This window comes from Ranitomeya variabilis, chromosome 5 (assembly GCF_051348905.1).
Source record: "Ranitomeya variabilis isolate aRanVar5 chromosome 5, aRanVar5.hap1, whole genome shotgun sequence".
NCBI lineage: Eukaryota > Metazoa > Chordata > Amphibia > Anura > Dendrobatidae > Ranitomeya > Ranitomeya variabilis.
The window spans coordinates 617,032,418-617,176,596 of NC_135236.1; the positions used below are offsets into that span (position 1 = coordinate 617,032,418).

The following is a 144,179-nucleotide window of genomic DNA, read 5'->3' on the forward strand; positions in this document are numbered from 1 at the left end:
GTAGGTTAGAGGAATGCAAGTGAATACATACCTTCACTAAACAAAGGCACTGCTCTGTTACAAAGGAATCAAATTGAGGAGTGATATTCAAATCAGGCTGGAAGTGCTCAGGGTGGGAGGGAGCACTTCCATTGCCCCAGCTCCATTTACAGCCTAACTCCGCCCTCCAGTAGATGATTGACATGCTGTCTAATTGTCAATAATATAGTAAAGGGCACAGTTAGGCTCAGACTGAAGCTGGGAGCTGAGGCTGTGGAAGTGCTAAGACCTGTTCATAACACTTCCAGCCTCATTTGAACATCACTTCTAAAGTCGATTAACTACAGGAAGCATGAAGAAGAGACTGGCTCCATCATTTCAGCCGTGTATCACTCATCTGAAATACCGCAGCGTTTCAAAGAAAACACACATTTAAAAGTCAAAAATGTGAAGATACCTGGCCCTCCAAAATTTAGATAGATTGGATTTTTATTTTGACAATCCAACAAAAAATAGTAGTAACATTTCGGTCCCAATGTTTTGGTCTTGATCATAAGGTGCAGTGCACTACGCCTTGTGATCAAGATTGCATTTCTTCAGCAATGTCTCCATCTATACTTTACCTCCCTGCATCACATTAGCAATCGATGTCTGATGAAGGGCCACACCTTGGGACCAAAACATTACCACTATTTCTGGTTGGATTGCCCAGATAAAAATCTAATTCATCTATGGTACATTTTGGACAACCAAGTATTTTTGTATTTATCAATAACCCTTCATTTCCACACGTCCTTTGTATTTTAGGGGAAAAAAAAAAAATATATATATATATATATATATATATATATATATATATAGTCATTTTTTTACATTTTAAAAATTCCAAAAATGAAAATGGGCCAATGCAAAACTTTGGGCACCCTTCATGGTTAGTACCTAGTAACACCCCCTTTTGAAAGTATCACAGCTTGTAAACGCTTTTTGTAGCCTGGCAAGGGTCTTTCACTTTCTGTTTGAGGGATTTTCAACCTTTTTTCCTTGGAAAATTCTCCCAGTTCTGTGAGATTCCTAGGTCGTCTTGCATGCACTGCTATTTTGAGGTCTAGCTACAGATTTTCAATGAATGTTCAAATCAGGGGACTGTGAGTGCCATTGTAAAACCTTCAGCTTGCACCTTTAGAGGTAGTCTATTGTGGATTTGGTTATGTGTTAAGGATCATTAGCCATTTGTATAAGTCATCCTCTTTTCAACTTCATCTTTTTTACAGATGGTGTTATGTTTGCATCAACAATTTGTTGAAATGTTGTTGAATCCATTCTTTTCTCTCCCCGTGAAATGTTCCACGTGCCATTTTCTGCAACACAACCACAAAACATGATCCTCCCCCATGCATAAGGGTTGGCGAGATTTTCTTTTCCTGAAATTCTGTGCTTTTTTTTCTCCACACATACAGTGGGGCAAAAAAGTATTTAGTCAGTCAGCAATAGTGCAAGTTCCACCACTTAAAAAGATGAGAGGCGTCTGTAATTTACATCATAGGTAGACCTCAACTATGGGAGACAAACTGAGAAAAAAAAATCCAGAAAATCACATTGTCTGTTTTTTTTATCATTTTATTTGCATTTTATGGTGGAAAATAAGTATTTGGTCAGAAACAAACAATCAAGATTTCTGGCTCTCACAGACCTGTAACTTCTTCTTTAAGAGTCTCCTCTTTCCTCCACTCATTACCTGTAGTAATGGCACCTGTTTAAACTTGTTATCAGTATAAAAAGACACCTGTGCACACCCTCAGACAGTCTGACTCCAAACTCCACTATGGTGAAGACCAAAGAGCTGTCAAAGGACACCAGAAACAAAATTGTAGCCCTGCACCAGGCTGGGAAGACTGAATCTGCAATAGCCAACCAGCTTGGAGTGAAGAAATCAACAGTGGGAGCAATAATTAGAAAATGGAAGACATACAAGACCACTGATAATCTCCCTCGATCTGGGGCTCCACGCAAAATCCCACCCCGTGGGGTCAGAATGATCACAAGAACGGTGAGCAAAAATCCCAGAACCACGCGGGGGGACCTAGTGAATGAACTGCAGAGAGCTGGGACCAATGTAACAAGGCCTACCATAAGTAATACACTACGCCACCATGGACTCAGATCCTGCAGTGCCAGACGTGTCCCACTGCTTAAGCCAGTACATGTCTGGGCCCGTCTGAAGTTTGCTAGAGAGCATTTGGATGATCCAGAGGAGTTTTGGGAGAATGTCCTATGGTCTGATGAAACCAAACTGGAACTGTTTGGTAGAAACACAACTTGTCGTGTTTGGAGGAAAAAGAATACTGAGTTGCATCCATCAAACACCATACCTACTGTAAAGCATGGTGGTGGAAACATCATGCTTTGGGGCTGTTTCTCTGCAAAGGGGCCAGGACGACTGATCCGGGTACATGAAAGAATGAATGGGGCCATGTATCGTGAGATTTTGAGTGCAAACCTCCTTCCATCAGCAAGGGCATTGAAGATGAAACGTGGCTGGGTCTTTCAACATGACAATGATCCAAAGCACACCGCCAGGGCAACGAAGTAGTGGCTTCGTAAGAAGCATTTCAAGGTCCTGGAGTGGCCTAGCCAGTCTCCAGATCTCAACCCTATAGAAAACCTTTGGAGGGAGTTGAAAGTCCGTGTTGCCAAGCGCAAAGCCAAAAACATCACTGCTCTAGAGGAGATCTGCATGGAGGAATGGGACAACATACCAACAACAGTGTGTGGCAACCTTGTAAAGACTTACAGAAAACATTTGACCTCTGTCATTGCCAACAAAGGATATATTACAAAGTATTGAGATGAAATTTTGTTTCTGACCAAATACTTATTTTCCACCATAAAATGCAAATAAAATGATAAAAAAACAGACAATGTGATTTTCTGGATTTTTTTTCTCAGTTTGTCTCCCATAGTTGAGGTCTACCTATGATGTAAATTACAGACGCCTCTCATCTTTTTGAGTGGTGGAACTTGCACTATTGCTGACTGACTAAATACTTTTTTGCCCCACTGTACCTTTGATCATTGTGGCCAGAGAGTTCTCTTTTAACATCATCTGTCCACAGGACTTGTTTCCAAAATCTATCAGACTTGTTCAGATGTTCTTTTGCATACTTCTGAAGCTGAATTTTATGGTGAGAACGCAAGAGAGGTCTTCTTCTGATAACTGTTCCATGAAGGCCATATTTGTGCAGGTGTCTCTGAACAGTAGAACAACGTACCACAACTCTAGAGTCTGCTAAATCTTTCCTAAGGTCTTTTGCAGTTAAGTGGGGGTTCTGATTTGCCTCTATAACAATCCTACAAGCAGCTCTCACTGAAATTTTTCTTGGTCTTCCAAACCTTATCTTGGCCTCTACTGTTAACTGTCATATCTTAATTACATTTCAAACTGAGGAAAGGGCAGCAGCTTAGCAGAACCCATGGGTGCAGTTTTTTGGCGCAAGTTTAGAGGAGGCTGGGTTTTTATAAAGCTGGGAAATTTGCTTCACCTGGCCTTTCCTAACGATGGTAGAGAACAAGCCATAACATGACAGGTTAATTAAGGTCTGAAATCTTGGTCAAAGTTATGTGAGCATGCAAATCTCCAATAGTGCCCACATTTTTGCATCAGACCATCTTCCTTTTTGTAAAATGTAAAAATTACTATATTTATATGTATGTATAAATATATACACTCACCGGCCACTTTATTAGGTACACCATGCTAGTAACGGGTTGGACCCCCTTTTGCCTTCAGAACTGCCTCAATTCTTCGTGGCATAGATTCAACAAGGTGCTGGAAGCATTCCTCAGAGATTTTGGTCCATATTGACATGATGGCATCACACAGTTGCCGCAGATTTGTCGGCTGCACATCCCAAAGATGCTCCATACAAGGCAGGATGGATCCATGCTTTCATGTTGTTTACGCCAAATTCTGACCCTACCATCCGAATGTCGCAGCAGAAATCGAGACTCATCAGACCAAGCAACGTTTTTCCAATCTTCTACTGTCCAATTTCGATGAGCTTATACAAATTGTAGCCTCAGTTTCCTGTTCTTAGCTGAAAGGAGTGGTACCCGGTGTGGTCTTCTGCTGCTGTAGCCCATCTGCCTCAAAGTTCGACGCACTGTGCGTTCAGAGATGCTCTTAGGCCTACCTTGGTTGTAACGGGTGGCGATTTGAGTCACTGTTGCCTTTCTATCAGCTCGAACCAGTCTGCCCATTCTCCTCTGACCTCTGGCATCAACAAGGCATTTCCGCCCACAGAACTGCCGCTCACTGGATTTTTTTTCTTTTTCAGACCATTCTCTGTAAACCCTAGAGATGGTTGTGCGTGAAAATCCCAGTAGATCAGCAGTTTCTGAAATACTCAGACCAGCCCTTCTGGCACCAACAACCATGCCACGTTCAAAGGCACTCAAATCACCTTTCTTCCCCATACTGATGCTCGGTTTGAACTGCAGGAGATTGTCTTGACCATGTCTACATGCCTAAATGCACTGAGTTGCCGCCATGTGATTGGCTGATTAGAAATTAAGTGTTAACAAGAAGTTGGACAGGTGTACCTAATAAAGTGGCCGGTGAGTGTATATATATTTTTTTGCCAAAAATACAAAGGAAATGTGTCATCTTTAACTTTAGCCCATTTTAGAGATCATCTCATCTTCAACTTGCTTAACTGTTCACAATAATAGTAGTTTTGACCAGAGGTGCCCAGACTGTTACATGCCACTGTATACCTGTAAGGCTAGGTTCACATTGCGTTATTGGGTGATCGCTAACGGACAGCGTTGCACAGCGAAAATGTCGCAATTAACGCCGTGCAACGGGTCCGTTAGCGCACCCATTGACAGCAATGTAAATTTCGCCTGTAACTCATCGCTAGCGCGTGCCAGTTTCAGCACACGCTAGCGATGTGCCGTTCTGTTGTGACGCGCCTCGGATGCTGCTTGCAGCGTCCGTGGTGCGCCCGAGGTCCGTTCCCCGCTGTGGCAGATCGGGGAGCTGCACTAGCGGGGACGTTAACGCGACCCCTAAACGCGGCCCCGAAAAAGACATTGCGTTAGCGCAATCCGCTAGCGCTAGCACTAAACGGATTGCCCTAACGCAATGTGAACCTAGCCTTACCGTATATACATGTAAAAGCTATCAGAGGAACTAGCGGGTGACTAGCGAAGCGGGTCCACAGTGGTTTCTCCCTGCCACACGCCACTTGAGTGCTTGGTCTCCCCCTATACACACCTACAGCATCTTATTCTAGAGGACTCTGCATATCCTGTACATGCACATTGTTTCCATCGTTCTTTGAGACTTAGATGGGTGAAGTTCCAACTAATCCATAAATTTACCTATGTGGTCACATAGTTCACCCATGCCTAAAACAATCGGACGTTCTATAATCAGTATCAATGTCTTCTCTTTTTCAGTCTCATTTCGTATCTGCCCTCACCGTAGTCTTTGTCAACTCAAAGTCATTGTCTTCAATAAAGATTGATGATACTCCCGTGGACGACCCTTCATTAAAGGTTTTAGTTGCAAACAACAGCGACACCTTGAAGCTATTAAAAATGAGCAGCTGTCCTCATGTGTCACCGGCCGGTAAGTTAAAGTAGTGTACATCTGGTTAGATTAATCCCCAAATCTGGGAGTCGGACCATTGCCTACATCATAGCTGTATCGTCTCAATATCATTTCTTACCATTATACTTTTTCCATCTTAGCTGTTAGTATTTTGCTGTCTTTTTTATCTTGAAGTGTACTTACCCTTTTTGGGTAATGTGAATAAAAGAATAACAGAATAAGGGTTTAATCACATGTTGCGTTTTATTCCACGAAAAACACAAATCTTTTCTGTACTAGCAAGGTGAACAAGAATCCAGAAGTCTCATGCACCCACTGCTTATTTTTCCTTGCCAATTTCAAGCAGTTTCAAATCTGCAGCATGTCAGTTCTTTCCGCTCTTTGCAACTTTTTTCACCCATTCAAATAAATGCATAAAAAATGCAACAAAAAAGGCAAGAGACACATTTATGGTGCAAAAATGCGCGCAGTAAATTTGATAGTGTTATTGTCCTATGTGTCACTCTCAGGCAGGTATGCATAGGTAGAAGGCAAGAAGACATCCAGCAAGCCCAATGGAAAGGACTATAAAAAGATTACGTATTAGTAGCTATTAAAATTAAAAAGGGAAAAAATTAAAATAAACACACTAGGCCTGTGCATTTCAGGCAGTAAGCTTTCGTGATCGAAATGCATAGACCTAGGGTGTTTATTTTTATTTTTTCCCTTTTTATGTTTTAAAAGTTACTAATGAATAATGTTTTTATAGTTCTTTTCATTGTGGTTGCTGGATGTCTTCCTGCATTCTATCTGATCGTTTTCGCCCCGGAGTTGGCCATGGTCTCTGTCCATGCACTTCACCCTTATTACATTGAATGATACCTGGGCAGGATGAGCTGATGTGATATTTTTCCTTAGGCAGGTTTTGAGGAAGCATAGTCTGCCATCATTTGTTATTAAGGCATCCTGTTAGAAAACATTCTTTAGACATCTGATAGTTACAGTAGACTCCATGACACATACCTATTGGCTATGTTTGGCAATAATTCCAATCTGGACAGAAGTAGACAAAACTATAAAATCAATATGTCCCCCAACTAGTCAGCAAACTCCAGAATAGGTCCTGCTTTGGCTACTCCACCACATGTGAGCAAAGATGGCCGAATTAACTAGTTTCGATCTAGAGTTTTTTACTTCAGTATTTTCAAGTGAAAACCAGGAGTAAGTAAGAAATGCAGACATGGTTGAGGTGTTTCTATTATACTTCTCCTCTGACTGTTCCTCACCTGATTTGCCTTGCAAATATTGAGGTAAAAAAACTCAACAAACACTAAACACGTGGCCTTAGGGTCCAATTACACTGACTGAACAGCGGCACAATAGGAATGCCATTTGGTAAATTTTTACCATTTGGCGGTCGTTTAAATGCCTGGTTAAAAAGGCAGACCTCAGTAGACGATCAGCACTTAGAGATATATACCACGTGGCTCAGTGCATATAAGCGGCCATTGTTCTTGGCAGCGCGATTCCTGTTTACAGAATGATGCACCGCCGAGAACAATGATCTCTTGTGCTTCATAAAAGACCATTTATCCCAATGAATAAGCGTATTGGAACCTGTTTACACAGCAAAACATTTGGGAAACAAGCGCTTTTAACATCACTCCTTCACAGTTACCTTGCGGTATCAATGCCCCTCTAGTCTGCTTCTATAGGCTTCTTATGTTTCTCATCCTCGATCCTTTGATCAGTCATCTGCTGCTTCGTTAGACATGAGGTGGCTTGTCTGCTGCAGCTCCCGCCGCGTACCCTCAACGGAGTGATGAGCACTGAAAACTGGAGAATTGACGCGGTCTGTTGGGAGCGCTAAAGACAGAGGCCACTGGGGCAGCAATGTTAAAGATGAATGCTTTATTCACAGCGCATTTCGACGGCAGGTAGCTGCCTGAAGAAGACGGCCCCAGTGGCCTCTGTCTTCAGCGCTCCCATCAGACCGCATCAATTCTCCAGTTTTCAACATGTTAGTTAGACACAAACTATCTTTCATGAATCTGTGCTGGTTGTCAGTTATTATATTATTCTCTGCATCTCTTATAATGCCCTCAAAAATGTTGCACACTACTGATGTCAGGCTTATTGGACGGTAGTTGCCTGGCTCCACCTTCTTACCTTTCTTAAATATTGCTACCACATCAGCCATCATCCAATCCTGTGGCACCACCCCTGTTACAAAGTAGAGTCTAAGAATATGAGATACAGTGGTCAATTACTGAGCTCAATTCCCTCAGTATTCGTGGGCCAAGGGATTTGTCAATATTTAATTTGCTCAGACACAGGCGTACTTCTTGTGTTTAAGCTAATTATATCAGATGGTGAACTTTGATTTTTGCCTTGTTGAATGATCCCTGGAACAGTTATTTCATTGGTTTACACGGATGAAAAGTATGTGTTTAATATCTCAGCCTTTTCTTTGTCCTCTATTATTATCTTGTTATTATAGTCTCTTAAGGGGCCTATACCATCTTTTTTTTCTTTTTGGCATTGATGTATTTATAACAATTTGGGGAGTTATTTTAGTGTTACTGACAATTTGTTTTTCTGTGGATAACTTTGCTAGCTTAATTTCTTTTTTTGCATTTCTTACTTAAATCTTTATACTCCTGAAATGCTATTTCTGTATTTTCAGCCTTCAGGATTTCGAATGCCCTTTGTTTTATTCTGAATAAACTTTGTAGTATCTTATTTATCCATAATGGTTTCTTTTTATTCCTGGACATTTTATTACCAGATGGTATAAGTTTTCTACAGGATTCTAGTAGTACTGTATATCCTTAAACATTCCCCATTTATGGTGGGTATCCCCAGTTACCATGAGATGGCCCCAGTCTACATGATTAAGCTCTTCCCTTAATTTGTTGAAATCACCTGTCCTAAAGTTCCAGGTTTTTGCATTTACCCTTTTGAATGTATGATTGAAAATTACTTTGAAACTTACCATATTGAGGTAACATCATCGCAGTGAGGATTTCCTGAGGCAATGGGCCCATGACTGCAAGTATGTGATTTGCATACATGTGATCACATGCTGACTAGACGTGCGCTGCCTCGCTCAGTGCAAGTATATTGAGCAAAACTGGACATGTCTAGTCAGAATGTGGCCGGAAGTATGCAAATAATATACCTCCAGTCACATGACCACCCACTTTTGGCATCAGAGAATCCTCACAGTGTGCAGTTTGTATGATGGGTGAATTCACAAGTCTGCAGCCATATGGAGTGACTGCAGACTTGTAGCCTAAGGCAAGGCAGCCTCTTTAAGCAGTAATATTAACCAATGCGGATTAAAATACTAACAAAATTGTACATCTTGATTTATCCTCATTAGGAATTTTATGCGTGGCTGACCAGTGTCATGGGCTTAGAGAACTTGCCCTGAATTACCATCTTCTGAGCGATGAATTACTCTTGGCCCTCTCGACTGAAAAACATGTCCGCCTTGAACATCTACGCATTGATGTAGTCAGTGAAAATCCAGGTCAAACACAATTTCACACCATAAAGAAAAAAAGCTGGGATGCCCTTATCAAGCACTCTCCAAAAGTCAATATTGTGATGTACTTCTATCTGTATGAAGAGGAATTTGATGCATTTTTCCGAGAGGAGACACCAGTTACCCATTTGTACTTTGGCCGGGCCGTGAGCAAGGCAATGCTGGGTCGTATAGGCATGAACTGTCCTCGGTTGATTGAGTTGGTGGTTTGCGCCAATGGACTTCAGCCTTTGGATGATGAGCTGATTCGTATTGCTGACCGTTGTAAAAACCTGACTGCCATTGGCCTGGGAGAGTGTGAAGTAACTTGCAGTGCGTTTGTGGAGTTTGTCAAAATGTGTGGGAGAAGACTGACACAGCTGTCTATTATGGAGGAAGTACTTATTCCAGACAACAAGTACAACCTGGAGCAAATTCATTGTGAGGTTTCCAAGCACCTTGGAAGAATGTGGTTCCCGGATATGATGCCGACTTGGTAGACTAATGAAGTCCACGACTTAGGATGTGTCTTACTTTTGCTTGCTATGCAATTATAAGTTACATATGGTAGATAAAATGTCGTATTAACAAACCAAGTGAAGTCATTTCAAAACCAACATTATAATTTAACCCTCTGCATCAGATATACAGCAATTAATATATGGTTTATAATTATACAGCTGCTGTTGATAGATTGGTTTAGTGTCTAGTATTACGAATCAGTTAATTATTCGTGTCTAATGTAGGGTCCGAGAATCATTTTAGCAGGAACAGGCTTTATGTCAAATTTTTCATTATAAAATTCCATAGTGCATGAATCTATAGCCTGAAGCCTCAAGATCCTAAATTAAAAGTAATAACCAGACTCACCACCTCATGGCTACTCATATACTAAGAATTGTTGTCGTTTACTGCTCAAAGGGCTTCTGGAGCGCCCCACTGGGGTACTTACAGGTGTCGAATTGTTATCATCCATAGGCTAGGAAGCGAAGTTCCCGAGGGCTGCCTCTCCACCGCTGCTCTGGTGATTGTTTCCCAGAGGGTGGCTGCAGGGATCTCATCATGAGAGGCAGTTCTGGAGCCGGGTGGGCGTTTGTCAGCTCAGTTTATTCTGTTTGATCACCTCTGCTAAGCTATGGATGATGATTAGTGATGAGCGAATATACTCGTTGCTCGAGATTTCCTGAGCACGCTCGGGTGGTCTCCGAGTATTTGTAAGTGCTCGGAGATTTAGTTTTTGTTGACGCAGCTGAATGATTTACAGCTACTAGCCAGGCTGAGTACATGTGGGGGTTGCCTGGTTGGTAGGGAACCCCCACATGTACTTATGCTGGCTAACAGATGTAAATCATTCAGCTACGTCAACAAAAACTAAATCTCCGAGCACTAAAAAATATTTGGAGGTCTCCCGAGCATGCTCGGGAAATCTTGAGTAACGCGTATACTCGCTTATCACTAATGATGATCATTGAAAACCAGAACACTTCTTTAATTGTTGCTTTGCCTCAGGTGGAATGCGTAAATTCAATAGGAGAGTTACAATCAATAATGCTCTTGTGAAACACTCAATGTAACTTGTCAGGAAGACATACTCCTTGTCTTGGGCTATTTAACAGCAATTTCTTTTAATGCTCTTGAATGCTAGTAATTCTCATCTCTGTTTTTTATAATTACCGTAGTTAAGGTTACTGTATCTTTTAAATACAAAGTACATTTTTTAGGGCATGTACCACATATAATTTTGGCAATGGAGTGTTTTGCAGCCCCCAATGGTCTCTGCAGCTTTAGATAGAAATGCTTGAAGTATACCTGCAATTTAAAGGTGCCCATACATTATCCAACTTTGCAGTGTTAATTAACCTCTGATATTTACCGATCGATGTCCGCTTGTAGGCTGCGCTTTAGATGTGACCGAGCGATCGGTAGTCTGTCAGTGTTCTCAGCAGCACAGGTTCTGTTTATACAGGATGACACGCCCGCCAACAACAATGATCTTTTGTGCAAGCCAAAGGTTTATTCAACCAGATGAACAAGCATTTTGTTTTTCCCATGTGTGATCAGCAGCCTGTTGAGACTTATAATTATCAGGAAATGATACAATAACTGTGCAGTGTAAATGGACCTTAAAGGGAATCTGATAGCAGATTTTTTTTCCTTTTTAGTCTGACAACAGCATGAGGTAGGGACAGAGACCCTGATTCCAGTGATATTGTTCATTGATAGTGATAGTGTTCATTTTGAAAATAGTGCAAAACCTGTGTAACTCATCCAGTGTTTTGACGGACGCGTCGTTTGTGTTCTTGCCTGAATTTCAATGGAGACATTTCTGGGGAGGAGAGAGAGAGAAAGAGAGGCGTCCTGGCACGTTTTTCCACTGCAGACAAAAAACGTTCCTTTGAACGTTTTTTCCAAACGACGGGCCGTTAAATTCCGCAGGATCCAGTGCACGACGGACAAAACGTGTGGCCATACTTCGCTAATACAAGTCTATGCAAAATTTTTTCCAGGATCCTGTTTTCTCAAAAAACGACGTATCTCGACGGGAGATCAAAGATGGAAGTGTGAAAGAGGCCTAAGCTGTTACTTTTCAGTAGCCTCATAGCAAGGTTTGTGGCAGCCCTGAATTAGCCCAAAGAACAAAAAATTTCAATAACGTGAAATCTTACTCTTTCACAGCGTAGAGGGCCATGGAGATTTGCAGATGCCCAAAACCCAGATGTTCAGAACCATAGAAAGTTGGGTACTTTAGGGGAGCATTATGGGCCCTTCTGGTCACATTCGCTAATAAGTGCTATTTAGAAAAATCCCCATGAGGCTGCCTTCTTTAATTAAAAGCTCTAGCTGTGTAGATAGGGAGAAACAAGTTGGTGGTAAGGTGCACTTAAATGTTTGGTAATGCCATGATATTTGGTTCGGTTGGTCACTCTATGCTGACAGAGTCCCTTTAAGTATTCAATTGAAGTCATTGAGCCATTTGTGTAATGCTTGGGAATGCTAATAAGTGGGTGGAAGAAATTCTCTATCAAACCAGACTGCAGTCTAAGGTATATTCATTTTTTTCTATAGTGGACATTTTAGACCACTTTTTTTTTAACAAAAAAGAATGTATTTTGGGCTAGAGGGTTTCATAAAAAATGTTGGGTTGTTTGGCTTCTACAGCCTCTGTGAATCACTGTGCATAGATTAGTAAACAGTGAATCTGTCACTGAGCTTCTTCAGGCCAGGATCTGTCACTCATCCTAAAGATGTTCTAAGCGCATTTATGACCTGTTGAAATTTCAAATGAATGTGGTCTTAAATAGAGTTGAGCCAATTTTTCGAAATTCGGTTCCGATTGTTTTTGCAATATTCGGCGAACACATCATTGGAGTCAATGGGAGTAGAAATGACCGAATATGTTCACAACCGATCATCAAACATAAATTTGGCCCGAATAGGTTACCAATATGGCACGAGTATGTCAAATACAGATTCGGCGACCGATTCTGAACATATTTGCTCAACTCTAGTCATAAATCAACTTAGAAGATAGTTCAGGAGATTAAAAATAAGGCTTGTAAACTCTGAAGTCAGCTTAGCTATGTACTGTGATACATAGAGGCTGTAAAAAAATATCAGAAAACCAGACAATAGACATCATTATAAGAAAACTCTGGAGCAATATTGCCATACGTAGCCTGCGAATCTGCATACAAAATACTCCCTGAGGGAATAACGATAACTTTTGTGCATTTTTAGCTGCATTGAGCGGCAGGAGTTTTGGGTGGTCCAGTAACGCTAGACAAACCCTGAAATTCAGCTCTGTCCACAGCTGCACTTTAAAATCTAGCGTAAGTCCAGGTCTGTATATAGAGGCGCAGAATAAATCTGTAGGTGTGCGCAATGGAGGCACTTATAAAGAATTTGCAGTAATAGTAATATTTTTATAGAAAATCAGCACCTTTGTTTCGTTTTATTTCTTCTGCGTTGCATTTGCTTTTTGTGCTAGGTGTAAATAGATTTATATTGCGGTGCAGGGCATCTGTGCAGAGCGACCTGTCCATCAAAGTGCTGTCATGTGCTTATAGCCGCCACTCTCAGTACGGTGAGCGCCACTCCACACACTCCTGTATGACTGAATGCCCAATCTCCAATACACGACCCATTCTAAGGACAGGTCACCAATATCTAAGTAGTGGACAACCACTTAAAAGGGAATCTGTTACCAGGTTTTTGTCACCTAATCTGAGAGCAGCATAATTGAATGGAAGAGACCCTGATTCCAGCAATGTGTTACTTACTGGGCTGCTTACTGTTGTTTTGCTAAAATTACTGTTTTATTAGCAGGAGATTATCCTTAGAGGACTAGTAAACATACTACCAGGTCGTCAAGCATATTCACGCATTCTGCATAACCCCGCCCCCACCACCGATTGGTAGCTGTCTGTGTACAATGTGAGCAGAAAGCAGCCAATCAGTGGGCTGGGTGGAGTTATACAGAGCTCAGCATTCAGAGAACTGCTAGATGTGCAGCAGAGAATACTTGACAGCAACAAGCCAAGTGATACCGTATGTCGCTGGAATCAGGGTCTCTGCCTCTACATCATGCTGCTCTCAGATGGGGGAGCAAAGAGCTGCTGGCAGATTCCCTTTAAAGCTGAGAAATCAAGTGTCTTTTCAGCTTACAGGAAATACTGTATATTTCTTACAGACACGCGGTGGCATGCTCAGTAGATGTCGATGAGGCTACATACATGTAGAGCTGGGTAGCCAATACTGAGAAATCGTATGGCAATGTGTAAGTTGATGGTTTGTAACATTTTCAGTATGTATTGCTGTAATAGACGACATTGTGAATTGTATTGTGTGCATATTAAAATGATTTCGTCTATAGTATGTGAGCATTTATCAGCAATAGGTCCACAGGCAGGTATGTTACTTTCATCCTTCCTCCCTCTGGATCCAGTGATACTAGGTCATGTAAAATTAGACATATTGCTCACGTGACAGCAGGAAATGGAGTCACCAGGGTCTGATTTCACAAATATGTAGGTGACCTAATGAAGTGCAGTCACGGTGCGTGATGTTATCTTGGGACTATAACGATCCCAAAGGCTTTATATAGTTCGCTCCTGAGTGAGTCATGGCAGGGGATCGCAGGAAACCCTTTCTATATGTCCTAGTTTCTGGATGTGTAATCCTTGCTGGCTCCACCGTACAAAAGGTTTCTCCAATGACATGATCAGCATTCTACACAACAAGGAAAGGGGCGCTCCATTGTGTAAAGCCGTATTGCAAACATGTAGGCAGTTAACAACCCCCTGCATTGAGCAGGGGGTTCGACACGATGACTGTTGAGGTCCCTTCCAACTCTAAGGGTATGTGCAGACGATCAGTAAATGCTGCTGGTTGGATGCTGCGTACTTGTTCAGCGTTCAGATGTTACAGCATAGTGGATGGGATTTCGAGAAATCCCATGTCCATTATGCTTTCAGAGACCCCCATGGCTCACCCGCGGAGACGGACACGCGCCGCGTCTCTCCAGACTGCAGCATGTCAATTTCTTTTGTGTAGACACGAGTCTGTGCAAGAGAAGTTTCACCAGTACAATCTATTGGACTCAGTGAATCCGCACGGTTCAGTGATCACATGCGGATTCACCTCCATTCAATAGATGGCAGCGCTTTGGACGCAGTGAACATGAGCGGTGTCCAAACCACTGCCACTTCTTGATCATCGGCACATACCCTGACATTATATGATTCTATGAAGTGCACGGTGGTGCAGTGGTTAGCACTACAGCCTTGCAGCGCTGGAGTCCTGGGTTCAAACCCCACCAAGGACAACATCTGCAAAGAGTTTGTATGTTCTCTCCGTGTTTGCGTGGGTTTCCTCCGGGTACTCTGGTTTCCTCCCACATTCCAAAGACATACTGATAGGGAATTTAGATTGTGAGCCCCATCGGGGACAGCGATGATAATGTGTGCAAAAACTGTAAAGCGCTGCGGAATATGTTAGCGCTATATAAAGATTATTATTATTATTATCTGTTTTGGTTGTGCAGGACCAGACACAACTTTGCGATTGGCATAGGAATGTAGACTCTCCTGACTGCTGCCGCACCCACCAAGCCAGAAACTGAGACTCCTGGGGAAAGAATATATAAAAAATTCATAGAGAAAATAGCAGTAAGAAACTGGATGCTGTCAGTGTTACATAAAGATAATAAAATGGCATGAGGGTAGAAAAACTAAAGAATCTTTATTCCAGACAACGCGTTTCGAAGTCTGTCTGACTTCTTCATCAGGTATAACTTTAACAATTTAAATAATAATTTTATTTCTATACCACAAACATATTCCGCCGCACTTTACATTATAGAGGGGACTTGTACAGACAATAGACATTACAGCATAACAATAATCACATAAACAACAGATACCAAGAGGAATGAGGGCCCTGCTGACAAGCTTACAATCTATGAGGAAAAAGGGGAGACACGAGAGGTGGATGGTAACAATTGCTTTCATTGTTCTGACCAGCCATAGTGTACGAAATCGGGTGTTCATGTAAAGCTGCTTGAACGGGTTACCAACCAGAATGTGTAAAAGTACAGACACAGAGGGCTGTTAGATGCATAAAGCGTGTGAGAACATGATACAAGGGTCCTGGTTATGAAGAACATTTTGAATGGGCCACACAGGGATAGTTAGGTAAATGCGTTGAGGCGGTGGGCCAGTCTGAAGAAATGCGTTTTTAGGACACGTTTAAAACTGTGGGTATTGGGAATTAATTGAATTATCCTGGGTAGTGCATTCCAAAGAATTGGTGCAGCTCGTGAGAAGTCTTGGAGATGGGAGTGGGAGGTTCTAATTATTGAGGATGCTAACCTCAGGTCATTAGCAGAATGGAGAGTACGGGTAGGGTGGTAGGCTGAGACCAGGGAGGAGATGTACAGTGGTGCTGGGCCATGGAGTGCTTTGTGGGTGAGGGTAATAAGTTTATATTGAATTATGGAGTGGATAGGTAACTAGTGCAATGACTGGCACAAAGAACAAATCCCCAACTACTACAATATAACACATAATGGTGACTTCCTAGTCACATGATCGTTCCCCATTACATCTGCGTTTCACATTAAAAAATATATGTACCACAATGTAAAAATACAGATTGTGAATATATTCAAGGATCAGAATGGAACTAAATATATGCATGGAGAAAAAATATATACAAATATATTATGTCTGTACAAAAAAAGTACCAAAGGAAATAAATACAGCAGTAAAAAAGAGTGGAGACAAAAAATAAAACATATCATCCCATGCGGTCGGCAATCTTCGCGCCAAAGTCGCCAAGGTCGCATTTCATATGACGCTTTAAGCGCCATTTCTCAGCCAATGAAGGAGCACGCAGAGTGTGGGCAGCGTGATGACATAGGTCTCGGTCCCCACCATCTTAGAGAAGGGCATGACAGTGATTGGCTTGCTTTCTGCGGCGTCACAGGGGCTATAAAGGGGTGTGCACGCCGACCGCCATCTTACTTCTGCCGATCTGAGCATACGGAGAGGTTGCTGTAGCTTTGTCAGAAGCAGGGATATTGTTAGGGAGGAAATATTACCCCCAAACCGCTTGTGCTGTAGCGATTTCCACTGTCCAACACCACCTTTTCTTTGCAGGGACAGTGGAGGCTAGATTTCTGTGCATCAGCTCTGTAGCTTATAAGGCTCCCTGATAGCTGCATTGCTGTTTGTACGCTGCTGTGCAAACCAACTGCTTTTTTCAAAGCAAAAATCCTGTTGCTCCTTTCTGCACAGTTATCTTGTTTCTTTGTTTGTCCACACTTTTGTGTGCAGCAGTCTTTTTTATTGCTGGCTGCCATACTTGTCTTGGGATCATTGTAGAGAGATTATTAATGTAGCACAGTCCCTTTTTTTTATATATATATCTGCCAGCCACTTTCCGCCATTAAAACTGTAGTGTAATACAGTGGGCCTGATTTTTCTGCTGTCTCCCACACATAAAAAGGGATATTTATATTGCCACTGAGTGCATCTGCGTCAGTCCTGTTTGTGGCATATCTGCCAGCCACTTTCTGCCACGTACACTGTGTAGTGTAATACAGTGGGCCTGATTTTCCCAGCAGTCTCCCACACCTATAAAGGGAAATTTAAATTCACAACAAGTTTAGTTACACCTTCTACCTGGTTTTACAGTACCATATAACGGTTGTTAGTTTGGTTACATTTTTCCAAGAATGAGGAAGTCTGGTGGAAGAGGTCGTGGCCGTGGGCGGTCATTGCCAGCTGGTAATGATGGTAGTGGTGGTGGTCGTGGAGCATCAGGTGGTCGTGGGAAAAGCAATATAGCATCTAAGTCTCGAGTTGTTGAGCCAGCGTCATCGTCTGGCTACACAAGGCCTCAAACGCTCCCTTTTCTGGGAGTTGGAAAACCGCTTTTAAAGCCGGAGCAGCAGGAAAAAGTTTTGGCTTTCCTTGCTGACTCTGCCTCTAGCTCTTTCGCCTCCTCTTCGGAAAGTGCAAAATTTAAAAGCAGAGCGTCGTCAGTGGATGCTTCCGATCAGAAACAAGTCGCTTCCTTGTGTCCTTCACCCAGAACAACAGTGAAGGATGCGTCAGGCGACAGAACAGGTTACTCCATGGAGCTCTTTACACATACCGTGCCTGGGTCAGAAAGGGAAATTGTTAACAGGTCATGCCCATTACAAGATGAATCGGACATGGAGTGCACAGATGCACAGCCACAGCTAGAATATTATGCTGTTCCATTGACTCAGATCACAACATTGCCCTCACAGTGTACTGAGCCAGAATCTGACCCTCATGAGACTATGGTGCCCTGTCCCGAACGCTATAGCACCTTACACGGTGACACACAGGAAGGTGCACAAGACATAGAAGAGGAGGTGATAGATGACCCAGTTGTTGACCCCGATTGGCAGCCATTGTGGGAACAGGGTGCCGTTGGCAGTAGCTCTGAAGCGGAGGAGGAGGAGCCGCAGCAGGCATCAACATCGCAACAGCTTTCATCTGGCAGGCCCGTATCTGGCCAAAAACGTGTGTCAAAACCAAAAACAGTTGTAGGACAGCATGGCCATCCGGTTAAATTAGCACAATGTGCAATGCCTGAAAAGGTATTCGATAGTAGGATGAGTGCAGTCTGGCAATTTTTTAACCAAGATACGAATGATCAGTGCAAAGTTATCTGTAAGAAATGCTCAAGGACCTTTAGTAGAGGTCAGAATGTCAAAAATTTAAATACAACTTGCATGTGTAGACATTTAACCACCATGCACTTGCAAGCCTGGACTAACTACCAAACGTCCCGTAACGTTGTTGCACCTGCTCACAATGAAGCTAGTCAGCAACGCTACATTCCTTCCCTCACTGTAAGCCCACCGTTTACGACACCACCTGCAGCAAATGTGGAGGTATCGTCGCAAGGCCAAAGCAGTCAGGGAATCACCAGGTTCTTGGTAGGAAACACTGTATGTAGGCTAACAGCAAGAATACCAACACCAACCCTCTCTCAGTCTGCCATGTCCACCACCACCCCCGCTAGTTCCAACATATGCAGCTCTCCAGTCCAGCTCACCCTACAAGAGACTCTCGTTAGGAAAAGGAAGTACTCATCCTCTCATCCGCGTACACAGGGTTTGAACGCCCACATTGCTAGACTAATCTCGTTAGAGATGATGCCCTACCGGTTGGTTGAAAGCAAAGCTTTCAAAGCCCTGATGGCCTACGCAGTGCCACACTATGACCTACCCAGTCGACACTTCCTTGCGAGAAAAGCCATCCCAGCCCTCCACCAGCATGTCAAAGACCGCATTGTCCATGCACTCAGGCAATCTGTCAGTAGAAAGGTGCACCTCACAACAGATGCATGGACCAGTAGGCACGGCCAGGGACGTTACGTGGCCATCACGGCACACTGGGTTAATGTGGTGGATGCAGGGTCCACAGGGGACAGCCATATTGGGACAGTTCTGCCTAGCCCACGGTCTAGGAAACAGTTGGCTGTAGGCGTTCGCCACCCCTCCTCCTCCTCCTCCAGCAGAAGCGAGAGCTCGTCCACAGACCGCAGTCACACGACCACTCCATCCGCAGCTGCCAGTGTTGCACACGAGGTGTCCCATTATGGAACAGCTAGTGGTAAGCGTCAGCAGGCTGTGTTGGAAATGAAGTGTTTGGGCGACAACAGACACACCGTGGAAGTTCTGGCCGAGTTCTTGCAGCAAGAAACTCGGTCATGGCTGGGCAGTGTACATCTTGAGGCAGGCAAGGTAGTCAGTGATAACCGAACGAATTTTATGGCTGCCATAGCCCTTTCACAACTGAAACACATTCCTTGCCTGGCTCACACCTTGAACCTGGTGGTGCAGTGCTTCCTGAAAAGTTATCCAGGGTTACCCGCCATGCTCCTGAAGGTGCGAAGATTTTGCTCGCACAATCGCCGGTTGCCCGTACACTCCAGCCGTATGCAGAACCATCAGCGATCGCTCAATCTTCCCCAGCACCGCCTAATAATCAACGTTGCAACAAGGTGGAACTCCACACTGCACATGCTTCAGAGGCTGTGCGAACAGAGGCGTGCTGTAATTAATTCGTGGGAGGATACACATACACGGGCAGGCAGTTGGATGGCAGACATGGAGTTGTCAGGTGTGCAGTGGTCGAAGCTACAAGACCTGTGTCAAATCCTTCAGTGTTTTGAGGAATGCACACGCCTGGTTAGTGCAGAGGAAGCCATCATAAGCATGAGCATCCCCCTAATGCGTCTGCTGATGCAAAGTTTGACGCACATAAAGGAGCAGGCGTCTGCAGCCGAGGATGAGGGAAGCCTGGATGACAGTCAGCCATTGTCTGCTCAGGGAAGTCTCCTGGACGAGGTGGCAGACGAAGAGGACGAGGATGATGGGAATGAATATTTATGGGAGGAGGAAGCTTCTCAGGGGGCAATAGATACTAGGGCGTTGCAAGGTTAGGTACAGGATTTTTGCGGGAGACAAGTGATGTTGATTTGCCAGAAAGTGCTCCTCAACCCAGCACAAGCAGTGAATTGACACCTGGAACATTGGCCCACATGGCGGATTATGCCTTGCGTATCCTAAATAGGGACCCCCGCATTATCAAAATGATGACCGATGACGATTACTGGTTGGCCTGCCTCCTGGATCCACGCTATAAAGGGAAATTGGAAAATATCATGCCACATGAGAACCTTGAGCAAATATTGGCTACCAAACAAACAACTCTTGTAGACCGCTTGGTTCAGGCTTTCCCAGCACACAGCGGCGGTGATGGTTCTCACACGAGCTGCAGGGGGCAACAGGGCAGAGGTGTTAGAGGTGCACAAATCCAAAGTGGCATTGGACAGAGGGGTTTTATGACCAGGTTGTGGAGTGATTTTGCAATGATCGCAGACACGACAGGTACTGCTGCATCAATTCAAAGTGACAGGAGACAACATTTGTCCAGTATGGTTACTAACTATTTTTCCTCCCTTATCGATGTTCTCCCTCACACGTCATTCCCATTTGATTACTGGGCATCCAAAATAGACACATTGCCTGAATTGGCAGAACATGCATTACAGGAGCTTGCTTGCCCAGCTGCTAGTGTGCTATCAGAAAGAGTATTCAGTGCTGCTGGTTCAATACTGACCGAAAAAAGGACTCGTCTGGCTACCCAAAATGTTGATGATCTAACCTTTATTAAAATGAACCAATCATGGATTTCTAATTATTTTGTCCCACCTTTCCCTGCTGACACCTAACTTTCCTGTAAAAAGATCTTGCTTTTGGACTCGTCTTACTGACTGCTCCAATTTCTCCATTTGCAGCTGATGCAGCTCAAACAGTGCTCTACCACTTGCAAAATTACCTCTCACTGCTCCACCACTGTTTAGTCTGTGCTGTTAAATCCTTCAATGGCACTGCCAATACCAATTTGTTGACATGATTGAGGCTAGTAAATATATTCAGGGGCCCTGTCCTACATTTACACCAGTTAATACTTTGCGCCAACTACCACTGTCTGCAAGTCAGCAGAGGAACCCACCCATGTACCTAAGTATGCCACCTGTTTATTTGTGAATTTTTTTTTGCCAGACATTAACCTCACTTTATTATTTTGGCCTACTAACTGTGTCAGACGCTCCTTACAGTTGTCCTCCACTGAACAAAGCTAGGCCGCCTGCATACTCCTGTAACCTGTTTTTAACTGCATTTTGCCTATTACTTTTTTGGCCCTACTAACTGCCCCTCGGTGCAATTGTCCTCCGCTGAACACACCAATGCTGCCTGTGTACCCCTGTAACCTATTTAAACCTGCATAGAGCCTACTTTTTTATTTTAGGCCTAGTAAGTCTGTCTGCGGTCCCTCCTTCCAATCGTCCTCCGCTGACCACACCAATGCTGCCTGTGTACCCCTGTAACCTTTTTTAAACTGCATTGAGCCAACTTTTTTGTTTAAGGCCTACTACCTGTGTCTGTCTGCGCCACTCAATACAGCTGTCCTCCTCTGAAAAGAGCTGAGCTTCAATTGTCAGGTTTTCAGCCTATAGGAATTTGAAAACTGCATTGGGGCTACTAGTTTGGTTGGGCCTACTAACGGTGTCTGCCGCTCCTTGGTGTTCTCCTCCACTGAACAAAGCTGAGCTTCAATCTTCAGGCTTTCGGCCTATAGCAGATATTTAACTGCATTGGGGCTACTAGTTTGGTTGGGGCCTACAAACGGTGTCTGCCGCTCCTTGGTGTTCTCCTGGTTTTTTTTCCTGAGCTTCAATCTTCTGGCTTTCGGCCTATATTTTTAATATGAAACTGCATTTGGGATACTAGTTTGGTTGGGGCCTACTAACGGTGTCTGCCGCTCCTTGGTGTTCTCCTCCACTGAACAAAGCTGAGCTTCAATCTTCAGGCTTTTGGCCTATATTTACAAATTTTAAACTGCATTTGGCCTACTAGTTTGGTTGGGGCATACTAACGGTGTCTGCCGCTCCTTGGTGTTCTCCTGTGTTTTTTTTCCTGAGCTTCAATCTTCTGGCTTTCGGCCTATATTTTTAATATGAAACTGCATTTGGGATACTAGTTTGGTTGGGGCCTACTAACGGTGTCTGCCGCTCCTTGGTGTTCTCTTCCACTGAACAAAGCTGAGCTTCAATCTTCAGGCTTTCGGCCTATATTTACAAATTTTAAACTGCATTTGGCCTACTAGTTTGGTTGGGGCCTACAAACGGTGTCTGCCACTCCTTGGTGTTCTCCTGGTTTTTTTTCCTGAGCTTCAATCTTCTGGCTTCCGGCCTATACATTTTTAATATGAAACTGCATTTGGGATACTAGTTTGGTTGGGCCTACTAACGGTGTCTGCCGCTCCTTGGTGTTCTCCTCCACTGAACAAAGCTGAGCTTCAATCTTCAGGCTTTCGGCCTATATCAGATATTTAACTGCGTTGGGGCTACTAGTTTGGTTGGGGCATACTAACGGTGTCTGCCGCTCTTTGGTGTTCTCCTCCACTGAACAAAGCAGTGCCGCCTGTTTACTCCTGTTACCAATTTTGAACTTTATTTGGCCCACTTTATTATTTGGGCCTACTAACTGTGGCTGCCTCTCATTCCATTGTCCTCCACTGAACAAAGCAATGCCACCTGGTTAGTCCTGTTACCAATTTTGAACTGCATTTAGCCCACTTTATTATTTGGGCCTATATCTGTGTTTCCTCCTCATCCTACCCATTGCCCAGCCAGTGCTACATGAGTCTGCTGGTAGATTGGTCCAGACCACTACATTCCCATTGCACTCTACACAGCCAGAATCTGACCCTGCTGAAATTCAGGTTCCCATTCCTGCATACTATACCACCTTACACGGGGACAAAGAGGAAGGCGCAGATGAAAGTGCAGGTTCCTTCATCAGGTGGGGGGGCATACTCGTTGGTGACGTCACTGTCACAGGGCCCCTCATAGTACGCAAAAGTGTCTCTGCCGGTGGGAGGCGCCCCCGCCATCAAACACAACGCCGTACTTTGAGGGGCCCTGTGCCAGTGCCAATACGAACGAGTGGACCCCCCCTGCTTGCTCAGGATCACAGCACTTGCAAAGTTGAAATACTAACCTCTCCTTGCTCCACCGCCGTGACGTAGTCCGCGTTTCCTGGGCCCACAAAAACCTTGAGCCAGCCCTACCCCCCCACAACTTTAGCCAAATGACCCCCAATTTCCAATGCCTAACTATTATTATAAGGTAAATTAAGATTCACAAGCTTAAGTGACACGAATTGATGTTTTTGACATTAAAATGGGCACTGTAGGTGTTTTCCTGTCCTCCACTCACTGCCGACTTTGCTCTCCCATTGACTTACATTGGGTTTCGTGTTTCGGCCGATCCCCGACTTTGCTCGATAATCGGACGATTTCACTCGACTCAACTTTTGACAAAGTTGGGTTTCGCGAAACCAGACTCGATCCTAAAAAAGTAAAAGTCGCTCAACCCTACTCCGAACTATGGGGCATAATTTGAATACACCGATCTGCTGTTAACCTCTTAAATGCCACTATCAATTGCTGACAGTGGCATTTAAGCGCCACAATCTGGCAGACAGTAGGTTAGGTGCCCATCGTCCCTCTGTGACTTGATCTTTGGGAGCTGATGGTTTCCTGTCAAAGCCGGGGGCCAGCTGAAGACTCCCGTGCAACGTTGACCGTGGCTGGGCATCATAGAAGACTGTTACAAGTGATCAGATGATACTCTGCTAAATATATTAACAAATAAAGTAATAAGTTAAAAAAAAACAACAAATTTGAATCACCTCTCCTATCATCTCATTTAACAATAGAGAAATGTAAAAAAAAGAAAAACAAGGTGAGCGTGGCCTAGGCTCCAAGTAGGGAAGAAGTGCATGAGCACAGCTTCCTTCCTTAAACTTTTTTAAAAGTATTTTTCTCCAGATAAAAGTGCCCTAAACTACCCACACGGACCCCTCTGACCTTGTGGTCTTACCTGTGTACCAGCAGCCAAGAATATCCGCAGAGGACCTGACCACTGATGGAGGGACAGAGACTGAGCACCCCTTCCCCTGCACACAGAGGACCGATCCTGTCCCAGCCCCTCACAGAGAGAAGTGACATAACCCACGGTGCCTGAATACAGAGGTGAGATTTCCCACCAGCATCCCGTGAGACATGAGCCTGACACAAACCGCGAATGCACAACAGATAATGCCAGAGACCCCCGAATACCAGAGTCCCAGTGCAGAACATCTCACATCTCTGTGCAGGAGCAGGGTGTGAGGTATACGACCCGGGCACTCTACACAATCTCCTCTCCACAAAACTGCTGGTTTGGGCACCAAAGACGCCATCTTACAAGACATCATCTTTGTAGACTCAAGCTAGAACAGCCTGTCTGGGGGCCTCAACCTCACCATCCACCTCCTTCTCCTCCACATAATAAAAACAATAGAGGAAATAAGATAAGAAATAGAAACAGGACCTCCATGAGATATACATAATAGTGAGGTGAAATAAACCTCCAGACAATCCCTAAGGAAAATTGATTTTATTATGTATATCCCTTTTCACATGTACATGGAATAAATTGCGCTATAAAAATAATAATAATAATAATAATATTTGCTGAGCTCTGCTGCCACCTTGTGGCCTTTCTTGTAATCAAATTATTGACTTTCAACCCCCAGATATAAATATTCGCGTTTCTCACTGGATCAAAATTCAATCTCCAGAAGGCTTCACCTCCCCAAATATTAGTTTACTTGGATCTAGAGTTTGGGCCAAGAAATGCCTGATGGCCACATAAAAGTGCTGTTCCAGACCTCAACGTTACCAGAGAGAAAATAATCCAATATCCGTGTACAACACATTGGTCAAAGCGAAGGAGGAGAGATGAGCTGAATCATTACTGAGGGCTCGGAGAACCAAGGCCCATCTAATATCACTGGACTGGTATCTTGTAAAAGGAGCCCACATTAGCGGAGATGTTATGCCACCAAAGTCACAACGGCAATCAGTTCACAGGGAAGAATCGGTAAAAAAAAGGTGCAGACATGGAGTTGGAGGCAACACCGTCATTGCCTGCCTCAGGATACTGAGGGCAGCTCCCAAGACTCCCCATCTGATGCTGGATCAGGTGGTATGGGCTTTACCTCAGGAAATAAATTCCTGGAACAATATCTTGGTCTCATCCCCACTAAAGACTCCAAGTCCCTTGTCTCTGAGAGAACCTATCACCAAAGGTTTTATTATTTAAATTAACTGCAGATGTAATAAAATTTGACCAAAAATAAAATTATTAACAAGGCAAATACCAAGTCAGAGAAAAGCTCCCTTTCTTGGCACCAGCCTCTCATTCAAATAAGCCCTCTTCAGCTGAAGGTTCCTCCAGGGTAGTCCTAGTGGGCTCAAGACAAGGAAATGATGCTCAGTAGTGTGTGTGGCCTACACATGCCTGTATGACCTCCCTACAATGCCTGGGCATGCTCCTCATGAGGCGGTGGATGGTCTCCTGAGGGATCTCCTCCCAGACCTGGACTAATGCATCCGCCAACTCCTGGAAAGTCTTTGGTGCAATGTGACATTGGTGGATGGTGCGAGACATGATGTCCCAGATGTGTTCAATCGGATTCAGGTCTGGGGAACGGGTGGGCCAGTCCATAGCTACAATGCCTTCATCTTGCAGGAACTGCTGACACACTCCAGTCACATGAGGTCTGGCATTGTCCTGCATTAGGAGGAACCCAGGGCCAACCGCACCAGCATATGGTCTCACAAGGGGGTCTGAGGATCTCATCTCTGTACCTAATGGCAGTCAAGCTACCTCTGGCGAGCACATGGAGGGTTGTGCGGCCCTCCAAAGAAATGCCACCCCACGCCATTACTGACCCACTGCCAAACCGATCATGCTGAAGGATGTTGCAGGCAGCAGATCGCTCCCCACGGCGTCTCCAGACTCTGTCACGTGCTCAGTGTGAACCTGCTTTCATCTGTGAAGAGCACAGGGCACCAGTGGCAAATTTGCCAATCCTGGTGTTCTGTGGCAAATGCCAAGCATCCTGCACAGAGTTGGGCTGTGAGCACAACCCCCATCTGTGGACGTCGGACACTCAGACCATTATCATGGAGTCGGTTTCTGTTTGTGAAGACACATGCACATTTGTGGCCTGCTGGGGGTCATTTTGCAGGGCTCTGGCAGTACTCCTCCTGTTCCTCCTTGCACAAAGGCTGAGGTAGCGGTCGTGCTGCTGGGTTGTTGCCCTCCTACAGCCCCCTCTACGTCTCCTGGTATACTGGCCTGTCTCCTGGTAGCGCCTCCAGCCTCTGGACACTACGCTGACAGACACAGCAAACCTTGCCACAGCGGGCATTGATGTGCCATCCTGGATGAGCTGCACTACCTGAGCCACTTGCGTGTCTTGTAGAGCAGGGGTGTCAAACTGCAATCCTCGAGGGCCTCAAACCATACGTGTTTTCAAGATTTCCTTAGCATTGCACAAGGAGCAGGAATCATTATCTGTGCAGGTGGTTAAATTATCACCTGTGCAATACAAGGAAATCCTGAAAACATGACCTGTTGTTTGCGGCCCTCAAGGAATGCAGTTTGACACCCCTGTTGTAGAGTCCGTCTCATGCTACAATGAGTGTGAAAGCACAACCAACATTCAAAAGTGACCAAAACATCAGCCAGAAAGCATTGGTACTGAGATGTGGTCTGTGGTCCCCACCTGCAGAGCCACTCCTTTACTGAGTGTGTCTTGATTACTGCCAATAATTTCCATCTGTTGTCTATTCCCTTTGCCCAACAGCATGTGAAATTGATTGTCATACAGTGTTACTTCCCAAGTGGACAGCTTGATTTCACAGAAGTTTGATTTACTTGGAGTTATATTCTGTTTAAACGTTCCCTTTATTTTTTTGAGCAGTGTATATACTTGTATATGTACAGTGCCTGCGAAAGTATTCGGCCCCCTGAAACTTTTCAACCTTTTCCCACATATCATGCTTCAAACATAAAGATACCAAATGTAAATTTTTGGTGAAGAATCAACAAGTGGAACACAATTGTTGCTCCACTACATTCCCCTTGCACTCTATACAGCCAGAATCTGACCCTGCTGAAAGTCAGGTTCCCCTTCCCGCATACTATACCACCTGAGGGTATGTTTCCACGTTCAGTAAACGCTGCGAGTTTGACGCTGCGCAGCGCTGCAGCGTCAAACACGCAGCGTCCAGATGTTCCAGCATAGTGGAGGGGATTTGATGAAATCCCGTCTCCACTATGCGTGGAAACCCGCACGCGGCGGCCCTGCGACTACGGACATGCTGCGCGTCTTTTCAGATCGCAGCATGCCCGTACACCTTGCGGGGACGCAGCGTCCTCGCAAGGCATATCACAGGGCCCTATGGGAGAGAGCAATCATCCCGGATGTGAAGAGTTAACACATCCGGCATGATCGCGTCCCAGAAAGGGGGCGGGGCTTAGCGCCGAGAGGCTTCGCCGCTGCGGCGATACCGCCGGCCATCCTGAACGTGGAAACATACCCTTACACGTGGAAACATACCCTTACACGGTGACAAAGAGGAAGGTGCAGATGAAAGTGCAGGTTCCTTCATCAGGTGGGGGGGGCATACTCGTTGGCGACGTCACTGGCACAGGGCCCCTCATAGTACGTAAAAGTGTCTCTGCCAGTGGGAGGCGCCACCCGCCATCAAACAAACTGCCGTACTGAGGGGCCCTGTGCCAGTGCCAACGAGTGGGCCCCCCCTGCTTGCTCAGGATCACAGCACTTGCAAAGTTGAAATACTTACCTCTCCCTGCTCCACCGCCGTGACATATTCCACGTTTCCTGGGCCCACGAAAATCTTGAGCCAGCCCTACCCCCCCACAACTTTAGCCAAATGACCCCCAGTTTTCAATGCCTAACTATTATAAAGTAAATTAAGATTGACAAGCTTAAGTAATAAGAATTGATGTTTTTGGCATTAAAATGGGCACTGTAGGTGTTTTCCTGTACTCCACTCACTGCCGACTTTGATTCCCCATTGACTTGCATTGGGTTTCGTGTTTCAGTCGGCCCCTGTCTTTTCGCAATAATCGGCCGATTTCACCCGACCCGACTTTTGACAAAGTCGGGTGTTGCGAATCCCGACTCGATCCGAAAAAAGTAAAAGTCGCTCAACTCTAATTAAGACCAAGCAGGCCGGACTCTTCGTCATCTGGGGCCGGGCTCCACGGGCATCACTTCCCAGGGCTCTCTGTCCGATCAGGAACTTGTGAGCTTACAGCCAGCCCACTCGTCACCTCAGGGGACGACATCAGTGGTTCCTCCTTCTCATCGACTATGACCTTCAAAACGAGCGTCGCAGGAACACTTGGCACTTTCTCCCCTTCTCCTGGGCATCTGACATTGTGGTACTGTCTTGCTCTAGGTGGGACTCTTCTCTTCCTGCCGTACCACTCTCTCCAGGGGCGACGTTCCCTCCAGTTATCAGGACCCTCAGAGGGGTGAGCGGATTTCTGCCACCTCTCTTCTCGGGTAGGGCAATTTCTGGACATGTGACCCACCCTTCTGCACGACCAGCACTCACGTCTGCATCTGTCTGGAGGGAGCTTCAGTCTGGATCGTCGACCTCAGCGGGAGACATCTCTCATCTGCGGTTGCTCTTCACTCCAGGATACGGAGTTACACTCTGGGGCCACCACTGAAGCCTTCTTCATGCTATGCACCTCTCCACTATCTCTTTCTGGCTGGACCCCAAAACGGCAGTTAGAGCTTTCCCTAGACTCTCAATCTCTTCCCAGATTCTTCTTATCTTCAACCGGGAATCCCGGGTCCATGTCATCTCCTCTTCATTCTGACTGGGTGCTCCGCAATTGTAGCATGTCGGCAGTCTTCTTCGCCGACCGGCACTAGTCTCACTTTGGGGGGCGGTCTCTCTTTCTCGCATCAGAGGGCTGTACTCTGCAGCAGGGGTCTTGTTATATTCAGCCACTTCCTCACGGACCAGCTTAACATCCTTCAAGTCTTCTACCCATTGAGGGGCTGTAACCTCCCCACTCCATACCTTCCCCACTGGCACTACCACCCCTTGCTCTTGCTCACACGTGCGTGCCTCACTCCCGACCTCAGAGAAGGTCATATCTGGCTTTACACGCATGCACTCTCGCAGGGCCTGTTTCATCAACACATTTCGCAAGCCTGTCACCAGTTGGTCTCGCAGCACAACATCAATTGACCCCACACTTACGCCGTCTTTCCGTACAATAACAGTATGAAGCTCCTGCAGTGCATTCATATATTGCGTCACGGTCTCCCACTCTCTTTGTACCCAGCAAAACAGTCGCATGCGCAGCTCCCCTACGTCAGTGGGGTCCTCATGCGTCTCAAGTATACGTATTACTTTGTCCACGGTATCTCTTGCCTTGGGGGGTCTGAGCATAACCGAGTCCCGTGCATCCCCCTCTAGGGCCATCACAGCTATTTCCGCCTGCAGAGCTGGCGTCATAGGATGCATCTGCATCATCCCTTGGATGCGCTCTGTCCAACTCTTCATGACATCGCTCCCTGAGAATTTTGGCAGGTTAACTAACATGACTCCCAGGGAGATGCTAGACCTGGGGCCTCCCCCAACTGCTTGGTCTGCCCTTTCCGCGCTACCATGTGACATCCTGCCAACTACGCCAAGTGTAATAGAGTGCAGGGTTGAGTATATCACTACGGAACAGACAGACCAACTGTTGAGGGGAATTTATTAACAGGAGTAAGATTCTCCTCGCAGGGAGTAAACGGGGTTAATAGAGATAAAGCAAACAGTAAACAGTTAAGCGGAATCGAAATGGTTAACGAGTGTTCTTGTAACTTATCAGTCCAGGGAGCTCCTGACTGGAGGGTCCTTATTCTATATAGCCATTATGCTAAAGCTAATTATTCTAACGGGGAGAACAAGCTCTTTGATTATGTTGGTCCTGGTGGGATATGAACCAAGGACCACAGCGCTGTAAGACTAACGACTGAGCCAATGCGTTGCCCACAAGGTTTCTGGTCACATACAAGTTACTAGATATAAAAAAGGTTGCACTGCCATCTATACGGTGTTAATTGAGCAAAATCTAAAATCTGGTTAATGGTGCAGTACAGCAGCTGTTTTAAATCAGAGTCCGAGCGCACAGAAGTGTTCCCGCTGTTAGATAACCCAGTGTGTACGGTTTTTGAAAGTGTAGAGTTTTCACAGACCACATATACACAAGTGTTAGACGCACATCCAGGACAATAAGACATAAGGAATACAGAAATAAAATTTTATTAAAAGAAAAAAAATTGATTATTGTATAGGTATTCTATGCTCATTTCACGATTTATTATAGTCATTATTGCATTTTATGTGACAATATACAGTACCACATTTAAAAAAAAAAATACATATTGTACATGTAGAAATGGCTCCTCAACACTTCTTTCTGTTTCCTGTAAAAAAGCAGAGAATAATGTTAACCGGAATCCACAGTCGGACCAGTAAATAAACACAATGTACATTATTGAAAGACTTAGATTCCAATGCTTAACACCAAGGGAAAGGGACCAAATCCTTCTTAGATGACTTAAGGTGGGAACCTCAGGCCCGTTTATGACCTTTTAGCCAGCTCTCAGGCAGATTCCTGGGGACAACAGTGCTTAGGCTGGCAGCTGTATTTTGATGGCCGCCATCCCAGCCTTAGTTTCTTCTTGCTCGGTGAGCATGTGCACGCAGTGTTCACTACTGAACGGTGAGACACAAGCAATGACAGATTACGCCCTGACACCTGTGCCAGCCTCCGGACGTAATTGTGGGTGGAGTTAGCGTGCAATTTGTATGGCCCCCGAAGGATGGAATAAATATCCTAATGGCTCTTGGAAAGAAGAGGATCCCTCACCTCTGCTCTAAGAGAACAGCAGCTGCATTACCACGTTGGCCAAGTGTCATGCATGGCCATGTACATAGCGCCATGACACTCAGATATGGTTTCAGAGTCCTGCAGGCCCTTTAGTCAATCTTCTGACAATCATTAAGGACACAAAAATCTTGTAAGGAAACCGTGTAATCATAACCCGTTCCCATTGTGTTATTGGATATGGTTTTTGTCATATTGTGTGTGGTCAAAATTACGTGGCAAGATTTTGTATCAGTCTAATTACAGTAATATCAAACAAGTGTGACTGACAGCCAGCCCCAATGCAGGGAGTGTCAGTCAGGGTCGGGGGCGCAGTTACCGCGGCAGATCTATACTCCGAGCAGTGACTGAACCGGTGACTATTCCCCCTGCAGTGTTCAGGGCCCAAGTGTCAGGTATTGAGGAGAGAGACTAGTGCGAGATTCTCGCATTGCAGTTGCAAGCGTGACACTGGCCTTGCTTGTAGTTCTTCCTGTGAGACATACATACCCCCCATGACAATCAGCTCAAATTGATCACACTCTGCGCCACAAGCTTAACCCTAGAACGCATACCCATAGAAATCTACACATTCATGCACCTGGGGCCTTTTAGGCCTGTTTACAATTATCATGGAATAACAAATAAAAATACTTTTCAAAGTTTATTGCAAAGTAAGGATGCATTCCCACTAGCGCAGGGGTCCGCCAGGACGGGATTCCGTAATGGATCTGACCTCCTGGTGACCCCAGCTAAGGCTGGCGGACGCATACCTGGGGCCTCGCAGGCCTGCCAGGTTACTTGTTTTCTATTTTCTGTAAAATTACTTTAGTTAGAATTTTGAAACTCTAGTTATTCCTCAGGTATATAGTTGTTAGTAATTTCCAGTTATTCATATATTTTTATGTTATAGGCATTTCGGTATAACAACCTTTTTTGGGACTACCCCATATTCACGCACCTGGGGCCTTTTAGGCCTGTGTGCAAATAACACGGAATAACTCGTAAAATAAATTTTGAAAAGTATTTTTATTTAATTGCAAGGTAGGGATGCATTCCAACTAGCGCTGGGGTCCGCCAGGAGGGGATCCGTAATGGATCTGACCTCCTGGTGACCCCAGCTAAGGCTGGCGGAATCCTGGAGTTACCAGGAGGTCAGATCCATTATGGATCCCCTTCTGGCGAACCCCAGCGCTACTGGGAACACAGCCTAAGATGTGTATATTTCAAAACATAATTATGTGCATAAAACAACAAAAGTAAGTAAACAGGCACGCCAAGTACATCAATACCCCATATGTGGGGAAACCTAGTGTTTGGGCGCATGTCATGGCTCAGAAGGAAGGGAGCACTGTTTGACTACAAAATTGCTTGGGATCGATTGTGGTCACGATGTCCGTTTGGAGAGCCCCTGATGTGCCTAAACAGTGGAAATCCCTCAATTCTTACCCCAGCCCTAACAGCATAGAATAGTGTATATATTTACACATATATACACATACATACACAGAAAATACCCCCAAAAAGTGACATTTTTATAAAACTGCACGCCTCAATGTGCTCAAAATCTGATTTAATAAAATGAAATTCCTCTAATGCATCTAAAGGGTTAAACAATGTGGAAAGACATGAAAAAAAAAAAAATTATCCCAAAAAATGTTACTTTGCCCCCATTTTCTTAATTTTCACAAAGCAAATAGGACAGACAACATCCCACTTGAGTTCACCAATACCCCATATGTGGTGGAAAACTACTGTTTGGGCGCATGGCAGGGCTTGGAAGGGAAGGAGCATGCTTTAACATTTGGAGTGCAGAATTGGCTAAAATAGATAGCTGATGCAATATCGCGTTTACAGAGCTCCTGATGTGCCTGAACAGCGGAAATCCCCCACAATTTCTCTCATAAAAGTGTTGCTTTAGACCCAAATTTTTCATTTTCATAAGGGTAACAGGAGAAAATTGAGTAAAGGGTCCCCCATGTGTGTAAGACACTATTGTTTGGTCACATGACAGAGCTTGAAAGAAGAAGCGCCATTTGATTTTTGGAGGGCAAAATGGTCTGGAATAAGAATGGATACCATGTCGCATTTGGAAAGGTGCCAAGGTTCCGAAACCCCCACAAGTGACCCCATTTTGGAAATACCTCTACAATGATTCCTCTAGGGGTATAGTGTGCATTTTAAACCCACAGGTACTTCACAGAATTGTACAACACTGGGCTGTGAAAAGAATACTAAAGTTTTCTCAAAAGATGCAAGTTATCTATAAAAATACTAACTAGTTAATGCAAAAATTCTGAAATTTTACTCATTAAAGTAGCACTTAAAAAAAATATTCATTTTTCTTTTCGTGTTTTTTTGACCTGACCTCTTTGGATATTTAGATCAATTGAAATAGATGCTCCCTGGCCCAGGTCATTCCATGCTGGATGGGGGACCAGCAAGCCTTAGTGCTGTTCACTGATGAAAGTCAATTCACGCTGAACAGAAATGATGACCGCCAACAATGTTGGAGAGCACTATGCATCAGCCACTGTTGTAACCAGTGAATCTTTGGCGGTGTTACAGTTGGCATGTGTGTAACATCATTAATCCAAAGTGTGGGGCGGTTCTGTAGCGACTAAAGTAGTAGGGGCTTGTTACTATACCATTCACAGTCATTGTGCCTTTGCATGAACACAGGCCTAATGCCATCTTCGTTGACAACAACGCTCCAAGATCACATCATTAGGGAACAGCTGCTAGAGACTGGGGCACCTAAAATGTAGTGGCCTGCACTGACTCCTATAGAAAATCTATGGGATCAGCTGAGTTGCCGTTTAGAGGTTCACAACTCTGTACCCCAGAACCTCAATGACCTGAGGGCCATCCTTCAATTAGAGAGGGATACCATGCCTCAGCAGACAACTCGACTTCCAAACAGCATGAGAAGTCTTAGTCCAGATGTAATTGATGCTCAGGGCCAAATGATAAGTTATTGAGACATTTACATTTTTAGGGTGAGTGTTCTTGGCTTTCGTGTCAATAAATTGAGATGAAGAAATCACCATTGCATGCTCCTACTTACAATGCCCAACTTTCACGATAAATTGTCACTGTGGTGCAAGCTAAGTTTTCTATAAATTGCCAGAAAGCCATATTCTATATATTAAACACACAAACACACACATAAGAAAAAATAAATAAATAAATCAAGTTTGGGAACCCCTGGTCAAAATTACTGTTATGGTGAATATAGGAAAGATAGAAAGATGTATATCTTGGTACCATGTTGGCCAGTAATTCGAAAAGTATTTAGAATTGAGAGTCCTCAGTGGTTGATACCTTTTAATGGCTAACTGAAAAGATGGTAACAGCTTTTATGTTATGGTGAATGTGACTTTTTTGCCTAAAGTACAAATGAAGAATCTTTCAATTCTTGTTTGAGGGATTTTCATCCATTCTTCCTTGGAAAAGTCTTCCAGTTCTGTGAGATTTTTGGGTAGTCTTGCATGCACTGATATTTGAGGTTTAGCCACAGATTTTCAGATCAGGGGACTGAGGGTCATTGTAAAACCTTCAGCTTGCCCTTTTGAGGGAGTCTATTATGGATAATGAAATCAAAACCCACTTCTTGAAGCCATCCTCTTTTCAAACTTCAGCTTTTTAACAAATGGTGTTTGGTTTGCATCAAGAATTTGTTGCAATTTAATTGAATTCATTCTTCCCTCTACCAGTGAAACATTCCCCGTGCTATTGGTTGCATCCCAAACCATGATTGTTCCACACCCATGCTTAATGTTTGGCAAGTTATTTGCCTGAAATTCTGTGCCCTTTTTTGCCACACCATTGTGGCCAAAAAGTTCTATTTTAACCTCATCGGTTCAAAAGACTTCATTCCATAATGCATCAGGCTTGTTTAGATGTTAATTTGCATACTTTAGATGCCGAGTCTGTTAGTGAGGATGCAGAAGAGGTTTTCTTATGATGACTCTTCCAAGAAGGCCAGATTTGTGCAGGTGTCTCTGCAGTTGTGTTACGTTTTACTGTTCAAAATCTGCTAAATATTTATGAAGATCTTTTGCAGTTTTCCAGGGGGTTCTGATTTGCCTCTCTAAGGCTACGTTCACATTTGCGTTGTGCGCCGCAGCGTCGGCGCCGCAACGCACAACGCAAACAAAAACGCAGCAAAACGCATGCACAACGCTGCGTTTTGCGCCGCATGCGTCCTTTTTTTCATTGATTTTGGACGCAGCAAAAATGCAACTTGCTGCGTCCTCTGCGCCCGGATGCGGGCGCCGCAGGGACGCATGCGGCGCAAAACGCAAGTGCGACGCATGTCCATGCGCCCCCATGTTAAATATAGGGGCGCATGATGCATGCGGCGACGCTGCGGCGCCCGACGCTGCAGCGCCGACCGCAAATGTGAACGTAGCCTGAGCAAACTGTGTGAGCTGCTCACAGGCTTGCTAGTCTTCCAGACTTTATCTTAACCTCCACTGTTCCTGTTTACTGCCATATCGTAATTACATTTTGAACTGAGAAATGGGAAACTTTAAAATGCTTTCCCATCTTATAGGCTTCTCCTGGTTTGTGGACCTGCACCATTTCCAGAGTGCGAGTCAGCTGCTCAAAAGAACCCATTGCTGCTGTTTTTGGCACAAGGTTAGAGGAGGCTGGGTTTTTATAATGCTAGAAATGTGCATCACTTGGCCTTTCCCAACCATGATTGTGAACAAACCATAACCCTAACAGACTATTTATGGTCTGAAACATTGGTCAAAGTAATCTGAACACACATATCTCAAAGGGTGCCCAAACTTTTCCCATCTGTCCATTTTCCTTTTTGTATTTTTTTTTTATGTAAAAAAACCTGCCTAAAATACAAAGGAAATGTGTCATCTTTAAACTTCAGCCCTTTTAGAGATCATCTCATCTTCAACTTGCTTAACTGTTACAATAATAGTCATTTTCACCAGGGGTGCCCAAACTTTCACATGCCACTGCACATATACATACTTTCATGGTTTTAATTTCTAACCTAGTCCCACTGTGGCACAACATAATTTTTTTTTCTCTTTACTTAAATCGCTGGTCACATACACTGAAGACTCCTCACGGTGCGATGGCAACCATCAGCACCCACAATTCTGATCAAGGGGGGGCAGATTATGTTAAAGGGGGCGTTTTAACCCCTTTTAACCACTAAAATGCCACCAGTGTGATTCAAAGTAGCATTTAACCCCTTTCTGCCAGTTGACGGAATAGTACGTCAGCTGGCAGATCCCCTGCTTTGAGGTGGGCTCCGGCGGTGAGCGACATTGCATTAAAATGTAATAACGGGCGATCAAAAAAACGTATCTGCACTAAAATGGTATCAGTAAAAACACCAGCTTGGCACGCAAAAAATAAGCCCTCACCCGACCCCAGATGACGAAAATTGGAGACGCTACGGGTATCGGAAAATCGCGCAATTTTTTTTTTTTTTTTAGCAAACTTTGGAATTTTTTTTCACCACTTAAATAAAAAATAACCTAGACATGTTAGGTGTCCATGAACTCGTAATGACCTGGAGAATCATAGTGGCAGGTCAGTTTTAGCATTTGGTGAACCTAGCAAAAAAGCCAAACAAAAAACAAGTGTGAGATTGCACTTTTTTTGCAATTTCATCACACTTGGAATTTTTTTCCCGTTTTCTGTTACACGGCATGATACAACCAATGGTATCGTTCAAAAGTACATCTCGTCCCACAAAAAATAAGCCCTCACATGGCCATATTGACGGAAAAATAAAAAAGTTATGGCTCTGGGAAGGAGAGGAGCGAAAAACGAAAACAGCTCTGGGGGTGAAGGGGTTAATCAGTTCAAAAACCAGTCCAGGCAGATGCTGCAGGGCATCAGCTGTTAAATACAGAGAGCACGCACAAGATTTTCGTCTGCAGGGTAGCTCTATACTTATTACGAAGCGCCACGAAAAAGTGTCGGTGAGGAATAAGGCTCATTATCGGCCAGCCTGCAAAGGCAAACCAGGGGTTAGTGAGCTATAACACTTTGGTCATGCTGTTATTTTTGCCTCTATATTCCCATGAAGTTTGGGGAGTGATTTGTACTATTTTCTTACATATATTGATTGATATAAGCAAAAAAAAAAAAAAAAAAAAAAAAATGAACATAAAAACTAGCAAAATGCATGTCCACTGAAATGCATTTTTAGATTTGTTCCCCTTTCTGTAATAGAGAGAATACATACACCATACACACACACACACACACCCCTATATCCATCTCAAACACCCCCACCCTCTCAGGTTAAGTGGTCGCCATATTTAGCAAATTGAATTCGTAGTGCTTTTTTCGCTTATTTATTTCACACGTTGTGCCCTCCAGGAAGTGAAAAAAAAAATTAAAATGAATGTCTTAGGACCCAGAATCTCCTATTCCCTCCCTACACTAGCAAAAACGATTGCTGGGTCTGGAGGAGGGAGTGTAGTTAGTGCTTTGTATATTACTGTGTATACAGCAGCGGCATATCGCCAATGGCAGCAGGCCACGCAATTGCTATGGAGCCCTGGGGGGGCGGTTCTGGGGCTAGCCCATCCCCTCAGGCAACGTGATCAATGATGGAGGGAGGGTCAGCAGACTCCTCCACCCCCCGTTATTCTGCCTCAACGTCTGACGAGTTACAGCAATGGGCGCAATGACAGGATTAGTCGCCCACTGTCCAGAGATGCGCGGTGCTTCACAACACTCAGGAGACTGGAGCATTGGGTGGAACGAGGAGAGGTGAGAATTGTATTTATTTCTTTTTTGTTTTAAAATCAGTGACTGGTGGCTTTATATTGTATGGAGGACCACAAGGGGCCCATTATCCTATATGGAAGGCTATGTGCGGCCATTATATTTGAAGAGCTATGTATGAGAACATTCATATTGTATAATTGCTTGCATAAAGTAAGTTGGTGTGTGGTCCATGATACTGCATGGAGGGCTGTATGGGGGCCATCATACTGTATACAGGCCCACGATACTGCATGGAGGGCTGTATGGGGGCCATTATACTGAATGTAGGCCCGTGTGGGGGATCATACTGTGTTGGGGTCACCATACTTTGCCTTGGAAGTTGAGGTTGGGTACAGTAGGGTCATTATACTGTCCACTAGATGGTGGCCCAATTCTAACGCATCGGGTATTCTAGAATATGTATGTCCACGTAGTATATTGCCCAGCGACGTAGTACACAGCACAGAGCCACGTAGTATACAGCACAGCCACGTAGCATACAGCACAGAGCCACGTAGCATACAGCACAGAGCCACGTAGCATACAGCACAGAGCCACGTAGCATACAGCACAGAGCCACGTAGCATACAGCACAGAGCCACGTAGCATACAGCACAGAGCCACGTAGTATACAGCACAGAGCCACGTAGTATATTGCCCAGTCACGTAGTATATTGCCCAGCCACGCAGTATATTGCCCAGCCACGCAGTATATTGCCCAGCCACGCAGTATATTGCCCAGCCACGCAGTATATTGCCCAGCCACGCAGTATATTGCCCAGCGACGCAGTATATTGCCCAGCGACGCAGTATATTGCCCAGCGACGCAGTATATTGCCCAGCGACGCAGTATGTTGCCCAGCGACGCAGTATGTTGCCCAGCGACGCAGTATGTTGCCCAGCGACGCAGTATGTTGCCCAGCGACGCAGTATGTTGCCCAGCGACGCAGTATGTTGCCCAGTGACGTAGTATACAGCACAGAGCCACGTAGTATATTGGCCAGTCACGTAGTATATTGCCCAGCCTTGTTTGTCACAGGTTAAAAAATAAACATATACTCACCTTTCCGAGGGCCCCTTGTAGTCCACGGCAGCTTCCGGTCCCAGGGTTGGTCTGAGCGCAGGACCTGTGATGTCGCGGTCACATGATCGTGTAGCGGTCACATGACCGTGACGTCACGTCAGGTCCTTTCCGCGCAGGCCTTGTGATGACGTCGCGGTCACATGACCGTGACGTCATGGCAGGTCCTTCTGCCATACCATCTTTGCCACCGCCACCTGCAACGGAAGATGGCGGGCGGCGCGAGAGGCTCAGCGGACTACAGAGGGTGAGTATAGCAGGTTTTTTTTTTATTATTTTTAACATTACATTTTGTACTATTGATGCTGCATAGGCAGCGTCAATAGTACAAAGTTGGGGACACACAGGGTTAATAGCGGCGGTAACGGAGTGCGTTACCTGCGGCATTACGCGGTCCGTTACCGCCGGCATTAACCCTGTGTGAGCGGTGACCGGAGGGGTGTATGCGGGCACCGGGCAGTGAGTGCGGGGAGTAAGGAGCGGCCATTTTTTTTCGGACTGTGCGCATCGCTGATTGGTCGCGGCAGCCATGACAGGCAGCTGGCGAGACCAATCAGCGAACGAATAACTGCGACAGACAGAAGGACAGACAGACGGAAGTACCCCTTAGACAATTATATAGTAGATGTGGAGGAATTCACCATGGGGGTATCATACGGTGTTTTGAATGCACTTTTGTTGGCATACTTTATGGGGCAATGAAAAGAGGAATGTAGGACTTCAGCAGGAGAATTATGTAAAGGCTGTCTTCTATGACCGACTTTTTTGTGGGGTGGTCCCAATTAGAACTTCTGCTATGGGGCCCCATGATTTCTATGTACGCCCGTGATACACAGTGCTTGTTTAGCACCGTCTATACAGAGAGTAGTAGGCAGAGACTGCCACAGGCTCCACTTTCTCTATAGGGAGTCTGGCCGTGTCTGACAGCCACATAATTGTGTGCAGCTGCTCTACTATGTAGTGACGTTTACAAGTCACAACAGCAGAATGTGGACGGCCCGGACCTTCATCATCCATCAGCACTCAAAGAAATTGGTCACTATGCTTGATAAAGGCTTCAGGTCAGGAGCTGAAAATATTCTTGGGTAGCTTAAACCATTGAATGCTACATTTTTCTTTCCACATTTGGAGGGACTTTGAACATCTGGGAGAACTTTTGCACCCTATCCTATTAGGTGCTGCCATTCTTTATTTGCATACTAAACCATCAAATGTATATAAAACGTAGGTCTGACATTGCTACATGAAGTTTTACAGAAGGTCATAAGTCTACTTGTCATTTACAAATGCAGAATTCATCCCTTAGCTTGTCAGTGGTGCTACAGACTGCAGCAAACTAGGTTACAATCCCAACTAGTAACATCAGGTGGTCCCGACTAGGATGCATAGTTTTGGCTTACCATCTCTTAAAGGGACTTTTGGATAAACGTTCTCCTTGACATCATGCTGGAACGCTTTGGATGGATCAAATCTCCTTGCACCTTGCAGATCATTTAAGTGGGATTGAAGCTGCCTTTCTGTTTGTTTCTCCTTGGAAAGCTGGGTTTTAAGTTTGGTCACCTCCTTCAAGAAAGGGGGAAAAAACAAAAAAAAAACAAAAAAAAAAAAACACCTAGAAAGTTAAGCAATGGCAAAACAGAAGTCCAGCAGTATCTTTACATGGTCAGTCCATTCCTCCACTACTGAAGAACTATCGCTTGAATGGATATGCAAATGAGGCAGTAGATTTGAAGCCTCTGTCACTCCAGCTCTATTATTCACCCAGCGCCACCTCCTTCTGCTTTACCGACAGCCTAAATGCTGTGTGACTTGAGGCAAAAGGAGTCGTTATTCAAGCAAGATGCGGCGGTGCTGGGTGGGAAAAGAGCTGGAGTGACCACACATGCAACTTTTTTTTGCTCTCCTATAAAAACAAAATTACATTTCACCCCCTGTAATTTCATAGCGGATATTCAGAAAAGTGCTTTGGATGCCGGCAATTAGGGCCTTCAGTCTAGAAGTGTAAGGCTAGGTTCACATTGCGTTAGGGCAATCCGTTTAGCGCTAGCGGATTGCGCTAACGCAATGTCTTTTAAGGGGTCGCGTTAACGTCCCCGCTCACGCAGATCCCCGATCTGCCAGAGCGGGGAACAGACCTCGGGCGCGCCGCGGACGCTGCAAGCAGCATCCGAGGCGCGCCACAAAAGAACGGCACATCACTACCACGAGCTGGAAATGGCACGCGCTAGCGATGCGCTTCAGCAAAAAAAAAAATCACATTGCTGTCAATGGGTGCGCTAACTGAGCCGTTGCACGGCGTTAATTGCGACATTTTCGCCGTGCAACGCTGTCCGTTAGCGTTAACCCATTAACGCAATGTGAACCTAGCCTTAGCAGCACAGTTTTCAGTTAAAGCCTACTGGCAGATAGACAACATTGAAATGGTTAATAGCTCATCTCTGGCCACATCAGGGACCGATGGCGGCCAATTAATATCGCAGTATGGGCCGCGTGGAGAGAATCCCGCTCCTGTATATGACATGCTTACAGACAGTACCTGCTTCAGCTGACAGTTCTCCGCTTTCAGCTTCATTACATGCTTAATCTTCTGCCTTTGGTTCTGATGCCCCAGCAGCTTGGCATACGCGTCACCAAGCTTGTTCAGTTCATCCTGAGCGGCGCCATGTTCATTAAGTAAGGCCGATTTTTCAGCTTCAAATGCATCCAATTGTTCCTGCAGGGAATTACCAGAAACAAAGTGAGCAGCAGCACGAAGCTTGGAGCTTCAGTAACACTTGTATCTGGTCGCGTGAAATAACCGGGGTTTGTACGAGTCCTGGGGTCGGCCCTATTCAGCGGGAAACTGGCAATCACTGCATCTCTTATAAAATAAAGAATCTATAAAGAAAGGGTTTCGGGGAGATTTCCCATTCAGCACCTTGGAGCTACAGCATTTTTTGTACATTTCTGCAAGAGGGTAAAATATTACAGAATTGCATTGTGATCAAGTTCTCCAATATCCTTCCACTTACCTTGAATGGACGAACTTTATTCTGCAACTCCTCAAACATTGTGCGCCATTTGTTTGCGTCCAATAAAATTGCTTCATTACATTCAGATTCTTTACTGTAGAAAGAAACAATTATTTATAGATGCAAGTCTCAAGGTATGCGATTAAAGGGGGTATCCGGGACTTTGGGGAAAAGCAAAAAATGTGCCCGAGCACCAAGCAGCAGGTAGTTGCTACCTACCTATCGCCATTCATTGCTGGCACAGAGTGCTCCTTGCTGGGAAATCAGATGTCTACTGACATGTCGACAGAGCGGCGGCTTCTGATGTCATTCTGATTGACAGTCGGCTCCTCCAGTTAGGCATTGGGAATCCAGCTGTCAATCAGAATGACATCGAATTCCTGCACCATCAACAGAGCAGAGCGAAAAAGAAGCCGACGCTCAGCACAGGCAGCCGAGTCGCAGGCAGGAGCGGTCTGATGGCAATGAACAGCGCCGTGTACAACCGGCAGGTAGGTAGCAGCAGCCTGCCTGTTAGTGCTTCGCCACGTTTTTACCTTTTCTCCAAGTCCTAGCTATCACCTTTAATTACCAACAGCTCTGAAATAAAAAAAGAAGGATCTCTGTCAGAAGGAAACCTCCCACCCCAAACTGTTTGTGGTCATATTAAAGGGAACCTGTCACCCCAAAAATCGAAGGTGAGCTAAGCCCACCAGCATCAGGGGCTTAGCTACAGTATTCTGTAATGCTGTAGATAAGCCCCCGATGTAACTTGAAAGATGAGAAGAGGTTATATTATACTCACCCAGGGGCGGTCCTGCTGCAGTCCGGTCCAATCCGGGGCCTCCTATCTTCTTACGATGACGTCCTCTTGTCTTCATGCTGCGGCTCTGGCGTACTTTGTCAGCCCTGTTGTGGGCAGAGCAAAGTACTGCAGTGCGCAGGCAGCGGGAAAGGTCAGAGAGGCCCAGCATCTGCGCACTGCAGTACTTTGCTCTGCTCTCAACAGGGAAGACAAAGTACGCCTGCGCTGGAGCCGCAGCGTGAAGACAAGAAGAGGACGCCATCCTATGAAGATGGGAGGCGCCGGACCAGACTGCGACGCCCATCGAACCGGACCGCCCCCCCAGATGAGTATAATCTAACCTTTTTCTAATTTTTCTGGATACATCGGGGGCTTATCTACAGGATTACAGAATGCTGTAGATAAGCCCCTGATGCCGGTGGGCTTAGCTCATCTTCAATTTTGGGGGTGACAGGTTCCCTTTAAAAGCAACGATAATGTCATCCACATTGTTACTGGATTGAAAAAAAAAAAAAAAAAAGTCTGGACAGTGACTAAAGCAGGGGTGGTGAACCTCAGGCCCCAGGGCCATTTATGGTCCTCAATGAGTTTTTCAGGCCCCCGAGCAGATTCTCAGGGATCGCATTCTTGGGCAGGGAGGTGTATTTTGATTGCCATCGGCTCATTAATTTCTTCTCGCTCTGTTAGCACACACATGCAGTGTTCACTACTGAACATTGAAGGGCATGCAATGAAAGATTACATCCTGACACCAATGCCAGAGTCAGGATGCACTTTGTGGGTGGAGTTTGTACGGCCCCTGAAGGATGGTATAAATATCCAAATGGCCCTTGGTAGAAGGAAAAAAAAAAAAAAAAAAAAAGATTCCCCGCGCCTGGACTACAGCCAGCAACTTGGGAAGGGCTTCGACAATCCTACAGCACTTTAGCTGTATGTTCATCTGAATTAACACAGCGAGCTTTCTGACAGAGCAACACATTGCATAAGTAGTACAGGTACAGAAAGCATGTTACAGAGAATAATATGACTAAACATTTTGTGTGGGGGTGAATTGTAATCTGAGGGAAGCATGAGGTAGAAGCCAAGACACTGATTTCAGCGATGTGTCACTTAATGCATACTGCACAATGTGTGTTTTATCAGCAGGTGATCATTACCAGGACTGATGGGCACATGAGCCCTGGTCCAAGCCTGCCACTCAGCAGTGATTAGCACCTTGCTGCCAACATACAATGTACACCGAAAGCTGTGGCGAGGGCAGGGTCAGCATTCTGAGCTCTGCTACATATGTTTTCCCACATTACATTGCTCTCAGAGGAGGCAGCAAAGACACAGACTCCCTTAACACAGATCTTTAAAAATATTACATCTAATAAATACCTTGTGTATTCTTCTTTGAGCTCCTGAAGTTGGGATTTAAGACTTTCAAGTTCACCATTTTGCTCATCGGCTTCTTGTTTGGCCATAAGCAGGGACTTCTGTAGATCAGTAACTTGCTTCTCTAACCGTTCACGCACCTTGTGTGAAGATTCTTGCAGCTCATGAAGCTGCTGCTCCAGGTCTTTCCTGATTTTATCAGACAAAATGCGCAGGTCATTAGTTTCCTTCTCCAGCGTTTCCATATTTTCTCTTGTCGTTTGCTCAAGTTGCAGAGCCATTTCATTGCGAGTTTTGGAGGATTCTTTCTGAAGCTCAAGGACTTGAAGCTCTAACTCAAACACAGTTTTGCTTGATGACATTTGCAGATCCAACAGTTGCTTTTCCAATATCTCCTTGGTTTTTACTGAGCTTTCCTGGAGGTCAAAAAGTTGTTTCTCCAACATGTCTTTCGTGGTCTCTGCAATGTGCTGAACCTGCAACTGCTTTCTGGAGGTCTCTTGAAGCCCATACACCTGCTGCTCCAATACCTCCTTCGTGCCTTCCAGGACAGTAATCTGTTGTACTAACTCTTCTTTACTCTTGGCTGCGGATTCTTGGAGCTCAAGGACCAGCTTCTCAAATTCCCCCTTCTTCCTGGCAGAAGACTCCTGGACCTCCAGAAGTTGCTGTTTGAGTCCATTCTCGGTTTCTGAGGCCTCTTGGATCTGTATTATCTGTTTATTTAATCTGGTTTCCATGATGCTCAGTGACTCCTGAAGCCCAAGTAATTGGTTTTCTAGTGCAGCCTTTGTTTGGGTGGATTCGGCTTGCTGATGACCGCTTTGCACTTCTAACTCCTGCAGGACTTTTACTTTACTTTCAAGGTGTTGCTGTAGAAGCTTCCTATCATCTTCTGCTAGAGCGAGTTTCTCCAGTAAGCAAGCATTTGTGGATTTCAGTGAATCAATTTCTGCGGTTGCGGAAACCTGGATACTAATAAAAAAATAAATAAAATAAATGTAATAAAATATATTTAAAAAAAAAAAAAAAAAAAAGAGATTTATCCATTGTGTAAATGCATGTACAAATACGAGAAATTATATATTTTTTTAAGGAACTACACTGCACTAACCCAATTTCCAAACGCTTAATTGCTGCAGTCACGTTTGACAATTGCATCTAAAGGGTTAAAGTGCAGCTCTGTTCAGGTGCCAATTGCTGTGCTGTATGGCACATCCAAGGTAGTGTGAATAGGTGCTAACTTAGGAGCAGCTACCTCCATGTATAATATACAAAATAAAATTGCACTCCATCGTGCTATGGCATGTCAATGTGAAATATATGAAATATAAGTCGCAATATGGCTTCTGAACACTAGGAAAAAAAAAAAGGAGACGCTTTGTACACAATTTGGCCAAGTTATATCTGCCCATCAACCAACGTCAAGGTGGTCTCAGAAAAACTGATGGGTCCCTATCCATGTGAATACCTTTCTTAGGCTGATGACTGAATTCCTAGGTGAATGTGGACCTCTCTCAGCAATGCCTGCATTTTTGGGTAGGTAGGAACCTGCTGTGATTAAAATCACCACATGTTGAAAAGTAGAGTGATCGGTCAGAGAGTTAACAGAAATAAAAATCTGAATGGCACATCCAAGCTAGTGTGAATAGGTGCTCTCTGACCAAGCACTCTGCCCTTCAACATGTGGTGATTTTAATTACAGAAGGGTCCTACCTACCCATAAATGCAGGCTTTGCTGAGAGGTGTCCACATTCACCCAGGCATTCAGACATCAGCCTAAGAGGTATTCACATGGATAGGGACTGAGTTTTTCTGAGACCACCTTGACGTTGGTTGATGGGCAGACAACTTGGCCAAATGGTGTGCAAAGCATGTCCTTTTTTTAGTATTCAGAAGCCATATAGCTATTCATATTGACATGCTTTAGCATGATATACAAAAAAGTTGACCATTATACATTCTGTGCTGTATGGGGCAGTCGCAGATCTAGAGCACCCTCCATCCATGCAGTGTACACATCGACCGGACACTTGGGGCAGATGTCACAGAAGTGTTCATGTTGTGCATTCGTTTTTCCCCTTCCTAGAAAAGTTGCACGATAGGCAACAAGGCTTTCCTTTTGGAGGAGATCATATTAGTATTGATTTATAATAAAACTAATGCAGGTACCTTTCATATTCAGAAAGCTTGCACAAGATGCTCTTGTGTTCTTCTTCAAGCTGTGAAAATTGTCTTTTGTGTTTTTCTTTAGCTTTTTGTAGCTCTTGACTTTTCCTGTTAAATACATGGAAAGATTAGCATGAGGAAGGGCTATGGAATAAATACAAAAGTTATACAGGACGGTCTACGAGTAGCAGATAGAAAAAGGACTGAAGCCCTAGAGCAGGTGTGTCAAACTCAAATACACTGCCAAAATTTTAAACTTGGATAAAGTCAAGGGCCAACCTCGATATTTAAAAAACAAAAACAAAAGCAGTAAAGAACATATGGCCCAATCTAAATGTAATTGAAAAAAAACAAAAAACCTTGAATTAATAAATACAGGTAAAGTATGATGCCAACAAATGTGACCCCCCCCAAACAAAGTACGATATCCCCACACGGTATAATGACCCTACTGTACCTCTCAACCCCAACTCAGTATGATGCTCCAACTGTGATCCCCACAGCATATATGGGCCCCAGAGTCCTCCACACAGTATAAATGGGCCCCACAGAGTCCTCCACACAGTATAAATGGGCCCCACAGAGTCCTCCACACAGTATAAATGGGCCCCACAGAGTCCTCCACACAGTATAAATGGGCCCCACAGAGTCCTCCACACAGTATAAATGGGCCCCACAGAGTCCTCCACACAGTATAAATGGGCCCCACAGAGTCCTCCACACAGTATAAATGGGCCCCACAGAGTCCTCCACACAGTATAAATGGGCCCCACAGAGTCCTCCACACAGTATAAATGGGCCCCACAGAGTCCTCCACACAGTATAAATGGGCCCCACACAGTACTGTGAAGCTCTGCATTGCTCGGTGCAAAACAGTGACATAATTTTCCCTTTTAATCTGACGCCTCAGTGCAATGGGCATCATTCATCATTGCTTGCAACTATAATCGCCATCCAGGATGCAGATACATTGGAAAGTGCGATGCTGGGAGGTGCAGGTGTCGCAGGACAAGTATAATCACCCTGCGGGCCAGAGGTTCACATGGGTGCCCCAGGGGGAGGAGGAGGAACAAGGAGAGAATGATACCTGCAGCATGCACCATTTTGGGCCCTTTTTGAAGGCAGGTGCTGCACCCATCCACGATGGGGGAGAGTGCACAGCAATTTACAGCTGTAACCAATTCAATAATTTCAACGTTCGCATGAAGCAGGGCTTTCTTATGAGGCATCACCTTGCCAACAGAAGAGGCCATCAAAAACTGGTTAGGTCTCCCAAAATTTGACATAGATAGGCCAATATTTTACATACTGAAAAGTTACATCATATTTGTTTCAGATTTTCTTTGAAAATTTGTGAAAAAAAAAATCTGCAGCGCAATACAGTACCTGCTAAATGGAGGAGATTAAACAGATCTCATCAACATGAGAATCCTGTAGAAACCCCTACATGCTTCCATTTCATTCAGAAAGGTCAATCTGCCAGGAATTCTGCAGTTCACCAGTGGACAAAACACAAAATGGATTTTAAGGGCAACTCACCCTCGTAAAGTTTCTTCTAGACGCATCAGCTCCACAGCCCGTTCCTTGTTTGCTTGCTCTAGGTGGAGGATCAGCTTCTCGGCCTCCTCCTCCTGCTGTTGCAGTCTATCCAGCTCATCCAGAGCCCCCTCCAGCTCCTCTTCCAGAAGGCTCCTCTCTTTCATCATTTCTTCTTGCACTTTCTGCAGTTCCATCTTGAGCACGCCGGAGGTCTCCTGAGGTGAATGAGGGGGACAACTTACGGTAGTAAGCAGATGTACATTGAAAAGGGGTTGTGTCAAGGAAAAATAAAAAAGTAACATTGCAAAGAGCTCAAAGACAAAATTCTGCCATTGATTCCTTTTTAAAATCCCTACATTTGTAAGTGATTATGTATAAACTCTCCCTTTCTCATGTTACGGTTACAGCCTTTAGTCCCAACCTGGCCGATTACCTAGGCAATAAAAGAGCAGGCAAGCAGCCTATGCTCTAGCGAGCGCCTACTCACACCACCCCGAGTCTAGCGGGATCACTGGATTCAGTCCTCCTGTACTTCTCCCTAGCTGCAGAGACAATGCCGCTTCATGGCTGGCAGCCTGGTTCGTACCAGTGCCGTCTATCTTCTAGAATGTCCCAACCCAAAGCAAGAAACTGGGGGCAGCAAGCTCCTGAAGTTGCATCTTTGACAAATTCAAGAACAAGGGCAGTGGTGCAGATAGGTTACCATTTCCTTCTGCAGGAGCATTTCCAGTTCTTCCCCGTGCTTCTGTAAGGTGTGACGCGCGCCATCTCCTTGGCTCACATTCTGCTTCAGGGCTTCCAATTCTGCAGACAGACGGCTCGCTCGTGTGTGGCTTTCTGCCAAGAGGCCTTCTGTAACATATGGAACAAGTCCTCTTAGCACTGACTTCCATATAACCAAGTCTCGGACACCATAATCGGATGCTTACCCTTTTCCTGCAGTAGGACAGTATACTTGGCCTCCAGCCCTCTCATTTTGCCCGATAGCTCCTCTTCCTTTTGGCTTTTGTGCTCCACCTCTCTCTGCTTTAATTGTTCTTCAGCTTTGTCTAGAAGCAGCTTGTAGTTTTCAGCTTGGAACATTATACCACTGAAAATAGAGTGACACGTTTGCTCCACAGTAGTAAACATTCTAGAAACTTCATGACATCCTCCAAAAGCCCAACCTACCCTGAATCCAACCATGTAATCACTTAGTTTAGTGAGTGCAGCCGTTCTGAGTTTAGATTTAGCAGTGTGGTAGAGCTGAGAAAGCCAACCCTGCCCCCACCAGGCTCTCCTGTCTATAGACAATGAGATGCTTATCAAAGGAGGAGGCGGAGTTAGACAAGTGCCTGCAGGCTAGCTAGTCACAGCAATGATAATCACAAAATTTACTTTTAATGGGGCAAGGGGGGATTGATTTTGAAGAGGTTTTTTTTTTTTTTTTTTTAAACACTGAATTTAAATAATCTTAGGAGACTTAAAGCCGCGATCGTCCAGTCGCTTGTGCCATACAGAGCAATGCTTCAGCACATCTAGGTATAGCAGAAATCACAATCTCATTAGCAGACCCCCAGCAGTCATAACCCATCGGTGCACCCTGATCATGTGATCAGCGGAATGAATGACAGGTTTCAGGCCAGCGCTTGTTAAATCCCACTGTCTGATTGACAGGGGAATTTAACAGGTTAACAGCTGCAGGCAGAGCACCGCTCCACCCATTGCTGTTAACCCCTTCCCGACCTTTGACACATACGCTGCCTCATGAAAGTCGGTGCCAATCCGACCTGTGACGCAGCGTATGCGTCATGGAGGGATCGCGCTCCTGCAGATCGGGTGAAAGGGTTAACTCCAATTTCACCCGATCTGCAGGAACAGGGGGAGTGGTGCTTCAGCCCGGGGGGGTGGCTTCACCCCCTCGTGGCTACGATCGCTCTGATTGGCAGTTTCACTTTCAACAGCCAATCAGAGCGATTTGTAATATTTCACCCAAAAAACGGTGAAATATTACAATCCAGCCATGGCCGATGCTGCAATATCATCGGCCATGGCTGGAAAACCTAATCTGCCCCCACCCCACCCATCGCCCCCCCAGTGCTCCGTTACGTGGTCCGCCCCCCTAAGTCGTCCTGTCCGCTCCTCCGTCCTCCTGTCCGCTCCCCCCGTGCTCCGGTCTCCCCCCCGTGATCCGATCACCCCCCTACATACTTACCGGGCCTCCCGGTGTCCGTCCGGCTTCTCCGTGGGCGCCGCCATCTTCCAATATGGCTTCTGCCAGCTGGCAGATTCGTTTCAGATTTATTTTGATCACTGCGATATAGCCTATCACAGTGATCAAAATAAAAAAAATGACCCCCCTTTATCACCCCCATAGGGACAATAATAAAAATAAATAAAATATATATATTTTTTTTTTCTGCTAGGGTTAGGGTTAGAACTAGGGTTAGAATTAGGGTTAGAATTAGGGGTAGGGTTAGGGCATGTGCACACAGTGCGGATTTGGCTGCGAATCCGCAGCAGATTGGCCACTGCGAATTCGTAGCAGTTTTCCATCAGGTTTACAGTACCATGTACACCTATGGAAAACCAAATCCGCTGTGCCCATGGTGCGGAAAATACCGTGCGGAAACGCTGTGTATTTTCCACAGCATGTCAATTTTGTGCGGATTCCGCAGCGTTTTACACCTGTTCCTCAATAGGAATCCGCAGGTGAAATCCGCACAAAAAACACTGGAAATCCGCTGTAAATCCGTAGGTAAAACGCAGTGCCTTTTACCTGCGGATTTTTCAAAAATGGTGCGGAAAAATCTCACACGAATCCGCAACGTGGGCACATAGCCTTAGGGTTAGGGTTGGAATTAGAGTTAGGGTACCGTCTCACAGTGGCACTTTGATCGCTACGACGGTACGATCCGTGACATTCCAGCGATACCCATACGATATCGCTGTGTCTGACACGCAGCAGCGATCAGGGACCCTGCTGAGAATCGTACGTCGTAGCAGATCGTTTGGAACTTTCTTTCGTCGCTGGATCTCCCGCTGTCATCGCTGGATCGTTGTGTGTGACAGCTATCCAGCGATGCGTTCACTTGTAACCAGGGTAAACATCGGGTTACTAAGCGCAGGGCCGCGCTTAGTAACCCGATGTTTACCGTGGTTACCAGCGTAAAAGTAAAAAAAAAAAAACAACCGTACATACTCACATTTCGGTGTCCTTCAGGTCCCTTGCCGTCTGCTTCCCGCTCTGACTGTCTGCCGGCCGGAAAGTGAGAGCACAGCACAGCAGTGACGTCACCGCTGCGCTCTGCTCTCACTGTACGGCGGCACTCAGTCAGAGCGGGAAGCAGACGGCAAGGGACCTGAAGGACACCGAAATGTGAGTATGTACGTTTTTTTTTTTTTACTTTTACGCTGGTAACCACGGTAAACATCGGGTTACTAAGCGCGGCCCTGCGCTTAGTAACCCGATGTTTACCCTGGTTACCCGGGACCTTGGCATCGTTGGTCGCTGGAGAGCGGTCTGTGTGACAGCTCCCCAGCGACCACACAATGACTTTCCAACGATCACGGCCAGGTCGTATCGCTGGTCGTGATCGTTGGTAAATCGTTATGTGAGATGGTACCCTTAGGGTTGGAATTAGGGCTAGGGTTGGAAATAGGGTTAAGATTAGGCTTGTGGTTAGGGTTAAGGATAGGGTTACAGTTGTGGGTAGGGTTGGGATTAGGGTTAGGATTAGGGTTGGATTTAGGGTTACGGGTATGTTGGGGTTAGGGGTGTGTTGGGGTTAGGGTTGTGATTAGGGTTATGGCTACAGTTGGGATTAGGATTAGGGGTGTGTTGGGGTTAGTGTTGAAGTTAGAATTGAGGGGTTTCCACTGTTTAGGCACATCAGGGGTCTCCAAACGCAACATGGCGCCACCATTGATTCCAGCCAATCTTGCGTTCAAAAAGTCAAATGGTGCGCCCTCCCTTCCAAGCCCCGACGTGCGCCCAAACAGTGGTTTACCCCCACATATGGGATACCAGCGTACTCAGGACAAACTGGGCAACAACTATTGGGGTCCAATTTCTCCTGTTACCCTTGCAAAAATAAAAAATTACTTGCTAAAACATAATTTTGAGGAAAGAACAATTATTTTTTATTTTCACGGCTCTACGTTATAAACTTATGTGAAACACTTGGGGGTTGAAAGTGCTCACCACACATCTAGACAAGATCCTTTTGGGGTCTAGTTTCCAAAATGGGGTCACTTGTGGGGGGTTTCTACTGTTTAGGCACATCAGGGGCTCTGCAAATGCAACGTGACGCCCGCAGACCATTCCATCAAAGTCTGCATTTCAAATGTCACTACTTCCCTTCCGAGCCCTGACGTGCGCCCAAACAGTGGTTTACCCCCACATATGAGGTATCAGCGTACTCAACAAACTGGGCAACAAATATTGGGGTCCAATTTCTCCTGTTACCCTTGTGAAAATAAACAATTGCTTGCTAAAACATCTTTTTTGAGGAAAGAAAAATTATTTTTTATTTTCACGGCTCTGCGTTGTAAACTTCTGTGAAGCACTTGGGGGTTGAACGTGCTCACCACACATCTAGATAAGTTCCTTGGGGGGTCTAGTTTCCAAAATGGGGTCACTTGTGGGGGGTTTCTACTGTTTAGGCACATCAGGGGCTCTGCAAACGTAACATGATTCCCGCAGACCATTCCATCAAAGTCTGCATTCCAAATCGTCACTACTTCCCTTCCGAGCCCCGCCATGTGCCCAAACAGTGGTTTACCCCCACATATGGGGTATCAGCGTACTCAGGAGAAACTGGACAACAACTTTTGGGGTCAAATTTTTCCTGTTACCCTTGGGAAAATTAAAAAATTCTGGGCTAAAAAAATATTTTTGAGGAAAGAAAACACGTTTTTTATTTTCACGGCTCTGCGTTATAAACTTCTGTGAAGCACTTGGGGGTTCAAAGTGCTCACCACACATCTAGATAAGTTCCCTTGGGGGTCTAGTTTCCAAAGTGGGGTCAATTGTGGGGAGTTCCTACTGTTTAGGCACATCAGGGGCTCTGCAAACGCGACATGGTGTCCGCTAATGATTGGAGCTAATTTTCCATTCAAAAAGCCAAATGGCGTGCCTTCCCTTCCGAGCCCTGCCGTGCGCCCAAACAGTGGTTTACCCCCACATATGGGGTATCATCGTACTCAGGACAAACTGGACAACAACATTTGGGGTCCAATTTCTCCTATTATCCTTGGGAAAATAAACTCCAGGCTAAAAATAATTTTTGAGGAAAGAAAAATATTTTTTATTTTCATGGCTCTGCGTTATAAACTTCTGTGAAGCACCTGGGGGTTTTAAGTGCTCACTATACATCTAGATTAGTTCCTTGGGGGGTCTAGTTTCCAAAATGGGGTCACTTGTAGGGGAGCTCCAATGTTTAGGCACACAGGGGCTCTCCGAACGCAACATGGTGTCCACTAACGATTGGAGCTAATTTTCCATTTAAAAAGTCAAATGGCGCTCCTTCCCTTCCGAGCCTTACCATGTGCCCAAACAGTAGTTTACCCCCACATATGAGGTATTGGCGTACTCAGGAGAAATTGCCCAACAAATTTTAGGATCCATTTTATTCTGTTGCCCATGTGAAAATGAAAAAATTGAGGCTAAAAGAATTTGTGTGAAAAAAAAGTACTTTTTCATTTTTACGGATTAATTTGTGAAGCACCTGGGGGTTTAAAGTGCTCACTATGCATCTAGATAAGTTCCTTGGGGGGTCTAGTTTCCAAAATGGGGTCACTTGTGGGGGAGCTCCAATGTTTAGGCACACGGGGGCTCTCCAAACGCGACATGGTGTCCGCTAAAGATTGGAGCCAATTTTTCATTCAAAAAGTCAAATGGCGCTCCTTCCCTTCCGAGCCCTGCCGTGCGCCCAAACAGTGGTTTACCCCCACATATGAGGTATCAGCGTACTCAGGACAAATTGGACAACAACATTCGTGGTCCAGTTTCTCCTTTTACCCTTGGGAAAATAAAAAAATTGTTGCGAAAAGATCATTTTTGTGACTAAAAAGTTAAATGTTAATTTTTCCCCTCCTTGTTGCTTCTGCTGCTGTGAAACACCTGAAGGGTTAATAAACTTCTTGAATGTGGTTTTGAGCACCTTGAGGGGTGCAGTTTTTAGAATGGTGTCACTTTTGGGTATTTTCAGCCATATAGAACCCTCAAACTGACTTCAAATGTGAGGTGGTCCCTAAAAAAAATGGTTTTGTAAATTTTGTTGTAAAAATGAGAAATCACTGGTCAAATTTTAACCCTTATAACTTCCTAGCAAAAAAAAAAAATTTCTTTCCAAAATTGTGCTGATGTAAAGTAGACATGTGGGAAATGTTATTTATTAACTATTTTGTGTCACATAACTCTCTGGTTTAACAGAATAAAAATTCAAAATGTGAAAATTGCAAAATTTTCAAAATTTTCGCCTAATTTCCGTTTTTTTCACAAATAAACTCAGAAATTATCGACCTAAATTTACCACTAACATGAAGCCCAATATGTCACGAAAAAACAATCTCAGAACCGCAAGGATCCGTTGAAGCGTTCCTGAGTTATTACCTCATAAAGGGACACTGGTCAGAATTGCAAAAAATGGCAAGGTCATTAAGGCCAAAATAGGCTGGGTCATGAAGGGGTTAAAGGTACATGATGACTGATCAAATAAGTCATTTGCTGGGAAAGTGTGGGTTCGGCATGCCCATAGCAAACACACGGACAAGACCTTTGATGCAAATTTATGTCAAAAGGTTGTGAAGGGGTTAAAAGGCGGCTGGTGTAGCTTTCACAGAATACTTGTTTTGTCTAATGTTGTAGCAGAGCCAAGTCCTCTGCTCTGTATGGCCCCCCCCCCCCCCCAAACCTTGACTGGCAGCTCCCCGCATACACTGCTGCTGATCAGTAGTGGGGGCGGAGTTACAATGATTAGCTGGACCGCTGCTCCCGTGAGCTGTAGTCCGGCAGTGTTAATCTGCAGATAAAACACTGTCTGCACTGAAAACTACAGCACCCATCTTGACAAGTGACATCCCTGGAATTCAGGCCATGTATTATGCTACTCTCCCATTAATAGATAAAGCCTGCTGATAGTAGTAGATGGTATTAAAGGGAATTTAACAGGAGAGTTTGTAACTCGTTTCTTTAATGCTAGGACTATATGGCGACATGTAGCGCGACAGATTGCAGTGTTTGGTCGAGAGTTCAAGTCTAGTTATTTCCTAAATCCATGCACTGATTTAGTTCTAAAGGTTTCCAATTCCATCTTTCTGTTGCACGTTGACCACAACTAACATGACAAAAAAAAAAAAAAAAAAATAGGCCATTTTTATTTAACAAAAAGTCAGTTCTAATTTAGACATGCCCCAGAACAGTCACAATCAAGCTGGTGTCACAACACAGGCCACGGTGCAGCCATAGTCTAATACCGACTGCAGAAACTGACGTAACGAGCTATACGCAATATTAAGGCCGTTCTATAGACCAGCAATGCAGCGGCTATGGAAGGCGACAGTCCCTGCTCCCAGCTATTCTGATCTTAACCTCATTTGCTCCAGCACATCGGAGAGCTTCTTCTCAGTCTCAGCTTTCTCCTGCACCAACTTCATCCTTTCCTCTTCCGTTTTGGCACTGGGTGAGGGAACATAAAAGATGACTGATGTGAACGGAAACAAAAGACCATTAACAAGTAGAAATATCTCCCATACCAAGTGCAAGACAACAAAAAAAAAATAAAATACTGAAACTCTGAAACGGGAGGTTAGGATGGAGTGGAGGGGGACAGAACGTTTAGCAGGGTAGCTAGGACAGGAACTGAAGCAGTGGATGGGACAGTAGAGCCATTCCCTCCACATCTTAAAAAGTTGCATCGACTAGAGATGTGGCATCACTGGCAGATTACATTGCACAAGTCTACTAATGTTACAGGCTCTATTATTTCCAAGGCTTTGCACATATATACCTGCTCAGCATTTTTATATACAGATTTATCCCCTACACGGGGAGGTGGACACACAACTTACAGCTGCACTTCCAGCTGGGTAACTTTCTGTAGGGCTTCTTCTAGCTTTGTTTGAGCCTCCAGGAGTTTATGTTCAATGTCTTCAAGTCTGGCGAGGGCCTGAAAGAGTTGAAGATGTTTGGTTTAGAATATAGTAGGACCCAGATTTAGTAGCCTATGTCAGCCAGAGCCCTGTAAAGCGCCCACTACTGGTGACATCCTCCATGGGAGAGGTGCCCAGGATGCCAGCAGGTGGTAGGACACATGCGCTAGTCCAGCTGCCAGAGGAAAAACATGGAAATTAAATCAGCGTCCTACAAATTTGCTCAACTCTAATTAGAAGTATTTCACATTGATGGGGGATGGACATCTTGAAACATCAACCCAAAACGGATCCGCTAAGGGCCATGCATATCTAAAGGAGTTAGCCACCATTTCTACAGATGTGTTAGGAGACATGTTACTGATATACAATATTACAGATTTGTCTCCTTTCTACCAATCAGTGCAGATTTAGTCAGACTGCACAGCCCCCTTGGCCATAGAATGGTGTCTGCTGACAGATCTTGGATCACGTACTGCTCTACAAAGACTGCACTGCTCTCCTGTCTGCAAAATGGCTGAAGAGGAGAACCTGTAACTGCCAGAAAATCATGTCCCCAACTTGTGTAAACACAAACGGTGAAATGAGAATTGAACCCATCACTAATTTTCTAAAGGTGATATTGCCTCGAAATCACCACCAGATGTCAGTACCAACCCCTCCAATCCACAAAGGCAAATAACTCAAAACCAAAGAGATCCATAAGTGTGTAATAATGAAATATGACACAGTAAAAAAAAAAATATATGTATTGACCACATGAAAGGTTCAGAAAGTAATGACACTAGCTGAAATCAATCAGTAATCAGAAATCAATCCTGCCACACAAACATATCATGATGGGTAAAAGCAGTGAGCCGTCACAAGAGCTTTGCAACCTTATTGTTCCAAAACATGCTGATGGGGTGGGACAGATGGAGTTCTAAACTACTGAAGTTTCAGTGACCATAATACAGAAGTGGAAAGAACATAATATCACCATAAACCGGCCACCACCAGGTGCTCTCTGCAAGATTTCAGACAGCGGAATGAAAAGAATCAGAAGAGTTGTCCAAGAGGCAAGAACCACGTGGAGATCTACAGTAAGACCTGGAATCAGCAGGTACAATTGTTTCAAATGCAACACGCTCAACCTCCATTGCCCGTATGCACGCTCACTACGCAAGACTCCATCGCTGAACAAAAAGCATGTTCAAGTACGTTTACAGCAGGGCTCTGGAGTCGGAGTCCATTTTGGTTGAGTCGAAGTCTGTAGCAGAAATTGAGGAGTCAGGTTTGGCTTACCGACTCCACAGCCCTGGTTTAGAGTTTGCTCAACAACAATTTTGGTCTCATCTGACCAGACTGAACTCTTTGGATGCAATACAATGCTCCATGTTAAAAACAGTGAAGATTGGAGGTGGGAACATCATGATGTGGGGCTTTTTTTCCCAGCATACAGCACTGGCAAGCTTCATATAATTGAAGGAAGGATTAAAGGACAAAGACTTAATAAAAGTCTGCAGTCATCTACCAGGATGAAGATGAAACGAGGCTGGACATTTCAGCAAGACCATGATCCAAACACACAGCCAAGGAAACTCAATTGGTTTCAGAGAAAGAATAAATGGCCAGACCAATCACTTGTCCTGAATCAAACAGAAAATTTATGGAAGGAACTAAAGCACAAAGTTCAAAGATGGAGTCCACGGAACCTTCTGATTTGAAGAGTGTTTGTGTGGAAGAATGGGCCAAAAATCACACCTGTGCAATGCCTGCGACTAATTACGCTGTCGTCACCAACAAAGGCTTTTGTAAGAAGTATTAAATACATTTCAGTAAGTGTACAATACTTCTTAGGCTACGTTCACATTTGCGTTGTGCGCCGCAGCGTCGGCGCCGCAGCGCACAACGCAAACAAAAACGCGGCAAAACGCACGCTAAAACGCTGCGTTATGCGTCGTTTTGGGCCGAAAGTTGGACGCAAAAAAAATGCAACTTGATGCGTTTCTTGCGTCCAACGCTTGCGGCCATGCGGCGCAAAACGCAGCACAACGCATGTCCATGCGCCCCCATGTTAAATATAGGGGCGCATGACGCATGCGGCGCCGCCCGACGCTGCGGCGCTGACCGCAAATGTGAACGTAGCCTTATTTGGGTAATTTCTCATTATTATACAACGTATTTGTTTCTAAACATTTTCTCTGAATTTTATAGTATTCTGCAAACTGAAGTCCCACCAATCAGCTGCTTGTGCACATCCAGCCTCTGGGGTAGCAGCATTATACAGAGCTGGAAAAGTGCGGCTCTGACCACTGGCTGGTCCCTGATGTGTGAGCAGCAACTGTAACATACTCACCTGCTCCTGGCGAGGTCCCTGCATCTCCGATGGTCTCCGGGCTCAGCAGCTCTTCCAACTTTGAGCGGTCACATGGTACCGCTCATTACAGTAATGAATATGGACGCGACTCCACTCCCATAGGGGTTGAGCCGCATATTCATTACTGTAATGAGCGGTACCAGTGACCGCACAAAGCTGGAAGAGCTGCTACGCCCAGAGAGTCCATCAGGGAAGCTGCCAGGGACTGCGCCGGGAGCAGGTGAGTATAATGGGGAGGGGGAGCAGCATTGTGCGATATTCACCTTTCCTCGTTCCACCGCCGGGCGCAGTCTTCTGTGTCATCTGCTGTGACGCTCAGGTCAGAGGGCGCGATGACGTGGTTAGTGCGCACCCTCTGCCTGAGCGTCAGTGCGGAGGACGGGGAAGACACAGCGGCGCCCGGTAGTGGAATGGAGAAAGGTGACTATAGCAAGTGCCGGGCGCCTGAGCAACGAGAGGTGAGTATGTCTTTTTTTTTTTTTAATGGCAGAAACAGCATATGGGACATAATAGTCTATGGAGCATCTTATGGGGCCATAATCAGCATTAGTGCATTATATGGGGCAAATGTCTGTATGGAGCATCTTATGGGGCCATAATCAACATTTGTACAGCATTATATGGGCATATTTTAATATGGAGCATCTTATGGGGCTATCAAACTTTATGGAGCATTATATGGGGCGTATTTTGTATGGAGCATCTTATGGGGCATTATACGGGGCTCCTGATTCAATATGGATATTCAAAAACACTTAACCTACTGATGTCTCAATTTTACTTTTATTGGTATCTATTTTTATTTTTGAAATTTACCAGTAGCTGCTGCATTTCCCACCCTAGGCTTATACTTGAGTCATTAAGTTTTCCCAGTTTTTGGCAAAATTAGGGGTCTCGGCTTATACTTGAGTATATACCATACGTATGTAGTTCAAGACAAGCTTCCAAAGGAAATGTAGCTTGTGCACTCACCAGACTCTGCTCAGATATTTGAGATGTTGCGACTTGTAATTTGCCTTCATATTCTTGTTCGTGAGCGCTCATCTGCTGTCCGAGATCCTGGAAAGGAAGTAGCAAGACTTAATTCAATGATTAAGTGACTGATGATCATCAGAGCCACTGATTGGCTGCAGCGTTGTCGACGTGACATCACTGCTGTAAACGGAGGAAGCGTACCGGCTGTTTGTATTTATAGCAGAAACAGCATGCAGAACGCCAAGAAGAAAACCCGCTTAAAAAAGAAAAAAATATTACCTGCATCTTCTCATGGGCATGTGATAGGTATGCCTCAAGATTCTTATTTTCTCCTTTCAATTCTTGAATTAAGACTGAAAAAGAAGGAATGTAACCTCAGCCTTACAGAATAGCACTGAACAAAACACTTCGGGTCCATTAAACATGGATCGGCTGATGGCACTGAAGGACTGCTAAACTTACCAATTCGGTGGCCGTTTAATAGCCGATTTACACAGACCAAAGTAAACGATACGCAGAGCGATTAGTATTAGACTGATCACAGTGAATAGGCCGCCGTGGTTCTCGGCAGCACGAGGTCTGCTTACATGTTAAAGCACCACTGAGAACCATGACCTCTGCACGGCACAAGATATCTCACCAGATTCGGTTCACGTGTGTATATGGGGTATGTCATGGCAATTACGCGGACACAGGAGCTGGGCGCGATCGCCACTGGGTGTACTACTAACATTATATCTGACACCCAGCTCAGTCAGCTGCAGTGCCTGCATCGCTCCTGGCAGTTTAACCCCCTAAATACTGCTATCGATAACAGCACTTAGAAAGCAGGGAGGGGGCTCCCTCTCCCCTCAGCATAGGCTTGATTGTTGCCATGGTGACCAGGGCTGTGGAGTCGGAGTCATGAACTTGAGTCGGAGGTTTGGATTACCGACGCTACAGCCCTGATGGTGACCCAATGTCATCATGACAACATACAGGTCACCAGGCTACGGCAAGCCCCTTAGACCATGCTCTGCACGAGATCTAATGAGTTTGTATCAGGGCAGCACTGTCCATTATAATGTAAGTGATCGGAGTGCTAAAAGTGAAAGTCCCAGAGAGGGACAAAAAAAAACAAAAACAAAAAAACAACCCCAACCACCACACCATACAAGACGTTCCCTCTCAGGACCATCATCTGTTAACGGAAATTTAGGGATCTTTCATGCTCTTGTTAGTACATAAACGCTCTGCAAAAGAAAAATGGCTTCTTGCCCTCCAAAAGAAATTCTCCCTTCTGAGCCCCAGAGTGTCTAAAAACACATATAGCGCCCACATGTTTGGCATTTCTATAGCCATGACAGCCAGCCTAATTTATCGGTGCGTGTCTCCAGAAGCATGACCGGGGCACTACAACCTACTGGTCACTACAATGCCAGATTGGCATTTTTCACTCAGCAACATCCACCGCTGCTTGTTTCTGGAAAGCACACATGGAGTCAAAATAGTCACTACACCTGCAGATAAATTCCCAAAACAGGGTCACTCTGCTTCTCTAACACATAGGGGCTCTGTATATGGAGTGCACAAACTATTCTAAGAAAATCCGTGTTCCAGGAGGCAAATAGCGCTCAGTCCCTCCCGAGTCTCACCGTGGGGCTAAGTAGTACTGTACAGCCATATGTAAGGCATGTCTACATTCAGCAGAAGTTGGGGGACAAGTTTTGTTGCTCATTTGTTTCTTTGTGATAACTCGCTTCAACGGATCCCAAAGTGAGACTGGTCAGAATCCTAGGATTTGGCCTTGTCATGTTTAAGAAACACAACCACACATCCTAGAGTTACTCATTATTGCATATTCTGGGACAAAAACCCTCATAAGGGCTCTTTCACACATCCGGATATTTCTGGTACTGGATAAAACAGTACCAGAGATTGTGTCCATGTGTTTCATACTTGTGGCAACCGTGGCATCACACGTACCAGCGCCTGAGAGGAGCCGGTACAGTTTGCAGAGCTCATTGAGGTCACCGCAGATCAGGGGCCCAACTGGGAATGCAGCCTCGTGATCTGCTATAACCTCAAAGTCAACGCCGGTCACCGAGGATGGCCTCGCAGAAGCCTGGATGGTCACATCTTGGCACCGTCCATGTTGAAAGCGATTTATTGTATATATTGACTACACCATGGGACAGACCAATGTAGAAATTAGGGATGTTTTTTATAGGATACTATTGCTTCAATTGAATGGGCATTAGGAGAGTATAACATGGAAAAAAGCAAACACTTTCTTTATTTCAAATAAAGGACTTAATTCTGGCTGTGTTTAATTACAATATAACTATAGGATTAATAATGGATAGGTGTCTTAGACTCCTCTTCATTACCAACCCGTGGGCTTCATGTCACGGGACAATACAAAATGTGACATTAACCCACAAATATGAACCCCACTTGCCACCACTAACTGGCAAAGTGTCAGAATTGTCTAATAGATTAGGTTTTTTTGGGGTGATGAGGGCTCCCATTTTATTCTGGGGGAGCCCATATCCATGGACTCTTACCAGCCTGGGAATACAAGCCCCCAGCTGTCTGCTTTAGCTTAGCTGGTTGTCAAAAGTGTGCGTGTGTGTGCGCGCGCGTGTGTGTGTGTGTGTGGGGGGGAAGGGAAAGGACCCCACAATTTTTTATTTTATTTTTTAAATTTAAATAAACCCCTCTATTCTTGATAGGCAGCCTTACTAAAGCGGATAGCTGATGGTTGCAGCCGCAGCTGTCAGTTTTGCCTGGCTGGTTATCAAAAATACAGGGGAACCCTTGTAATTTTATTATTGATCTATTAAAAAAAAAAAAAAAACAATTTTAATTTATAGCGCAGTCGCCAGCTGATGAACATTTCTATCAGCCGATGCCTGCTCTCGCTGTTATTAGCGGCTGCAGGCGTATGCTGATGGCATTAGTAGTGCCATCACCTGACACCTGTGATCACAGGAAATTGTCAACTTCAGACAGGTGAGGGACATGGTTTTTTTTTTAGATTGTTTATGGGGATTAGGAGAGAATATAGTTTTTTTATTTTATTCTTAATTTTACACTTTAATACAAGTCTCGTCATCGTCCCAAGCTTGCACTGATCGCCGGTAGAGCAGGGGACAATGATGTGAGCAGTCTGCGGCACCAGCGTGAACTGTACCGCAGATTCCCAGGCACTGTCACGTGTCATGATGTCATCCGTGTGTCGGTGCACGGCATGTTTTGCAGCCCATGCTGCACGGCTTGTTTTGCCCATGGATACATGGTCTGTGGAAACACACTGACGTGCATAGACCCATTCACTTCAACGGGTCTACGTGTGCAAGTGGTCATGCCATTGGTGTAGCCACATGTTTGCCTATAGTCGGCCTAACCATCCCTGAACTACCAAGAATACCTATACACATCTTTGAAGATCATTGGCAGATTATTTTCTTTTAATCTTTTCTAGCTCTTTGTGAGGAAGGGAGAACCTGGTATGCTGGGGGGGAAAAAAAAAAAAAAAAAAAACAGAAAAAAAAAAAAACCCACATAAGCCATTTCTCCCCAAGTGACATCTCGTATACTCTGCTGGAGAACCTCAGTAGTACAACCACCAGAATGTCTCTGGTCAAGTGTGCACGGTAGATTTCACCCAGTGCACCGCTGCCTCCACCTGATCAAGCTGGGCTCTTCAGTAGAACCACAACAACCACTCATGTTGGGGGGGGGGGAGCAAAAATCAAGGCGGCAAAACTCCCAAAGCCATATCTTACTCAAGGTGTCCTGAAGGAACGGACAGCCTCAGCTCTGCACAAGTCTGCGATATGCACACTCAGGTGGGCACAGCCACGCTCCGTGCACGGGTATTGGAGCAAGATAAACAGTGTAGAGAGAATGTATTTTATACCTCCGGGCACAGCGTACAGTGTATGTGATGTGAATATTGTAGGCATGCACCCACTCAGCACAAAAGTGTCTTGTTCACACAAGAAGGTTAATTACACAAAAAGTCCATAATATTTCCAGCAAGAGATAAGGAGCCCTTCTCTAGCAAACAGAAGACACAGTGATGGTGACACGGCCAGTGTCCTTCCTAGACCACATGGCCACTGGATAGGACTCCCAGCGACACAGGGCTATATGTGGTCATCGTCTGGCAGTGACCAACATACCCGAGAGGTTTCTGCGACTCCCAGACAACTATGGAGAAGCTCAGCTGCCCTTTAATATCAGGCGCCAGGCCTAGATTATGTAGGTTGGAAAGAGACCTCGGTCCATCATCAAGTTCAACCCTTCTCCACCAATTGTACATTTCATCACTAATTTAACTATAACCCACAATGTTATGTGTACTGAGGAAATCAGCTTTTCTTTTTTTTCGTTAAAAGAAGTTATAGTGTAGGCTATTACTACCTCCTGTAGTCTAAATGCTCTAACCGGAAAGAACCCTTTCCTATTTAGATGCCGGAATCGCCTTTCTTCCAACCATAATGAGTGACCCCCTGGTCCCTAATATGGTCTTTGGAAGGAATAATTCATGTGCCCATCCACTGTACTGACCACACATTTATACATAGAAAACAAAACCTCGGGGGGGGGGGGGGGAATCACTTTCCTGGGTCACTCACCAAATTCACTGGCGAGAACGCTGCTGCCTTGCAAAGGCTATCAAAGGTTTGTCCAAGTATCAAACAAGGCAACTTTATGCAAAGCGTGACACCAACACAATTTACGGTAAAACTTCAATCGCAAAACGTGAATATTCATGGGAACAGTCTTACAGGGGTGGTCAGAAACAAACATGGATTTTAATCCTAGATGTATCTAAAGGAAGAATCAGTTTGCTTTTTAATATACTAATATTAATTATACTACTATTAATCCCCACTGTTCCCTCTTTCCCGTAAGCACTATTCTTCCGTTTTGAGGACATTTTGTTGAGGATCTGCACTCTTGGCAGCAGAGTATGAGGTTGGACTGGTGCTAGCTCAGCTGTATTGTGTGCAGGCTGTATAACACTGCCACTTCCCGTGATAATGGCGCAGGCTCTGCTCCTGAGCCCACACAATAGTGAGGTCACCAAGAACGTCATTAATGAGCCTCCATCACAGAAGACACAGTATACACACAAGACATATGGCAGCAGATACAGCAATAATAGCCTGAAACTTCAACCACCATTTTAGTAAAAATTCAGCATGGTGATCAGTCATACACGGGGGGAAAAAAAAAAAAAAAAAAAAAAAAAAAAAAAAGAGGCTGCACATGGCATTTTTAATATAGGCCATGACTTAAAAGGAATCTGTCAGTTTTTTCTACCCCATCTGAGTGCATCATAATGAAGGGGCAGAGAGCCCAGCTCCAGCAATATATCTCTTGAATGGCTGCTGCTTGTCATTCTGATAAAATTATTTTTCAGCTGCAGATCCAGCAGTTCTCTGAATGCTGAGCTCTGTATAACTCCGCCCAGCCTACTGATTGGCTGCTTTCTGATAATATACCCCGTACATGAGCAGAAAGCAGCCAATCCGTGGTGGGGGCGGGGTTATACACAGATCATGAATATGCGTGGCTACCTGGCAGTAGGTTTACTAGTCCACTAATGATTATCTGCTAATATACATGATTTTAGCAAAACTACAGTAAGCAACACATCGCTGGAATAGGGACCACTATGGTATTAGGTGATAAAACCTGGTGACATACCATTTAACACCTTGGGGTCAGATAGACACCATTTTAAATAGCAGCTGCACAATGACTTGTGGATCTAAGAACGACAATAGGCGGCTTGACTAACAGTTTGTATAAAATGTCTTTATGACCACAACAGTGATGTTACCTTGTGCTTGGTCAAGCTCCTTCTCCAAGAATTTCGTGTGCATGGCGGCTTCTTGTTGCCCCTCATCTGGAGTGCAGAGAAAAAAAACAAGAAAGGACGTTTGCCATTAATGACACATTGCACTGTATGTAGGAGTCACCGGCTGGAATGTAAAGGCCGCCGTACATTAAACACAAGTAGTGTGTACGGCGTCCTCCAGGTAAGTGACAGGGAAGATAAGCAGCGGGCATTGAGGCACCCAGCAGAAGGTGACTGTACACATTAGTGACGCGGGTACTGCTGCCCTACAGACATGGAGAGCTGTACAACAGGGACAGGCCGTCAGTGGCACCCCCCTATACAGATGCACCAACTCACACGTACCTAGAAGTGCATGCTTTCCCTTCAGAGACTCCACATCAGCCTTGGACTCCGCCAAGCTTGCCTGCAGCATCCGGATTTGGCCTTCTAAATTTGCCTGAAGACCAATAATTTCCTTAAAACATAAAAAAAAAAAAACTTTAAGTCAGTGGATTTTCTGGGCTTGATGGGTGGGCCGGGACGGTCCTCAGACTCTCGTAACAGATAATGCTGCCCCTTTAGTGATGTGGATCACAGGTATACTTTGCTGCAGTGATTGAGGGAATCTGTCACCAGGATTCTGCGATGTAATCTGAGAGCAGCGTGATTTAGGCTACTTTCACACTAGCGTCGGGAAAGGCCCGTCGCTGTGCGTCGGGCCGACGTTCCCGACGCTAGCGTGGTCTCCGCCGCACAACGGGGGCAACGGATGTATTTTTCCAACGCATCCGCTGCCCCATTGTGAGGTGCGGGGAAGTGCGGGGAGGTGGGGGCGGAGTTCCGGCCGCGCATGCGCGGTCAGAAAAAGCGGACCGTCGCGAGCAAAAAACGTTACATGTAAGGTTTTTCTCCCGACGGTCCGCTAACACACGCCCAAGCGTCGCAAAACGGACGCGATGTTTGGCAATGCGTCGCAAATGTTAGTCTATGACGAAAAAACGTATCCAGCAAGAACTTTTGCTGGATGCGTATTTTCGGCAAAACGACGCATTGCAGTTAACGCTAGTGTGAAAGTAGCCTTAGGGGCCAAGACCCTGATGCATCACTTATGGAGCTGCATGCCGTCATGCCAATCAGTGATGGGGGAGGGGATACACAGAGCAGAACTATATGACATAGGTGGACCAGTCCTCTAATTTCCTGCTGAGAAAACAGGTTATTGACACAGCAGCCTGCAGTTTAGTAAGTGACTTGTCATAGTCCCCTCATGCTGCTCTGTTTACATCTCAAAAACCTGCTGACACATTCCCTTTAACCCTCCATCAGGGGCAACTGATCTGACAGGCGCAGCTCACTTAGTTTCATTTCTCTATTTTCAGTGGTTTGTCTGGGAAACACCCTCCTCCCAGTACCTTCCTAACTTTAAAGGCTGTGTGAACCCTGAGAAGCCTCTTGTGCTGCAGAGCTGCAGGAGATCAGAGATCAGATATCAGTGTTTTGGCTTCTCCGGCTCATCGCCCCTGAACGCGTCACACATTTGACGGTTAGAATTTGCTGTTTTTATTCATCCCAATTGTTTTTTTAGCTTGTTTTATGAATAGGTAGTGCTAAATTTGTGGATTTTGTCATAGAAGGTTTTGTTAGAAATAAGAGTGTGCTTCTCAGGCACATTGCGCCATAACACATATTCTCTCTCTTGCTTCAGCTTTTCTTCAGAAATGGCAAGGAGAATATTTGACTTGTCCAATGCCCTTCATGTTGAGCAAGTGCAAAATATACTGATTGATGATGAGACAGACCCCTTACAGCTAGAAGATTTAGGGGAAGAAAGTGACATTGCTTCAGAAGATGATGTGGAAGAATGTCCAGATGTGTCTGATACAGATGAAGATGGAGAGAGTGAGGAGGATGCTCAAGACATAGAAACATATTACTTTTCTGGTTATTAAACATTTTTTTTTTCCACCTGATTATGTGTATTCTCATTTATTAAATTTCTATTAAGGTAACTGATCACTTTTAGAGCATTGAAATTTTTAAAAAAGGAAAATATAGCCAATTTTCTAGCCTGTGCCGGACAGGCGCAATGCCCCTAAACTCGTTATGAAACATATTGCCCCTGACGGAGGGTTAATTAAGCATACATTTGAAGAGATGCCCAAGTAGAACACGGGGATTTAGAAGAGAAACCAGATGACCGGCTCCCTATATAAAGAAAAGCCATCACATCCAGAGATGCCATTTACCTGTAGATATATGGATTACCTGCAGGTCAAATGGCATTTAAAGCATGCCTTGAAACTTACTGCACTGAAACCAACCCTCCCCCGACACCACACCCCACCCTCCCCCAGAACGCGCTTACAGCCAACGCTCACTGATCGCCCTGGGCACACATGTATGACAAAGTTGGCGGCTCCTGGAAGAAAAATTCATTTTCTCCCAGAAGCCAACTCCCAGGCAGCATCTGATGCAATTTACCTACAGACTAACCCTACATCTGCAGGTATATAGCGCTTCCCCGCTCCCCCCAAGGTGATTGGTTCCCTTTAAACTATATTTTGTATCATAGATCTCAGAAAGCGATGTCTTAAAGTAGTGGACAACCCCGTGACTACCATGTTCCCAAATTGAAAATAAAATCCCAAATACCCAGCCTCCGGCAGTGATGTCAGGATGGGTCTCCCATTGATCACATGACATTACATCAACCAACTGCTGCAACCCCGTGATCATGGGACATTGGGGGAGCGGTGCCGTTGCAGGAGGTGAATATATGGCACAATATTGTATTTAACAAGGGGTTGTCCAGGTAGTGGACAACCCCTTTAATGCTAAAATATGCTATTTAATAATGATCCCTGAAACGCGGGACCTCTAGGATCAGCAACAATCCTAAAAATTAAGAGGTCAGTGCTACACAGCAGTTTCATGCAGTTAGGCCAATGTTCCCACAATGAGTTTTTGGTGACTTATGTTGTGCATTTTTTTTTTTTTTCTTTCAAAAAGGATTTTCTGCACGAATCTATATTATGTAATTGATGCAGAAAATCTGCAACATCAAAAGATCATCATGGGAACGTGGCCTAAAGCTCCCAAAATAAGCAGGTACCTGGCCAACGATGCCGCGGCACCCTGCAATATGACACTTAGAGATGGGAACATCCCTTTAAACTTAAGTACTTTATATATCAAGCAGAACCAGAGTGCGATGCGACTAGGACAAGTCACGTATTCAGGTCTGAACCAGGGAAGGAGGCAACGTACAAACACAAACCTTGTCTTTTGCATCCACTTTACTTTTTGCTTCCATTAGTTCCGCACACAGACTGGTAATTTTTCGCTTTGAGCTGTCATCAGAAAACTAGAAGTGGGAGAATATCACACGTTATTCACAGGCTCATTGATTAAGACATGATCTTTAATTAAAAACCAGGAACAGACCCTGTGAATCTCTCAACACAATGGTGTTAAATCCTCTGCAGCCAGCTGGCTCCCTTTGACCAAGCACATGAAGATACCATGGCACAACAAGTCACAGCAGGCTCTGAGGTATTGAATCTGGAAAATGACCTATAATAACAGAATGCAATATCCCCGAGACTAGCCGAGCTTGTAACCCGAATCGGCGTGCCTTTCCCCACATGCCCATATTTGCCACCTCCCAAACCCTGCCTTATGGAGTTATGAAGCATAGCTCCCAGGAATTACATACGGTAAGGCATATTTAGTATCTCTGCACAGACAAAATCCAGTGGAACCCCGTGACAGCGCCACCGACTCATTCAGAGAGTCAGGCGGAAAGTTATGGTCCATCCACGGTTCTGGACAGAATCATATTCTCAGAGATGGGAGGAGCAGCTGCACCACCCAGGGGTGGGAGCAGGTGTGTGAGGGAACAGCCTAGGAGATATAAGGCAGCTCCTCATTTTGGACTGAGTTTTCCCTACGGGCAGGAGGATACGTTTGCTGACGCAGCCCAGAAAGCATGTATCTAAGATTTGGACCTGTGATCCATCAGCACCTCCCTGTGGTCATGTGCTACATAACACAGTAATTGCAACCTATCTATAACCCATCTTTGTACTGCACTCCTGACTGTTTACCTGTATATTGTTCTTGTAAAAATATACCCATTTATTTCTAGTGCGCCTTTTCGGCGATTAAATATAAAATTAATCTTGGGCTGCTCTTTTATCTGGATTCATGAATCCCCATGCTCGGTTGGTTATATTATACGCTATCCCAGGGTTGGTTTCTGACCTGATATAAGCCTGCTGTAGGATGGGGCTCGTGTCAAATGAGGAACTGGTGGCAGCCAGGACTGGTGATATATATCCCTCACTGGGAGCGCCTTACTAACTCGTACCCATAAGGGAAGCCTTTCCGGCGACTATTTGAAGCAAGTGGTGGCGCCAGAGAGCCGATCCCTGCTAGGTCCTTCTCTCCCCTCCCCCGAAGTTGACGATCCCTTCCCCTGTGAGATCCATCACAGTGTGCATGAGATTTCTGAAATCTCAGACTTTGCTGGTATTGTGACACGCAGCTGAATATTTGCATAAAAAACTGTGCACATGGCCTTTAGGTATCTTTATTCCTTCACCTTGGTTTTTAACAGGTCATTTGCTTTGTTCAAGTCAGCAATTTGCCTTTCCAAGGATGCGATGCTTGCAGCTAGGGAAGTTTTCTCTCGCAAAGCGCTGACTAGTTTAAGCTCTGTCTTTTTTAGTTCTTCCTCCAAAAGTTGAAGTCTCTTATCCTGTTCAGCACGTTCCTTTAAGAGAGCACGGATCTAAAGGTGGGGGAGGGTTGAAGATACATTATAATATATATTATAGAGTGTTATAAAATTAATTTGGTTTTTAATGGAGTAAAATATGAAAAGTAGTTTAAAGAAAGTTTTGACATTTTTCACTGTTAAACACTAGGGGGAGCAGTGGCTGACATTTGTACAGCTAGCTTGTTTTACGACTGCAGTAAAAGCGGGCGGGGTCTGCTGACGTGTGATGTCACACCTCCACTCCTTTATGGGGGTTTGCTAAAGGATAAGGGATTCACTAGTACTTTCACTAGTGACAGCGGTGAGACCAAGCAGTTTTATGGCACCAAGTAGCAGTTATGCCTGCGCCCAGCCACATTCCAACTAGACGTTTGCAGCCTTGCTCAATAAAGGTGAAATGAGTGAGACGTACAAGTCTAGTGCTGCCGGCACCGGAGAATCTGCTCAGGGAGCCATCCTAGGATTCACAAGTCTGCAGATTTTCGTGAAAAACTTTGACACCCCCTTGAAAGGTTTTCCTCTCGTGTATTCGCCCCTTTTTATAGTAGCAGATTATTTCACATCATGGTCCCGTCACCTCTTTTTCCATGTCCTTCTGTTTCTTCGTCTCTCGGATGAATTCGGTGTCCCTCTCAGATTTCTGCCTCAGGTTTGGCTGCGAAAAAAACATTTCCATGTCAATGACGGATTCACCATCTTGACCAGTCTAGGAAAGCACTTAACCCTTTAAAAGCAAGACCACCATCAGATATGAGGTCTAATAACCGAGACTGCAATGATGAAGGAAATAACGGCGCCTCTAAAGAGCACAAATCTGGGAGATTACTAAATCTGTCACACTCCGCTCCACTTTGGCCTACAGAAGTTGGTTGGTACAGGAGATAGTCCTACAGAAGTGATCCCAGACCCTCAGACTCCAGCTTCCAAATGGTCCTACAACGGTTATACTTCACCAATCACCTTTTCCCTTTAAAAAGGGGTTGTCCAGTCTGAAACCATGTCTGCAGTCACTCAGGTGGATCCTCAGAGCACACCGACCATTCTCCAGTGTCAGCAATCAAGTGACCGCAAGTGCAAATATGCATACGCCGGGCCACAATCCAACTAGACCGCTCCCGGCCATGCTCAATATATTTGCCACAACCATCTAGTCGGACTGTGGCCAGGAGCATGCTTATAGCTGCGGTAACGGGACCAGCGTTGATACCGGAAGAGTTTGTGAGTTCTGTGGATTCACAAGTCTGCAGAATTGTAGTTTTAGACCAGACAACCGCTTTAAGGATCAGATCTTGGGAGCTTTTTCAATCCAATTACAAACCTTACTTCTAAGCCTACAGATCTTAATTTACCGGTACTCATAAGGCATCTACAGGGAACATAAAAAGTCTACACGCCCCTATAATGGTCATGAAAAAAAAAACATATCAAGAATTATTTCAAAACCACCTGTAAAGTCCCTATAATCTGTTCAAATCCACAGAGAAAAGTCTTTTTGAGGTGGAAAATAAATCTGAAATAATGTGTGAACACCCTCTTTTTTGACAACAGTAGTCAGTATACAGCTGCCATCAGCGATTCAGATTAACCCCAGCAGTACTAGGAGGATTTTCCTGATATTTTTTAAAGTAAAGTCCATGATCAACTGCTTAGAACACAGCAAAAAGATCTCATTAAAAGTTATAAGGATGCAAAAAGAATTCTCTCAAGGCATTAGATATTCCATTGATGAATGATGGAGGCATCTAGCTCATGACTAAGGGTACCGTCACACAGTGCCATTTTCATCGCTACGACGGCACGATTCGTGACGTTCTAGCGATATCGTTACGATATCACTGTGTCTGACACGCTACTGCGATCCGGATCCCCGCTGAGAATCGTACGTCGTAGCAGATCGTTTGAAACTTTCTTTCGTCGTCTAGTGTCCCGCTGTGGCGGCATGATTGCATCGTGTGACACAGGTTGTATACGATGTGCGCACAGTAACCAACGGCTTCTACATCGCAAATACGTCATGAAATTATCGCTCCAGCGCCGTGTATTGCACCGTGTGACCGCTGTCTACGACGCTGGAGCGATAATCATACAACGCTGCAACGTCACGAAACGTGCCGTCGTAGCGATGAAAATGGCACTGTGTGACGGTACCCTAAGGGTGCAGACACCAGAAACCCATAGATGTCATCGCTACCATGAAGATTTTATCTGTGATCCTCTGTACTATATTCACCTGAATAAATAAATACCGTTTGCCCGTGAGCTGGATCCCTCCTTCATCCATCAGTCGTTTATTTACAGTTTCTCCATGCTCCAGGTAATAGGGACACATTAACTTCAATTATCTAGAACTGGATCCCTCAAATTGATGAAGACTAGAAAAAAAAAAATTGGCCTGGGAGGCTCCTTTAATGTTGCATCCAGTAACATTAAGGGAGCTGCAGGAATTTCTGCCATGTACTGCACGTATCAAAAGTCTCCCATATTCTTCATGTCTGGAAAGATCTAAAATTATTTTTCTTGTCTTTTTTTGCTAACATGACATTTTAGCCAGGGGTGTGTAAACTTTTCTATCCACTATGAGGGACTGTGTCACAAACTCTAGACTTACAGGGCTCCCTCTGTCCAGTTTCTACTCGCCGCAAAACTAATTACCGTAGGTTATTTTAACAACTTCCGTCCTTTGTAAAACTAGGCGCCCATCACTTAAAAGGAATCTGTCAGTAGGATCAACCCTCCTGAGCCATATGTGTGGGCATTAAAGGGTGCATCTGGGACTTTAGGGGGTTGCCACTGCCTACCTGCCTGTTGCCTTTATTCCCCAGTACAGAGCGGTCACAGACTGGTCTTGCCAGAAATTCAGCTGACTCTACTGATGTCAGAGCGACGGAGCAGAGCCAAGCTCTTAACCCCTTGCAGTCATCCACCGTACATGTACAGTAAGTCGGAAGCGGTTATATATGGAGCAGACTCACGGGGTGTACTCACCCCATACTCCGCAGATGGAGGCAGGTGCTGGCAGGAATACCGCCACTATCAGCAGGCAGCATGGAGCACCGCCACCATTATTAACTTGTTAAATACCACTCTTAGACAGTGGCAATAACAGCGCCGTGGCATGGGGGCACCCAGCGGTGCACCAGTGACAGGCATCGGGCGGGGGCAGGAGAATTCTTCACTTACTGTGGACCCAAGAGACGTCTGCTTGCGGAGCCGCGCTGGGGACGTGGGCTCATCATTTCGGTCCGCACCGTGACTGTCAGCACACGAGTCTGAGGGGTAAAGGGGAACGTTTTATAGGATTTTATTGCAGAATTATACACAAGCCGGCAGAGCTGTAGTTTGTAGTAAGAAATCACACCTGTACACTAACACATGGTACATACATTCCTTATCCTGGCCCTAGTCACACACCATTATCTCCAGGAGATGCATCTCCAGCAGAGATACTGCCCCCATACACCCGGTACACAGACATATGGTGGCTGGCAGGCACCGGTGGGGGGTCCCCTCTAGATCATAACTACCCAGTATCCATTAGATAACACTGCACAATTTTTTTTTTATGCTTTTAAAACTAATAATGCAGCGGCCCTTGGCCCCGACATGCAACAGCATATGCAGGCGACATATTGCCTAGTGGTTCTGGACTACCAACCTTTCTTTGCTCTAAACCGCAGGGATTTTTCAAATGATACTGGTCCCTTGAGGCCGTCCGTCACCTTCACATCATAGGATCCTGGAGCCGGGGCACAGCCTTCAAATAAAATGCATAGATTTGCCTTTACAGTGTGATGCAGTACACCCCATTTCTGCCCACGTTTACAACTTGTATGCCAAGGTCCCAACGTTTTGTGATGGGCACTAAGATACACCAGAAGCCTTCATGTCAGTAAAGATCTGCATTATTGAGCCAACGCTGCAATACCCCGCAGTGCAGCTAGATGGAGCAGTGCAAACAAAGCAGAAGCACTCAAGTATCCTGGATGGGTTGAACAAGGCAGGCATTGGGGGCCTATTCTAACCACAGGTTTCAATACTGGAAGCTTGGAAGAGGTGACTAGCAGCCAATCAGCAGCTCTGAACAGGGCATGCCATATACTGGCAGAGGCACTAAAGTCTCAGATGGACTGTCGACGGGCTACGGCAGGTATCACCGACAGCCAGCGAGCTCAAAGGATCTCAGTATAGAAAGAATGTTCCCTTCAGAGCTGCTGATTGGCTGCCGGGCTCTCAACATATCAGCGCCAATGCCAGAAAACAGGGCAATGGCGGAGTCGCTGGTGGATCCATGGACGGCGAGAACAAACCCTTCAACTACATCTGGGGCCCAATTACCTAAATATCCATGCAGTCTGTACGGCGTCACTGCAGAGTAAGCAGCTGACAGGAGACTGTGCAGCCAGCAGGTGTGGAAGCCAGCTGTCAGACACAGCCAGACTCCCAATAAAGAAGGGAAAATGTAGTCAGATTTCAAAGTGACCGACCCAAAAGGTCTTTTGAAGGTGTATTTTAATGTTATTAAAGGGGCTGCCCAGACTTCCTAGTCTGCAGTCTCTATATAGCATGCACGCCGCACACTCAGGTTACATAGTTATTAAGGTTGAAGGAAGACTGTAAGTCCATCTAGTTCAACCCATAGCCTAACATGCCCTAACATGTTGATCCAGGGGAAGGCAAAAAAAACCCATGTGGTAAGAGTAAGCTCCACCATGGAGAAAAAAATTCCTTCCCGACCCCACATACGGCAATCAGACTAGTTCCCTGGATCAACGCCCTATCAAGGAATCTAGTGTATATACCCTGTAACATTATACTTTTCCAGAAAGGTATCCAGTCCCCTCTTAAATTTAATTAATGAATCACTCATTACAACATCATACGGCAGAGAGTTCCATAGTCTCACTGCTCTTACAGTAAAGAATCCGCGTCTGTTATTATGATTAAACCTTCTTTCCTCCAGACGTAGAGCATGCCCCCTTGTCCCTGTCTCAGGTCTATGATTAAAAAGATCATCAGAAAGTACTGTCCCCTCATATATTTATACATTAAAATAAGATCACCCCTTAGTCTTCGTTTTTCCAAACTAAATAGCCCCAAGTGTAATAACCTATCTTGGTATGGCAGACCCCCCAGTCCTCTAATAACCTCGGTCGCTCTTCTCTGCACCCGCTCCAGTTCAGCTATGTCTTTCTTATACACCGGAGACCAGAACTGTGCACAGTATTCTAAGTGTGGTCGCACTAGTGACTTGTATAGAGGTAAAATTATGTTCTCCTCATGAGCATCTATGCCTCTTTTAATGCATCCCATTATTTTATTTGCCTTTGTAGCAGCTGCCTGACACTGGCCATTGAATGTGAGTTTGTCATCCACCCATACACCCAGGTCTTTTTCATTGACGGTTTTGCCCAGAGTTTTAGAATTAAGCACATAGTTATACATCTTATTACTTCTACCCAAGTGCATGACCTTACATTTATCCCCATTAAAGCTCATTTGCCATTTATCAGCTTCTAGTTTACATAAATCATCCTGTAATATTAAATTGTCCTCCCCTGTATTGGATTACCCTGCAGAGTTTAGTGTCATCTGCAAATATTGAAATTCTACTCTGAATGCCCCCTACAAGGTCATTAATAAATATGTTAAAAAGAAGAGGGCTCAATACTGACCCCTGTGGTACCCCACTACTAACCGCGACCCAGTCCGAGTGTGCTCGGTTCCTGCAGTATTGCTGGTGAGTGGGAGGTCATGGTCAATTCACTTGTATTGAGCAAGGCCAAAGGATGTCAAGTCGAAATGTGATTGTATGAATGCGAACTACTTACTTGCGGTCACATGAATGACCGATCTCACTGGTAATACCGGAGGGTCCTGACAGCGCGCAGATACTGTAAGGATTCAAGAGTCTGTATTTACATAGTGACTGCAGACTTACCACAAGACCAGACGATACTTTAAAATAAAGTTTTCAATGGACTTTAATTTTTCCATCTGCTGTCATTCTCCTGATAGGAGCTTTTCTCTTACATAGAGTACAGCTGGATTCCAAGGAGATCACCACCAGGAAATCAATGAAAGTAAAGCAGGCTCACCACTACTTCATTCATTCTCTACAGGACTGCCAGAGATGCCACAGTACAGCACTCATCTACAGCAGGTACCGAAGAACATGAACGAGTACAACTATGCCAGGCCCCCGACCATTCAGACGGGGAGCCTCACACAGCATACAGAGTACCCTACTGAGCTATGCCATCCATCTTTGCTGCTTCCTAAAAAATACTGATGCAATCCACACACAACAGCTTGTAATAAATACTCTTTAAAGAAAGTCCCATGAGGCTTATAATGTCCGTTCTGAGAGCATCATAAAGCAGGGGCAGAAATCACACAGCTAATGCTGGGCTCCTTGTTGTAGCTTTGATGGAAAAAAGAAAAAAAAGGGGAATAGGGCCACCTAGACCCCCTCCATCCAACAGCAGCCACTTCCCTGCCCTTGCCAGCCCAGGGCCACCCACATCCCCCCCTGCTGGCGGCAGCGAGGGCCACCAACCAACCCCCCCTCCCGCTGGCGGCAGCACAGGGCCACCTACACCCCCCCGCTGGCAGCAGCGCAGGGCCACCTACACCCCCCCCCCCTGCTGGCAGCAGCGCAGGGCCACCTACACCCCCCCCCCCCCCTGCTGGCAGCAGCGCAGGGCCACCTACACCCCCCCCCCCCCCCTGCTGGCAGCAGCGCAGGGCCACCTACACCCCCCCCCCTGCTGGCAGCAGCGCAGGGCCACCTACACCCCCCCCCCCTGCTGGCAGCAGCGCAGGGCCACCTACACCCCCCCCCCCCCCTGCTGGCAGCAGCGCAGGGCCACCTACACCCCCCCCCCCTGCTGGCAGCAGCGCAGGGCCACCTACACCCCCCCCCCCCTGCTGGCAGCAGCGCAGGGCCACCTACACCCCCCCCCCCCCCTGCTGGCAGCAGCGCAGGGCCACCTACACCCCCCCCCCCCCCTGCTGGCAGCAGCGCAGGGCCACCTACACCCCCCCCCCCCCTGCTGGCAGCAGCGCAGGGCCACCTACACCCCCCCCCCCTGCTGGCAGCAGCGCAGGGCCACCTACACCCCCCCCCCCCCCTGCTGGCAGCAGCGCAGGGCCACCTACACCCCCCCCCCCCCCCCTGCTGGCAGCAGCGCAGGGCCACCTACACACCCCCCCCCCCCCCGCTGGCAGCAGCGCAGGGCCACCTACACCCCCCCCCCCCCCCCCGCTGGCAGCAGCGCAGGGCCACCTACACCCCCCCCCCCCCCCTGCTGGCAGCAGCGCAGGGCCACCTACACCCCCCCCCCCCCCCTGCTGGCAGCAGCGCAGGGCCACCTACACCCCCCCCCCCTGCTGGCAGCAGCGCAGGGCCACCTACACCCCCCCCCCCCTGCTGGCAGCAGCGCAGGGCCACCTACACCCCCCCCCCCCCCCCCTGCTGGCAGCAGCGCAGGGCCACCTACACCCCCCCCCCCCCCCCCGCTGGCAGCAGCGCAGGGCCACCTACAAAACCCCCCCCCCCCCCCCCCCCCGCTGGCAGCAGCGCAGGGCCACCTACACCCCCCCCCCCCCCCCCCCCCCGCTGGCAGCAGCGCAGGGCCACCTACACCCCCCCCCCCCGCTGGCAGCAGCGCAGGGCCACCTATAATCCCTCCCTCCTGGTATCCTAATCCTGGTAGATTACAGCTATGGGCAGATCCAGGTTCAGGATCTCCAGGTCTTATCACCTTCCAGGGGTCTCTGATAGTTTTTCATCTCTGACGGAAAGTAGTGGCCCTACAGACGGGCTTTGTCTGCCTTGTGTCCCCCGCAGCCAGTGTGCACAGGCTCCTACCCGGTCAGCGAGGGTCCGTATGCCAGTCACCAGTACCCTGTTCTAACCCCTGCGTACACCGACACAGCCGGGCGTTGCGGCACAAGAGCAGGGCACACAGCGGCCACATTACCGACATCAGAGTCCTGCGCCCGTACATACCGACGTGCTCGTTAAACCGCTTCAGAGGAGCCTTGGGAAAAGACATGTTCGCGGACTCCGGCGCCACAAGTGTCAGCAGCAATTACCGACTTCCCTGCTCTCTCCTCTTTAAAAACAGCGCAGAGAACAGTCCACCAATAGGAGACCTACTCCCGACCAGCAACGGGCGCTGCAGCCAATCAGAAATGTCTATCAGCCGTCCAATCACACGTAAGACCAGCACTAAGTGGGTGTAGTCTGATTCGTCTAAGGGGGCGTGGCGGGAAGTGAAATCTATGGGGCTGTATTCGATTAGATTAGGCCGAAGAGCCACGCTTCTATTGGTTGGACCTATGACAGACATCTTTCTTAACCAACAGGAGACGCAGTAACAACGCGTCGCCGTGACAGAACAGGGCACCTCCCCTCCTCAGTGTATAATATGGTGTATCTGGATATAAAGCTTTCCTCCTACATAAACATAGAACGGTCATTCGGTATAGACGGTGTATCACGTGATTCTCGGTTCGTTTGACGTTTCAAGGGGTAGCGCAGTAGTAGTCGCGCATGCGCACATGGTCTCCCTGCGCTGACTGCATGGGATGTCGGTGAATTTCGAGGAGCGGAGCGGGGTGGTGCCGTGCCTGACTCCGTGGGGCTGCTGGTACCAGACCATGGAGGAGGTGTACATAGAGGTGCAGGTGCCCCCCGGGACCCGGAGCCGGGACGTGCGCTGCCAGCTGGGGATCCGGGAGCTGGCGCTGACCGTGCGGGACACCGTCTTCCTACAGGTGCGGCGGCCCCTACACTACTCGTTGGTGCGGTTTTTATCTGCAGCACTTGAGTGCCCACATGCGGCTTTCCCTGTACTGTAGACAGATGACACATTTCACACAACCTGTTATTTGTAAGCAGTTTCTTTACTGGCAAGAAAAACTGGCTGCAGAAAAAGAAACGCTGCTGAAAAAATATCATGTGAACATAGTCGTATAGTGTTATTTTATCCTTCAGTCATTTTCTGAGACGTAGCTCTGCCCATTTGGTCGATGGAGCCGTGTGTTCCCAGCTGATATTTTTACTGGAACCATTTTGAGGTACAAACGACATTTTGATCACTTTTTATTGTACTTTTTGTGAGAAGGAGAAGGGCGGTGACTGAAAAATGCCCTTTTTTCACTGTTTAACACGTCCCATCAGCTGTAGATGTCGCAGCTGCTGTGGAACATGTCGTGTGCCCTAAAATATGTCCAAATAGGGAGGTCACCCCTCACTCCAGGCAGCTGCCCATCGTTATCTTACCAGAGGCATCATATTGAACACCTGCTAGTGTCTTCCTCACATAATGTGGAACATTCTGAGACGTTGTGCCTGTTCCCAATTAAATTGTAAAATCCAAATACGTGCACGGAGGAGCCACGCTGACACACTGAGCATCATAGCAGATCATTCTTTATTGCCTCATTCGGTCAGCCTTTATATAGGTTGTTAGTATTCATGTACTGTAACAATGTGATATTCTGGATTCCCAGCAGGGGTCTTTGTCAGGCCCCCAGCTGCCACCCTCATGTCATGGGGAGCCGATTGGCCCTACTGCACCAGTCCCTGTAGATGCGAGTGTTGGTGATTGAGCCGGCTCTGTACGCACCACCCTGACTGTGCAGTTGCGCCAAAATCACGCCAAGGAAACTCAGAAGCACCCTTTCCGGGAGGATTTTGAAGAACCCTCCTTTTCTCAGGAAGCTTCCCGGACTACTGGGAACGTTGGCCAGGATGGCACACACCCAAGTAAACGCGCACACTTCACCATCTGTTTCTGTGACTCTCGTATCTTCTCCCGTTCATTGTAGACATGTAATAAGTTCTTTATAATGGGGTCCAGAAGATCCACAGAATAAGAGGGGCCTTGTGACCCCATCAGCGCTCACTACACAGCTATGCAATAATCAGCATCCCCCCAGTCAGGATGTGTCAGTCCTAGAAGTGTTTCACGGGGCTTGGATGTAGGGCTGGGCAATTAAACTGATTAATTTGAATAATTCACTATTGGATGCCTGCATGATTTTTTTATTTTTTACAAAATTGACAATTAGATTTTTAGCTCCACCCCCTCTTCTGTCATTGGCGGAACAGGCAATTTAGGCGGGAAAACAGTAGCCCACACTACAGCCTTTTGTGTATATTGACAGTAAGCTGCTAATCAGTGCTGGTGGTATGGATGGACCAGGGAGCACATGAGCACCAGTCCGGGCAGTGATAATCTCCTGGTGATAAAACGCTCATTGTATGGAAACGGCACGCAGCCTAGTAAGTGACACATTGCTGATATCAGTGTCTCAGCCTCTACCTCGTTCTGCCCTCAGATTACATAGCAAAATACTGTCAGATTCCCTTTTAAAGCCCCGTGTGATATTTTCTGTGACTGACATCCACTCGGGGAATGCTGATTACTCCATACCTGACTAGGGAGCCCTGATGGTGTCGCTCAACCCTTCTTATAATGGGGGATCAAAAAGACAACAACATAAGGAAATTATTCTAAGTATATGTCTATTATACTTATTTTGGTCTTTTTTTTTACTCCTTTTTGTATATTTGGACCATTATTAAGTGGCTTCTTTTCAAGTCATATCTAAAAAATACTATAATTTTATGATGTGATTTTTGGGGGAATTTTGGATTATTGGACTTGTCTACAAAAGGAGTATAACATTTCCTTGTAAAACGGGAAAGAAAATACAACACAATTACTTTGGCACAATCCTGGTATTGATCTTGTGAAATTTTGAGTTTAAAGTAAATTACGAACTATAAGAGGTTTTCTGGGATTTTTTCAAAAATTGTGATAGAGCAGGGAATGTTATAAAATCCAGAAACGGCTCTTATTTTATCCTTGGATCCATCTCGCTCCGGGCATCCCGGCCTCGCTCCGGGCATCCCTGCCTCACTTAAAGTCTTCCTTCAACCTTAAAAACGATGTTACTATGTTGCTCCGGTCTTGCAGTGGTGAAGACCCATCCATTAGTCATGTGACCATTGCAGCCAGTCACTGACGTCAGCAGTCGGGTGCTGTGCAATTGACACTGCTGAAGCTATTGATTGGCTGCAGCGGTGACGTGACTGATGGGTGGGGGCCTCTAGAGAGCTTATTTTATGACTTCTGTAGATTTGTAACTTTTGAAAAGTCCTGTGTCTTCCCCGGAAACCACTCGTCATTGTGCTCAGAGCTAGAACATCATGGCTTCTTGTTTTTCAGGGACGGCTGTATGACTCCACCATCAGTGATGAAAGCACTTGGACATTGGGTAAGAGCAGAGCTTACTTTCTTACATGGATAAGTGAAAAGTAAAGGAGTTGTAAAAGGTTTTAGAGAACTTGGTAAATGTGACCTAATACATTGTGATTTCCAAAAAATCAATATCCAATGCTTTATTTTCTGTGCTTATTGCAAGTGAAATTGAGAACTGCTCTAGTAATTGCATTAAAGGGTTAATCTGAAAAGCCAAAAGTAAATTTAAATTATTAAATCTTTAAAAAAAGACTAACTTTGGTAATTTAGGTCATGGTTACTGACATCCGCCGTACATGTACGTCACAGGTTGGTAGCGGGTACATGGAGTGGGCTCACGGGGTGCGCTCGCCCCATACCTGGCTGTGTTTACAGCAGGACCTGCCTCTAAGGCTGGAGTCACACATGGCGTAAGACAATACGCCACGTATTATACGTCCGTACTATGGCCGTAATACGGAGAAATGTTCCCAAAATAGTGATCCGTAGTCAGGGTGTGTCAGCGTATTTTGCGCATGGCATCCTCCGTATGTAATCCGTATGGCATCCGTACTGCGAGATTTTCGCGCAGGCTTGCAAAACCGACATCTAATGGATTTATGTGCTCAAATGTTAGGGAAAACATATATATATATCTATAATATAACGCTGGGAGCGTCACTCTGTCCGAAGCCTTTATAGACTGCGCAGGCGCGACGCTCCTAGCGTTACATTATAGTGTCAGGAAAAAAAAAAATGGCGCCGGAAGGCGCGGACTGCCGGGAGCAGGGGGTCGGGAGCAGGGGGACACCGTCCAATATTTCCGCCCTGATTATGCTGTGGCACTTCATGCCACAGCAATTTGTTACGTACGCCATTCCTTGCCGCCGCCATAGCAAGTTGTTCCTTACGCCCGCCATTCCTTTCCGGCGCCATTGTCTTGCTCCTCCTGGTGCCGGAATCGGCGCCTGCGCAGTCCGCGCTTTCCGGCGCCATTTTCTTGAAGACACATTGCAGTGGACAGCGCGGACTGCGCAGGTGCCGATTCCGGCACCAGGAGGACACAGAAAATGGCGCCGGAAAGGAATCAGGTAGCGCAAGTAACAAATTGCTGTGCCATGAGGCTGTGGCACTTCATGCCACAGCTATTTGTTACTTACGCCACCTGATTAATTTCCGCCGCCATTTTCTTGGTCCTGCTCCCGGAATCGGCGCCTGCGCAGTCCGCGCTTTCCGGCGCCATTTTCTTGAAGACACATTGCAGTGTGTCTTCAAGAAAATGGCGCCGGAAAGCGCGGACTGCGCAGGCGCCGATTCCGGGAGCAGGACCAAGAAAATGGCGGCGGAAATGAATCAGGTGGCGACAGCCGCCGCACCCAGCACAGCCGTCCACAGCCGACGCACCCAGCACAGCCACCGCACCCAGCACAGCCACCCACAGCCGCCGCACCCACGCACAGCCGCCGTACCCAGCACAGCCACGCACAGCCGCCCACAGCCGCCTACAGCCACGCACAGCCGCCGCACCCAGCACAGCCACGCACAGCCACCCACAGCCACCGCACCCACCACAGCCACCGCACCCAGCACAGCCACGCACAGCCGCCGCACCCAGCACAGCCGCCGCACCGAGCACAGCCGCACCCAGCACAGCCGCCTACAGCCACGCACAGCTGCCTACAGCCACGCACAGCCGCCGCACCCAGCACAGCCGCCGCACCCAGCACAGCCGCCGCACCGAGCACAGCCACGCACAGCCGCCCACAGCCACGCACAGCCACCGCACCCAGCACAGCCGTCCACAGCCGACGCACCCACGCACAGCCGCCGTACCCAGCACAGCCACGCACAGCCGCCGCACCCAGCACAGCCGCACACAGCCGCCTACAGCCACGCACAGCCGCCGCACCCAGCACAGCCACCCACAGCCGCCGCACCCAGCACAGCCACGCACAGCCGCCGCACCCAGCACAGCCGCCGCACCGAGCACAGCCGCCCACAGCCGCCGCACCCAGCACAGCCGCGCACAGCCGCCGCACCCAGCACAGCCGCCGCACCGAGCACAGCCACGCACAGCCGCCCACAGCCACACACAGCCACCGCACCCAGCACAGCCGTCCACAGCCGCCGCACCCAGCACAGCCACCTACAGCCGCCGCACCCAGCACAGCCGCCGCACCCAGCACAGCCGTCCACAGCCGCCGCACCCAGCACAGCTGCCCACAGCCGCCGCACCCAGCACAGCCGCCCACAGCCGCTGCACCCAGCACAGCCACCACACCCAGCACAGCCGCCGCACCCAGCACAGCCACGCACAGCCACCCACAGCCGCCCGCACCCAGCACAGCCACGCCACATACAGCCGCCCGCACTCAGCACAGCCACATACAGCCGCCCGCACTCAGCACAGCCGCCCGCACTCAGCACAACCGCCCGCACTCAGCACAGCCGCCCGCACTCAGCACAGCCGCCCGCACTGATGGGGGCGCAGGATGGAGCAGCACGTGATAGGATGGGGGCGCAGGATGGGAGCCCATGACAGGATGGGGATGCAGGATGGAGCAGCACATGACACGGTGGAGCAGCACATGACAGGATGGGGGCGCAGGATGGAGCAGCACATGACACGGTGGAGCAGCACATGACAGGATGGGGGCGCAGGATGGAGCAGCACATGACAGGATGGGAGAGCAAGATGGGAGCAGCACATACCAGGATGGAGACCATATACCAATATAAATGCTCGCCACCCGGGCGTAGAACGGGTTCAATAGCTAGTATATATATATATATATATATATATATATATATATATATATATATATATATATATATATATATATATATATATATATATATATATATATATATATATATATATATGTCATTGAGACACATATATATATATTCTGTATTTAGATTTCATTCAGCGCGATATCTGTGAACAGCCGGTAATTCAATTGCCGGCTTTTCATTTCTCCTGCACAAACCCGACAGGATATGAGACATGGTTTACATACAGTAAACCATCTCATATCCCCTTTTTTTTTGCATATTCCACACTACTAACGTTAGTAGTGTGTATGTGCAAAATTTCAGCGCTGTAGCTGCTGAAATAAAGGGTTAAATGGCGGAAAAAATTGGCGTGGGCTCCCGCGCAATTTTCTCCGCCAGAGCGGTAAAGCCAGTGACTGAGGGCAGATATTAATAGCCAGGAGAGGGTCCATGGTTATTGGCCCCCCCCTGGCTACAAACATCTGCCCCCAGCCACCCCAGAAAAGGCACATCTGGAAGATGCGCCTATTCTGGCACTTGGCCACTCTCTTCCCACTCCCTGTAGCGGTGGGATATGGGGTAATGAAGGGTTAATGTCACCTTGCTATTGTAAGGTGACATTAAGCCAGATTAATAATGGAGAGGCGTCAATTATGACACCTATCCATTATTAATCCAATTGTTGGAAAGTGTTAAAAAACACACACACACATGATTAAAAAGGATTTTAATGAAATAAACACAGCGGTTGTTGTAATAATTTATTGTTCTCGCAATCCATTTCCAGGCCCTCGCTTGGCAAAATAATAAACACACAAGATACATACCTTCTGATGTCAGATCACGTCCCACGAAGTAATCCATCTGAAGGGGTTAACTAATATTACAGGCAGAGCTGCGATAAACCACTCGCTCGTGCCTGTAATCCCCGGGTGCTGAAAGGAAAGCAGTGATCTGTACTTACATTGAGTCGCGGTGAAGCGCCCTCTGGTGGATGTTCTCATGAACTGCAGCCTGGGAACTTTTTCCCACGCTCCAGGTCATATGAGGACATCCACCAGGGGGCGCATCACCGCGACTGAAGGAAATGTAGGTCAATGACCTACATTTCATTCATTCGCCGGGGATTACAGGCACGGAGCACAGCTGCATTTGCAGGGCTCCTGCCTGTAATATTAGTTAACCCCTTCAGATGGATTACTTCGTGGGACGAGACGGTTCACCAGAAGGTATGTATCTTGTGCGTTTATTATTTTTCCAAGCGAGGGTGTTCCTGATGGATTGCGAGAACAATAAATTATTACAACAACCGCTGTGTTTATTTCATTAAACTACTTTTAAATCATGTGTGTGTGTGTTTTTTAACCCTTTCATACAATTGGATTAATAATGGATAGGTGACATAATTGACGCCTCTCCATTATTAATCTGGCTTAATGTCACCTTACAATAGCAAGGTGGCATTAACCCTTCATTACCCCATATCCCACCGCTACAGGGAGTGGGAAGAGAGTGGCCAAGTGCCAGAATAGGCGCATCTTCCAGATGTGCCTTTTCTGGGGTGGCTGGGGGCAGATGTTTTTAGCCACGGGGGGGCCAATAACCATGGACCCTCTCCTGGCTATTAATATCTGCCCTCAGTCACTGGCTTTACCATTCTGGCGGAGAAAATTGCGCGGGAGCCCACGCCAATTTTTTCCGCCATTTAACCCTTTATTTTAGCAGCTACAGCGCTGAAATTTTGCACATACACACTACTAACATTAGTAGTGTGGAATATGCAAAAAAAAAGGGGATATGAGATGGTTTACTGTATGTAAACCATGTCTCATATCCTGTCGGGTTTGTGAAGGAGAAATGAAAAGCCGGCAATTGAATTACCGACTTTTCACTAACACCGCTGCGTATTTCTCGCAAGTCACACTGCAGGTCCGTGTGGAATCCGTATTTTTCTCGGCCCCATAGACTTTCATTGGCGTATTATTTGCGCAATACGCTGACAAACGCAGCATGCTGCGATTTTGTACGGCCGTAGAACGCCGTATAATACTGAACCGTAATATACGGCTAATAGGAGCAGCCCCATTGAGAAGCATTGTGCCGTATGTAATGCGAGTTTTACGTACGTAGTTTTTGCGCTCTTACGTACGTAAAACACGCATGTGTGACCCCAGCCTAACAATCGCGGGTGGTGTGAAGCTCCGCCCCGTCTTTGTTAACCTGTTAAATGCCACTGTTAAACTCTTAAAGCAGCCGCGTTAGCAGCTCGCCGGCTTGGGGGCGCATTGAATCTACACGTCCTTAACGTAATCACGGATCACCGATCGGTTACTATGACAGCCAGGGGCCTGTTGAAGATCTCTATGCTTGTCATTACAAAGCCCCCTAAAAACCCTACCTGTGGCCAGGTCAACCCTGAGTTAACCTACTGTAGAATACCCTGGGCATAATGCTATATAGGTATTAAGGGAAAATACACCTGTATACGGACCATACCCATATAATAATGCTGAACACATATCATCCGATTGCACATGCCCAATGGCCTCAAGAAGGTAAGAATCTTTTATATACCCTGAGAATGCAGACTATGTACTGGATGATAAGGTGGACCCAGAGTTCTTGTTATTTAGTAAACCTATAGTGATTGATAATATGTCCAAAGATCAGGGAATTGGACGTACGCTCACAATACAGCCTCCATACAGATAATACAGAGACACAGGAACATCTTAATGAACGATAGCCCAAAAATAAGACATGAAACATAATATCTAAAGAGTACTTATCTTCGTTAATGATCACGTTTTCATCCCTACGTAGTTCCCCCCTCTAATGATAGGGGTTCATCAGAGGATCCAGACAAGTAGAGGAAGTTTCACAACAGTGCATTCTTCCCAGTGGAGGTGAGGATGTGACCTATACCAGGGGTGGGCAAGTAATTTTCCCGAGGGGCCACATATGAGACCATGACTGTTGCCCTCACATAGCCTCCCATGTACAGTATGTGCCCCCGCATAGCCTCCCGTGTACAGCATGTGTCCCCCATAGCCTCCCGTGTACAGTATGTGTCCCCATATAGCCTCCTATATACAGTGTGTCCCCGCATAGCCTCCCGTGTACAGTATGTGCCCCCGCATAGCCTCCCGTGTACAGTATGTGCCCCCGCATAGCCTCCCGTGTACAGTATGTGCCCCCGCATAGCCTCCCGTGTACAGTATGTGCCCCCCATAGCCTCCCGTGTACAGTATGTGCCCCATATAGCCTCCTATATACAGTATGTGCCCCCGCATAGCCTCCCGTGTACAGTATGTGCCCCCGCATAGCCTCCCGTGTACAGTATGTGCCCCCGCATAGCCTCCCGTGTACAGTATGTGCCCCCGCATAGCCTCCCGTGTACAGTGTGTGCCCCCGCATAGCCTCCCGTGTACAGTGTGTGCCCCCGCATAGCCTCCCGTGTACAGTATGTGCCCCCGCATAGCCTCCCGTGTACAGTATGTGCCCCCGCATAGCCTCCCGTGTACAGTATGTGCCCCCGCATAGCCTCCCGTGTACAGTATGTGCCCCCGCATAGCCTCCCGTGTACAGTATGTGCCCCCGCATAGCCTCCCGTGTACAGTATGTGCCCCCGCATAGCCTCCCGTGTACAGTATGTGCCCCCGCATAGCCTCCCGAGTACAGTATGTGCCCCCGCATAGTCTCCCGTGTACGGTATGTGCCCCGCATAGCCTCCTATATACGGTATATGCCCTCCGCATAGCCTCCCGTGTACAGTATGTGCCCCCTCATAGCCTCCTGTGTACAGTATGTGCCCCCGCATAGCCTCCCGAGTACAGTATGTGCCCCCGCATAGTCTCCCGTGTACGGTATGTGCCCCGCATAGCCTCCTATATACGGTATATGCCCTCCGCATAGCCTCCCGTGTACAGTATGTGCCCCCTCATAGCCTCCCGTGTACAGTATGTGCCCACCGCATAGCCTCCTGTGTACAGTATGTGCCCCCTCATAGCCTCCTGTGTACAGTATGAGCCCCTCATAGTCTCCCGTGTACAGTATGAGCCAGATGTACAGCATGTGCCATACGTAGCCGCCCATGTTCGTCATGTATCCCACGTAGCCCCTGTAATACAGCATGTGCCCTACATAGCCTCCCATTTACAGCATGAGCCCCACGCAGCCTCTGATATACAGCATGTGCCCCACATAGCCCCCCATTATACATCATGTGCTCCACATAGCCCCCCAATACAGCATGTGCTTCATGTAGTCCCCGTTATGCAGCATATGTCCCACGTAGCCCAATTCTAATACATGTGCTTCACGTAACCCCCTATATACAACATTTACCCCACACAGCCTCCGATACACAGTATGCGCCCCACCTAGTGCCCTAAATACAGCATGTGCTCAAGTAGCCCCTATATAAGGTATGAGCCTATATAGCCTCTTATATACAACATAAGCCCCACACAGCCCCCTATATACAGTATGAGCCCCCCTTTATACAGTATGAGCCCCCCTTTATACTGGATGAGCCTCACACAGCCTCCTATATACATAGAAAAATCCCATATACATGGGGAAAACCCAACACATGCTCTGCTCTCTCCTATGCACTTGACTCCGCCGTGCACAGCTGACACACTCCGACATCGCTACTGGCTCACATGCTGATTGGTGGAGGATTGAGCCAGCGGCCCTGTCCTCCACCATTGTATTCACTGGTGTCTGCATCCAGAGGACGCTGAGAACGGTGGCCGTGAGGGGCAGATAGACGGAGGGCACGGTGCGGTCTGTGGGGCCCCTGTTTCAGCCATTCATCTGTGAGACTCAAATGGCCGGATGTGGCCCGCGGGGAGCACTTTGCCCAGGTCTGGTCTATACAGATTGTAGGTGACATTAAAGGCAGAAATAGTTCTGAAATTCTTGGTATGATTTTTTTCAGATCACAAACGCCTGGCGTTTACCAGGGATGTGTAGATTGTTACATCTGCTGTATGAGAAACAGAAGGCTTGTATGTCGGGCTTTAGAAATACTTTTTGCATTTTATGAAAGTTTTTATATATTTTTTCTTGCATAGATTGATGAGCATGCTTTACTGTCCAGTGGAAATAACTGCAAAAATACACACCAGGCAAACACTACCATTCTGTTTAGTGTCATTAATTATTTATTTTCTGTCTTTTTTTGATGAAGAGGACAAGAAACTTATTCGAATAGTTCTAACCAAGTCCAACCGGGATGCTGGCAATTGTTGGCCTTCGTTACTAGAAGGAGAGTACTCGGCTGATCCGTGGGTTCAAGAGGAGATGCAGAAAAAGCTGACACTGGAGAGATTCCAGAGAGAGGTAATGATCCTGGAGAATAGTTACTCCCACAGTAACACTCGCAGTGTTCTATACTCCGACACTGTGCTGTGTATATGTCCAACAAAGAGGAGTGTGTCCATGTAAGAATTAAAGGGGCTGTTCAGCAGCACACATTTCTACACCATACCTGTCTATCACTGAGGGGACACGGGCACCACACCTGTCTATCACTATGAGGGGACACGGTCACCACCCCTGTCTATTTCTATGGGGGGACACAGGCACCATACCTGTCTATCACTATGGGGGGACACGGGCACCATACCTGTCTATCACTATGGGGGGACACCGGCACAACACCTGACATTAACTAGAAAAGGACAAGGGAAAAAACATAGCAAAAAAAACAGTTCCTCCAGAAGAGCAAGGTAGATCCCACATGGAAAGGTGATGAGTTAAAGGGTTAAAGCTCTACTTACTTTGTAGGCCAGGAAGAATCTTATCCCCCTCCTCCCAGGTCAGTTTCTCCTCCATGCACAATGAACAGTGCAGTGGAAGTTAAACCATATACCAGAGTGATTACCAATCCAGCAAGAAACTCACAGAATTAGTGTAATAGATAAAAACACATTTACAACCGAATAAAAAGTAAACAGCCAAATCTACACATTACAGGCTTCCCCTTTATCAGGACAGACAAATGACTTTCTAACTGCAGCACACAGGGTCCTGAGACCCCTCACAGGTAGTGACATATCTTCATCCTGTTTACACTATGCTCTCATCTTTAAAAAAAAAAAAAATATATATATATATATGTGTATGTGTATGTGTATATGTATATGTATATGTATATGTGTGTATGTGTATATATATATGTATATGTGTGTATGTGTATGTATATGTGTGTATGTGTATATATATATGTATATGTGTGTATGTATATATATGTATGTGTGTATGTATGTATATATATGTATATGTGTGTGTGTATGTATATATATATATATGTGTGTATGTATATATGTGTGTATGTATATATATATGTGTATGTGTGTATGCATATATATGTATATGTGTGTATGTGTGTATATATATATATATATGTATATATATGTGTGTGTGTGTGTATGTATGTATGTATGTATGTATGTATGTATGTATGTATGTATGTATGTATGTATGTATGTATGTATGTATGTATATATATATATGTGTGTGTATGTATGTATGTATGTATGTGTATATATATATATATATATATATATATATATATATATATATCTCTCTCTGTTAATTTTACGTTTGGTGTTATATCTATGTTTGTTAACTCTTTCTCTTAGGATCCTAGTAGTTCTTCCTACATACTGGATTCCACATGAACAATCCATTGCAGAAATAACAAAATCGCTCCCTCAATTTTAAAATTTTTTAATTTGAAAAAAGTCCCCTGCATTGTTACACTTAACTGTTTTTTGTCTGTGGGTGATTACTACACATCTGTCAAACTTTTCTTTCCCACATTTATAAGCCCCTTATATATTTAACCAATTATTTTTATTACGATTAATGACCAGGTTTGGTCGATACGAGTTACAGCCACCACCTTTCAGGCCTGATATACTGCATTCTATAATGCTGTATATCTGCCCCCGATCCAACCTGCAAGAGAAGAAAAATAAGTTTTATTATACTCACCTGGGGGACGGTCCGATCCGATGGGTGTCACAGGTCCTGGTCCGGGACCTCCTATCTTCTTGTCATGCCGTCCTCCTGCTTGCTTCATGGCTCCCCGGCATCACGCTCTGGCGCAGGCGTTCTTATCTGTCCTGTTGAGGGCAGAGTAAAGTACTGCAGTGCGCAGCTGCCGGGCCTCTCTGACCTTTCCTGGCACCTGCGCACTGCAGTACTTTACTCTGCCCTCAACAGGACAGATAAGTACACCTGCACAGGAGCGCGATGCCATAGAACCTGTATTGATGATGCATTGTCGCATCATGAACATGAAGCAAGCAGGATGGCGGCATCACAAGAAGATGGGAGGCACCGGACCAGGACCTGCGACACCCATTGGACTGGACTGCCCCCCCAGGTGAATATAATAAAAGTTATTCTTCTCTTTCAGGTCGGCTCAGGGCTTATATACAGCATTATAGAATACTGTAGATAAGCCCTGAAAGGCAGTGGCCGTAACTCGTATTAGCCAAACCTGGTGACAGGCTCCCTTTTTAGTTTGGATTGGAGGGGGTTACAAATTCTTTCATTGTTTTTGCTCTCCTATAAACTTGGAGTGCTACTTAAAGCCTTCACCAAGTATGGGTCATTGTGCAGGATCCCATAATGCTTCTTACACATATTGTGTATTTGTTTGGCATTATTGTTGTATCTAGTGACAAAAGCCAAATCATATTTTTGGCTAAGTCTTTTTTTTTTTTCTTTATTCATCTTAGTACTGGTGCAGTGGGATCTATTTTTTGGCTTTTTCCTTTGCCCCTTCTATGATTTGTTTAGGATAGCCCTTTTCCTGTATAATTGATCACCTGTTTTATTCATCTGAGCAAAAAAAACATTTTTGCTCTCTACAATTCCTCCTCATGTGCATCATCTGACTGAATGGCATGTTTGTCTTCTATTTTTTCATTTTAATTGTTACTCTTCTTTTAAAATGTTCTTCTCCTTTTTAATAAATAGGGTTAAATCCCAAAAAAACTATTGATTGATTGTTAAAAATTAGTCACCACTCACTGATTTTTTTTTTTTTAATTTTTTTTTTTTATATTTGAATGGTAATAAATGTGTCATTGAGCCCCTTCCAAGTGAAAATTATGTCATCAATAAACCGTCTGTTAAATTGAATATATGCAGAAAAAATCAATTTTTATGTATAAACTCCTCTTCAAACTCCACCATGTCCGAATTTGCATAAATCGGTGCGCATTTTGCTCCCATTGTGGTGCCATTGCTCTGCAAATATAATCCCCCCTCAAAAACAAAATAATCGTGTTCCAGGATGTATTCCAAAGGATCGACAATGAATAGCTTTTGTTTATCTGCCATCAGGAGAACAATCTCGCCACTTTCTCACCACTCTCAAACCTTTCTCATGCTGCATGCTCGTATAGAGAGCATTGACATCCAGTATTACCCAAATCATATCGTTTTGCCAATCATTATCCTTCAAAAGGGGCAATAAATGCCCAGGGTCCTTCAAATAAGCGGGTAGAGCAAATACAAACCTCTGGACTTGTCCATCGACCTATTCCGCCAGTGCACTGGAGCAGGACACACACACAACTACTGCCTATTATTAGAATGGGACACGAGTACAATAAATGCCTATCCTGGCCCCCCCCATATGTCACCATCCTGCCACCATGTAGGTCCTCTCAGCCTGCACCCTCCCCATATGTCTCCATATAGGTCATCTCATCATGCACCCCCATATGAAAGCCCCCATATATGTCCTCTCATCCTGCCCCCCCCCCCCCCCCATATGTCACCAGTTATATGAAAAAGTTTGGGCACCCCTATTAATCTTAAGCTTAATGTTTTATAAAAATTGGATTTTTGAAACAGCTATTTCAGTTTCATATATCTAATAACTGTTGGACACAGTAATGTTTCTGCCTTGAAATGAGGTTTATTGTACTAACAGAAAATGTGCAATCTGCATTCAAACAAAATTTGACAGGTGCATAAGTATGGGCACTCTTATAATTTTCTTGTTTTTAATACTCCTACCTACTTTTTACTGACTTACTAAAGCACTTTTTTTGGTTTTGTAACCTCATTGAGCTTTGAACTTCATGGCTAGGTGTATGCAATCATGAGAAAAGCTACTTAAAGTGGCCACTTGCAAGTTGTTCTCCTGTTTGAATCTCCTCCGAAGAGTGGCATCATGGGCTCCTCAAAACAACTGTCAAATGATCTGTAAACAAAGATTATTCAACATAGTTGTTCAGGGGAAGGATACAAAAAGCTGTCTCAGAGATTTAACCTGTCAATTTCCACTGTGAGGAACATAGTAAGGAAATGGAAGAACACAGGTACAGTTCTTGTTAAGGCCAGAAGTGGCAGGCCAAGTAAAACATCAGAAAGGCAGAGAAGAAGAATGGTGAGATCAGTCAAGGACAATCCTCAGACCACCTCCAGAGAGCTGCAGCATCAACTTGCTGCAGATGGTGTCACTGTGCATCGGTCAACTATACAACGCACTTTGCACAAGGAGAAGCTGTATGGGAGAGTGATGCGAAAGAAGCCGTTTCTGCAAGCACACCACAAACAGTCGGCTGAGGTATGCAAAAGCACATTTGGCGAAGCCAATTTCTTTTTGGAAGAAGGTCCTGTGGACTGATGAAACCAAGATTGAGTTGTTTGGTCATACAAAAAGGCGTTATGCATGGCGGCAAAAAACCACAGCATTCCAAGAAAAACACTTGCTACCCACAGTAAAATTTAGTGGAGGTTCCATCATGCTTTGGGGCTGTGTGGCCAATGCCGGCACCGGGAATCTTGTTAAAGTTGAGGGACGCATGGATTCCTCTCAGTATCAGCAGATTCTTGACAATAATGTTCATGAATCAGTGACAAAGTTGAAGTTACGCAGGGGATGGATCTTTAAGCAAGACAATGATCCAAAACACCGCTCCAAATCTACTCAGGCATTCATGCAGAGGAACAATTACGCTGTTCTGGAATGGCCATCCCAGTCCCCAGACCTGAATATCATTGAACATCTGTGGGATCATTTGAAGAGGGCTGTCCATGCTCGGCGACCATCAAACTTAACTGAACTGGAATTGTTTTGTAAAGAGGAATGATCAAAAATACCTTCATCCAGGATCCAGGAACTCATTAAAAGCTACAGGAAGCGACTAGAGGCTGTTATTTTTGCAAAAGGAGGATCTACTAAATATTAATGTCACTTTTCTGGTGAGGTGCCCATACTTATGCACCTGTCAAATTTTGTTTGAATGCAGATTGCACATTTTCTGTTAGTACAATAAACCTCATTTCAAGGCAGAAACATTACTGTGTCCAACAGTTATTAGATGTATGAAACTGAAATAGCTGTTGCAAAAAAAAATTTTTTTATAAAACATTAAGCTTAAGATTAATAGGGGTGCCCAAACTTTTTCATATAACTGTAGGTCCTCTCAGCCTGCACCCCCCCATATGTCTCCATCCTGTCTCCATATATGTTATCTCATCATGCACCCCCATATGAAAGACCCACATGAAAGGCCCCCATATATGTGCTCTCATCCTGGCTCCTACATATGTCTCCATCCTGCCTCCATGTATGACCTCTCATCCTTGCCCCCCATATGCCTCCATCCTGCCCCCATTGCGTTCTCTCATCCTGAGCCCCCTGATGTCCCCATCATGCCCCTCCATATGAAATACCCCAATATATGTCCTCTCCCCCTATGTCTGCCCATAAAGTTTCTCCTTACGTGGCCAGGGTCAAGCAGCATCTTTTTCCTCAACTATTTGAGGCACGGACAGGCCGGCGCAAGACAGTTGAAATGATCTGCGGTCCCTGGCAGCTCCTATTGCAGTGCAGGAAGCAGTTCAGCCCAGCAATAGATTGCAACTGGACGGATCGGGCCCCCCTCCTCACCGGACCCCATACACCAGTAAGGGTAGTAATATTAGCCCAGATGGCGGCCCTGTAAGGCACTTAGCACTTTATACTGATATATACAGTACTTATTTATCACTGTTCATAAAACAATTCCTTTAGGCTTATACTAATCTCATCTACCCAGCATTTATCATGTATTGTCCTGTCTGACACAGTCTGCGGGCACCACTGCTTTTTCCATCTGATGGTTGTTGCTGCCTTTGATGGTATCTTGTTGTGATGATCCATGAAGACTATGCACAATTTCTCCATATGGACTCATACTTGCCTTAAAGCTTTTTGGATTATTTATTGAGCACTTCACAAATATTGCTGTTCCATTTATACTTGCCAGTGATTTAATTTGGCAGTATATCCCTTTTTTTAACTCTGGTTTTATATTTTGTTTATTTGAATACCTGTTAAATAAAAAATTCTGATTTTTATTGTTAATGGGAGTACCCTCTTTTTCAGTTCAATGATTTATTTCTTCTCCCATGGACTTCTTGGTTCCTTTTAGGCTATAAGATTTGAAATTTTGCATATTTAAAAAAGTTATTTTACTTAACAAAAAAAATTGAAAATAATTAGTACACCCCAATGAAAGTCTTAGGCTAGTTTCACACTAGCGTTTACTGCATTACGTCGCAAATCCGTTTTTTTGCCGAAAAAACGGATGCGTCAAAAAATTGAAAAACGGTGACAAACGTATGCCACGCATCCAGCATTTCGACGGATCCGTCGCAAATCCGCTAAACGTTTCCGTCGAAAATACTGGATGCGTTGCATACGTTGTATCCGTTTTACCATCCGTTGTATCCGTTTTTCCGACGGATCCGTTTTTAAAAGGGGAGGCTCCCAAAATTTGATTGGCTACTGGAAAATTTGAAAAACTATATAGTACTGTATTTACAGCCCATCTTTGAGGGTTTTAGTTTTGTGGCAGCGATGGAAGGTGTTCTTGGGAGGATTGCTAGTTTGGTTACCGACGTTATCTTTGAGACAAATCGCCTGGATATCATAGTGCGGGAGAAGGAGGCGGCAGCGGAAAGGCGTAGGATGCTTCTGCAGCAACGGAGACGGAGACGAATGTGGATTCATCCGATTAATCAACTACGGATGACCCGGGGTGTCCAGTCCACTCTGTACCTGGAGTTGCGGCACAATCCACACAAATTCCACAACTACGTGCGGATGAGGATTGAACATTTTGATTTTTTGCTTGCAAAACTGGAGGATGTCATCCGAAGACAGGATACAAGGATGAGGCTTGCCATCACACCGGCGGAGCGGCTGATGGTGACCCTGCGGTAAGCCTCTTTTTTTTATTTCATTGCTGATATTGAATGTTATATTACATGCTGCAGAAAATACTGCGCTGGCATATTGCGCACTATTTTCTGCAGCATGTAGTTTTGGTTTTCTTGGCGGACATTCAACTGCTTTATTTAAATGTCATTGCTGATATTGAATGTTAACAGACTGCAGAAAATACTGTGCTGAAATATTGCGTTGCATTTTCTGCAGTTTTTTTTTTTTTGGGTTTTTTTGGGTTTGATGACATGCAACTGCTTTTTTCCTGTCATTGGTCATTTTGAATGTTATATTACATGCTGCAGACAATACTGCGCTGACATATTGCGCACTATTTTCTGCAGCATGTAGTTTGTGTTTTCTTGGCGGACATTCAACTGCTTTATTTAAATGTCATTGCTCATATTGAATGTTAGATAACAGACTGCAGAAAATACTGCGCTGAAATATTGCGTTGCATTTTCTGCAGTTTTTTTTTTTTGGGGTTTTTTGGGTTTGATGACATGCAACTGCTTTTTTCCTGTCATTGGTCATTTTGAATGTTATATTACATGCTGCAGACAATACTGCGCTGACATATTGCGCACTATTTTCTGCAGCATGTAATTTGGGTTTTCTTGGCGGACATTCCACTGTTTTTTTACACCGGATTCATGCTGGTTTTATTGGGTCTCCTGTCATTTTAAAAAAAATTAACAGTGCCATATTATAAAAAATTGCACAGACAAACAATTTTTAACATTTTTTTTTTTTTTTTTTTTATAAAGTTTCCTAGCTACGGGTGAATCTATGACTTCGCTCCATTATCAGTTCAGGCTGGGCATTTCAACTATCTCTGGAATAGTGAAGGACACATGTCGGGCTGTTTGGACCACTTTGCAACCAGAGTATATCCCCCAACCATCCACGGAAATCTGGTTGCGAAGTGCTGAAGAGTTTCAGCAAATTTGCAATTTCCCTAATTGTGTGGGTGCAGTTGACGGGAAACACATAAGGATTGCGAAACCGGCAGGAACAGGATCGGAGTATTATAATTATAAGAAGTATTTCTCCATCGTCCTTATGGCTATTGCAGACGCCAACTGCAGGTTCCTTGCCGTGGACATTGGAGCGTATGGACGGTCCAATGATTCGCAAGTGTTTAAAAACTCTCCGATGGGTCGTTGCCTTTATGGAGAGAGCTACGATTTCCCGCCAGCCAGACCACTGCCAGGAACAAATGACCCAGCCCTGGAATATGTCTTTGTAGGTGATGAAGCCTTTCAACTGTCGATGCACCTACTGAAACCGTACAGTAGCCGGAACTTAAACCATACCAAGCGGGTCTTTAATTACCGGCTTACTAGAGCACGAAGAGTAGTGGAGTGTTCCTTTGGCATATTGACGGCGAAGTGGCGAGTTCTGCTGACGGCTATCAAGCTGAAAACAACAACTATAGACGAGGTAGTTAAAGCCTGTGTGGTGCTCCACAACTTTGTCCTGTCAAAGGAGCCCGTTTCTTTGGATGATGAAGAGTTGGAGACCACCTTGTGGGACTACCGCAGCAGCTCGGTTCGCTCTACAAGTTCAGTTACAAGGATGAGGGACCAGTTTGCCGATTATTTTGTCTCACCTGTCGGGCGGATCCCGTGGCAAGACATGATTGTGTAACCTGTTTCCCATGTGTAACCTGTTTCCCATGTGTTTTGGTTATGTAAAAAAAGTGTTTCTGCCCCCCCCCCAAAAAAAAAGGCCCAAAAGCGTGGTTTTCTTGCTAGTAAAACCATTATGTTATACCCTTTACATGTCTGGTGTTTGTTTTTATTAAACCTTTTTTTATTATATTACCTTAATAAATCCACACACACACAAAGAGTAGAATTGTAATCCGAATTTTATTTTAACTCTTTTTTTTTTTGTTTTGCAAAAAAAATATATATATATTTTCCAACATTTTTATAGAAAAATTAGAACATTTTTTAGAATCTTATTTACACACTTTACAAATTTTCAAAGTGTTGGGTGGAGATATGAGAGGAGGATGGGCCGGAAGGTTGGACCACGTCGATAGGTGGGGAAACCCTACTTGTTTGGGGTGCAGTGGAAGTGGGGGTTAAACCAAGAGGCTGACCAGAGGGGGGTGGTGTTGGGGTAGGTGGAAGAGAAAAGTTCAGTAAGGAAAACATTGGGGAAGTAATTTGGTCTAGGGGCCGGGATTGTTGTGGGGACTGGGTCGGGTATTGTGACTGGGTAGGGTAGTGGGAGTGGCGTGGGGTTTGGTAATGGTGCTGGTGTGGGGATTGGAGCTGGGTTTGGTAATGCTGCTGGTGTGGGTATTGGGGCTGGGTTTGGTAATGGGGGGTATGGTGTGGAAATGGGGCCTGGTGTGGAATTGGAGTGGAGGTGTGGTGAGGTGTGTGGGTCGATTCATTAATGGCCTGCAGTGCAGCATTATGGCAGGTATTCATTACCCGCATCTGTTGCTCAAAAGAAAGCTTCTCCATGCTCATGAGCATGGATTGGAAAAAAAGGTTGGCCGGATCGGGACTTACAGCTGAATGCAGCCTATCCAAGCGACTGCTGGTTTCCTGGCTTGTTTCACTGATGCGTGATTGCACCATGTTGAAACCAGCAGTCACTTGCTCTCCCAAAATTTTGAAAGAGCCTTGGAAGGATGCATTCAGGTGTAAGAACTCAGGAGCATAGCTCCTTTCCTGACCCCTCTGGCGCTGCCGCCACGAACCTAATGGTGGTGTCGAGGTGGCAGGATCAGAGGGGTGGGGTAAAGGGAACGCTAACTGTTCAGCATCAGATGCGAGCAATGAAGCCTGCAATAATGCTCCACTGCTTGGGGCGGATGAAGTGGAGGGGACAGAGGGGTCAGAGGAGAGGACAGAGGGGTCAGAGGAGGGGACAGAGGTGTGGGGCCTACCGACGTGGCCCTCAGTGGCGGACTCAGGAGGGATCGCTCCAGAGGGCGCAGAGGAAGATGCAGGCGCCCGGTGGCTGGAGAAGGTGCTGTGAAAGAAAAAACAAAAGAAATTAATACATTGGAATGAAAAAGCCCTGACTGAAAGCAAACTAAGTAGACAGGTTAACATGGTTATTAGTGGGCTGTAGAATACTTACACTCTGCTTAGCATGGTTCGCCTCAGGAAGGAGAGGGCCTGGCCATATTTATATCTGCTCCTCTTCCTTCCTGCAGAGCCACTCGGGGCCTTCATCTCATCATTGAATTCCCTCTTAAAGCGATCCCTCAGTGACCGCCACCGCTTCCTAACCTTTCCAACTGTGAAGACAAGAATCAAAAGAAAATACAAAAAATTGGTAAATGCAATACATTACAGTCAGCTCAAAACATCACTGGAAAGTGAATACTTACCTAGTTTGCTCTGCTGCTGAGGATGAAGGCTCTCCCGCCTTGGAAACAGGTTGCGACACACTTCGTCCCAGAGCCGACGGGTGACACCGGTATCAGCATGCCTGCGGTCAGCCATGTTCCACAGCGGCTCCCGCTCGCGAACCTCCTCGATGAGACAATCGATGTCAATGTCATCATCATCATCCTCCTCTTCTGCGGGAGCACGCTGTGAAGCCTGTGTCAAAAAAAAAAAAAAAAAAAGGAAAACAAACAAATTAGTACACTGAAATACTAAAGTACCAATAGAATCCCCCTCCCCCCCAAAAAAAAAACTCACTGATGGCCGACCGTGGCGACGAGTCCGCCGACTCTGGGACTGTCTGGGAGAGCCTTCAGCGGCAGCAGCAGGAGCAGCAGCAGCAGCCTGAAATGAAGGAAACAAATTCTCAGTTAAGGTAGGCAGGTGTTTAGTAATCTGTTTTGTGTATGGTGCAGTGTGATGTGCGAAGCAACTGTTTCACCACTACTTACACTTGGTTCCTCCTCCACTTGCATCTCTCCACCCGTCTCGCCCCCTTCTGACAGCTCCTCATCTGATTCAGCTTCCTGTTGAAACATAATGTATGCATGTAGTTATCCATAAAAATTTAATTTAAAGAAATTTAAAAAAAAAAAAAAATTTTGTGTTAACTTACCGATACACGCTGTTGCTGTGGAGGAGGGCTGTCAGAAGAGGACATCGTTTTGTGGTCCTGGTGGGCAGCGGCTGTGTCCTGGTGGGCAGCGGCTGTGTCCTGGTGGGCAGCGGCTGTGTCCTGGTGGGCAGCGGCTGTGTCCTGGTGGTTCTGTAAGTTAAAGACACACTTGCAATCTGCTCGACACATTGAAGTAGCAGATTGGGGTCTTCAAAACTTACTTCTAGCTCTTTAGCTGTGGTCCTGGTGGGCAGCGGCTGTGTCCTGGTGGGCAGTGGCTGTGTCCTGGTGGGCAGCGGCTGTGTCCTGGTGGGCAGCGGCTGTGTCCTGGTGGTTCTGTAAGTTAAAGACACACTTGCAATCTGCTCGACACATTGAAGTAGCAGATTGGGGTCTTCAAAACTTACTTCTAGCTCTTTAGCTGTGGTCCTGGTGGGCAGCGGCTGTGTCCTGGTGGGCAGCGGCTGCGGTCCTGGTTTATCTGTTATATGTATAATGGATCTATAGTTAGACCACCCCCTGAACTAGGTAATGTTCAATGATAAACACCCTACTAAAATGATGTCAGAAATGTTCATACAGGTGAACACCAAAACCCCCCCAAAAAGTTGCACGTTATACCATTCATTTCCATGTCCCAAAAAACAAAATTTTTTAATGTTAACACCATGAAAAAATATATTTGACACATTTTATTTAAAATAAATAACCTCTCCCCCCCCCAAAAAAAAAAAAAAATACTTTACAGGTTAACCTTTATTAAAAAAAATGAGCCCTCAACCAACCCTGTATTGCATGTGTAACCATTGGTACATACACCAGTTTTAAATTTACCTTTATGAAATAATACTACGGACATTTTTTTAATAAACATTTTATTATAATTTTTTTTTTGCACTTTTTTTTTTAAAAATCACAAGGAGCTGACATGCTCTTTATTTTAAATACAAGTACTTCAACTGCAAATGGTTATAACTGTAATAAAAAAAAATTCAACACTTTTATTAAATAGAAAAACCCCACACTCACACATTCAAACCACAAGCTGCACACCGCTAGACTTTTTTAAAAAACACATCAGATTTAAAAAAAAAAAAAAAAAAAAAAAAAAAAAAATTAAACCACATGCTGCACAGACCACTATACAGTCAATACATCAGAAAAAGGCAAATAACCAATTATACAGCATGGACAAATGCACATGCCATCAACAAGACGTACCCAAAAAACATGCATGGTATGTGTCCACATTCAGGATCGCATCAGAATTTGGGCAGGATTTCCCATCAGTATTTGTAAGCCAAAACCAGGAGTGTAAAAATTAGGTAAAGTATAATACGAAAACAGGCACACTTTTGCTTTTATCACCCACTCCTGGTTTTGGCGTACAAATACTGATGGAAAATCCTGACCACATCCTGATGCAATCCTGCACATGGACACATACCCTCCCACATGAACAGGCATAAAATTGGCAAAGGCATAATATGGTGCAGGCACATGGTACAAAAGCACACAGCCGTCCAAAAATGCACACATACACATGCACGCACATAGCTTTATGCAAATACACATATGTACAACAAAGGCAGAAAGGTGAAACCAATCAGAAGACGCATACACACACACACATACAAAAGGCTGACAATCCTTTGGCTGAAGCAGCAGGTCTTCACAGTGGCTGGCATCATGGTGGATCTGGACTCTAGCATGGCACTGGCTGGTGCAGGACGATGGCAGGCCTCAGGTTCTCTTCAGGTTTTAAGCTCTTGCTGTAGTCAGTAGTACCTCATACACACAGAAATGTACAGGCACACAGATGCACACTAAAATTGCAATACTCACACTGGCTATGGTGGCTGGAGTCTTGTAGCAGGATGTCTGGAGTCTTGTGGCAGGATGGCTGGAGTCTTGTGGCAGGATGGCTGGAGTCTTGTGACAGGCTGGCTGGGGTCTTGTGCTTGGCTGGGGTCTTGTGGCAGGCTGGCTCTTGCTGGCAGGCTTCTTTGCTTCTCTGTGTCTTGCTGGCATATGTGGGGTTCAAGGCCCAGGCCAGGTTTATATAGATTTGGGGGTGTCTGACCAATTGGCAACAAAATACTTCTTCTGAGCATGCTCAGTGTAAAAAAAACGTATTGCAGCGCTGCATTGCGTCGTACGACGTGTCCCGACGCATCCGTCGCTCATAGGCTTCCATTGCAGCCAACGACGTATGCCGCAGGATGCGTCGCGACACGTTTTTTAGGCGGAGACAAAAAACGTTACAATCTACGTTTTTTTGAGACGACGTGTCGCCAAATTTCGACGCATCCGTCGTAAAACGTACACGACGTATGCCAATCCGTCGCCATACGTCGCCAATACAAGTCTATGGGAAAAAAACGCATCCAGCAAAAAGTTTTGCTGGATGCGTTTTTTCTGAAAAAAGACGTTTTGAAACGTAATGCAGTTAACGCTAGTGTGAAAGTAGCCTTAGGAGCAAAACTGAAGTTTAGACTTACAAAATTCTACTCAACAAGAAGTCAACCACAGGTAAAACTAATTATTTATTAAACAGAGGACTGTCACAGAGTGTTCCTAAATAGTGAATATCAAATGTGCTCGGATACGGTCTTATCCTAGTATCTTGGGCGTGCTGGGATAATATATTCGAGTTCCTGCAGCTGCATGTTTTGTGACGGTAGACAGCTGCAACACATACAGGGATTGCTCCCGCATGTGTTATGGCTGTCTACCTTCACAAAACATGCAGCCTCAGGGACTCGAATATAATATCTGAGCACGCCCAAGATACTAGGATAAGACGTTATCCAAGTACGTTCGCTTATCACCACTATTCCTTAACAAAGAAAACCGCTTCACATTTCATGCTATCAGTAATGGTACCATGTAGAAGAGCAATGTCACAAGATCTGAAAAAGGAACTAATTTCTTTAAACAAGGAAGGTGACGGCTACAAGATTAGCAAAGGAAAGCTTAGCAAATGTGATACAAAAATGTAACAACGCTAGAACTAGAGCCATCTCCCAGAAGTTAACACCTAAGCAGCACCGTCTTCTGATGAGAAGGGTGACATTAGCGGTTTTACCCAGAGCTTTTCTACTTAGTACAGAATTGTACATTTTGTTTCCTCAGCTGACATGGGTAAATGGCTGTGGGAAGAAATTCTTTAGTGCTTTGAGTCTTCTAGGAAACTTCAGGATGTTTTGTCAGCCTCCATGCTGGATCTCGTTGAAGTTCTTCCTCCCTTATGATCCCTATAATTGTGTAAGAGACATGGTTTAGATTAGTAATGAAAACCCCATAATTCCTCATAGGAACTCTGCATTTCCATTGATACAGCTGCAAATGTTTCCTTTGTGGATTGAAAACAATGTTTGGAAGCGCAGCAGATAACCGCACAGTGATAAGTCCCATCGTGTGTGACTAAGCCATCTTGTAGTTCAAACTGCAAATTCGCGAAGTGCTTTCTCAAGAAACTTTGGGGTCAGCCTCCAATTATTGCTGCAGATTCCACTTAAATTCCACTTGGAATATTTTCACAGGAGCAGTCTACTCGCACCTACACATAATAGGTTATTAAATCAGTAACCCATTGTTCCTGTGTCTCTTTCAGAATCCTGGATTTGACTTCAGTGGAGCAGAAATTTCAGGAAACTACAGCAAAGGAGGGCCGGACTTCTCCAGTTTACAAAAATAAACTCATTTCTTAGGCAATGTGCACGCGTTTAGGAATTTTTTTCGCTATAGGCAGCATCAATAGTAAAAAGTTGGTCACACTTGTCAAGCGCTATGTTTGACAAGTGTGACCAACCTGTCAATCAGTTTTCCAAGCGATGCTACAGAAACGTTAATTATGCTTGCAAAACGCTAGTGTTTAGCAGGAATACGCATGCCAATTCCGCATGCGATATACCCACGGCAGGAGTTGCAGAATTGCCGCAGTAATTTCCGCGGCAATTCTGCAACGTGTGCACTTAGCCTAAATGGACTATTTATATTTTTTTTACGATTGCAGGATAGAAATAAAATGAAAAACAATATATTTGTGTAAAATAAGTCATAAAATTGGGATAACCTTATTACGTAAATAAAAGAAAAGATGAACTGCTATGTAAGTTTCCCAAGTGTTTTATTTCAGACCAAATGGAGTGCTTTAATGTGCGTAGTCATTCATTATGACAAATATTTAGTGCTTTTGCCCCCAAGGTGGTTTGCACGTTAATGACCATTTTTTACAAATCTGACCACTGTCACTTTATGAGGTGATAACTCTGGAACGCTTTAACGGATTCTGAGTGTTTTTTCGTACGTCATGATAGTGGTAAAATGTATTTGATATGACTTGCGTTTGTGTAACATTTTTATAATGTTGCAATTTTCTAACTTTGAATTCTAATGCCCTTAAATCACAGAGATATGTCAAACAAAGTAGCTCATAAATAACATTTTCCACATGTCTACTTTACAACAGCAACATTTTTTATTGTTAGGAAGTTCTAAGGGTTAAAAGTTGACAAATGATTTCTCATTTTTGCAACAAAATTTACAAAATGCATTTTTTTTAGGGACCACAGAACATTTGAAATGAATTTCATTAGTCTATATGATAAAAAAAAATACCCAAGTGTGACACCATTCTAAAAACTGCCCCTCTCAAGATGCTCAAAATCACATTCAAGAAGTATATTAACCCTTCAGGTGCTTCACAGGAATTAATGGAATGTGTGAAAGGAAAAAATGAAAATTTAACTTTTTTTTTCACTAAAATTTAACTTTAGACCCAATTTTATGTATTTTCACAAGGGTAACAAGAAAAAATTTGTAATGCAATTTCTCCTGAACATGCCGATAACCCATATATGGGGAAAAAAATCACTGTTCAGGTGCATGGCAGAGTTCAGAAGGGAAGGAGCACCATTTATCTTTTTAAATGTAAATTTTGCTGGAATTATTAGCGGACGCAATGTTGTGTTTGGAGAGCCCCTGATGTGCCTAGTGGAATCCACCCATAAGTGACTCCATTTTGGAAACTAGGCCCCTTAAGGAACTTATCTAGCTGTGTGATGAGCACTTTGAATTCCCAAGTGTTTCACAGAAAATTTATAATATAGAGCCGTGAAAATAAAAAATCACATTTTTCCACAAAAATGATCTTTTTTTAGCCCACAGTTTTTTATTTTCACAATATTAACCGGAGAAATTGGACCACAACAGTTGTGCAATTTGTCTTGTGTACGCTGATACCCCATATGTGGGGGTAAAACCACTGTTTGGGTGCATGGCAGAGCTCGGAAGGGAAGGAGCTCCGTTTGACTTTTTCCAAAGCAAAACTGGCTGAAATTGAGATTGGACACCATGTCGCATTTGGAGAGCCCCTGATGTATCTAAACAGTGGAATCCCTCCACAAGTGACCCCATTTTGGAAACCGTGAAAATAAAAAATCATATTTTACCCTTCGCCACGACAGCACCCACTAGAGAGAGGGTATCCACCCATAGGAACAGGAAACCTACAGAAATAAAAGGGGCGGTCGACCTCTCCTCCTCAGTTGGTTTCCTGTTCCTATGGGAACCGAAGTGGACACTGTTGTGAAATTGGATTTTGGGCTCCCCCGGTGGCCACTGGTGGAATTGAACTTGTGTGCATCATCCCCTCTGTTCACCTGTTCCCATCAGGATGTGGGAGTCGCTATTTAACCTTGCTCCTCTGTCACTTCCATGCCGGTCAACATTGTAATCAGAAGCCTTTCTGTGCATGTTCCTGCTACCAGACAACTTCCAGCTAAGTCGGACTTTTGTCCTTGTTTGTTTTTTGCATTTTGTTCCAGTTCACAGCTGCAGTTTCGTTTCTGTGTCTGGAAAGCTCTTGTGATCTGAAATTGCCACTCTGATGTTATGAGTTAATACTAGAGTCTTAAAGTAATTTCAGGATGGTGTATTGATAGGGTTTTCAGCTGACCATGAAAGTACCCTTTCTGTCTTCCTGCTATCTAGTAAGCGGACCTCGATTTTGCTAAACCTATTTTCATACTACGTTTGTCATTTTCATCTTAAATCACCGCCAATATATGTGGGGGCCTCTGTCTGCCTTTCGGGGAAATTTCTCTAGAGGTGAGCCAGGACTATATTTTCCTCTGCCAGGATTAGTTAGTCCTCCGGCCGGCGCTGGGCGTCTAGGGATAAAACGCAGGCTACGCTACCCGGCTACTGTTAGTTGTGCGGCAGGTTTAGTTCATGGTCAGTTTAAGTTTCCATCCTTCCAAGAGCTAGTTCCTATGTATGCTGGGCTATGTTCTCTTGCCATTGAGAACCATAACAGGACACCTATGGAAGGAAAAGAAGTTACCTGGGCCAACGCATGCCGCCTGTGTGGTTTCTGTGAGAACGGCAGGGGCTGTGGTCCAGAGGCAGCATCGGGGGAGCTCTGTCTACCAGCCTCCCCCCTTGTCTGGTAAGGCATCCGTGGTACCGGGTCCGGGAAAGGCCGCCCGTTACCATGTGGATCCACGGCGCGTGGTTGGGGTCCGGGTGAGGCTGCCCCGACACGTGCAACATCGCAGGGAGCGCCCGGTCCTATCCCGGCCGCCACCGCTATTTGTGGAATCCAGGGAGTGGGCGGGGTGGCCGGGGAACAGCGGTGAGATGCCGGAGATCGCTCCTGCCCCGGATGTGTGGATTCTTCCGGAGCAAACCGGAAGGGGCGGGGTCGGCCGACTAGAACAGCGCCAAATTCAAATATAAGGAAGGAAAACGGCAGAACTGAATGCTAGAATGTCATCCCCATGGGAGAACGTGCACCCACCAGAGATGGACCCTCAGGCGCAGAGTGCTGCATCCAGGCACTCCAGCAGAGGTTCCACAGGCCGAAGTCGGAAAGGTGATACGGCAGTTGCACCTGGGACTCGAACTATACCTCATCCTTCAAAACCGGTATTGTATAGCTTCACTGTGTGAGTGTATAGGGCTCTACCTATTAGGCTGACTTTCTCCTCTCACTATATACCCCTTTCAGACTAAGAAGAGACAGAGAACTAAACACAGTGTGCCCTATGTACCCAACCCCTTCCCGACTCCTATCCTAAAAGATTGTCGAGAATGTATTAGTTAAACAATGTAGGAGGCGGCGATGTCATCAGTAGACATCTGCACGATGATATGGGAAGAGCTGCTGGCCTTGTCAGACCAGTATAACCCAGAGGCCCAGGAACAAGAGGAAGGAAGTATCCCCCATCCTCAGTTGAGATTCTGACAGTGACATTAAGGGAGCCTCTGACTCCTCACATTCATCTTCGTCACCCCTTTCGTCAGATATAGAAGGATGCTCGTGCTTCCCTATAGACAGTATCGACAACTTGGTTAGATCTGTCAGGAATACTATAGGGTGTGCAGATACTAAGGAAGCTCAAACTCCACAAGAAATAATGTTTGCAGGACTAGCAGAAAGGAAAAGAAAAGCCTTTCCAGTAATCCCAACAGTAAAAACTCTAATCAAGAGGGAATGGGACAAATAGAATCAGCAGAGCTTCCTTCCCTCAGCATCTAAAAGGAAGTATCCATTTAGTGACAAGGAGCTTTTGAATTGGTCTAAGGTCCCTAAGGTAGACAGCGGTAGCCTCTACTTCCAGACAGTACAACCAGTAGAAGATGCTAGCATGTTAGCAGATACACTTGATCGCAAAGCAGAATCTTCACTTAAATGATCGTGGGAAACCACCACAGGAGTGTTTAAACCAGCCATAGCCAGTACATGTACGGCTAGATCCATGCTGGTATGGATTGATCAGCTGGAGCAGCAGGTTCTGCAGAAAGTATCTAGAGACAAATTGCTATCGGCCATTCCATTAATTAGAGGGGCTGCAGCATTTATGGCCTATGCTTCGGCTGACTCTTTACGCCTGGCAGCCAGGTCGGCGGGCCTGATAAATAATGCAAGACGCACCCTGGGGCTCAAAAGCTGGAAGGGGGACACACAGTCTAAATCAGAACTCTGCGCTATCCCGTGTCAGGGTGAGTTTCTCTTTGGAAATGTCTTAGATGGGATTCTTACCAAGGCAAAAGAAAGGAAAAAAGGTTTTCCTAATCCATGTCTTCTATAGGATAACATTCAGGAGATGTCCATTTAATAGAAGGGGGACGTCAGAGAGACCGAGCCGTTGGACTGTAATAATAATATTAATAATAATAATTTTTATTTATATAGCGCCAACATATTCCGCAGCGCTTTACAACTTATAGAGGGGACTTGTACAGACAATAGACATTACAGCATAACAGAAATCACAGTTCAAAACAGATACCAGGAGGAATGAGGGCCCTGCTCGCAAGCTTACAAACTATGAGGAAAAGGGGAGACACGAGAGGTGGATGGTAACAATTGCTTTAGTTATTTGGACCAGCCATAGTGTAAGGCTCGGGTGTTCATGTAAAGCTGCATGAACCAGTTAACAGCCTAAGTATGTAGCAGTACAGACACAGAGTGCTATTAACTGCATAAAGTGTATGAGAACATGATGCGAGGAACCTGATTGTTTTTTTTGTTTTGTTTTTATTAATAGGCCACAGAGGGATAGTTAGGTTAATGCATTGAGGTGGTAGGCCAGTCTGAACAAATGAGTTTTTAGGGCACGCTTAAAACTGTGGGGATTGGGGATTAATCGTATTAACCTAGGTAGTGCATTCCAAAGAATCGGCGCAGCACGTGTAAAGTCTTGGAGATGGGAGTGGGAGGTTCTGATTATTGAGGATGCTAACCTGAGGTCTTTAGTGGAGCGGAGGGCACGGGTAGGGTGGTAGACTGAGACCAGAGAGGAGATGTTGGGTGGTGCTGAGCCATGGAGTGCTTTGTGGATGAGGGTAGTAGTTTTGTACTGGATGGAGTGGATGGGTAGCCAGTGTAATGACTGGCACAAGGTAGAGGCATCGGTGTAACGGTTGGTGAGGAATATGATCCTGGCAGCAGCATTCAGGACAGATTGGAGCGGGGAGAGTTTGGTAAGAGGGAGGCCGATTAGAAGAGAGTTACAATAGTCCAGACGAGAATAAGTGAGACAGAGTTTTTGGCGAATTCTAGAAATGTTTTTTGAGATGCAGATAAGAAGAGCGAGCCAGTGATCGGATGTGGGGGGAGAATGAAAGCTCGGAATCAAGGATGACCCCAAGACAGCGGGCATGTTGCTTTGGAGTAATGGTGGAACCGCACACGGAGATGGCAATGTCAGGCAAAGGTAGGTTAGTAGAGGGAGAGAACACGAGGAGTTCAGTTTTTGACAGGTTCAGTTTCAGATAGAGGGAGGACATGATGTTAGAGACAGCGGTAAGACAATCACTGGTGTTTTCTAAAAAGGTCGGCGTGATAACAGGAGCAGAAGTGTATAATTGGGTGTCGTCAGCATAGAGATGGTACTGGAAACCAAATCTACTGACTGTTTGACCAATAGGGGCGGTATACAAAGAGAAGAGAAGGGGGCCTAGGACTGATCCTTGAGGAACCCCAACAGTAAGGGGAAGGTGAGAGGAGGAGGAACCAGCAAAACATACAGTGAAGGATCGGTCAGAGAGATAGGAGAACCAAGAGAGAACGGTGTCCTTGAGGCCGATGGAGCGGAGCATAGTGAGGAGGAGCTGATGATCCACAGTATCGAATGCTGCAGAGAGATCCAAGAGAATTAGCATGGAGTAGTGACCATTAGATTTAGCTGTTAATAGGTCATTAGAGACTTTAGTGAGGGCAGTTTCAGTAAAGAGCGGAAACCAGATTGAAGAGGGTCGAGAAGAGAGTTATCTGAGAGATAGCCTGTAAGACGGGAGTGGACCAGGCGTTCGAGGAGTTTAGAGATGAAGGGAAGATTAGAGACAGGTCTATAATTAGCGGCACAATTTTGGTCGAGGGAGGGTTTTTTAAGTAATGGATGTATGATGGCATGCTTAAATGAGGAGGGAAAAATACAGGAAGTGAGGGAAAGGTTGAATATTTTTGTTAGGTGAACGGTAACAGCCGGGGAAAGGGACTGGAGGAGATGTGACTGAATGGGGTCACTGGTGCAAGTGATCGGGCGAGAAGATGCAAGGAGCCTGCTTACTTCTTCTGTAACTGGTTCAAAGTCAGAGTGAACTAGATGCAGTGGGGGAGGTAGGACAGTGCATGGTATGAAGAGATTGGGAGATGATTTCCTGTCGAATGTGGTCAATTTTTTCTTTGAAGTAATTGGCCAGATCGTCAGCGCTGAGATCTGTGGTCGGGGCCTGCTCTCTTGGGTTGAGTAGGGACTGGAAAGTGTCAGAGACGTTTAGGGTTATTTGACAGTGAGGTGATGAGGGTGTTGAAATAGGTTTGTTTGGAGAGGTGAAGGGCAGAGTTGTATGTTTTTAGCATGAACTTATAATGGATGAAATCTTCGGGTAGATTAGATTTTCTCCACAGACGTTCGACGCACCTGGAGCACCGCTGCAGGAATCGTGTTTGCAGCGTGTGCCACGGTTGTCGCCGTCTGTGCCGAGTTGTTCTATGTATAGGAGGAGCAGCTTCATCCAGGGCACTTTGCAGGGTTTCATTGTAATGCTTCGGAGCAGAATCAGGACATGAGATGGAGGAGATTGGGGCCAATGAGGACTGCAAGTTCTACATAAGTTTCTGGGTGTTAATGGCCTGTATGTTTCTATAAGTGTGGAAAGTGTGGGTGACCTGAGCGGGATGGCAGTTCTTGATAGAGAATGAAAGAAGGTTGTGGTCAGAGCGGGAGAGGGGAAGACAAACAAAAAGGTGCCATATTTAAGGGATCTTCCTTCCGGAAAGGTGACGGATATAGATAATCCGGGTCCTCCAGTAGGAGGCAAGCAAATATTTTTCCCAAAAATGGGAAACAATAACGGCAAGTACCTGGATCTTGGACATAGTTCAGGAAGGACTAAGAATAGAATTCCATCAGATTCCCCAGGAATCGTGTTTAGTTACATCTCTCAGGTCGCCAATACAACAGGCGGCTCTTGAGTCAGAAATTTCCAGCCTTTTGTCTAAGGGAGTTCTGATACAGGTTCCGGAGGACCAGGAGGATCCCCTTTACTCCTGGTCTCTAAACCAGATGGCTCCTTTAGGACAATTATTAATTTAAAAAATTAAACACTTTCATCCGCAATCATAAGTTCTGTCCCCTAGATGTATGATGGCTGGCCTAGATCTGAGAGATGCGTACTATCATCTACCCATACATGGCGAACATCAGAAGTACCTCAGAGTGGTGGTGTCCTTTGCGGGAAAGATCCACCACTTCCAGTTCATGGCAATGCCCTTTGGTCTCTCTATGGCTCCCCGAGTGTTCACAAAGGTGATGTTGGAAGTTATGGCTTTCTTATTTCAGAAGGACACATTAATTATACCATATCTTGATGACTTCCTCATAGTAGGAAATTCGGCCACCCAATGCAAAGATCGTCTAGCTGACACCGTTTCGTCCTTACAGGGTTAGGGTGGATCATCAATTTTGAAAAATCCAGGCTGGTACCACAAACCCATTTACTAATTTACCGCCCGGCCCCTTGCAGAGAAATACTCACCCAGTTCCCCCGATGTCTCCACTCTCCTCTCAGTGCTGGCAGCTTGTCCTGTGTGAGCGGTCACATGGGACCGCTCATTACAGTGATGAATATGCGCATATTCACCACTGTAATGAGCGGTCCCACGTGACCGCTCACACAGGACAAGCTGCCGGCGCTGAGAGGAGACATCGCGGGAGCTGGGTGAGTATTTCTCTGTAAGGGGCCGGGCGGCGCACTGGGGATGGGAGGCGGGAGGTCACCTGCAAACTTTATTTTTATCAAAAAATAACAAAAACTTGATCTTTCATTTCTTCTCTCCTGCAGGGGAGAAAAGATGAATGCCGCCTTCAGCACCACACGCAGGGGAGACAGCGCTTACTGTAGCGCTGTCTCTCCTGCGGGCGGTACGTGCACACGGAGGAGAGTGCACACTGTTCTCTGTGTGCAGGACGTATTGCTGTATGTGCTGCCGGAGAAAAACGGACATGTCTCCGTGTTTTCAACACGGACACATGGTCCGTGAAAACACGGAGACATGTGCATAGACCCATTCATTTGAATGGGTCTTCGTGTGTCAGTGTCTCCGGTACGTGAGAAAACTCAGTACACGTACCGGAGACACTGACGTGTGAAAGAGGCCTTACAGAGCAGAAAACCCTCAACAACAAAGATCTACACTAAAATATGGCGAAAAGTCTTAGATTTCTACACAGACACCTGGTCCAGGGATGTTCCGATTATACCTATCTTAGAATTTTTACAGAAAGGTAGAGATTTAGGACTATCCGTTAACACATTAAAGGTCCAAATTTCTGCCCTAAGAGTTCTCTACGGTCATAATATAGCAGGAGATAGATGGATATCTCTGTTCATCAGGACATGTGAACGTATAAATCCGGTTCACATATCTCGTATTCCCCCTTGGGACTTGAATCTGGTCCTGGAGGCCCTGACAGGATCATCATTTGAACCATTAGACTCGGTTCCACTTAAATATTTATCCCTAAAGACGGCCCTTCTAGTGGCACTGACATCAGCCAGAAGGGTTAGTGAAATCCAGGCACTATCCATAGACCCACCTTTTTTATTAATATCCCAGGATAGTTTAATACTAAAACCAGATCCCTCGTATCTCCCTAAAGTGGCAGCAAAATTTCATAGATCTCAAGAAATCTTTCTTCCCTCCTTCTTTAGTGACCCCACTTCTTCAGAAGAAGAAAAATTTCATACCTTAGACGTGAAAAGAGCAGTCATGAAATATATAGATCTAGGGACTGGAGACAGTGCAGGGCTCTGTTTATATCCTTTCAGGGCCGCAAAAAAGGGTATGGAGTCAAAAGGGGCACCTTATCTCGTTGGATCAGGGATGCGATTTACCTGGCATACTCCATAAAAAATGAAGATCTTCTGGAGGGTATAAGGGCACATTCAGCTCGAGCCATGGCATCTTCCTGGGCTGACAGAGCAGACGTTCCAATTGAATCTATATGTAACGCTGCTACATGGTCGACTCTGTCTACTTTCTATAATCATTACAGACTTGATCTCTCATCCTCCTCTGACTTAGCCTTTGGCAGACTCAGCATGGTGGTCCCACCCAGGTGATGAATCTATAGAAATCTCTCTAGTGGGTGCTGTTGTGGCGAAGGGTAAAAAGCCGGATTACTTACCGGTAATGCTCTTTTTATGAGTCCACGACAGCACCCACTCACTTCCCTCCCTAATTTAGTTGTGAATAGTGCATGTTAAAAAATTATGAATGATTAGATAGCAAAATAGTTTTTATATAACTTTATATTGTATATACCTAATACTGGGCGGTTCTCCTGGTACTCTGAAATCCAACTGAGGAGGAGAGGTCAACCGCCCCTTTTATTCCTGTAGGTTTCCTGTTCCTATGGCCGGATCCCCTCTCTCCAGTGGGTGCTGTCGTGGACTCATTAAAAGAGCTTTACCGGTAAGTAATTCGGCTTTTTTTCCATTAAAATTATCTTTTAGCCTCCAATTTTTTATTTTTACAGGAGAAAATGGACCTCAAAATTTTTTGAGCAAATTCTCCTGAGAACGCGGATACCCCATGTGTGGGAGACCATTACTGTTTGGGTGCACGTCGGAGCTCGGAAGACAAGGAGCGACGTTTTGGAATGCAGACTTTGACAGAATGGTCTGCGGGCGTCATGTCAAGTTTGCAGAGCCCCTGATGAGGCTAAACAGTAGAAACCTCCCCGCAAGTGACTCCGTTTTGGAAATTAGACCTCCCCAAGGAATTTAACTAGATGTGTGGTGAGCACCTTGAACCTTCAGGTGCTTCACTGAAAATTATAACGTTGAGTTGTAAAAATCTAAAAAATTACATTTTTTCCTCAAAAATGATCTTTTAGCCCCAATTATTTATTTTCACAAGGTTAACAGGAAAAAATGGACTTCAAAATAAGTTGTGAAAATTCTCCCGACTATGCGGATGTTTGTCGGGGCAGGTGTCGCATTAATAAGTTGTGTCCTTGCATATCCCCCTTCCGTAACACATTTGGCACCTCTTTTGCAACCTTCCTTTTTTTTGTGCTTTGAGGGACCTCCCCTGGGAAATGTTGACTGTGTACGATACGAGCACCTTCCGGACGTACTGGGACCTGCTCCTTCCTGATCTCCAAAGATTAGGGCCTTAATCACTACCTCCAGGAACTGAAGATATGACGTACCAGTCTGGCCTGCACATCGTGATAGCATGTAGGCAGTGTACTTTGCGTTCTGTACGATGTGCATGGCCAGGTTCTTGTACCACACACCTTGGCCTTTCTCATGGCAAGGTACTGCTGGAAGACTTGGAGAGATCACCTTTCCCCCCCCCTCCCCCATTTTCTTGTACCCTAATACACAGTCCGGTTTGGAGACCTGTGTAGAGGTACCTTGTACAGTGCTGTGGGTGCTGCCGTATGGTGGTCAAGAAAAGGACCTCAATCTTGTACTTGACCACCATCATATTGTTGCTACATTGGGCTATGCTTTCACCTTTTCTGAACAGTTGCCCAATTAGCATCTTAGGAAGGCCTCTCTCATTTTTGCAGACCGTATCATAGGCTGCGGAAGTTCACTCATAAAGGGACTTGAACAATGGGATGCTGGTATAAACGTTATTTGCATAGAGGTGATAACCTTGACCCAGCAGAGGGTGCACCAAATCCCACACAAATCTCATGCAGGTGGACATTCAGGGGTTTGAATCTAGGTATCCTTCCCTTCATAAACTCTAAACCTGTGTGTGTGTACCCTGAGATACTTTCACAAAGTTTGTAGAGCTTAATTCTGCACCTGGCCCTCTTACTGGGCAGGTATTGCTGGAATTTGAGCCTCCCCTTGTAATGGATTAAGGACTCATTCATGCAGATGTCCCTTTGGGACATGTACACCTCAGCAAACGTATTGCTGAGATGCTAAATGACCGGCGAAACTTTGAAAGGATGGTCAAAGTTGGGGTCACCTCGGGGAGGACACTGTGCATTATCATTATAATGCAGGAATTTGGATGACCTCAAATCGTTCCCGGTCATGGCCATTCGGAAAACAGGAGTGTTAAACAAAATGTCAACACTCCAATAATGCTGAAGTTGTGGCTTCTTCACTAACCCCATGTGAAGAATCAGGCCCCAAAACGTCATCATTTCTACTGCGTCTACAAGAGTCCAGTTAGAAAATGATGACGGCTGTTTTGTGACAAAAATTGTTGGGTGTATAAATTTGTTTGGCACGCCATGAGGTTTACAAAATCCTTAGTGAAAAAGACTTTGAAAAAGTCTATTTCTGTGAGGCTGGTGGTATCAAATTTGATTTCTGATTGTGCCACAAAATCAGAAATTGTCCCGTAATCTTTGGGGGTGAGGTCCATACAAGGTCAGAAACGGTGGGTGGTGGTTTAGTTTCTGTCCTGGGGCATCTATGTGGCAGTTTGGTATCACTGAACGAAGAGGATGAGGAGGAAGAGGCGTTGGAAAAATAAAGAAAAGTAGGATCCTCTCCCTCACTGTCAGTGTAGGAGGCAAGGAAAGTGTGTGCCTCCTCCCCTGAATACCAGGTTTGAAAAAAGTGGGACATTTTTTTACTTATGAAATGTTTGTGAGAGTACCAAACTTTATTCAGTCAGTGATGTGCGTAGGACGGATGCAGGAATGTGTTGCAAAAGGGGGAGAGGGAGAGTGAAAAAAAAATAGTGGAAAACAGCGAGCACAAGTGTGGATTAGCGATTTGAGCCACTGATCAACGCTTGGCGGCTGAGGGATGTACGCACGAAGGTGGTGCAAAGGGGTGGGTGTAGAAAAATGGAGAGGGACAAAGAAAGGTCCTTGCCAAAAATGAGCTGTTGCTAATCAGTGGTTTACATCTGATCAATGGCTTGGTGGCTGTAGGACACACCCACAAAGTGGTGCAAAAGGGGGGGGGAAGAAAAATAGTGGTAAAAAAACTGGAAAGCAGTGAGCACAAGTGCGGATCAGTGATTTGAGTCGCTGATCAATGCTAGGTGGCTGCTGGATGCACATACGGAGTGGTGCAAAGGGTTGGGAAGAAAATGCTGAATGCACGCATGGAGGTGATGTAAGGGGGAAGGGGGAGAAAAATAGACAGGGAAGAAAAAAGTCCTGGAAATCAGCGAGCATGGATGTTGATCAATGAATAGCGTTACTGATCAGCGCTCGGCCGCTGCATGACACACAAAAAAAACCTGCCAAAAATCAAGTGATCAAGTACTGATCAGCACTTGGCGGCAGAGGGGGGATGGAGAGGGTAGAGAGAGGAGAAATGGGGGATTGGGTGGATGAGGAGAGAAAAGAGATCAGGAACTCTTATTTATTTCTTCAGCAGGATCTGTGATGTCACAGATGTTTGTGTGGCACCACAGAGCCCAGCACAATGCACAGAGTGACTGTATGTACAAATCCAAAGATAAAAAGATAAAGGAGGAAGTACAGGGTGGCCACATGCAGGTAACAGCAAGTCTGTGCGCACTGATTGGTGCGATAAATGTAGTCGTCAATCGCACCAATCAGAGCTGGCCCTGGTGATGCCGCCGTTGCAAGGCACCAGCCTATGATTGGTGCTCTTACAGCACCGATCCTAGGCTGGACATCAGTGTTTCAGGAAATCTGCCTTGAATGCTTTTATCAGCCAATCACAGTATTCGTAGTTGCGGACGGGTGTCGCCACTCCCAGGACAACAACTTCATGTGCCCAGCTTTAACCACTTAACGACCACCGATATGCCTTTTCAGTTAAGGGTACTTATTCTTCAGCCCCGCTTTTTAGCGGATCTGAGAAATAAGGTTGTAGTGCCCCCCAGCATCGGAAAATCTCCGGGGGGTAGCTGAGACCCCGGAGTACATAATTCGGGTCAGTTTTTACCGTCCCCAGTATCGTGATCACCATTATTCACAGAATACCGGTGATTGCAAAAAAAAAAGTCCTATTTCTCTCTCCTGTGATATGATCTAGCATACCAGAGAAGAGATAAATGGGGTTCGCCGAGCCCCCCCCCCCCCCAGTAACTTCAGTGTACCTGGACCCTTCGACTCTTTCCACTGGCCCCTGGCATTGTCTTCCTGGCACCCGGCAACAATAGGAGATTTTTCCTTTTGGTTCATTTTGATCACTGTGATAGACGGTATCACAGTGATCAAAATAAAAAAAATAGTAAATCAAAGCCCCCTTTATCACCCCCCTTAGTTAGGTAAAAATAATAATGCCACTGCTATAGGGCAGTGGGAAGAGAGAGGATAAGTGCTGAATTGGCGCATCTTACAAATGCACCATTTCTGGGATGGCTGGGAGCTGGTATTTGTAGCCGGGGGGGCAATATCCATGACCCCTCTCTAGGCTATGAATATCAGCCCGCAGCTGTCTGCACAGCCTTTCTGGCTATAAATTATAGGGGGGCCCCACGTCATTTTTTTTTGGGGGGTCCCCCTATTTCAATAGCCAGTAATGGCTAAATATACAGCTGAGGGCTGATATTCATAGCCTGGGAAGATCCATGGATATTAACCCCTTCCCAGGCTATAAACATCGGCCCCCCGACCATCGGCTTTCCCTCTCTGGCGCAGAAAATTGCGTGGGAGCAAATTTTTAAAAAATTAAACATATTGCGTTTAATGCAGATTTTGTGTGTATGTCTTTAACTCTTTATGTACCATTTTATTATGTTTATTACTAAACATCGGGTTTGGTATCTATAGATCTATCTATCTATAGATTATCTATCTATAGATTATCTATCTATAGATCTAGAAAAAGAAAACCAAAAGCAGCACCAAAAGAAAACAAAGGGTGCAAAAAATCCTTTCAGGTATGTACCAAACCTCATGCTATAATACAAAAAAAACTAAGGCAGCACTCCAATAGAAAAAAATATATGTGATTTATTGGCCCAAGGTCCACATCCTGGACTGAAAGGTCGCACATGGGCCAATAAATCACATATATTTTTTTCTGTTGGAGTGCTGCCTTCGTTTTTTTTTTTTTTTACTATATCTAGATCTGTGTGTGTAAACATTATCCTTCAATGGGAGTATGTAAATGGAGAGATTGGAAAATAAATTAAATCACAATTCTTTTTTTTTTTGTTCAATAATAGATCTCTATTTAGCTTTCAAAAATGCATACAAATCTGCATGAAAATTCCACAGGCAAGTCTGCAACGTGGGCACATACCCTTAGGATTGGGCTAGGGTTAGGGTTTGGCTAGGATTGGGTTAAAGCTGGGGTTAGAGCTAGGGTTAAGGGTGGGGTTAGGGTTGTGTTAGGGATAGGTTTAGGGTGGTGTTGGGGTTAGTGTGGTGGTTAGGGTTGGGATTAGGGTTAGGGGTGTGTTAGGGTTATAGTTGTGGTTAAGGTTATGGTTAGGGTTGGGATTAGGGTTAGAGGTGGGTTGGGGTTAGGGCTGTGTTAGGGTTGGAGTTAGAATTCAGTGGTTCCACTGTTTAGATACATCAGGGTCTTCAAACGCAACATGGCGCCCGCCATTGATTCCAGACAATTTTGCATTCAAAAAATTAAATAGTGCTCCCTCCCTTCTGAGTGCTGCCATGCACCCAAACAGTGTCTTTCCCCCAAATACGGGGCATAAATGTACTCAGGAGAAATTGCACAACTTTTGTGGTCCATTTCTCTTGTTAACCTTGTGAAAATAAAAAAAAGTTTGGGTCTAAAGTAAAGTTTTGATGAAAAAAGTAAAATGTTCATTTTTTCCTTACACATTGCTTTAGTTCTCTTGAAGCACCTGAAGGGTTAATAAACTTATTGAATGTGATTTTGAGTATCTTGAGGGGTGCAGTTTTTAGAATGTCACTTTTGGGTATTTTCTGTCATATTAATCCCCCAAACTCACTTCAAATGTGAGGTGGTCCCTAAAAAAGAAATGGTTTTGTAAATTTTGTTGGAAAAATGAGAACTTGCTGGTCAACTTTTAACCCTTTTTTTTTTTTTTTAACATCCTAACAATAAAATTGTCTCCAAAATTGTGCTTATGTAAAGTAGACATGTCAGAAATGTTATTTATTAACCATTTTATGTGAAACCACTTTCTGATTTAAGGGCGCAAAAATTAAAAGTTGAATATTTTCAAAATTTTTGCCAAATTTCCGTTTTTTGTATTTTTTTTATAAATAAAAGCTAGTCATATATAAAGTGACAGTGGTCAGAATTGTAAAAATTAGCTTGGTCATTAAGTACTAAATTGGCTGTCACTAAGGGGTTAAAAATGGCACCGAAATTTTAATGCTAGCACCACAACATAGGTCTCAGTGCCGCATTAAAGATTAAACATATCTATAAAGTACAGACCAAAAGTTTGGACACACCTCATTTAAAGATTTTTCTGTATTTTCATGACTATGAAAATTGTACATTCACACTGAAAGCATCAAAACTATGAATTAACACATGTGGAATTATATACTTAACAAAAAAGTGTGAAACAACTGAAAATATGTCTAGGTTCTTCGATGTAGCCACCTTTTGCTTTGATGACTGCTTTGCACACTCTTGGCATTCTCTTGATGAGCTTCTAGAGGTAGTCACCGGGAATGGTTTTCACTTCACAGGTGTGCCCTGTCAGGTTTAATAAGTGGGATTTCTTGCCTTATAAATGCGGTTGGGACCATCAGTTGTGTTGAGCAGAAGTCTGGTGGATACACAGCTGATAGTCCTACTGAATAGACTGTTAGAATTTGTATTATGGCAAGAAAAAAGCAGCTAAGTAAAGAAAAATGAGTGCCCATCATTACTTTAAGAAATGAAGGTCAGTCAGTCCGAAAAATAGGGAAAACTTTGAAAGTGCCCCCAAGCGCAGGGGCAAAAACCATCAGGCGCTACAAAGAAACTGGTTCACATGAGGCTCGCCCTAGGAAAGGAAGACCAAGAGTCACCTCTGCTTCTGAGGATAAGTTTATCCGAGTCACCAGCCTCCGAAATCGCAGGTTAACAGCAGTTCAGATTAGAGACCAGGTCAATGCCACAGAGTTCTAGCAGCAGACACCTCTCTACAACAACTGTTAAGAGGAGACTTTGTGAAGCAGGCCTTCATGGTAAAATAGCTGCTTGGAAACCACTACTAAGTACAGGCAGCAAGCAGAAGAGACTTGTTTAGGCTAAAGAACACAAGGAATGGACATTAGACCAGTGGAAATCTGCTTTGGTCTGATGAGTCCAAATTTGAGAGCTTTGGTTCCAACCACCGTGTCTTTGTGCGATGCAGAAAAAGTGAACGGATGGACTCTACATGCCTGGTTCCCACCGTGAAGCATGGAGGAGGTGTGGGGGTGCTTTGCTGGTGACACTGTTGGGGATTTATTCATAATTGAAGGCATACTGAACCAGCATGGCTACCACAGCATCTTGCAGCGGCATGCTATTCCATCCAGTTTGTGTTTAGTTGGACCATCATTTATTTTTCAACAGGACAATGACCCCAAACACACCTCCAGGCTGTGTAAGGGCTATTTGACCAAGAAGGAGAGTGATGGGTGCTACACCAGATGACCTGGCCTCCACAGTCACCAGCCCTGAACCCAATCGAGATGGTTTGGGGTCAGCTGGACCGCAGAGTGAAGGCAAAAGGGCCAACAAGTGCTAAGCATCTGTAGCGCCCCCACCGCCGCAGGGCCGAGGGGTACCCGGTACCGGGCCTACGGGTCTCTGCTTCTGGGGTTGTCACGGCGGCTAGACCCGGTCCGTGACCCTGCCGTGGGGCGCACAGTGAATGATAGGTGTGGATAGTGGTGGTGGTGCGGTGCAGTAAATAACGAGGACACCGGATTGCAGTCTCTTTACCTTTTTACTGGAGATCTCTGAGTCCTCAGTCCAGAATATGGTTCACCAGGCTGCGCAAGTCCGGCCGGTCCAATGGCACCTACAGAGTTCACTTCACAGGTGGAAATCGGTGCCTTCCTTCTTAGCGCTATGTGTTGTAGTCCTTCCCTGCTGTGCTTACGGAAAGTACCCCACAACTGTTGTGTCTGTTTCTCGTGTTCCCTCACAACTCGATTAAATGATGTTCTTCTAATCCTCCGTCCCTCCCTGATGTTACGGTTGGAACGGCACCCGTTTGTCGGATAGGCCTGGAGTTCTTCCGGGACCCTAGAGACGCCCCTCTCCCGCAATTGCCTCCCAAGACTTCATAGGTGATTTAGGTGAGACAGCCCGCCTGAGACTGACTGTCCTGCCGCTGTTTAGAGTATTGCTTGAAGCTGGTTATTGTAATACTCCCTCGGCGTTCCGGCCACCGGTAGTGCACCTCAGTAGGATGTTGCTCCGGTCTTACAGCACGACCCCTACTGGTATTCTCCTATCGCTTGATCTCGTTTCTCACTCAGCACAATCTATCTCGCTTCTAATCCTTTCTTGGGTCCCGCCGCTTCCCGGAGCTGGCGCGGACCCGTTACGTTCTTTTCAATGCCAAGCCTCTGTCAGGATCCCACCCCTGACAGAGACCCTACTGTCTCTTCCTCCACAACACCCTCTGCCACCAGGTGTTGCTTCGTCCAATCCAGTCAGCTTTCTGATCTAACTTCCTGCCTGACCCCCAGTTTACCCACTATGGTGGGGAGTGGCCTAATGAATAGCACCCTTAGCTCCCCCCGGAGGCCCAGCTGTGAAATGTATTGGTGTCTGTGATACCTGATCAGATGAACTCCTTCAGTGCCATCGGACGCACCGTAGCTCCCCATAGTGGCGGAGCCACAGTACTGCAACGACCAGGACTCTGGGGCGCTGCACATCTCTGGGAACTCCTTCAAGATTGTTGGAAGACCATTCCCGGTGACTACCTCTTTAAGCTCATCAAGAGTGTGCAAAGCAGTCATCAAAGCAAAAGGTGGCTACATCGAAGAACCTAGAATATAAGACATAATTTCAGTTGTTTCACACTTTTGTTAAGTATATAATTCCACATGTGTTAATTCATAGTTTTGATGCCTTCAGTGTGAATGTACAATTTTCATAGTCCTGAAAATACAGAAAAATCTTTAAATGAGGTGTGTCCAAACTTTTGGTCTGTACTGTATATCCCAGGTCAATAAGACTCAGGTCACAGGGACGTATGGATGTGTCACAGGTGGGAAAGGGGTTCATTTTTTAAAATCTGACCACTGTCACTTTATGTGGTAATAATTCTGGAACATTTCATTTCATAATTTTCAAAACTTTAACCCCTTTCTGTCATTGGACGTACTATTCCGTCCATGTGGGGTGGGCCCTACTTCCCAAGGACGGAATAGTACATCCAGCACGATCGGCCGCGCTCATGGGGGGAGCGCGGCCGATCGCTGCCGGGTGTCAGCTGACTATCGCAGCTGACATCCGGCACCATGTGCCAGGAGCGGTCACGGACCGCCCCCGGCACATTAATCCCCGGCACATTGCAATCAAACATGATCGCAGTGTTCCGGCGGTACAGGGAATCATCGCGCAGGGAGGGGGCTCCCTGCGTGCTTCCCTGAGACGATCGGTACAAGGCGATGTGCTCACCTTGTACCGAGCGTCTCCTCCCTGCAAGCCCCGGATCCAAAATGGCCGCAGGGCTGCATCCGGGTCCTGCAGGGAGGTGGCTTCACTGCACTTGCTCAGAGCAGGCGCCGGGAAGCCTCCCTTCTGTGCATGTCAGATCGCCGATCTGACACAGTGCACAGCAAAGTGTCAGATCGGCGATCTGTCACTTTACTGTGATGCACCTCCCTGGGGCAAAGTAAAAATGTAAAAAAAAAAAAAAAAATTCCAAAATAAATAATAAAAAAAATATATATTGTTCCAATAAATATTTTCCTTTAGCTAAATAAATAAAAAAAACAATAGAAGTACACATATTTAGTATCGCCGCGTCCGTAACAACCCGACCTATAAAACTGTCCCACTAGTTAACCCCTTCAGTGAACACCGTAAAAAAAAAAAAAAAAAAAAAAAACGAGGCAAAAAACAGCGCTTTATTATCATACCGCCGAACAAAAAGTGGAATAACACGCGATCAAACAGACGGAAATAAATAACCATGGTATCGCTGAAAACGTCATTTTGTCCCGCAAAAAATGAGCCGCCATACAGCATCATCAGCAAAAAAATAAAAGTTATAGTCCTCAGAATAAAGCGATGCAAAAATAATTATTTTTTCTATAAAATAGTTTTTATCGTATAAAAGCGCCAAAACATAAAAAATTTATATAAATGAGGTATCGCTGTAATCGTACTGACCTGAAGAATAAAACGGCTTTATCCATTTTACCAAACGCGGAACGGTATAAACGCCCCCCCAAAAAGAAATTCATGAATAGCTGGTTTTTGGTCATTCTGCCTCACAAATATCGGAATATAAAGAGATCAAAAAATGTCACATGCCCGAAAATGTTACCAATAAAAGCGTCAACTCGTCCCGCAAAAAACAAGACCTCACATGACTGTGGACCAAAATATGGAAAAATTATAGCACTCAAAATGTGGTAATGCAAAAAACATTTTTTGCAATAAAAAGCGTCTTTTAGTGTGTGATGGCTGCCAATCAAAAATCCGCTAGAAAAAGCGCTATAAATAGTAAATCAAACCCCCCTTCATCACCCCCTTAGTTACGAAAAATTAAAAAAATGTATTTATTTCCATTTTCCCATTAGGGCTAGGGTTAGGGCTAGTGTTAGGGCTAGGGTTAGGGCTAGGGTTACAGTTAGGGTTAGGGTTGGGGCTAAAGTTGGGGTTAGGGTTTGGATTACGTTTACGGTTGGGATTAGGGTTAGAGGTGTGTCAGGGTTAGGGGTGTGGTTAGGGTTACAGTTGAGATTAGGGTTAGGGGTGTGTTTGGATTAGGGTTTCAGTTATAATTGGGGGGTTTCCACTATTTAGGCATATCCACATCAGGGGCTCTCCAAATGCGACATTGCGTCCGATCTCAATTCCAGCCAATTCTGCGTTGAAAAAGTAAAACACTGCTCCTTCCCTTCTGAGCTCTCCCGTGCGCACAAACAGGGTTTTAACCCAACATATGGGGTATCAGCGTACTCAGGACACATTGGACAACAACTTTTGGGGTCCAATTTCTCCTGTTACCCTTGGGAAAATACAAAACTGGGGGCTAAAAAATAATTTTTGTGGGGAAAAAAAGAATTTTTATTTTCACGGCTCTGCGTCATAAACTGTAGTGAAACACTTGGGGGTTCAAAGTTCTCACAACACATCTAGATAAGTTCCTTGGGGGGGTCTAGTTTCCAATATGGTGTCACTTGTGGGGGTTTTCTACGGTTTAGGTACATTAGGGGCTTTGCAAATGCAACGTGACGCCTGCAGACCATTCCATCTAAGTCTGCATTCCAAATGGCGCTCCTTCCCTTCCGAGTTCTCCCGTGCTCCCAAACGGTGGTCCCCCCCCACATATGGGGTATCAGCGTACTCAGGACAAATTGGACAACAACTTTTGGGGTCCAATTTCTCCTGTTACCCTTGGGAAAATACAAAACTGGGGGCTAAAAAATAATTTTTGTGGGGGAAAAAAAGAATTTTTATTTTCATGGCTCTGCGTTATAAACTGTGGTGAAACACTCGGGGGTTCAAAGCTCTCACAGCACATCTAGATGAGTTCCTTAGGGGGTCTACTTTCCAAAATGGTGTTACTTGTGGGGCGTTTCAATGTTTAGGCACATCAGTGGCTCTCCAAACGCAACATGGCCTCCCATCTCAATTCCAGTCAATTTTGCATTGAGGAGTCAAATGATGCTCCTTCCCTTCCGAGCTCTGCCATGCGCCCAAACAGTGGTTTACCCCCACATATGAGGTATCAGCGTACTCAGGACAAATTGGACAACAACTTTTGGGGTCCAATTTCTTCTCTTACCCTTGGGAAAATAAAAAATTTAGTGCGAAAAAAATCATTTTTGTGAAAAAATGATTTTTTATTTTTACGGCTCTGCATTATAAACTTCTGTGAAACACTTGGTGGGTAAAAGTGCTCACCACACATCTAGATAAGTTCCTTAGGGGGTCTACTTTCCAAAATGGTGTCACTTGTGGGGGGTTTCAATGTTTAGGCACATCAGTGGCTCTCCAAACGCAACATGGCGTCCCATCTCAATTCCAGCCAATTTTGCATTGAAAAGTCAAACGGCGCTCCTTGCCTTCCGAGCTCTCCCTTGCGCCCAAACAGTGGTTTACCCCCACATATGGGGTATCAGCGTACTCAGGACAAATTGTACAACAACTTTTGCTGTCCATTTTCTCCCGTTACCCTTGGTAAAATAAAACAAATTGGAGCTGAAGTAAATTTTTTGTGTAAAAAAGTTAAATGTTCATTTTTATTTAAATATTCCAAAAATTCCTGTGAAACACCTTAAGGGTTAATAAACTTCTTGAATGTGGTTTTGAGCACCTTGAGGGGTGCAGTTTTTAGAATGGTGTCACACTTGGGTATATTCCATCATATAGACCCCTCAAAAAGACTTCAACTGAGATGTGGTCCGTAAAAAAAAATGGTGTTGTAAAAATTAGAAATTGCTGGTCAACTTTTAACCCTTATAACTCCCTAACAAAAAAATGTTGGTTCCAAAATTGTGCTGATGTAAAGTAGACATGTGGGAAATGTTACTTATTAAGTATTTTGTGTGACATATCTCTGTGATTTAATTGTATAAAAATTCAAAGTTGGAAAATTGCGAAATGTTCAAAATTTTCGACAAATTTCAATTTTTTTCACAAATAAACGCAGGTAAGATCAAAGAAATTTTACCACTATCGTGAAGTATAATATGTCACGAGAAAACAGTGTCAGAATCACCGGCATCCGTTGAAGCGTTCCAGAGTTATAACCTCATAAAGGGACAGTGGTCAGAATTGTAAAAATTGGCCCGGTCATTAACGTGCAAACCACCCTTGGGGGTAAAGGGGTTAATAATTTTAAACAGAGAGTTACTGTATGTCACGCAATTTAAGTTAATAACATTTCAAACATGTCTACTTTACAGCAGCACGATTTTTTTGATATAATTTTTATTTTGTTAGGAAGAGTGAAACGTTGACCAGTGATTTCTAATTTTTACAGCAAAATTTACAACTTTTTTTTTTAGGGACCACGTCACATTTGAAGTGACTTTGGGGGTCCTATATGACAGAAAATACCGCAAAGTGACACCATTCTAAATAAAAGTCATCAAAACCACATTCAAGATGTTTAACTCTTCAGGTGCTTCGCATGAATTAATGGAAAGTTAAAGGAAAAAAATTAACATTTAACTTTTGATAAAACTTTTCATTTAGCCCCAGTTTTTTATTTTTACAAGAGTAACAGGAGAAAATGAACCCTTAAACTTTGTTGAGCAATTTCTTCTGAGTACACCGATGCCCCATATGTGGGTGAAAACTATGGGTGAATGCAAAATTTGCTGGAGAGCCCCTGATGTGTCTAAACAGTGGAAACCCTCACAAGTGACCTCATTTTGGAAAGTAGACCCCTTTAAGGAATGTATCTAGATGTGGGATGAGCATCTTGAACCCCCCCATATGCTTCACAGAAGTTAGTAATGTTGAGACGTAAAAAAAAAAAAAACATTTTTCCAACAAAAAAATGTTTTGCTTTTTATTTTTACAAGGGCAAACAGGAGATAACAGACCCCAAAATCTATTGTGCAATTACTCCTGAGTGCACCGATACTCCATGTGTTGTCAAAAACTACTTTTGAGGCACAGTGCTAAGATCAGAAGAGAAGAAGCGCCATATTACAGTTCAGATGTTGCTGGAATGATTTGAGGGTGCCAAGTCACACTGGCAGAGCCCCTAAGGTGTCAGAACAGCAGAAACCCACCATAAGTGACCCCACTTTACAAACTACACCTCTAAAGGAATTCATTTAGGGGTGCAGTGAGAATGTTGACACCAGTGGCGTATCCAGGAGGGGGCAGCCGGGGCATGTGCCCAGGCCGCAGCCGACAGAGGGGCGCCAGCAGGCCGCCTGATGCTGCGGTCCAAGGAGGAGGCTCCCCGTCGGCGGAATTCTGCCGCCCCCACACTCAGATTCTTCCGTTCTCTGAGTCGGCTGTCAAATTGACAGCCGGCTCAGAGAAAGTGCTGCACGTCCGTTCCCAAAGATGTACTAGCGTCTTCAGACGCTAGTACCCTTGATCTATGCCCTGACCGCCACCGGCACTTCCGCATCAGTGAAGCGCCAGCAGCGTGATCAGGTCACATGATCACACTGCTGACGTTACTCGCCGGCTCTTCACAGGCAGCCTTGGGGCTTGTGGTAAGTGCTCCAACTCCAGACGGCTGGGTAATGGAGGCTGGAGCTGAAGACACCGAACTGCCAGAAGGAGAGATGCGGGTTGTGCTGTATACTACTGTGTGGGCGGTGCTGTATACTACTATGCGGACTGTGCTATATACTACTGTGTGGGCGGTGCTGTATACTACTATGCGGACTGTGCTATATACTACTATGTGGGCTGTGCTATATACTACAGCCCACATAGTAGTATATAGCACAGCCCGCATAGTAGTATATAGTATATACTACTATGCGGGCTGTGCTATATACTACTATGCGGGCTGTGCTACATACTACTATGCGGGCTGTGCTATATACTATGTGGGCTGTGCTATATACTACTATGTGGGCTGTGCTATATACTACTATGCGGGCTGTGCTGTATACTACTATGCGGGCTGTGCTGTATACTACTATGTGGGCTCTGCTATATACTACTATGTGGGCGGGGCTGTATACTACTATGTGGGCAGTGCTGTATACTACTGTGTGGGCTGTGCTGTATACTACTGTGTGGGCTGTGCTGTATACTACTATGCGGGCTGTGCTACATACTACTATGTGGGCAGTGCTGTATACTACTGTGTTCCTCAGATATCTCCACCACATGCAACTGCATCTGGGAAGGGAGGGGATGGGGGCAGAAATCAGGACATTATGGGGGCAGAAGAAATCTGAGCACATTATGGGGGCAGAAATCAGGACATTATGGGGGCCAGGAAATATGTTTCAGGCACAGTACAGAACTCAGAAGGGAAAGAGAGCCATATTATAGAGCAGATTTTATTGTTATGGTTTGCGGGTGTCATGAGCCACTGGAAGAGCCCCTGAGGTGCCAAATCAGCAGAAACCCATCTTACGTGACCCCATTTTGCAAACTACACCTCGCAATGAATTAATTTAGGGGTGTAGTGATTGGGCAGCGAAGAAAAAATAATTACATTTTTACCACAAAAATTTGGCTTTAGACCAAGATTTTACATGTTCACATGGGAAAATGAGTAAAACTGTCACCAAAATTTGTCCCACAATTTCTGCTGAACTTGGCAATACCCCTATGTGGCTGAAAAATACTGCTCAGTCACTCACATGGAGAGAATTGGAGCAGAAGGAGCGCTATTTGCCTCCTGGGGCACAGATTTTTCCTAAGGCGCCTTTCACACATCAGTTTTTTGCCATCAGTCACAATCTGTTGGCTCGCCGTCGTAGATTGTGAAAAACTGATGCAACGGATCAGTTTTTTTGCCGGATCCGACTAGTGGATCCGTCGCATCAGTTTTTCATCTGTTTCTTCCGGTTTTTTTATCCGTTTTACGATGGATCTGTTTTTAAAAACGCCCAATGGGAGGCTCCCAAACGTTATTGGCTAATGAAAACCTATATATACAGTGTTTCTACAGCCCATCTTTGACAGGTTGTAGAGCAAGTGGCAAAAATGGAAGGTGTGATTGCGAACATTGTGAAGATCTATGTGGATTTTACTTTTGAGGCAAATCATTTGGAAGCGATTGTTCTTGAAAAGGGGCGAGAAAGACAGCGCATCATGCATCTGCGTCGTTTTTGGATCCACCCAATCACTGCACTGAGAATGACACGTGGGGTGTATTCTACATTATATATGGAGTTGAGAGGAAACCATAAGAAGTTTTTTAACTATGTTCGGATGAAAGCGGAGAACTTTGATTTTTTTGGTTGCACGTATTGGACACCTCATCCGTAGAAATGACACGTACGGTCGCTTCTCAATTTCACCAACGGAGCATTTGATGGTTACTCTTCGGTAAGCCATTTTTATTGTATCTCCTACTGTTAAAGCAGACTTATAACTGTAATGTTTTTGCTGGTATCTTGTAGTAATCATTGCCTTGCCTTTTTTAACAGATTCCTTGCATCTGGGGAATCCCTTTCCTCACTCCATTTCCAGTCCGACTCGGGATTTCCACCATATTGGGGATTGTTAAACACACCTGCTGTGCATTGTGGGACTATTTACATGAGGAATATATCCCACATCCCACAACGGAGAGTTGGCTGGACATTGCAGAAAACTTTCAAAAAATTTGTCAGTTTCCCAATTGCTTGGGTGCAGTGGACGGAAAACATATTTGTATTGTCAAACCTGCTGCATCTGGCTCGGAGAAATATTTCTTGTAGTTGAAATATTCAATCATGCTCATGGCCATTGCAGACGCACAATACAAGTTTGTAGCAGTCAATATTGGGGCCTATGGCCGCTTCAATGACTCAAGTTTTTAAATTGTCTGCAATGGGGTGTCATTTATATGGAAACACCTGCCAATTTCCACCAAGACCACTTCCTGAAACCTCTGGGCCACCAATGCCATTTGTATGTGTTGGAGATGAAGTGTTCCAACTCTCGCAAAAATTGCTGAAGCCATACGCAAGTAGTGGCTTGACGCCAACAAAGAGTTTCTAATTACCGCTTAACACGAGCGCGAAGAATGGTTGTGTGCTTTTGGCATTCTCACATCCAAATGGCGAGGTCTGTTGACCGCTATTAACCTGAAGACTCACACTATGGATGAGGTGGTGAAAGCTTGTGTGGTCCTGCACAACTTCCTAATATGCAGGGAACAGATTGCCATGGATGACAATTTGGTTGAAACATCCTTGTATGATTATCACAATATTACTTTTCAAAATCCTGTGGCAGTTTCAAGAATGAGGGACAAATTCGCAGAGTACTTTATTTCACCTCATGGAAGAGTAGAATGGCAGGATGAGATGGTTTGATAGCTTTGTCTTTTGATATATATGTTGGAGTACCAAACTTATTGCAGTTTTCATATTTGTGATCACACCATGATTTTTTTCTATTAACCAAAGTTTTGGACCTTGTTACCCAAAGTATTGGACCTTGTACTTTATCATTAAATAAATGAAAGACTAAAGCTTTTTATAAAAAAATATATATTTTTATTTTTTACAAATTTATAAATTAAGGTAGTTTGGGTTGGAGATAGCACTGGAGGGGCTGACAGATCGGACCACTTTCGACAGTGGGAGTATGGAGAGTGGATTGTGGTGGTGACGGATCGGAAACACATGGTGAAGGGGTGGAGAAACCAAGAGGATGGGTGGACAAAAGAACGGGAGTAGGGATGGGACTTGATATGGTTTGAGGGGTGGAGTGGAGGGATTGGGAGACTGAAGAGGTGGTGGGTGGAGAAGACGGTTGTATTTGGGGCATGATGGGTGTGGAAGGAGACTGGTGTTAGTGGGCAGGGAGTACAGGTTGGGCAGGGAGGGGAGGCACAGATGCTGTGGTTGGGAACTGGTATGGGGCAGGAAGCTGGTATGGGGCAGAAAGCTGGTATTGTACAGGAGGGGGAGGAGGGACAGTGGCTGGAGGGGGGGCAGGTGCGGGAGGAACTGCCGGGGCGGGTGGAGGGGCTTGGGAGCTAACCTGTGCTAGAGCAAACTGACAGGCTTACATTACATGCATCTGCTGGTCAGGAGATAGCTTGTCTATGCACTGGACTACTGCCTTGAAAAAGGAGTGATTGGGGGATTTACTTGCATGTAAATGCATCCTATCCAGACGCGTGCTCAATTCAAGCATACTGTTGTTCATGAGGTTGAATCCAGTAGTGATTTGCTCAGACAAGTTTCAGCGAGTTCTGGATGGATGCATTTAGATGCAAGAACTCGGGCGCATAGCTCTTTTCCTGACCCCTCTGGCACTGCTACCCAGAACCCATGTAGGTGGCAGCAGTGTCAGAGGGGTGGGGTAAAGGAAAAGCTACCTCGTCACCAGCAGCTTCATGTAACGAAGTCTGCCAAGATGCTCCAACGCTGGTGGATGGGACCGAGGGACCAGATGTGAGGGAAGGCAGGGAAGGTGCAGATGGGTCTGGTCTGTCGAAGTGGTCATCGGTGGTGGACTCCTGTGGGATCGCTCCAGAAAGGTTCAACTCTGCAGGCTCTAGAGTGCTGCAGACTTTGCTGTGGTACAAAGAAAAAAAATGTAATTAATATATTGCTATTGCTTGGCCCTGGCTGAAACAAACAAAAAAAAGGTTACACATGTAAACATTTTTACTTAGTAAATGGGGTGGGGAACCTTCTGCTCACCAGAGTCGAACGGAGGAACGACAGGACCAGGGGCGTAACTACCGCGGTCGCAGCGGTCGCCATTGCGACCGGGCCCCGCAGGTCAGGGGCCCCGGGCCGGCAGGTCTGAGCAGGGCCAGGCTGGCCATCGGGCACTTCTGGCAAATGCCAGAAGAGCCGATGCCAGTAGTGGGCCGCTGCACTGTTCCTCCCCCGGAACCCCCCCCAGTGCCGCCGCCGCCGCCGCATTTAACTATACCGGCGTCTATGACACCGGTATAGTTCAATGCAATGATGGGAGGAGAGAGCGTCACCTGACGCTTCCTCTCCCATCATTCCCCGCTCTGCCTCTGACAGTACACTGCGGGTGCGCGATGACGTCATATCATCGCGCACCTGCAGTGTCCTGGGCAGACTTCAGCCGCCAGGAGCAGCGCGGGCAAAAGGAAAGGTGAGGAGAGTTTTTTTTTTTTTTTTTCTTTTTAACCGGACTGTGGGGCCATTATCGGGGGGGGGGGGGATGAGATGAGATGTGGGCTGTGCTCTATATATCCCTGTGCGGGCTCTGCTGTATATACCCCTGTGGGGACTCTGCTGTATATATCCCTGTGCGGGCTGTGCTGTATATATCCCTGTGCGGGCTGTGCTGTATATATCCCTGTGCGGGCTGTGCTGTATATACCCCTGTGCGGGCTCTGCTGTATATACCACTGTGCGGGCTCTGCTGTATATAACACTGTGCGGGCTGTGCTCTATATACCACTGTGCGGGCTCTGCTGTATATAACACTGTGCGGGCTGTGCTGTATATACCACTGTGCGGGCTCTGCTGTATATAACACTGTGCGGGCTGTGCTGTATATACCACTGTGCGGGCTCTGCTGTATATAACACTGTGCGGGCTGTGCTCTATATACCACTGTGCGGGCTCTGCTGTATATAACACTGTGCGGGCTGTGCTGTATATACCACTGTGCGGGCTGTGCTCTATATACCACTGTGCAGGCTCTGCTGTATATAACACTGTGCGGGCTGTGCTCTATATACCACTGTGCGGGCTGTGCTCTATATACCACTGTGCGGGCTGTGCTCTATATACCACTGTGCGGGCTGTGCTCTATATACCACTGCGGGCTGTGCTCTATATACCACTGTGCGGTCTGTGCTGTATATACCACTGTGCGGGCTGTGCTGTATATATCCCTGTGCGGGCTGTGCTGTATATACCCCTGTGCGGGCTCTGCTGTATATAACACTGTGCGGGCTGTGCTGTATATAACACTGTGCGGGCTGTGCTCTATATACCACTGTGCGGGCTCTGCTGTATATAACACTGTGCGGGCTCTGCTGTATATAACACTGTGCGGGCTGTGCTGTATATACCACTGTGCGGGCTCTGCTGTATATAACACTGTGCGGGCTGTGCTCTATATACCACTGTGCGGGCTCTGCTGTATATACCACTGTGCGGGCTGTGCTCTATATACCACTGTGCGGGCTGTGCTCTATATACCACTGTGCGGGCTGTGCTCTATATACCACTGTGCGGGCTGTGCTCTATATACCACTGCGGGCTGTGCTCTATATACCACTGTGCGGTCTGTGCTGTATATACCACTGTGCGGGCTCTGCTGTATATACCACTGTGCGGGCTGTGCTGTATATACCACTGTGCGGGCTGTGCTGTATATACCACTGTGCGGGCTGTGCTGTATATACCACTGTGCGGGCTGTGCTGTATATACCACTGTGCGGGCTCTGCTGGATATACCACTGTGCGGGCTGTGCTCTATATATCCCTGTGCGGGCTCTGCTGTATATACCACTGTGCGGGCTGTGCTCTATATACCACTGTGCAGGCTCTGCTGTATATATCCCTGTGCGGGCTCTGCTGTATATACCACTGTGCGGGCTGTGCTCTATATACTACTGTGCGGGCTGTGCTCTATATACCACTGTGCGGGCTGTGCTCTATATACCACTGTGCGGGCTGTGCTCTATATACCACTGTGCGGGCTGTGCTCTATATACCACTGCGGGCTGTGCTCTATATACCACTGTGCGGTCTGTGCTGTATATACCACTGTGCGGGCTCTGCTGTATATACCACTGTGCGGGCTGTGCTGTATATACCACTGTGCGGGCTGTGCTGTATATACCACTGTGCGGGCTGTGCTGTATATACCACTGTGCGGGCTCTGCTGTATATACCACTGTGCGGGCTGTGCTGGATATACCACTGTGAGGGCTGTGCTGTATATACCCCCTGTGCTGGCTGTGCTGGGGGCCCCATTTGGAAGTTCGCACCGGGGCCCATAACTTTGTAGTTACGCCACTGGACAGGACTCTAGCATACTTGTACTTCGAGCTCCACTCGGGGCCTGCATCTCCTTGTTGAACTCCTTCTTGAAGCGATCCCTGAGTGACCGCCACCGCTTGATAACTCTGTCCCCTGTAAAGTGAAAGCACAAATTGGTTAGTGTTAGTGATGAGCGAATATACTTGTTACTCGAGATTTCCCAAGCATGCTCGGGTGACCTCCGAGTTTTTTTAGTGCTCGGAAATTTAGTTTTTCTTTCCGCAGCTGAATGATTTACATCTGTTAGCCAGCATAAGTACATGTGGAGGTTGCCTGGTTTGCTCAGACACTCATATTGAAGTCACATGCTGTCCATTTCCTTGTGATCCTCCTTGAGATGGTTCTACTCCTTCATTGGAGTCCAGCTGTGTTTAATTAAACTGATAGGACTTGATTTGGAAAGGCACACACCTCTCTATATAAGACCTCACAGCTCACAGGGCATGTCAGAACAAATGAGAATCATGAGGTCAAAGGAATTGGCCAAGGAGCTCAGAAACAGAATTGTGGCAAGGCACAGATCTGGCCAATGTTACAACAGAATTTCTGCAGTACTCAAGGTTCCTAAGAGCACAGTGGCCTCCATAATCCTTAAATGGAAGAAGTTGGGGACCACCAGAAGTCTTCCTAGACCTGGTTGTCCAGCCAAACTGAGCAATTGTGGGAGAAAAGCTTTGGTGAGAGAGGTAAAGAAGAACCCCAAGATCACTGTGGCTGAGCTCCAGAGATGCAGTAGGGAGATGGTAGAAAGTTCCACAAAATCAACTATTACTGCAGCCCTCCACCAGTTGGGCCTTTATGGCAGAGTGGCCCGACGGAAGCCTCTCCTCAGTGGAAGACATGAAAGTCCGCATAGAGTTTGCTAAACAACACATGAAGGACTCCCAGACTATGAGAAATAAGATTCTCTGGTCTGACAAGACGAAGATTTTTTTGGTGATAATTCTAAGCGGTATGTGTGGAGAAAACCAGGCACTGCTCATTACCTGCCCAATAAAATCCCAACAGTGAAACATCGTGGTGGCAGCATCATGCTATGGGGGTGTTTTTTCAGCTGCATGGAGAGGATAACTGGTTGTCATTGAAGGAGACATGAATGCGGCCAAGTACAGAGATATCCTGGATGAAAACTTCTTTGCGAGTGTTCTGGACCTCAGACTTGGCCAAAGGTTCACCTTCCAACAAGACAATGACCCTAAGTACACAGTAAAATAACAAAGGAGTGGCTTCAGAACAACTCTGTGACCATTCTTGACTGGCCCAGCCAGAGCCCGACCTAAACCCAATTGAGCATCTCTGGAGAGACCTGAAAATGGCTGTCCACCAACGTTCACCATTCAACCTGTCGGAACTGGAGAGGATCTGCAAGGAAGAATGGCAGGGGATCCCCAAATCTAGGTGTTAGAAACTTGTTGCATCATTCCCAAGAAGACTCATGGCTGTACTAGCTCAAAACGGTGCTTCTACTCAATACTGAGCAAAGGATCTGAATACTTATGACAATGTGATATTTTTCTTTTTCTTTTTTAACAAATTTACAAAAATTACTACATTTCTGTTTTTTTTCAGTCAAGATGGGGTGCAGAGTGTACATTAATGAGAAGAAAAATGAACTTTTTTTTTAATTTACTAAATGGCTGCAATGAACTAAAGAGTGAAAAATTAAAAAGGGGTATGAACACTTTCCATACCCACTGTAGCTAGATTAGTGACAAATGTACATTTGGTGGAGAAAAGTCCATCAAAGTTCAACCTAGGTTTTTTTTTTCAACCTACGCAACCCCTTAGTGACCAAGCCAATTTTGACATCAATGACCAAGACAAATTTTACAATTCTGACCACTGTCAATTTATGAGGTTATAACTCTGGAATGCTTCAACGTATCCCACTGGTTCTGAGATTGCTTTTTCGTGACATATTTTATACACTTCTTAATAGTCATAAAATTTCTGTTAAGACTTGCGGCTATGAAAAAAATTGAAATTTGGTGAAAATTTGCAAAATTTTGCTATTTTCAAACTTAACTCTCTGATTTAAGGGCATAAGAATATGTCACACAAAATGGTTAATAACATTTGTCTCATGTCTAATTTACATTAGCACAATTTTCGAAACTTTTTTTGTTAGAAAGTTAAGGGTTAAAAGTTGACCAGCGATTTCTCATTTTTCCAACAAAACTTACAAAACTTTTTTTTTAGTGACTGAGCGGTCAATATGATAGAACGTATTCAAGTGACACAAGTGACACAATTCTAAAAACTGCACCCCTCAAAGTGCTCAAAACCACATTCAAGAAGTTTATTAACCCTTCAGGTGCTTCACAGGAACTGAAGCAATGTGGAAGGGAAAAAAATGTTCCAAATGTTTTATTTTCAAGGGTAAGAGGAGAAAATGGAACCTAAAATATGTTGTGCAATTTCTTCTGAGCATGCAGAAACCCAGTATGTGGGGGAAAACCACGGCAGGGCTCAGAAAGGAAGGAGCACCATTTGACTTTTTGAAACCAAAAATGTCTGGAATTGAGAACGGACGTCATGTCGCTGATGTGCCTAAACAGTGGAAACTCCCACATGTGACCCAATTCCCTTAAGGAACTTCTCTAGATGTGTTTTGAGCATCTGGAATCCCCAAGTTTTGGTACGCAGACTTTGATGGAATGGTTTGCGGGCGTCATGTCATGTTTGGAGAGCCCCTGATGTGCCTAAACAGTGAAAACCCCTCACAAGTGACCCCAATTTGGAAACAACACCCCTCAAAGATTTTTATCCAGGGGTATAGAGAGCGTTTTAAACCCACACATACTTCACAGAATTTGATAACATTAGGTAGTCATGTTGACAATTTTCATATTTTTCATGAAAATGTGGTTTTAGCCCCAAATTTGTAATTTTCACAATTGATAATAGGAGAAAACAGACCCCATAACTTGTTTAGCAATTTGTCCCAAATGCAACTATACCCCATAAGTGGTCTAAAACATCTGTTTGGGCAAATGGCAGGGCTAGGAAAGGAAAGAGTGGCATTTGCCTGGGATAGATTGTGAATTCCATGTTGCATTTGAAAAGCCCCTGCCATGTGAAAATAGCAGAAGCCCCCACAAGTCACCCCATTTTGAAAACTTGACCCTTCAAGGAATTCATATAGTGGGTGTAGTGAATATTTTGAACCCATAGGTGCCTCACAGAATTTTATAACCTTGAGATGTGGAAAAATAACATTTTAGTGGAAAAAATGTAATTTTTGGATTTGCTGCAAATTTGTCAAGGGTTAATAGGTGAAACTGGACCCACAATTTGTGTAATTTCTCCCAAACGCAGTGTTGCCACATATGTTGTCAGAAATTACTGTTTGGCCACATGTCAGGGTTGCGAAGGGAGGAGCACTATTTGGCTTTTAGAGCACATATTTTGCTAGAATAGTTTATGGGCGACATTTGTGGAGCCCCGAAGGTGCCAGAACAGCATGAAAACCATAAAAAAGACCCCACTGTAGAAACTGCACCTCTCAATGAAATCATCTATGGCTGCAGTGACTATTTTGTAACATTCACATCACTTTTTTTTTCCCCAGGAGAATTACAAATCTGCCAGTCTAGTGCCCATACATTGTGTCCCCATATATTGTTGCGCCCCCATACATTGCGCCAGCTTGTGCTTCTGGCAATACGCACCTGTAAATTAAGTGCCTTCGCTCCATTACAATAATGCCAAATATGTGGCCACTTACTGTGGTTTAAGCACAGTGGGGTTCAGGAGGGGGACATTTTGATTTGGGAGCTCAGAATTCACTGGAATTTGAAGGGGTGAGAGATGACGGACCTGCGTGGGGGGCTGTGCGGGATAAAAATATAGTTCTTACCGATAACGGTATTTCTCTGAGCCCATGACGGCACCACGGAGAGAGGGGATCCGCCCACCAAGAACAGGAAACCTACAGATAAAAAGGGCGGTACCACTCTCCCGCATCAGTTGTTTACTAGAGAACGATGGGAGACTATGGAACAGCTTATTAGTTTCAATATTACTTAACTTAATTGAGATACCGCGTGACCTATCATAAAATAAACTATGGCACTATATTAACGTGCACACCCATGAGTGAAGGGAGGGAATGTATGGGTGCCGTCATGGGCTCAGAGAAATACCGTTATCGGTAAGAACTATATTTTTCTCTGTCGCCCATGACGGCACCACGGAGAGATTTCATAGATTTGTACATTCAGGGAGGGACCACCGCTTCCAGAACCCTTTACCGAAAGTAAGGTCCGAAGAGGAGATAAGGCCACATTCTATAGGCACTATAGATTGGAAAGGTGATGACCAAGTAGCAGCTCTACATATCTGGTCAATCGAAGCTCCGGCCTTCTCGCCCAAGAAGCTGCCACTGCTCTCGTTGAATGAGCCTTGACCTCCCCGGAAATAGACATTCCACTTGATGAGTATGATAGGCTGATAGCATCTGTGATCCATCTCGCCAGAGTAGCTTTGGAGGCTTTTTTCCCCTTCCAGGGATCCTGAAAGCACACAAAAAGAGAGGCATCCTCCCTACTCTCTCTGGTGGCTTCTAAGTACTACGTGAAGCATCTCCTGACATCTAGTGTATGCAATGATTCCTCCTCCCTATTTTTAGGGTTAAGACAAAAGGAGGGAAGATATATCTCTTGAGTTCTGTGGAACCGGGATGCCACCTTCGGGAGGTATGCAGGATCTATTTTGAGAGTAACCCTATTCTCTAAAAACCGTGTATGAGGAGGGTTAGAAGATAGTGCCTGTATGTCGCTTATTCTACGAGCAGATGAGAGGGCGACGAGCAGGGATGTTTTGAGGGATAGAAGTTTTAATGGGATATCCTCTAAGGGTTTGAAGGGCAGTTTAGACAGGGTTTTAAGAACCAAAAATAAATCCCATTGAAGGGAACTTTTACTGGAAGTGGCCTCGAACTACCTGCTGCCCTGATAAACCTGGGAACCCACCGATTCATAAAGTGATGTTTTAAGGGACAGATTCCCAGAGAAACCTCTGACCGGGGTTCAAAAGGAGGTTTGGATAGGGATATAAGATCCAAGTTTAAATTCCAAGGAGGAGTAAACCGAGAGGGGATGGGTCTAGACCTGGCCAACGCTTTGATGAACCTGGATATCCCCGATACCCAGCCGGGTCGGAATTGTACAGGGCCCTTAAAGCCAAGACTTGAACTTTTAAAGTATTTGTGGCTAGCCCCTGTTCCAATTCCTTGCAGAAACTCTTAGACAGCTGTTATTGGAAACTCCCTCTTCTAACTTGGAACCTGAAAGGTGGTTCCTATATGGTCTACTCCACTCCTGGAAACATTCACAATGAATATTATGGCTAATATTCTGAGGAGATGCCCAGAGAAGTCTGGGTGACCAGCCTTTTGACCATTTCCACATATTAGGCCTCAGAGTACCGGCCCCCGACCACCTGCTCTATATTTCCACGAGGAGGGGACTTGGAGAAGCAACATGTGCCTGTTCAGACTGGATTACCCAGTCATGCACCGCGGCGTCTGCTTGCGTCATAAGGGCGCGCTCTCACCCCGCGCGTGCCACTAGCCTCCGGTCCTGGACTGCGGGAAGATCAAACCAATAACAGTTAGTACATGGATAATGGCAGAGAATTAGGATGTACACACATTACTCATCCAGGAGATCACGTCTATTCCGAATCCTTAGGTGTCTAAACCCCAAACAAGGGTTGGATATTATTATATGATGTTCAGCCACACACAATATAAAGCATAGAGCTACAGTCATGCTTGAAAATTGGCACATAGTTACAAGCAAAAGAGCAATCTCTCAGAGATATGGATAAGCCTCCACTCTGAATAGTACATCTCATTTGTCAGACTGACCCCACCCGAAGGAGCTAACTAATGAGTCGCAGCTGAAGGGCAGTCTTCATGGAGGCAAAGTGCTCCATTAACACTATATGTCCTCCCAAGGCATAGAGTAGTTAAGTTGCAAAGAAAAGTGAGACACCGGTTTATCAGACCCCCCTCACAAAAAAAAGTGAAAACCATGCTTCCAAAGGTCACTTTGAAGTCTAATCATAAGTAGTGTTGAGCATTCCGATACCGCAAGTATCGGGTATCGGAATTCCGATACCAAGATCCGATACTTTTGTGGTATCGGGTATCGGTATCGAAACAACATTAGTGTGTAAAAGAAAGAATTAAAATAAAAAATATTGCTATACTCACCTCTCCGACGCAGCCTGGACCTCACCGAGGGAACCGGCAGCGTTGTTTGCTTAAAATGCGCGCTTTTCCTTCCTCCCGTGACGTCCCGGCTTGTGATTGGTTGCGTGCCGCCCATGTGACCGCGACGCGACCAATCACAGCAAGCCGTGACGTAATTTCAGGTCCTGAATGCAGAATTCTGCATTCAGGACCTGAAATTACGTCACGGCTTGCTGTGATTGGTCGCGTCGCGGTCACATGGGCGGCACGCAACCAATCACAAGCCAGGACGGAATTTTAAAATGCGCGCGTTTCCTGCCTCCCGTGACGTCACGGCTTGTGATTGGTCGCGTCGCCCATGTGACCGCGACGCGACCAATCACAAGCCGGAACGTAATTTTAAAATCCTGAATGCCTAGAATTCGGCATTCAGGACCTGAAAATTACGTCACGGCTTGCTGTGATTGGTCGCGTCGCGGCCACATGGGCGGCACGCGACCAATCACAAGCAGTGACGTCACGGGAGGAAGGAAAAGCGCACATTTTAAGCAAACAACGCTGCCGGTTCCCTCGGTGAGGTCCAGGCTGCGTCGGAGAGGTGAGTATAGCAATATTTTTTATTTTAATTCTTTCTTTTACACATTAATATGGTTCCCAGGGCCTGAAGGAGAGTTTCCTCTCCTTCAGACCCTGGGAACCATGAGGGATACCGTCCGATACTTGAGTCCCATTGACTTGTATTGGTATTGGGTATCGGTATCAGATTAGATCCGATACTTTGCCGGTATCGGCCGATACTTTCCGATACCGATACTTTCAAGTATCGGACGGTATCGCTCAACACTAATCATAAGGCTCTGCGCAGACAAGACATGCAACTAACTTAAGGCAAATCATGAGATGTAGCCTGGACATATGGCCTTATTATAGCCTAGAGGTCCAAGGTCTGGCTGTGTATATGTGAAAACATACCTCACATATGAAGCTCTAGCACAGATTTGCACAAAGGCATGAGCTATCAACAGAACATTCCACCATGCACTTACCTGTGCTGGCTAGTGTTGGGCGATACCGTCCGATACTTGAAAGTATCGGTATCGGAAAGTATCGGCCGATACCGGCAAAGTATCGGATCTAATCCGATACCGATACCCGATACCAATACAAGTCAATGGGACTCAAGTATCGGACGGTATTCCTGATGGTTCCCAGGGTCTGAAGGAGAGGAAACTCTCCTTCAGGCCCTGGGAACCATATTAATGTGTAAAATAAAGAATTAAAATAAAAAATATTGCTATACTCACCTCTCCGACGCAGCCTGGACCTCACCGAGGGAACCGGCAGCGTTCTTTGCTTAAAATGCGCGCTTTTACTTCCTTCCGTGACGTCACGGCTTGTGATTGGTCGCGTGCCGCCCATGTGGCCGCGACGCGACCAATCACAGCAAGCCGTGACGTAATTTTCAGGTCCTCAATGCCTAATTCTAGGCATTCAGGAATTTAAAATTACGTTCCGGCTTGTGATTGGTCGCGTCGCGGTCACTTGGGCGACGCGACCAATCACAAGCCGTGACGTCACGGGAGGCAGGAGACGCGCGCATTTTTAAAATTACGTCACGGCTTGTGATTGGTTGCATGCCGCCCATGTGACCGCGACGCGACCAATCACAGCAAGCCGTGATGTAATTTCAGGTCCTGAATGCAGAATTAGGCATACAGGTCCTGAAATTACGTCACGGCTTGCTGTGATTGGTCGCGTCGCGGTCACATGGGCGGCACGCAACCAATCACAAGCCGTGACGTAATTTTAAAAATGCGCGCGTCTCCTGCCTCCCGTGACGTCACGGCTTGTGATTGGTCGCGTCGCCCATGTGACCGCGACGCGACCAATCACAAGCCGGAACGTAATTTTAAATTCCTGAATGCTTAGAATTAAGCATTGAGGACCTGAAATTACGTCACGGCTTGCTGTGATTGGTCGCGTCGCGGCCACATGGGCGGCACGCGACCAATCACAAGCCGTGACGTCACGGAAGGAAGTAAAAGCGTGCATTTTAAGCAAAGAACGCGGTGAGGTCCAGGCTGCGTCGGAGAGGTGAGTATAGCAATATTTTTTAGTTTAATTCTTAATTTTACACATTAATGTTGTTTCGATACCGATACCCGATACCACAAAAGTATCGGATCTCGGTATCGGAATTCCGATACCCGCAAGTATCGGCCGATACCCGATACTTGCGGTATCGGAATGCTCAACACTAGTGCTGGCTCCATACCTGCTAAAAAACAGGGGGAGCTGGTGACGCCGAGAGCCCATCATAAGGGGAAGCGGCGTCCCATCAGGAGTTCTGCATTGCTGTCAATGATTTTCTCTCCCCCATGAGGTCCAGGCCTGGCAACTGAAGTAGGCTGAGCTCAGGTGTTTCCCTGGAGAAGATTCTGGGAGAGGCAGCATGCGGCTTTTTTTTTTTCCCTTGCACACCGGGGGCCCCGGCTTTTGCAGATTGCAGGCTTATGCTTCAGGGGGGAGAGCGCCACAGAGGGACCCCCCTGTATGTTTATCGCTGCTGTGGCATTTTTTTTTTTTTTTTTTTGTGGCTAGTGCTGCGGTTTGCGCTGCGGCCTGTGCCGCGGCTCGTGCTGCGGTTCCTTTACCGACGGATTACTGAAGCAGCCTCTTTTTATGCAGCGGCGATTCCCACCGCTTGATTCAATTATGCGCCTGCGCAGAAGCGCCTCTTCCGGCGCCTGCGGAGTGTGCCATTATCGCTCTTTCCAACGTGCAGTTTCAAGATGGTGCCGCACATGACCCGCTGCCCACCGAAGCTCCCGGTCTTTTTGCAGCCTGCAGCCTGCCCTAACGCGCGGTCCCTGCACACCGGTCGGCTATGCAGTGTGCAGGCTGACGCTTCCAAAGGGAGAGCCGCGCCGCTCCTCCCGCAACCACAGAGGGACCCCCCTGGATGTTGCCGCTGCTGCATCTTACCTAGGGAGGTGACCGCGAACTCCATGTCACCTCCCCCGCACACCCTAGAGGCCCACTAGCTCCAGCGGTGGCGCTTCGGGTGACCACACCAGCCGAGGCAGAGGGACCCCAGCTGCCTGAGTCGGACTGATTGGCCCCGGAATCCCACGACGATCTTCCTTCTGGTAAGTCTGTAGGTCTCCCATCAAGGACAGGAAACCAACTGATGCGGGAGAGTGGTACTGCCCTTTTTATCTGTAGGTTTCCTGTCCTTGGTGGGCGGATCCCCTCTCTCCGTGGTGCCGTCATGGGCGACAGAGAAATTAGGGTTTTTATCGGTAACATTTTTGGGGTACATAATAGTTTTCCATCACTTCCAGAATAAGGCTAGATCACATTATTTTGTTATACGCTGAGCACTTATGTCAGGGTTTCCATGTAAAGCCACAAAGATGGGATGCAGCCAAAACGCCATTTGGCAGCTGCTTCGGTGATATCCATCTTTTCAGGCCTGTACAGATCTGTGGTCGCCCACACTCATGTGCTAAAAAGACACCTGAAATGATGGGACACTGCCAGAACACAAACCAGTCCAAAGTGACTCCATCTGCCTCATAAGTGAGTGGTTCCGTCTGAATCGCAGTTTTGGGGAATTTACACGGAAACCCCGACGTAAGCGCCCAGCGGAAAAGTGCAGGATAAATGTGAGCCGAGCCTTATTCCGATTTTTGATAGGTAGAACGAACAAATAGACAGCAGTACAAGAATCGTTCTTATTGTTATGCCGTTAACCGTGTGCTATAAATGATAAGGTGGATTTACTTTTTGGGTCGGTGCGATTACAGCATTAGATTATATGTAGTGTTTTTTTTTTTTAAGGCTTTGCTGCCATCACAGTAAAAATGTTGTTTTCTAAAAAGTGTGTCTTTTTGTAGCCATAATCTGAGCTGTAACTTTATTTTTTGGCGAACAGAGCTGTATGAGGGGCTTATTTTTTCAGGACGGGTTGCAGATTTTTTTGGTACCGTTTTAGGTTATATAATATTTTTGGCCCACTTTTTATTTAGATTTTTCTGACACAAAATCCAGCAATTCAGGTATTTTTACTTTTTTGTGCTGTTCACCATGCAGTAGAAGTG

General features: G+C 45.6%; 5 protein-coding genes across 6 annotated transcripts in view; 2 read left to right on the plus strand and 3 right to left on the minus strand.

Moving 5' to 3' along the window:
• LOC143776592 (F-box/LRR-repeat protein 21-like) overlaps positions 1-10,370 on the plus strand; it is a 46,304-nt gene extending 35,934 nt beyond the window's left edge. For both annotated transcript variants that reach the window (XM_077266099.1, XM_077266100.1), the window contains 2 exons: positions 5,440-5,611; positions 8,958-10,370. In XM_077266099.1, coding sequence (XP_077122214.1) covers positions 5,440-5,611; positions 8,958-9,601 — 816 coding nt within the window. In that variant the 3' untranslated portion in view covers positions 9,602-10,370. The remainder of the gene's footprint in view (positions 1-5,439; positions 5,612-8,957) is intronic.
• A 20,026-nt stretch (positions 10,371-30,396) lies between these two features.
• HMMR (hyaluronan mediated motility receptor) lies at positions 30,397-78,048 on the minus strand. Its single transcript, XM_077266101.1, has 21 exons — positions 77,837-78,048; positions 73,481-73,579; positions 73,006-73,094; positions 70,403-70,480; positions 69,649-69,837; positions 68,323-68,409; positions 65,409-65,520; positions 65,046-65,111; positions 59,486-59,559; positions 59,204-59,290; positions 55,792-55,889; positions 55,313-55,399; positions 48,669-48,829; positions 48,443-48,591; positions 47,740-47,954; positions 46,204-46,308; positions 44,035-45,006; positions 41,871-41,964; positions 41,396-41,572; positions 40,260-40,422; positions 30,397-30,576 (listed from the first exon to the last, which is right to left on the minus strand). The coding sequence occupies exons 1-21, from the start codon at positions 77,880-77,882 to the stop codon at positions 30,557-30,559; spliced, it is 3,168 nt and encodes a 1,055-aa protein (XP_077122216.1). The 5' UTR covers positions 77,883-78,048; the 3' UTR covers positions 30,397-30,556.
• A 255-nt stretch (positions 78,049-78,303) lies between these two features.
• Positions 78,304-104,253, plus strand: NUDCD2 (NudC domain containing 2). Its single transcript, XM_077266105.1, has 4 exons — positions 78,304-78,606; positions 81,069-81,117; positions 89,053-89,204; positions 103,757-104,253. The coding sequence occupies exons 1-4, from the start codon at positions 78,418-78,420 to the stop codon at positions 103,838-103,840; spliced, it is 474 nt and encodes a 157-aa protein (XP_077122220.1). The 5' UTR covers positions 78,304-78,417; the 3' UTR covers positions 103,841-104,253.
• LOC143773464 (uncharacterized) lies at positions 98,085-99,344 on the minus strand. Its single transcript, XM_077260910.1, has 2 exons — positions 99,214-99,344; positions 98,085-99,102 (listed from the first exon to the last, which is right to left on the minus strand). Exons 1-2 carry the CDS (start codon positions 99,306-99,308, stop codon positions 98,085-98,087), a joined length of 1,113 nt encoding a protein of 370 aa, XP_077117025.1. The 5' UTR covers positions 99,309-99,344.
• Positions 98,851-100,304, minus strand: LOC143776594 (uncharacterized). Its single transcript, XM_077266103.1, has 4 exons — positions 100,141-100,304; positions 99,977-100,051; positions 99,783-99,869; positions 98,851-99,680 (listed from the first exon to the last, which is right to left on the minus strand). The coding sequence occupies exons 1-4, from the start codon at positions 100,183-100,185 to the stop codon at positions 99,432-99,434; spliced, it is 456 nt and encodes a 151-aa protein (XP_077122218.1). The 5' UTR covers positions 100,186-100,304; the 3' UTR covers positions 98,851-99,431.
• Positions 104,254-144,179: the final 39,926 nt, after the last annotated feature.

Bases quoted from the DNA above. Each gene is read 5' to 3' on its own strand.
- HMMR (XM_077266101.1), bottom strand. From the start codon at position 77,882: ATGTCTTTTCCCAAGGCTCCTCTGAAGCGGTTTAACGAGCACGTCG. The intron at 55,890-59,203 runs GTGAGTGCACAA...CAACTCTTTCAG, and splicing joins AAATATCTGAGCAGAGTCTG to GCCCTCGCCAGACTTGAAGA. The intron at 40,423-41,395 runs GTACTGTCTGTA...CCTTTCTTGAAG, and splicing joins AGAACTGTCAGCTGAAGCAG to GAGGTGACCAAACTTAAAAC.
- NUDCD2 (XM_077266105.1), top strand. From the start codon at position 78,418: ATGTCGGTGAATTTCGAGGAGCGGAGCGGGGTGGTGCCGTGCCTGACT. The intron at 81,118-89,052 runs GTAAGAGCAGAG...TTTTTGATGAAG, and splicing joins TGAAAGCACTTGGACATTGG to AGGACAAGAAACTTATTCGA. The intron at 89,205-103,756 runs GTAATGATCCTG...TGTCTCTTTCAG, and splicing joins TGGAGAGATTCCAGAGAGAG to AATCCTGGATTTGACTTCAG.
- LOC143773464 (XM_077260910.1), bottom strand. From the start codon at position 99,308: ATGAAGGCCCCGAGTGGCTCTGCAGGAAGGAAGAGGAGCAGATATAAA. The intron at 99,103-99,213 runs GTAAGTATTCTA...TTTCTTTCACAG, and splicing joins CGAACCATGCTAAGCAGAGT to CACCTTCTCCAGCCACCGGG.
- LOC143776594 (XM_077266103.1), bottom strand. From the start codon at position 100,185: ATGTCCTCTTCTGACAGCCCTCCTCCACAGCAACAGCGTGTATCG. The intron at 99,870-99,976 runs GTAAGTAGTGGT...CCTTCATTTCAG, and splicing joins AAGTGGAGGAGGAACCAAGT to GCTGCTGCTGCTGCTCCTGC. The intron at 99,681-99,782 runs GTGAGTTTTTTT...TTTTTGACACAG, and splicing joins GTCGCCACGGTCGGCCATCA to GCTTCACAGCGTGCTCCCGC.